Source organism: Passer montanus, unplaced genomic scaffold (assembly GCF_014805655.1).
Source record: "Passer montanus isolate IOZ18808 unplaced genomic scaffold, ASM1480565v1 scaffold110, whole genome shotgun sequence".
Classification (NCBI taxonomy): domain Eukaryota; kingdom Metazoa; phylum Chordata; class Aves; order Passeriformes; family Passeridae; genus Passer; species Passer montanus.
Window position 1 is genome coordinate 1,772,197 of NW_024357614.1, and position 129,146 is coordinate 1,901,342.

At 37.6% G+C, this 129,146-nt stretch overlaps 1 protein-coding gene across 2 annotated transcripts; it reads left to right on the forward strand.

The window, feature by feature from the left end:
- The first annotated feature begins 25,022 nt into the window (after positions 1-25,022).
- PRR16 (proline rich 16) lies at positions 25,023-118,947 on the forward strand. 2 transcript variants are annotated; one of them, XR_005630043.1, is made up of 3 exons: positions 25,023-25,297; positions 116,826-117,720; positions 118,883-118,947. XR_005630043.1 is itself a non-coding variant. In XM_039730956.1 (2 exons), the coding sequence occupies exons 1-2, from the start codon at positions 25,136-25,138 to the stop codon at positions 117,582-117,584; spliced, it is 921 nt and encodes a 306-aa protein (XP_039586890.1). In that variant the 5' UTR covers positions 25,023-25,135; the 3' UTR covers positions 117,585-117,956. The 2 variants fall into 2 exon arrangements, 1 of the variants encoding a protein (XP_039586890.1); XM_039730956.1 differs by lacking the exon at positions 118,883-118,947 and having other exon boundaries at positions 116,826-117,956.
- Positions 118,948-129,146: the final 10,199 nt, after the last annotated feature.

A 129,146-nucleotide genomic window follows, 5' to 3' on the forward strand; every position in this document is an offset into this window, starting at 1 on the left:
TTCTTCCAAGATTCTTTTCTGTCTGCATATTTATGGCTCTATAGTTTGGTGATGATTGCCACTCTCCAACCCCACCTCCTTAGCTCATCTCTTTCCATGTTAGGGTGGTTATTGACCTGCTTTCTCAAATTTTGTTTGCCTTTCTTTCCTGTTCTAAATCAGAGACCAGAATATACTCCATTTAATTTTCACAGCTGGCATCTTTGATTTCATTATTTATCAGAGAGGAAGGAAGGACTGATGGCTCTGAATCACATAGCAATAGAATTATCTGAGTTGGAAGGAACCTTAAAGACCATCTAGTTCCAGCCACTAGAGAAGCACTGAACTATTGCTGGAATTCCAATTCCTCCTCATTTTTAACCTGAATAATTTCATTCAGCAATAGGGACAATTTTGCTTCTGGAACACATCCAAACAGCTTTTCAGGACACTCACAATAATCATACATATTTAATGTGTTTAAATTATTGTCCGAATATGTGTAATAAGTACTTCTTGCTCATCATGGGAAATTTAATGCATAATTGTTCAGTTTTGTGACACTTTGATCCAAACAAAAAAAATATTAAAAGGAAATCAAATATGCACAGTCAAATTTTTGTCACTGTGCAATCAGAACAGGAGCATCTACTCATTAAAGATACATTTTTATTAATATAATAATTGAGGTTTTATCATGCAAATGCATCCACGTCACACAGAACAGTAGTATATCATCATGTAAATTTATATTTCCATCACAGTTTCTTATTTCAGAAGAGGATTTCAGAGTATCTCAGAGTTGTCATCTGACACTGGCTGATTTTTTGTGTCCTACTATTAGTGATGTTTACATGTAGGGATGGTGTACTCAGAGCGTCTTTGGCAAAACTCATATTTATGTCTCAGGTTTTCCATTTTTGAGCTTTGGAAAATGGCTGTGGAAAAGTCTCTTAACATATTTGCTTCTCTTTCTTAGCAAATGCTATGAAATGATTCTACCTGTGTTCACCTTCTCAAAACACCAATGCAGTAATTCCAGCTTTTTGTACGCATCTACACTGATGTTTTACAGTGACTGTGCTTGCTCCACTGGATGATTGAAATTATATGCTGAAGTTGGAACTGGAAGATTTAAATTTTCCAAACTCTCTGTGTAATATTGGCCTAGCAATCTAGGACCAGGTTGCTTTGGTCCCTGAATTGAAGTAAAATTCACTGAAACAAAGCAGGAAACAACCAAGATTCTGTGATGATATTTTCTTGATATAATGATACTTGACTGGAATTTTAAAATACCCTAAAAATGGTGACTTGAATTTTAGTTCAAAATAAAACCTCTTAATTCGGTTAAATGAATATAAAAATTGAGTAATATGTCAACATAGCACCCAAAAAGCCACCAATAAATTAACTTTAGTCTAATAAATGCTTTCACAACACACCTCCATTAAAAAAAAAACAAAACAAAATAAACCAAACCAAAACAACAACAAGAAAAACCAAAACAGACCGATAAGAATAACCTAAAAGTAATATGATTTCTTGCATAAGCTTTCTTTTTAAACAACAAGACACTGAATGTGTGACAAGTTCCATTGGGAAACTAAACCCATGATTATTTTGATCCATAAAGTATAGCATGTTCTACTTTGAGCGTTTACATCTCAGAATCTGACACAGAGCAGGTATCAAAAGGGTACCACTAAACTGGAAGGTAAGACATTGTTCTGAGTTCAAACACACATAGCTAGTGAGCAGACACTGGTAATTAGCTGCCTCAGAGGGTCAGAGAACACTGCCAACTCTACAACCAGGACGTGTGCTTGGTTCCCTGAATATTTTCTTCCTTCCATTTCTTTAAGCAACATTTAACTGTAGATATATGTGGCTAGACTATAGTGTAAGAAAAAGAGTGCAAAAGAAAGGTTTCTTGAGGATAGTGAATCTATTCAAAATTCTTAGCATGGCAGATTACTGAAAAGTGTTTGAAGTCTTACTGCTGAATTCTTTAATATCTGTGAGGTCACCGTCAGAACACTGGAAAATACAGAAATAATTTTGTAGATGTTATAGTAGAAATTCATTTTTTTTAAACTTAGACAGGAAATGGGGAAACAGAGGGCAATCTGGTTAGAGGATATAAAAAGTTAGTATAAGTAATAAGCAGAAGGTTTTTAAGTAACAGAAACAATCTGGAAAAGGAAAACATTGGGAGTCATAAAAATGTTAAAAACCAAAAGAAACTAATGTGTGTAGAATTACAGGGAATATTTCAAACACCTATAAAGATTTCTTTAAGTAAAGTATACTTACAGTGAGCAGCAGGGAAGTAAAATAGGCAGAGAAATAAGAAAACTACCTAGTAAAACAGCTAGAAATTCCAGCAGAAGAGAGAAAGAAATGGCATATTTTGTAATGCCATTTTGTTTCACAAGTGAGACAATAAAACAAGTAGACATGCAAAACATGTATCTAAAATTAGGATTGTTTGATTACAGAACAGAATATCCTGAGTTGGAAGGGACCCCAAGGAACATGGAAGTCCAACTCCTGATCCTACACAGGACAGCCACAATAAGGCACAATGTGCACCTGAAAGAATTGTCCAAAATCTTCTGGAGCTCTGTCAGGCTGATGCTGTGACCATTTCCCTGGGGAGCCAAGGAAATCCAGCCACCCTCTGGTGAAGAACCTTTCCCTAATATCCATCCTAAACCTCCCCTGACACATCTTCTGGCCATTCCCTCAGGTCCTGTCACTGTCACCACAGAGCAGAGATCAGGGTCTGTGCCTCCTCTTCCCCTCACAAGGAAGTTGTAGCTGCAGTGAGGTCTCCCCTCAGTCTCCTCTTCTCCAGCCTGAACAGACCAAGTGACTTCAGCCACTCCTCCTGTGGCTTACCCTTCCCTGCACCACCCTCACTGCCTTCTTTTGCACACCCCTCTAATAACTATGTCTTTTTCGTGGCACCCAGAGCAGCCCCCAGCACTTGAGGTGACCCTAAATGAGTTTTGGGTTAGGAAAGAAGGAGGATGGTTATCATACTGTGGGTAATTCTGTGTCAGGCACCAAGAGTTTTATATAGTTTCATATACATTCTCTGCGGTTTCGTGGACTGAATAATATTTTAATGAAGATACTATTTTTGGTGTAATTATCACAGATTCACAGAATTGCAAAGTATTCTGAGTTAGAAGGGACCCGCAACAATCACAAAGTCCAACTTCAAGTGAATGGCTTGTACAGGGATCAAAACCATGACTTTGACATAAGAGTACCATGAGTATTTTAATAATGAATTTTCTGATTTAATGCAAAATCAGTAAAGTTATCAGATTGATAAAGGATCTATACCTTCTTAAACAATTCGAAGATATCACTTCAAGCACTGATGCTTTGATAGTCAGAGCAGAATTACATTTAACTGCCAGTAATATCTCTTTTTGATTCTCACATTTAAAAGACATTTGTACTGGGAAATAAAGGTGCAGATATTTCTTAAACTACTTCAAAACATTTTTTTCTTTGTTGCATTTTTGTGCTTGATCCTAAGGTTTAGCCAAAGTTGGTTTACATACATTTACATACATTTTGAAAAGCCTAACAATGCAGTTTTGTCCTGTTGCAAAAAGATATACTTTATAAGCAGAGAGTGGCCTAGAAATCCAAGCTCCCAGGACACAGACGAAGGTTACAGGGCAGGAAACAGTAGTTCAGGTTTGTGTCCTGGACCAGAATTCTGCACTCCTTTATCAGTGTGGAAGAGATGTGTAACAACATGGGGTAGACTGTGGGCACTCACATGATCTAATGTGTAGATACTGTAAATCTCTTAATTCCTTTTGCATAGGATTCACAGAACAGGAGGCCTACTCAAAGTCTGACTTGAAATTTTTGAAAGGAGAAATTATCTTTCTGGCCCCAGGTCCTGTTCCAGTTTCAGGGACCTGCACTACAGGTACACTACCTGTAGTGTAGTGCAAAGCAGGTGCCTGGAGGGTACAGTTGCATGTGGACTTCTGCACGATTAAACATGGTGCATGAAAGGGTCGAACAGAACTGAATTAGATTGCAACTGTTCAGGTATTTGCTTAATACAACAGTTGATAGTAAAGTGGATTCCTCTGACTTCTGCCAGGTATTAAATGAAATAACTTAGTTCCTACTTGTATATACTAAAGTAAGAAAACCACTGTAATTCTATTGCTGACTGATACAGGTAGGTAGAGCTGACTTTTTGTATTTCTGATGCCCTTGTTTCCTGTGTTCAGATCTTTTGGGTTGAGATAAACACCTACTGTGCTGTTGCAAATATAGCGTTTCCATAGAAATACTTAGAGCAGAATATATCCAGAATATTTCAGAAAAAGGGATTTAATTCAAGCAACTTGTCTTTGTAGTGAATGATTGATCTCATGTCTTAGAGTGCAAAAACTTTGATAGTGACACTACTGTGTTTTCACTCACAGAACACAGCACAGTGTGTTCCCTGTATAGCTGAACTGGAACTACTTACCACTAACAGCTGACAAATCATCTCGTTGCTTTTCTTTGAATCTCTTCACTGCCCTGTGAAGAAAAATTCCATGTTTAACTCATGCAACATATGTCATTATCTATTTTTCTTTCTCTGCCTTCTCTCATGGAAGATTTGACTATCACAGAAATCATATACAGGAAACATTAGGGTAATACTTTTTCCTAAATGGTCAATTACTAAACATTTGGCAGTGGTTTCATATAATATTAGGGAAGTAGTCATTGCATGCTTGGTTTTTCTCCTCCAAAATGGGGTCCAGTTGTTGCTATCAAAAATACTATTTTCAATCCAGGCAATAATTGTCACTAGGAAAAAAAAAATCATTCATGGGAGATCATCTGAAGTTCTCTGGAAGGCAGTAACAGATGCTTTCTCTAATGCAGTACTGCTTACAAAAGCTTCGTCAGCCTATTGTTTGGGATAACATTTTTACCCTCTAACAGTTTGTTAAGTTTTGTCCAATACATCAAACAGACGTTTGTATTTTATGAGGTGTTGCTTGCAGTATCCCAGTCATATAGCTGAAATATGTCACCAAGTGATGCAAACAGGTGCTGGATCTGATTCATAACCATACTAAATTTTTTTAACATTTCAGAGCTGTAATATTTCATATTTTCATAGTACTTGCCATTTTGTGGCCTCTAAAGGCTTAAATTTCCCACCCAGAAAGGCAGAAAATACAAGCTAAATGAAGAATCAGAGGTGTTGTTCTCTTTTAAAAAAGTTTCATTTTAGTTTGGAGAAGGCTGATGACCTCTTTGCATATGTATCAAAAATTAAAAGACAATGGATGATAGCCTATTTACAATATTTTTATCACTTTCAAATGTAAAGTTTCACTAGTCTTGGTGGCAATGGAGTCTGGTTCCATTACACATTGAAAATACCCTTCCTGCAAAATACTGCTCGATTTGCAATGTGTCTAGAATGTATTTTATAAAATAATATTTCATGATAAATAAAATTTACAGAATTTTTTTCTGCTTTCTGTCACTATGTGGAAGAATCACTTCTGGAAGCTTAGAAAACTTTTTCTAATTTCTGCACCAAACAAATATATCTTCTTCCAGTGTGTCCAGAAGATTTGATACTGGGTAGCTCATTGTCAAAACTTGTTTTCTCATGTCTACTCTAAGGTCTCCATTTCTCTGCAGAATATTTATTTGAAGTAAGATTTTGTGCCTTGGGACTCACTTTAGTAGGATGCTAAGTTGTTTTTTAGGTTGCCATGGATGATGACAATGAATTGAGCTTGTTCTGCTCCCACATTCAGTTAGAAGTGGCTTGCAGCTTATCATCCATTTCAGCAACAGGTGCCCAAGCACTCTTTAGCAGAACTTCCTAGATAAAAGACAATTGTATATTCTAATATTCTTTAAAAAAAAAAAAAGAAAAAAAAAGAGAGAGAGAGAAATTTCAGAGAAAATTTTGGGAAGATACAGAAATTTAGTCCTGTGGTCTATCTCTCTCTGCAATTTCAACTCTTCAGTATCTATTTTTCCCAAAAAAAAAAACCTACTCAAAATGCTATTAGCATTTAAAATTACCATTATTTTGTCTTAAGTTTCCTAATATACAAGGGAGAATTCCTAGATAACAAGTATAATAGCATGTAATAATAAAGGAACTGGATGTCTGATTACTTGATCAATGTATAATTGCATAATCACCTAAAATATTCTTTTCTACTTGAGGCTTGAAGAAACTATCCACAGCTTTAAGCATTTTCATGCAGCATCTTTGTGAAAATTAGAAAAAATTCTGTTTATTGGTATAGCTTAGAATTCAGCTAGACAGACACGAGTGGTAATACAACATCATATTTCTACCACTTTTTACCAATCGTCAATCTCAAAGGGCACATATGACACAAGGAGAAGGGACCAACCTACTTCATATCAGTGAAGTCTCCTCTCTGTTAATGGACGTGGCATTTATTGCACTGCTGAAGCTTACTGACCTTATGTGCAATGACAGCATGCTAATACATTGTCTCCTAAGTCAGCATCAAGTCAAAAAGTGTATCAGACTTGGAAAGATTAAAATTTTCCCAGCCCAGTCAATACGTGCTTATGATTCTGGGGCCATAGGATAGCCAGTTTATTCTCTAGCTGCTCTTTATAACAGCAATTATTCACTAATTCTACCAGATGTCTCGTTGAATAACCTTTAGTGGCCTCCCAAAGATTCACAAACTTGAAATGCACATTGGACCGAGTATAAACACCTCAGTAAAGTTCATCTTTTAACTAGCTACACTTCTTGGGGCACTGGAAGAAACATGGGAAGATGTTTTAGGAAATATAACAGTGGGAGACAGATTATACGATCTGCTGACACATAAGCCCCCTTTTTTTTCCCCCCTCATTTTGTAAATCCCCTACTACTTGACCTCAAGAATAAATAACCACTGATTTCCATTTCATATCATCTCTTCCCTAACAGCCTACTTTTGTATGCCTTTTTCATGCCCAGAAATTGAACAGAAGTCATGTGTTTTCTGCTTCAAAACAGAAACAGAGAAACAAATGCTTCATTTGGAGTCAGATAGATTCCTTAAAGCCAAAAAAAGAGGCCAGTTTCATAAAAGGACAGCTGCTTTTGAGAACACAAGAATTAAACTTTATCCTGGAAATTGCTGTTGGTTTTGAGTGATTTGGGTTTTTTGTTTTATGTTGTAAGTATTTTTTGAGCCTCTTCCTTTTAGATCAGATTTAATCTTGCCAGTGCTCTCCTTCACATAAATTCTATTATAATTCCTTCTCTCCCCAGACAGTATAAAAATAAAAGTAAACTTCAGAAGACATACTTTAATTTAGACCAAGGGGAAGAGGAAAGGCAAGAAGAGTACAACAATCTCTCCTTAGCAAAGAGTTTAATCTAAAGACTGACGGGAAAAAAAGCCATACTACAGACATAATAACTGTAATTCCTGTTTGAGTAAAGCCATATGTAACTAAGACAGAGACAAGAGCTGTGTACTTCACTCCATCTGTGATTCAGACTCACTACTAATTCTGCGTACTATGCAAAAAAATTTCAAATATTTTAGTCACTATCTGGAAGACACCTTCAATTTCTTGTGAAAGATGGACATAAGAGAGACTGATGATGATATTGCCTATGCTATTCCTAATTTTCTTTCTGTATAATTTCAATTATGTGTCTTTTACTAATGACATGCTGAAGTTTCAGATTGTTTGCTCTTGTAAATAGTTTTGTATTTTTACACACTGGGAAAAAGAACAAATCAAATCAAAGTTGGAAGAACTATATATAAAGTCTCAAAACATAAATTCCCACCATTAAGTTGTAAGTGAAGCAAGTTGCAGTTGAATGGAAATTTTCTGTCAAATTCTACTCTGTCCCAAGAGAACCATTTTCTTTTATTTTCTTCTTTTATTTTTTTTTTTCCATTTACAGGGGAAGTAGGGAAAATATGTCTGGCAGAAGAGCATGGAGAATGTCATTCTTAGTGATAACCAAGTGTTTGCTTTCCCAGCTCTTGATCTGCCTATCTGACTAATTGCTGTGACATTAAAGAAGTCTTAAGACAAATGGATTGTGAACCTACTTCAAAGATACTAAAATTGGAAGAGGAAAAGGGAACAGAATCTCCTTTTGATTTCTGGTACTACAGAAAGAGCTCAAGAAAATGACAAAGAAACTCCTGGCTTTGAATTCTCTTTAGGGTACTTCTTTATAGTAAAACTTCTGGTGGGAAGAAATTACCATTTTTTCATTAATTTCTAGTATGCAAGTATTTACTGAGATTCTAAAAGACACTTATATTTCTAACTTTCATGTTCTGCAGTGTCAGTTAGTTTTCTCAATGAATATGAGCACTGCATGAGACATCAGTTTGTTTTTTTAAATATCTAGTATCTTTTAAAGCTGCTCCAGTAATACATGTATTATTCCTTGATGTATTCTTTCTGTATTATTCCTTGATGTTTAAAATGCTCTGAAGTATACTGATTATTTGGATGTATATTCAGTATGTGATTAAGCTTTCATATTATGCTTTTAGTGTTAGAATTTTGCAGAACACAAAGCACTGTGAAAACAAACACAAATTTTTTTTATGTGATGCTACTGTTGTGACAGCATGTTTGAAGGCAGTAGACAGTAGTAATGGTCTGAAAATGTGGGAGCCTCAGCTGCTGAAAAACTAGAAAAAGGTATCCCTTCAGTCTATGTAAGTGTAAGGAAAATATAAATGTATTTTTCTTGTTTATTAGTTTAGTCAAACGATATTCATATTCCAGTTAATTTAAAAGAGGGTTGAGAGTTATTATGGAAAATATAAATCACAGAATGACAGAATGACGTAAGTTGGAAAAGACTTCCATGTCCATCGAATTCAACGTTTGACTGATCACCACCTTGTTAACTACAGCATGACACTAAATGTCACCTCCAGTCCTCTCTTGAAGATCTCCAGGGATGGGGACACAACCACCACCACCACCACTTCCCTAGGTGGTTCCAGTGTTTACAACCCTTTGCATGATTAAATTCCTCCTGATGTCCAACCTGAACTTCCCCTGGAACACCTTGAGGGCTGTGTCACTCATTTTCCTGGGGGAAGAGGCCAATCCCCACCTGGCCACAGCCTCCTTCCAGGCAGCTGTACAGAGCAGCAAGGTCTCCCTGATCCTCCTTTCCTCCAGGCTGAACAACAGCAGCTCCCTCAGCTGCTTCTCACAGCATTTGTGCTCCAGACCCTTCCCCAGCTCTGTCGACCTTCCCTTGGACTTGCTCCAGCACCTCAAAGTCTCTCTTGTCACGAGGGGCCCAAAATTGAACTGAGGATTTAAGATGAGGTCTAACCAGTGGTCAGTATGATGGGATGGTCACTGCCCTGGCTACACGATTTTTGGTGTAACCCAGGATGTCATTGGCCACCAGGGCACATGGCTGGCTCATGTTCATCCTCAGTTGACCATCATCCCCAGCCTGCAGCACTGCAGCTGTTGTGACTGAAGCATCAACCTGAACTTTGCCTTGTTGAACCTCGCCTACTCGGCCTCAGCCCATCAATTGAGCCTGTACAGATTCGTCTGCAGAGCCTTCCCACCATCCAGCAGATCAACACTCTGATGCAACTTAGCATTGCCCATGAACTTACTGAGGATACTTTTGATCATCTCATCCATATTATTTATTATCAATAAATCTATTAAACAGGATGGGCCCAACAGTGGCTCCTTTCAGACACCAGTAGTGACCACATATAAACTGGATGTATCTGTATTCACCAGCACTGTGGTTTTTTAACCGCAAAGATTATGCCTGTCCTAGCTCTGGGCTGACAGCTTTTCCAGGAGAATGCAGTGAGAAAATGTGTCCATGTTTTTTCTGAAGTCCAAGTGGATAACATCCACAGCCTTCCCCTCACTCATCAGGCGAGTCACCTGGTCATGAAAGAACAGGTTGGTCAGGCAGGACCTGCCTTTTCTAAACCCATGCTGTCTGTGATGCTGGTCCCTTGGTTGTCCCCTGCATGCTGAGTGATTGCAATCAAAATGGTCTGATGGTCTGCGCCACAACCTCACCGGGCACTGAGGTCAGGCTAACAGACCTGTAGTTCCCTGGATTCTCCTTCTGAGTCTTCATGTTGGATGGGTGTCGCATTGGCCAGCCTCCAGTCATCTAGACCTCCACAGTGAGCAGAAATAATGGTAAATAATGGACAGTGGCTTAGTGAGCCCTTCTACCAGCTACCTCAGTACTTTTGGAAGAATCTGCATCTGTTCCCAGAGACCTATGAGTTTCTAAATGGCTCAGCAAGTCACTACCTACCTCTTCTTGGATTTCAGGGGTCTAGTCTGTCTAGTCTGCTCCCAGTCTCACCCTACCAGCTAAGAGGGCTCATCACTCTGAACTTCACCAGTCTGACTGTTGAAGCTGAAGCAAAGTACCTCAGCTTTAATCTAAATCTAAATGCATGTGTCTGAAGAAGTGGGGCTCTGTGGTATGGCCAGATCAATGCCGATACCTTGAAATTGGAAACTGGAAGATATGAGATGATGTATCTGCCTAAAAGTTAGTGAGCTTGTGGGAAAACAAAATTATGTCTGCAAATTTTTAGAATTCCTCACAAGATGAGCTTCTGCTAGTTAGAAATGTGAGTGCAGAAAGCCTGCAGGTCAGAGCCTGGTTTCAAACACGTCTGAAAAGAGAAACCTGCTCTGGCAGCATCAGCAGAAGTCACAGTGAATGACTTTCATTTGAATTCCTGAAACTTTTGTTGAGCATCACTACTGATGTTTGTCATGCCATGATGTTTCCATCAATCTTCCTTCCATAATGTTTTGGAAGGACTTCTGAGGAACACTGTTGGAGTGGAAAATCCCATGGAGGCAAAGCCATGGCAATGACTGTATGTTTTTCCTTTGTTCTGTGTGGTACCACTGTGAGATATGTAGCATAGCTCAACCCAGTTTTAGTAATTACAGTTTACTGAGGATGCAAGACTTTGAAAAAAACAAATTTTTACAGTTCTCACCATAGGAAAACATATATGTGTGTTCACACAGGGATGTGTGACTGGAATTGATGATTAATTTTTTCCAGAACTGTTAAACTCTGGGAATTTTAAAACACTTGCTCTTTTCCTTTCACTCACAGTCTTTTCAATCCTCTCTGACTTTTGTGGTCTTAACACTGCCATTATGCTAGTTTCCAGTAAGTATGACAAAATGTTCTAATTAAGTAATTTAAAAAAACAGTTTGATTGCAAACATATGTGTAACTAAATGTGTTCTTAAATTAGTTTTCCACTGTTTTTTTGTGAAAATTACATGACTTCAATCATTTTAAGTGTGATTTAGGAAAGCTGGAGTTGTTGAAACCCACTGTTTTGTGACAAGAGGATGCCTTCCTTGTTTATTGAAATATAGTGCTGATAATATGTGTTTACAAGGAATATATGCAGTTTGTTGAAGTTTAATTCAACTAGCATAAATATTTTACATAATAATGATGAAAATATTTTAACTTAAGGAAATGGATATCCTGTGAACTTTCAAATGTAAAAGACATTGCCTTATTAACATAAGAATTTTAAATATTTATTTGGCACTTATGGCATTACAGTTATTTAGGTATTAGTGTAAAAAACTACTATTGCTTTCAGTATTTTTTATCATGTTTTAAATTTAACACTGTAAATTTGTTTTTGTAAGTATGGTGTTTGATGACACAGTTTTCTGAAATAGAGGTTATAGACATAAATCTAAATAAAAACTTATTTAAATATGGAGTGGAAGATCATGAGATCTGCAAAAACAGTTTAACCTTAGCATGGCAGAAACTGGAGGAAGGACCAGTAATGTGCTGTAGAAATGGCTGGTTTGAGTTCAGTGTTCAAGCTCCCTGTTCTCTAGCTATTTAGGGATAGCTAGGCATTTGTGAGGCTGGTCCTACATAGTTCACTTGCTTAAGTAGGACATATTTAGTCTTCTTCTCTACTTGCTATAACTTCAGTGATTTGCTCCAAGCTGCACTTCTCTCAAATCGGAATACAAAATCTCAACAACTTTAGAAAAAAGGGCATACGTATAAAGGCTTATCCCATCCACTTTCATTCAGCCAGAGATAGAAGTTACTATCATTAGAACTATCCTTCTGCCTGAGCATATCCAATCTCCTTCTGGGGCAGGTCTTAGGTAAGATACCTAAGGTATTTAGGTAGGTATTTCAGTTTCTTCCTGGATTTTAAAGGAGTTGACAGCAGCTCTGTTGTCAAATTCCCAGCTGAAATCAGTATAACTTTGTATAGTATAGACAGAACAGGAAAAATTATTTTTCTAAAAGCAGTTTGATAATTAATGGAGGACATTAGTAACAGGAGAAAAATGAATGATTGTGTTTGCCACAGATTCATATTTTAAAGTGATCCACTGTACTGTCATCTGCAGCTCCAGAAACAGAAGTACTTTCTTTTCCAAAGCTACTCTATCAGACAACAATCTCATTCCTTCACCTCCTCAGCACTCGCTGAGCCTGTTTCAAGGCCCAAAGTGCAAAAGTGCCTTGCCACATCACCCTTGTAGGCCACCAGGATTTAGGTGCAACTTTCCAGATGCTCTTCTCAGAAAGAGAGAATGAGGGTCGGATACACCACACCTTCAGATCCTCGTCTGGATTGCAAGCACACTCCCTGGCTGCTGTCATTTACTGCCACTTTATCCCTGTCCACTGAGGTCAACCAAGCCAGCTTTTTAGCTTGCAACATCACATCCTTACTAACGAAATCCTATCTTCTTTTCCTGAAAAATCTAAAAAAACACAGGCACCAGCTTTACTTGTCAAAAATTTGTCAGAAGGTGGACCAAAGCAATATTTTAAAAGAATAAATACAGTGTCTTAAGGAAAAATATATATTCTTGCTTTTGTTGAAAATGAGGGTGCCTTTAGATAAGTTAAGAACCACTAGTAATTCCAGAAAATCCTCAATTCTGCTTTTTATAATACACATCTTTCTACTCAATGCACAAATACTGTATGTAACAGTTCTCAAACAGCAGACTGAGACTTGATCTGTGCATGACAGAGAGAAGGCAATATATTTTAATATCTTCATGGAGTTTCACCTCTAAAGACTTTAAGAAAACTATGCTTCATCAAAAATAATTCCAAAGACATTCCAAAGATCTGTTCTCATCTGAGTACTCTTTGTATCATCCACTCGAACTGTGGAAGGCAGTCCAGAAGCCACTCTGAGTTGCAGGAAGTGTCTTCAGAGTTTCACAGAGAAGACTCCTAAGGTCACAAGGAGGAGATAGCAGCATGATTTTACAGCCTCAAGAATAGGGCAATGACCTGCTTCTCATTGTCAAAAGTCTGTTCTCTATATTATTCAGCATTTGATATAATACATTCACAGATAGCCAGTAATTTTGACTTAAAGTACAAGCTTTTATTCAATAAAATTGTTGGAGATTATACCTTAGTCTTTGTAGTTATATGAATTAATTTTTTAGATTAGCTTAGAATTTATATGTAATATCAATCTTTATTTTTTCTTCTTGGTGCGTTACCTCATCTCAACTGAAGATAATGCACAAAATAATCTCTCAAAATTATTACAATATGGACACACACAACTTCAAGGTTTATTGTTCTCCTTAAGCATTAAAATTCCATCAGGATGAGGTCAGAAGAAAAAAAAATCCCAATGAATGAAATTATTTTGGGAGACAGAAGTAGCGTCATTAGAGATAAAAATAAAAAAGGGAAAAAAAGTGACTGTTTCCGATGTAGCAAAATTTTATATACTTTCTGAGTAAATATTTTCAGGTCTTGACAGTGGAAGGAATATGTTACATGCCAGCTAAACATGAGTAAAAGATGAGTACTTTGGATATCTTCCAAAAAATGACATGTCAGGAAATTGAAAAGTTTCAAGTATGCCACACAACAAAGCTAATGCTTTTTCTCCTCAAGACAACTGATTTGCATTAAAGGGAAGCATAAGCATAAGAATGGAAGTATCTTTTTAGTGAAAAGTGAATCAATGTTGTCTATTCGCTTAAATCTTTGTATTATTCCTTTCACTAAGAGTGTCAACCAACCACATCTTTAAGAATAATGGCTGGGTAGACAGACTTTCTTCTCACACTTAGAAAATATTCTCAACTTTTGAGCCTATCAGGATGTTCCAATAGTACCCAAGTTATTTGACAACAGACAAAAATACAGACTATATACTTAGTTTCAAAAAGCTTTGTTTCCTATTTTAAAGTTTTAAGGATATAATAATTTCTAAAGGATGCTTCCTTCTTGTATTAATGTAAAAATAGCCAGATTTAAAAGGCAAATTGACCAAGTGCTAGACTACCCACTAACAGGGAATGTTAGCTGCAGTAGACCATGAAGAAACAGGTTAGTTTTATCTTATTGATGATGTATTGATGCAAAACAATGTTTGAGTTTTTGCATAACTTGTAAATTGTAAATCCTGTATTTCAGAAATTTCAACCACTGAAGCTAAGGGAAAAGAGAGTAACAAATTTTTAATATCAATTTTCACTCATTTCCACACAGAAAATTTGCCAGGTGTGACTCAAATGTGAGTCTGTGGCCTCTCAAACATCTGTACTTGGTAAAGGTAGGAATCTAAGTACCTATTCTTAAGGAAGCCTAGAAGCCTTGCTCCAGAAGGAAGAATCTGTATCCTCAGGTGCCTACTTCTCAAGGTGCTCAAGTCCTGCCTGCAAGTGCAGCACACCTCCTGGGGCCAGCATACACACAGCTATGGAAAACTGTGTCCCCTCTTGTCTCAGGTGGCCTCAGGCTGTCTCTGACCTCTCCAAGTTCTGGAGTTGATCCTCTTTGTTTCAGTGGATCCAGTACACGGTTTTTGTGTGACAAGGCCTATTCCCAAATCCATAGGGCACTTTTCAATAGACTGATGGACTGAGGAATTTTTGAGCTGTCTTGAAACTTTAGAAATGCCAGTTGCCAATTTGTAAGCATCAGCTAAATAGGCATTCAGAGCTTGAGAGGGTTTGATCCCATATATCAGAAGTTCCTGCTAGGCATTTAAAGTCCTGTGTCTAATCCCTGCTCTAGCGTGTAATTTCCACAGGACCAGGAAGCAGTCCATGGGTTACAAAATTCCGATAGTGAATAATTTTAACAAGTACTAACTAAAAGCAATTATAAATATAAGAACTTAAAACTCCAACTCTCATAGCTTATTATACTCATCTTTTGTAAGAAAAAAATTAACCAAAACTGAGTTACTAAGACTTCTAATGCTTGATTTGGCAGTGATTTGGCAATGCTGCAGAAAAACAAAGCTGAGTCATGTTAGTCCAAAAGATGCATGAGAAAACCATAGCAGTTAATTCTGCACAGAAATTTTTTGCACCTTGATTTGAGATCCTTTTCTTTGTGTCTGTACATGTATAAAATCCTTCCAAAGATGATGTCAAATCAAAGGGATGGTATTCTACACTTAGCTCTTTTTATTGTACAGTTTATAGTCTTCTTTTACTCCTTAGCTTGGTGAGAGCAAAGACTTAGAATTTATGACATGCAAAAAACAATTCAGCTATAATAAACTCCTGCACCATAACAACAGACCTACCAGCTTCAAAAGGCATCATCATATAAAAGCCAGGGCTTGATAAAAATTTAAACACCTCAGAATAAATGATCATTGGAGAGGATTGTGGGAATGGGAATGCATTTTTTTCCTCACTTCTTCAATAAACACCCACAATAATTACATCCTTCCTGTCACAGAAAACAGAAGTGAATGTCAAAAATCTTAAACAATGCAAAATTTACAAGTTTCTGTTTCTCTCCCTACTGATCAAACCCACATAGATAAATTATTCCCTTATGCAACCTGCACAACAGTAAAAGGACTTCTGATTCGACTTGGGGGTAACCTGTGAGAACAGAGCAATCTGTCTGGTCTAAGCACACTCCTAAAAATATGCTTCTCCTGATGGGCCTTGAGACCTCAGGTCCTTGGCTTCTACATCAACTGGACTGAGCATATAAATGCAATATTTTTAGAAGAAATTTCTCTTTGTACTTAAAGTACTTGCTTTGTGCAGTAGCAAAATGTTTGGATCCCAAAATCATAAGTGCACATTATCAGCCAAGCAAGAAATTTCTGTACAACTTGGGTTCATGTGTGAATTTAAGAGAAGGCACAGTGAAACAGAAATTTAGGAATATGAATATGGATTCCAGTATCTTTCAAAACAAGGAAAAAGAAGAGATGGTCTCTGTAGTAGGTTGAGGGAGACCAAACTAGCTGTAAACTGACTAACTGTTGGGTTGATCATCCCTTTTATCAGATTCCACAAGTTTAAGATAGTATTTGCTGCCACTGTCTCTAGTTTAAGTAACTTCTGAAGCAAAAGGACAGTGCTATAAAATATTCATGGAAAATTTAATCAACAAGTTCAAACAATTTGCAAAATCGAACAGAGTTTTTAGAAGTTGCCTTTGTAGCCCTTTCTTTGTTGTTTGTTTGATTGTTTTTTCATTCAAATACTGACAAGGTTGAAGTCACATATTTACAAAGGTAAATTAAATTAAATGGGCCTTTCTGGGTTTGTCAAACACACTACTATGTTATTTTGCAAGTGCAGAAAAAATAATAGAAATTATCAGAGAGGCACAAATGAGTATATTTATATTAAGCCTTCTGATCTTTACCATTTTATCTCTAGATGAAATCTGATTTGGTGTAAAAAACTTCAAAACCTTATCTTCAAATATTAAGAGATTGAGTAATAACAAGAGTGAGAGAAAAATTAGGTTGTTCTTCCTTTACTAATCTTTGGACACCAGAGAAGCTTAAGTTTGCTTAAGTTTGTTCCTACACAAAATAATCACAAACCCAGAATTTTCACCATCTTTCAGACTGTAAATTATATGTGGAAATTTCTTTTCATTCACTGCACTGTACTTTTAAAATGTCTTTTCAGAATAAAGTTATTCCATATAAGATCTTATAAGGCGAGAATATTCAATGCTAATTATATTTAACATTTTTCTACATTAAAAAAATTATAGGATAGATTTATATGGCAAATTACTGAATATGGTTGTTTACACCTATAGCAAAATTAATTTAGGTATACTTATTGGTTAGATAGAAGAATTCAGCAATATAATTTTAGAGTGATTGCATGATTTGGGACCTCAGGAACATGAGTACTGGGTTAGAGATAAGGGCCCTTTAACAGAGTAACCTGTGTCTGGTAGTGAATTACCACAGAACCAAATGACAGTGGCATAAAACCAGAGCACACTGTAGGGGAATTTAAGAAAGTCTTCTTGTGATCTGATTTTCCTAGGAGTTGAGTATTTCTGCTAAAAGATTGGACATACTGAAGGACTGTCACAAAACAATTTTAGAGATGTTTATACTAAACTGATTCCCTCTTTAAGGCAGGGTCATAGACTGCAGGTGAGATCTTTAGGCAATAAAGCTCCAGCAGGTGAGTTATAAATGTAATTATTGTGATTTTTCTGAAAGTTCAACTAGCTGGTTTTTCTCTCTCTACATGTTACCTACCAATCAAGTTGTTACTATTAATCAAGTTACCAGGCTTGGTTTGTGAAAAAAAAAAGTCTATATTTAAATAGAAAAAGTCATTCTGATCTGGATTCTCTTCCTAATTTTTGTAATGTTATGTTGTGTTAAAAAAAAAAAAAAAAAAAAAAGGATAGAGCTGCTTTTGGCTGCCACCAGGATGCTACTGCTGTTTCTTGATGCTTGCTAAAAATATCAGAAACTATGCCATTGTTTTGAAAGCAAATAGATATTCAAACACCTGGAAAAGTTCTTTATGTGTTGGTTTTCATGTGTTTTCACTGTGTTGTTTTTTCTTTACCTGTCAAATGACATTATAATCCAAAGTGTACAGGCTCTAGAACTTCTTCTAAATCACTAGCCGGATTTCTTGTAAATGACCACCACAATGGACTGGTGGTAATTATCAAGGAAACAAACGGCATGCCTTTGATTCCAAAGATTTCTGTTAGCAATAGGTCTTACCTAGGGAGAAGCACAGCTGCAGAGAATTGTAAATCCTCCGGAACAAATTCAAAGCTGAGGTAAACAATAATGTCACTTTGTTTGAGTTAGACTGCTGGAATGGATATTTGGATATCCACTGAAAACATTACTTCTTTGAAAATACCTGGCATGACTTCTCAGAGAAATATTAGATAGATATCCGAATGTGGCATTGTGCAACTGACATTTTGAAGATAGGCCATAGGTCCTGAGACACTACAAGAAATGATGTAACAGATTCCAGGTAAATTAATGGTGGAAATTCACAAGGAGACTGTTTTAGAGAAAATACTGTTTAAAGCAATAACAATAAATTAGCAAATTGGAAAGCTCACAGATTTGAAATCATAATTATCCGAATTTAGAAGGGGAATATGGGAATACTTTTCCATAATTTGGAAGATTCTAACTGATGCCCCTGGCTGCTTGGGTCTGTAATGTTGTAGGTCCACTTCAGTGAAGCATGGAACCATGCATTTTCAATGCAGAGCCAGCATTTTCTTACACCTTGTCTTGGAGAACAGTCAGTTCATCGAGGGACTACTTGGCACTCACACAGTCCAGCCCAGTGTTCATCAGTGAGTAACGGATCCTTCCCATTTATGTTTCTGGCTTCCTTCTCTTTGTTTGCACTATGGCTTTTAACATAATTTTAATCTGGGGAGTGGAGGACAAAGTGGCAGAGATTCATTGTCTGTCAATAGATAATTCATCAATCTAAAATTACAGCCTCAAACATGCGAATGTTCACCTTTGCTTTATGGTGTATGACACAGAAGAAATAGTTTTTTAAATTGCAGTAGCTAGAGTGTGCTTTGAGATAAAGGCTCTATAAATCCACTGTGGGTCTGCAGGTTAAAGAATTGCATTTTTTACCTTTGTAGTCTTGCTACTGCACCCGAGTCCTTTTCCATGTTTGGGTTACTCATTTACTCTGGCATTTCTCTATTCTCAGACTATTCTTATGGAGGTGCTTTAGGAAAGAATCCAGACAGTGTTTTTCTGCTGTGCTCCAGATGTTTGCAATAATGTACTACTGAAGTGAATGCCAGTAGTAAAAGGATATTCCTCCACAGGAAATACTTTGCATCTGACACCAACCAACAGCTCCTTAAGGGGAAGAAAAGGCACCAATTTGTTAGCTGACAGTTAACCAGTAAACAAAAACCTAATCTTGGTAAACTTAAAATTAAGTATATAACTTCCTACAACTGAGTTTGAAAAACGAATGTTAAAAATTACTAGTATAAACTACTGGTTGAGGATTATTGAAGAAACATACGCAGCCAACATTTTCCTTTCAGTTTTACCACTTTGTTTACCACCATACTCTACATGGAAGGAAACTTCTGTTCTTTCCAAGCAATTATGCAGGACATATTCAAGAGAGAAAAAATATTCTTTATATGCCTCCATTCCCACACTTTAAAAGCATTTTGATAGATATTAGCAGGAGAGATGCAATAAGCATGTTATAAGTGTGTTTTTTCTTGCCTGACCCATTTAATATTTTTTCCCTGTAATACCCTATTGATTCACATTAAGACAGCCATTTCTGTTAATCTTTCCACAACAGCAGCTGACAGCGAACTGAGTACTTATGCCGAGAACAAATACATTTTTGCATCTTTCAGGGCTCTGTTTAGTTTTTTGTTATTTTCCCACATTAAATTAGAAGATTGTTTTTTATTCTTGCCTATACAGTGGATCTTTTTTGAGTCAAAGAATTCCACAGAGAAATATTTACACAATGTTGAAAGTCATGGTATAATATAGATGGAAAAAATTCACAAAGTCCAACTTTGACAAAGTTCACATCACCTCTAGATACTTGTATTCTGACTGAATTTGGTTTTGTTATCCTATCTTACCAAATCCATAGGCAGTACATGGTCGAGTTTTACACTGAAAACGATATCTTTATTGAATTGAAACAAATCACAGATATAATTAATACTCTTTTTTTTTTTATTACATCTATTTCTTTATCTAGCTACTGAGGGATTTAGTTTGGAGAAAATAAATAGTTCAAGTTCTTTCCCTTGTGCACTTTTCAAAGCTTTTGACATTTTTAGAGAACTACCTCTAGTTAAAATTTTATGGAGAAAAAAACCCAGTGCAATTTAGTGCCTGAGGAATATCCCAGATGCAGACTGGGTTCATATGTTATGGTTGTTCACAGCTCAAGAAGGAAGCCTGATAGAACAGAAGTAATTCAAAGAAGGACTTAATTTCAACATGTTTATCTTCCACCTATGAAGCTGTAGTAACTCTTGTGTGCTGGCATTCAATACAGAGACATTAATATAGATTTTATTGAAACTGGTTAATAAATGTGGCATTCCACCCTGAGTAGACTGAAGGAACATAAGTGATACACAAGATACATTTTACTCATATTTAATGGAAAAATTACTGCATATATGTTTTTAAGTTAGAAGAAAATAACCACTCTTTCTTTTCACAACATCATTAAACAAAAGATTTTCCAGATAAGAAAAGTAACTTTTATTGCCATCCTTATTTTACACATTACAAACAACATGCAAGGAAAATAGATTTGGATTCCATAAAACTCTGCTCTACTTTTACTTGGAACGGAGAATAAGATAGTTTTAGGTGTGTGTTCAGCTTCTTGGCTCCATGCCTAGAATTCTTCTTTACAAATAACCAATCCTGAACCTTGCTTACCAATATGTAAATCCTTATGAGCAGTATCTGTGGATTGGCAGAAAGGGATGACTTTCATGTTATACATATGGTATGTATGATTTTGAATCAATATCAAGAACAAAGTGGTGGACAAGTAGGACAAGTAATTGGTGCAAAGGGTGATGTTGCTCCAGTCCTGACTTCCATTATGTTTTCTAGCTACATTTTGGAAATGAGTTACTTGAATTCAGAAGTATGTTTTTTCAGAAGTGTGTTTTTTATTTTGTGAGACCTTGAGGTTTTCTTAAAGGAATAACCTGTTTTTAGAAAGTGGAAGAATATGTCATTAATATGTCAGAATATGTCATCATACCTCCTTCAAAAATAGTTTTCATTTCTTTTCCTTTAACTGAAAAGTTTTTCACCTTCTGTGCAAATGATCTAGAACTCTACAGTTTGGAACATAAGCAGCCAGAGTGAATTTCTCATCATAACCATTAAAACTATGTCTAAGAATTAAGAGAAGAACATAATATTCAGTTAAGTATGGAAGCATTTTGAAAAGAGATTACCATACTGTTCTTTTAGGATGAAAAGTATGAAAGATAAAGATCTGTCTTTAACAATTGAGTGGTATGCAAGTTAGTGGCATTGTACTTTATCTTAGCCCATTGTTTTAATTTAGCTTATGATTAATTTTGAAGATTTTGTTGAACATTTGAAATAGTATGTGTCCAACATTCAAGCCTCTGGCAATTGATTTAAGCTTTCTTCCACACAATTTCATTTGGCAAGAAAAAGAGTTTTACTGTTTCACTGCCTCCCTAACTTGTATGTGGATAAGTGGAATATTTCCTTTAAGAACACATTCTAAAGAGAGATAGAAAATAAATTAAGGTTGTATTTTATCATTCACCAAATTAAGATGCAAGCATCTTTTTGCCTTGTAAATTATTTGCTTTTGGTTGGAAAGTTTCACAATGTTTAAAATTAACCAGAACATCCAGGTCTTGTGTGACCTACAAGGATTTATGGAACTTTTGCCTCTGATAAATAGCCCAAAATTCAAAGAAAATACCTTCATCAGGCAACAGGAAATTATTTTTTAACAAATTTATCTGAAATACTAACTACTGGAGGAAATGGGGATGTAGTTTTACATCTATAATCTGTAACGTGCTCCTTTGGTTTCTATTCTCATACAAGAATAACTACAAAGGTTTTATGGTGCTAAAGATGCCCTTCCAAGTAGGGCTGGGAAGGAGGTGAGCATCTGGGGCTTTTTTTTTTTTTGTAAGAGAAAAGTGATTAAATTTAAAAGTCATTATGTTTCTTATGTTACTGCTGTGGCTGACTCTTATGCAAAATAATTTCTGTGATTAATGTACATTTTATGATTACTCATGATTTCCTGCATAGTTTCCAAATCTTACTGGCTCCATATGTAAAATAAATAGCATAAACAAAACAGCATGATAAAATCACTGCTTTGTGTGAGTACAGTTCATTCTATTTGTAACACTTGGCTGAGATATAGGACATTTTTTACAGTAGGAAAAGTGCCATCTACTGAATCACCAAAACAAAACTTTGCAGCATCTTGATAGATTTTTGTGAGAGAGGTCCTTCCCAATTACTGCAAGCCTTACTCAACTTGCAAACTTAATTTAGATCACCGCTGACACAGTGATATGGTACCTCACTAAGTATGTATTTAATGTGTTGTGTGGGTATTTGGGTTCTTTTTTTCTCGAGTAAGTGTTCCTGGATTTCAAGTGTTAATGGAAAATCAGTGAACTGCATTTTGAATATCTTAAGATTTCTATTTTTTAAATAACTTTTGTCCCCAAGATTTCTGGGGAGACTTCTTGAGCATCCTCTCCATCTCTTTAACACCCTAGAGAGGTCAGACTCCCGGTAAGGAGTTACTCTTATTTTGCCTGATTAGACAGTTTGGTGAAGGTATAGACAGAAAGACTATAAAAACAATAACCTGACAGCACATTAATAAATAACATTTTATGCTGAGACAGAAGAAAAAATAACTGAAATTACTAAGAGATAACTTTGCTATGGGAAAGGACTTACTAGTTAGCATAGTTTGGCAAGGTATAGAACATTTTTCAAAGGCATTAAATTGCTGTAAAGACCAATAGGACAATAAACTTTATTCAGGACTTAGAAGTGCTGTCAGTATTCTTCAGGGCTAAGCAGTAGACACTGGAATGAATATGAGCCACTGTATAATCCTGCACAGCTTTTAGAAGAATGTCACTACAAAAGTGGAGGGATTGGGAAAGTGAACATGATGAAAATCTTCAAAAATCTGGGAACTTTCCAAACATGGTCACAGGCTTACAGGAATTGGATAACCACAGGATTGTGGGTAAAGTCTTGTCATGACTTAAAACTAACTGATGAGAATAGCACAGGAATCAATTATTCCTTCTTAATATAAAAATATTTAGCAGTGAGAAGTGGCAACACTTTGTACACAGACAATTGTAAAATGCTCAAATTACAATGTCTGCAGTGAATCTGGTAGCAATTTTGTGACAATGATAATTATTTGTACAGTAAGAAAATGCCCCTTATCTATGTAAACCATGTTGTGTATAGCCAGGTATACTGTCAGACAGCAACCTTTGCTTCTGTCACAAAATAGGCTTTTTTCTCTAATTATAAACTGGATGTGTGCTGGTTTCTGCATAGATAATTCCACTGATAGCTTTTCATATATATTTTATTTTTTTTTCTGTTCATACAATACCCCTGAGGAACAATATTCAAACACATTAATTAAAACTTATTCAACAACTTGTGGGTTGCTTTCTTTCTAATTTAGTGGTGACTGCAGTTTGGAAATTCTGACTTAGCCAGCTTCAAAAATCATATGATGTTGTTGCTCATATAGAAACAGTTAAGTAAAAATAACCAGAGGGAATGCTTTTAAAAGTCAGTGTTGGAAGAGCTTTCACTTGGTGAGATGAGAAAGAAATCACTCATTTGACATGAGAAAAGTTGAGAGGAAAGACAGGGGCTCTTCTTGAACATGTCCTCCTTGAAATTGTTTGAAAGGTCTTTCAGACGCTTGGGGAAAAAATTAAACTCCATGCCCACCATTCATAATTTCAGCCAAATATAACAAATTTTATAGTGGGAAAGTGTGGAAAGATAATTACACTTTGTCCTAGGCAGTAACAGGTGCTGTCAGGCCCTCTCTATTCATATCCCAGTCCCACAATCTTCCCAGAGACAAACTGTTCTTCACCAAGCGGGATTTTTACCACGTGCAGAAACACTGCTCTGGGCAAGGTTGCTTTTCCTGTTCTGCTTTAGCGAGGTTAAAGCATCTCAGGCTGCCAAAACTCTTAGAAACATTTACAACATCAAAGTCAGCTGCAGCCATGCAGGGTGATGTTCAAAGCAGGACTTGGCTGCATGCCCTCTTCTTGGTGTTCATAGCTAGTGGAAGATAGAAATACCTAGACCAACTCCTTTTAGCTTTTTTGCAGTAAAATGGAAAACCACCAGAGGTTAGTGATATCTTACAATCTCTTCATTTTGCTCCACAGATCGATCACTGAAGAGTGGTGGGGGAAGGATGTGTTCAAAGCGGCACTGGCCAGTACTTCAGAGAAAGAGACTCATAGAATATTCGTGAAAGATACTCTGGCTCATGTGTCTCATTAATTTTTATACGGTGTGATACACAACCACAACAGGGTCTACTGATTGTTGTGTTTTTGCAGCGCAGTTTATACAGGTGAGCAGGGACATACAAGTGCCTTTTCACGATTTGGTGACATTTACACAACACTGTCCTTCCACAGCTCCATTCCTTAGTCCAAACCGAGCCATGTACATTCCAGACGCGGCCAATCCGTCACTTAACAGTATGGGGCGTGAGTGTCACCCCTCCAATAATGACTTTTATCGCAGAAACAGGGACTGTGTGTTGTCTTCTTCAATGAGCCAGCTAGGAAAAGCCGTTTCCTTTTTGGGGGCTGCTTTGGCCGGTTTTGACCTTTTCCCCGTCAGACCGGGTGCCACCCGTCCCGCTCCCGCGGACAACGGCGGGCGGCTCCGGGGAGAGACAGCGCCGCGCACCCTCTGGGAGACACAGCACCGCGCTCTCGCCCCCAGGGGCCTTCCGGCGCCGAGGAGCAGGGAGAGCCCCTCTCCCGAGGAAGCCGCCCGGCCTCCGCCGCCCCCAGCAGCGCGGGCGGTGGGCGCTCCTCCCCCGGCCCCGCTGTCCGGGGCCGGGCCGGGCCGAGCCGGGGCGGGNCAGCGGCTGCGGCAGCTCCGGGAGCTGGAGGGACGGGGCCGGGCGGCCGGCGGCCGCCGCGCTCGCCTGACCTGCGTGCCCCGCTGGCCGCGCCGGGCTGCCCCGAAGGATGTCCGCCCAGTCCAAGGGGACCGCATCCTCCTCCTCCTCGCCGTCCGAGGGGCCGCCGGCAGCCTCCAAAGCCAAGGTGAAAGAGCAGATCAAGATCATCGTGGAGGATTTGGAATTAGTCCTGGGGGACCTGAAAGATGTCGCCAAGGAACTTAAGGAGGTGAGAGCGAAGGGCTGCGCGGTCGGACTCCCCGTCTGCCCCGTATGGGGCAAGAGCCCCACCGCCCGCAGGCAGGGATCAGGCTTCCCCCGGAGCTCTGCTGCCGCCCCCAGGCTCCTTTTATCGCCTCTGCTCCGCGGGTCGAGCAACTGGTGTCCAGGTTGGGCACGGGGCAGCTCCCGGCCGTGCCCCGGGGCGGGCGGCTGGGCATCGCCGCGCTGCCCGGCGTCCCGGAACGGGCTGCAACCCCGTGTCCCGGGTGCCGTGCGCCTCACGACTGTGAGGCGGCTCTACTCGGGGACTTCCCACCTCAGGGCACCATTCAGAGTTTATATTTTTCCCGGGGGGAGCCTCTCCTGAGAAGTCTCTGCTGGACCAGGGTGTTCTGGGGAGCTGCGGGACCCGCAGCACTGCCCGGTTCCGGGCTGAGCCGCGCCGGCGTCCCGGCGCTGGGAGAGGAGTCAGGAGCGACCCCCTCCCGCCCCAGCGAGTTTAAGTTTTGGGCTGCGCGGTGCAGCGCCGTGCTCGGCCCGAGCAGCAGCGGCAGCGGCAGCAGCAGCGGCAGCAGCAGCAGCAGCAGCAGCGGCAGTAGCAGCAGCGGCAGCCCCGCTCGCACCTGCCCGGCTGCGGGGCTGAGCGGCCCCGGACCCCGCGCACCGCCGCCCTTGGCGCGGCTGCACCGGCGCGGCCAAGTCTGCTTCAGTCTCTGCAGCCTGCTTCTCCGGTAGCTGAGCACCCTGCTTATCGGCCCTATCTGGCAAGATTGCCCTCGCAATCCCTCCCTTGATGGTGGCGGGTGTCATCTCCTCTAGGTTAATCTGCAGGCAGAGTGCGATTACCGCGGGCATGTTCATAAACAGGGAAATGCAGTAGCTGAAGGAAAAGAATTTGGCTGTCCTTTTGGAGATTTCCTCGTTATCTTGATTTTGCTACACAACTGGTCGACAGATGGTTGGATTATGCACCAAAATTCAAGTCCAGAATCTCTGTGTATTGCTTTATAATCCTATATTTGACATTTATAATAAGCTTCGGTTTTTTGCCATCATATATTAGTTTTCTATTTTAACAACATTGTCAACAAGTTTCTTTCAACAGTCTTTTGCCATCTGAGGCAATCTGAAATTCACCCAGTGCTTTGTATAATGTTGAAAGATGTATAAACACACGGCTCACTAATCACAGCTGTTAGGCTCTTTTTTCAGCCACAATTCCAGGTTCCTCCTTTTTTTTTTTTAATATATCTATAATTTCTCTTTTTCTTAATGTGCTGCTGTCTATGCTTTGTAATTTTTTGAGGTATTTTGAAATGGAAATAATATTTATAGAGCAGCTCTTTAAATGTTTCTAAGACCAATAGCGTAAACTGGCTTCTGTTGCTGCAGAAGCACATTTTCAGGACCTGGAAAGGATGTAATGTGTTCTGTCCCATGAATGTAAATCGTTCCCTGCACGTAATCAGTCCTAGCTTTCATCCAGTGAGCAAACAGGATCGCTGTAAGTGGAGATCGTATATCATCATTTACTGTGGCATGTTTTATCTAAGCAAACTTGTCCGTTCTGGTTGACTGCATCTGGAAAAGAGAACTGGATTTACCTCTGCTTGATAGGGAAACCTGTAGAGAAATGGAGCTGTAACTCTGTTTAGTACTGTGTACCTGTTGAAGGGTGCAAGGATTGCCAATTGCATCTGTTTTGAGAAAATGAAGGTATTTTTATAAAAAGGATAGTTAAATCTTGTTTCTGACTGCACATGAGGTTTTTAGTAATGCTTTTCACCAAATATGCCTTACAAAGATGGTAGCTCTCATACTCCAACAAATAAGGGTTGCATACATATACATCTGCTTCATTGCAATATTATCATTATGTGTTAAATACACAAAGTGTGACATTTATTTTGGAAAGTCTGCAAAAGTTTGCCATCCGAGTACCTTTAGTTTGTCTGCCTTAATAGGATGGGCTGAATCTGCACAAAAACTCTTGACATAACTGCAATGTATATTTTTTATGTAAAAGTGGGTTAATTGGTGATTTTATAAGCTGATAACCAGTCTCTTTCACAGGTTGTTTGTAGGTGTTAGGAAGGAATGACAGGCTCTTTGTTAAAGCTTACAGGAAGTTAGTCTATAGTCAGTTAGGTGTATTACACATAGAAATATGACTATGCTTCATTTATGTTACCTACTGTAGGACCAATCAAAATGATGAAATAGAGGATGTAAGTTCACACTTTCCACGTTCACTGCAAATTCTGTATTTCTGGAAATGTTGCTGCCTTTTTTTTTTCCTCCCAGGGTGTTTGCTGCAGCCCAGCTGTTGAGCTGCAACCTTTTCTGTTACTTTTTTTTTTTTTTAATGTGTAATATTGTGTACTGGAAACAGTGTTTCATTTTTTATTACTGTTTTAAAAGTTTTCAATTCTGCTACAGTGGTAGGTTTTTTAGCATGAAGGTTTTTTAGCCCTTTTTTTGTGTAGTTCCAGTAATATTTATTTAGTTGTGGTATAGAAAATAAAATGGTACTGTAATTTTTTTTGTGATTTACATAATTTTTAAAACACTTTATTTTCTTTTCATCCCTATGTATTTGTAACCCTTAGATATAAATTGTGATTAATGGAGCACTTAATTATTGTGATAGACTTCATGATACCTTTCAGCCTTCTTTTTTAAGATTCATAGTTAAAGTACTGTCAAAATGAAACACCATTTTGTTGCTTCAAAATGAACTGCTCTGTAGCAGTAAGTAGCATTGCTGTATAGCAATAGCATTGCTGTATGTTTTATTACATTTAGCTTGTTATGCTTTACTTACCTTAATATATTTGCATCTGCCCTTTGCTCTGAACCTTTTTTCTGATTGGTTCTTGAACATTTTTTTATGTTTTTAAAAAGAGGAGATTGAGGGGTGAATAGAGGATGGCATGTTAAACTCAGATAGGCAAACCATGAAGTTTATAAATACTCTCTAAAAGCATGTGACTCAATCATGCAGATTAAAAGAAATACATTTTAACAGTTACTGTGTCTCAGAAGTGAACCATCCCTTTCTTCCTTCCCTCTCTCCCCCTTATTTATTGTTCTTGTCTGATTAGGTTAAGGTGACCACAGAAGATCAAGGATGGAGCAGGGGGGTGACTGGGAGACGTGGAAGGATGGAGCAGTGCTGAGTCCAGAGTCTGAGCTGGTGTATGGCTAGCCTTCTCTAGAGTGCTGTTAATTTAGGAGAGGCTTGGATGGACCCTTTTGTCTCCTTGCGTGGGTGTGGAGCAACAACGGGATGTGGTTTTGCATTGAAAAATGGATTTGAAATGGTTTAAGTTGCTGTCATTTGATGAATATTCCAAAGAGAAATCAAAGGGGTGCCAGAGGATTGAGCAACACTTGCTATTCCTTTAGTCCAGACTATTTCAAAATTAAGTTGGTGGAGCCTTAAACTTTAGTTCTCCTCCAGAGGATTGAATAAAAGACCTTTTTCACTGGAGTTTGTATAGAAAAACTGGCTATTATGAAGTCTTTTTTGGAACTACTTATCTGTCTGGTACATAAGTAATGTACTGTTGGAAATCAAAAGATGTGTACTATTGTAAAATGCATGATGTCGCCCTCTGATTACTTCAGAAGGGATTGTAGGGGATGTACATGTACACCTGTGGACAGCAGGGCACAGAGATTTATATAACCTTATAATGATAATATAATTTTTAAACCTTCCTTTCCTTGCATTCAGATTTTATGGTAATGTTACACATTTCTTTATTCTTGTGCTTGTTTTCATGAAGGAAATACTTAACTAAATAATTTTGATAAATAGTTTTTTTAATAATAAAAATTCATCTTGCAGAACAAATTCCTGGAAGTTATGTGTGAGACATTTGCATAGCTTTTAATTGGCTAAATATGCTCCAACCTTTTATCGAAAGGAAGCAGCTGTGTAGCTATTGCCAGTGTTTAGAATATTCCAAAATGGAGGTGCAGGGGAAACAGAAGCCCTCACAGGCATTGCACGTACATCAGTGAATTTCCAGTCATTTGAATCTACCTCCTCTGCTTTAAATCCTGTGAAAATGTCTTGCTGACAGAATGAGTACATAATCTTTTGTCATCTAACTGATGTGTTTATTTTCTGTAAAGGTATGATCTATACAATTTGGGCATTACTTAATAAATATGTTCTAAGTGAGGCTAGCAGATATGAACCAAAACACCATGACAAAGTTCGTTATAGGATAAATAACTTGATTCCATAAGCAGGCCACTCATCACTCTCTTAAGTGAAGGGTGGTCATGTGTTCTGTGGGTTTAATTTCTGGTTCAGGACTGCAGAAGTGTATTACAATTTCAACCGCCAGTTTTTTCCATTCTATTTCTGGCTTTGTGTTCTGGTAACTATCCAGATGGCAGAAGGTACTTCAAGTTCTTGCCTGTTAAACCAGAAACTAGGAGGTGTCAGGTCCACCAAGAGGACTGGAGCAGCGATACTCCATCACATATGAGTATCTCTGATGTGCAGTGCAAGCACCAATATAAAAATTTTGGGTTCCTATTGCTGCATGAAGATGAGGCGGGAAGTTATTACAGGTAGGCATGGGAAATACTATATAGAAACATAAGGATAGGTAGAAAAATAGCAAAACATTTTAATCCATTCCTTCTTCTCCTGATTCTTGCCTCTTTGGATTCTGTTCAGGTGTCAAGGACCTGCCACTCTTTTTTGCTAGGTAGTGGCAGTTGGAGCTTTTTGTGCATATGCGTTCCTACCGTTAGAAATCCAATTAAATGAAGATGCCCTGCTTATACCTGGATGAGGGATGGAGGCCCTCTTAACAGTGTTCTTCTGGAGTCTTTTCTTCTGTGCATGCACTGTATGTGTATGCAGATCCTGGTCAGTAGGGTGTGTGAGGGACTGAAGCATTTTTGTAATTTTTTTTGCTGTGGCTGTGATTTGGATCCAGTTCATGTACCAGAGTCAAAGCGTTGCATGAATAAAGGCAGCTGCCATTCCAAAACTTGCTAATCTCTCAATTAACAGATTTTTTCCCTGCTTTATTATTGCACTTATTCCTTTGTGCCTGATACAATCATGTACTGTACCTGGATGTTTGACTGCAAAATATGATTCATTATGTAAGAGAAGCACAGCACAGCAACTTTATTGTGATCTGCCCAGGGGTCCAAAGAGGGCCATAAGTAGTCATTGCAGATAACTGTATTGTATTTTTTCTTTCCATTTATTTCTTGTGGTCTGTGAAGCATTTATACAGTTATAGACAGTAAAACCTGCAATGAGCAAAGATAAAACTCTTATGCTAGTAGTCTCAATTAAACTAATGGAGCTAAAAGGTAGCTGTGAACCTGGAAAAACCCCATGTGTTAAGGTGGTCAGAAACATTTATATGCTGATGCATGACAGGGTGAGGTTGCTCCACATTTTGATTTGTAACCATGTCTACCAAGAGTCAGTAATTGCATTGTGTAACCCAATAAAAAGAATACCTGTAGGGAGTTGCTTATTGATATCAGGATACTTGACAGAGGGAAGCACACTGCTAATTTGTGCTCCCTATTTTATGTTTAAACTCATGTCAGCTACTTCATTCCTTATATGTAATACTGAACTCTTGATAGCAATGTGTATTGTGCAGTCAGGAGCTAAATAGAGCATATATAAATTCAGTTTTCAAATAAAAAGAGTACCACACTGGAAATATATATGTTTTTGTGTAATTTGAATTTCACACGGTCCGTGCACTGCTGACCATGATACAGAAAACAGAAATAGTGAGGCACAAACTTCAGTCTGTTGCAGTCAGATTTTTTCCATTGACTTTGTAAGGAAGAAAGCTAAGTTTGAATGATGGAAATTAGTCTTGGATTGCATAATTTTTATATAAACTTCAAATTTTAGAGAATTTAGTTGTTGCTATGAGTGCATTATGCAACATCAATGACTTGGTTGAAGAGCATCATTGAAGCTTTGAAGATTTTTGACGTTTTTCTTCTGGCAATGATACAATGTTTCTATTCTGATTACTCACCTTGGACAAAGTTCTGGAATACCCCTTCTACTTCCAGTAAAAGAATTCCAGCCAAATTACTGCATATGTTGTACACATGTGTTGTGTACAACTAATTAGTACCGCTCTTGGGAAAACTGTGGGAGAGGTGCAGATGTTGTCCCTGAGTTTAGAGTGTTTCCCACAGTGCCTGTTCCAAAATACCTTTGTGAATGAGGATCGCTATTCTCTTCCACTTTTCATTCCTTTTAGAGTTTCAAAATATTGATGGCTCATAGTCTTCTCTTAATGTTGTACTTAAAAAACATTTAGTTATTTTCTTAGCAAAAACTAAATGTTCAGTAGCTCATGTGTATCTTGTGAAGTTTTCTCTCCCTTTTTCCTGCTTCAGCAGGGGCTGCTGCTGTGAGGGAGTAAAATGGTCTAATTTGCAAATGGACTACTTTCTTTCCCACATAGCCTGTGTCTGACAGCCATGCAGATTACCACTAACCTAGTTACCTATTGGTAGACAGGTTTATATTTTTCTTTGGTAGTAGTTGGGCTTTTTGTTTGTTTGTTGTTTGTTTGTTTTTAATAAAAGCAACAAGTTGCAGTTAATGTAAATTGTTTTCTTGGTGAGAAAAATGCTACCTTTTATTTAGGTATGAATGTGTGATAAAGGACTACAGCCTATACGTACCTCCTAATTACAGCTCCTGTCCATCTCTACACAAAATTGACTGGTCATTCTTGGTGCTGTGACCTGCAGTGCTTCAAAATGCCATTTATTACTGTACCCAGGGAAAGAAGAAAAGCAGACCCTGTGGAAAGGCTGAGAAAATCCTCCAGCAGATCTCTCACTACAGCTTCCATCTGTCGGGTTGTGTGTGTTGGATGAGTAGAGTGACAGGGAGTTTAGTTTGGTATTGTTGCAGTGCAGCTGATGGGAGGCAGTGAGGAGCAATTGCCTCTGAATAGCAGTAGTACCATCAGTTGTTGCTTCTGTAGTGTGTTCATGTGTCTTGAAAGGTTAACGAACCCATCCGTTGTTTCATGCAGCATGTGCCACATTGCATTATGAAGACTGAGAGCACTGATGTTGAATCATTTCCAGATTTCATTGAAGATTATTTCTAAGTAATGTGAGAAATCCTGTAGTTTTAAAACACTTACAATTTCCCCCCCCCTTTTTTTTTTTTTGGATGAATCCACAGTCATTATTCTAGTGTTGCGCCTATGGTGGTATTATGTTCTGTTTGTTATGGTCTTTGACTTCAGTTCTTTGACTGAAGAGCTTCAAGGTAGAATCAGAGTAAGACATCCTTACTTGCGGTGGAATCATTTGCCTTGTAGGTAGGAGAAGAACATTAAACTTAACACCTAGGAAAATAATGTGAGAAGTTTATTATGTATTTATTAAGTTTATTAGGTGAGATGAGCTGCGGCAGGTTCCTAGACTTCTATGGATACCAAAAACTTGATTTGAGTTTTTCATTCAGGTGCAAAACATGAGATAAGTATACCAAAATTTTGGTATCTACTGACATTTCATACTTTACTGGAAATGTCACTGGAAAGCACTGCCTGCTTTAACACTGGAATGTGTTAAAGCAGGCAGCTTATGTGGCCTAAAAGATGTAGAGTCTATAAACTTAACACAGTGAAAGCATTAAGAAATTGTTTGGACTTGCTTCTCCATTATAATGTATTGGTTCTTATCCATGTGTCCTTTCTGTATAAAACTATATGTGAAAATATGAAGTATCAAGGTCAGTATGTTTTTGTTTGGTTTTTTTTCACTTCAATGTAATGAAACAAAGTAATTCTTTCTTTCTATGCTTTTTCATTGAGATTTTCAGCTAAATAAATGACTGAAAGTTCAGACTTATTCGAGAAAAAGTTGGAACAGATATTTTATTTCTTAATACAGAGCTGCAGACTGGTTGAGATTCAAAGGGCCTCCTAGAAATCGTGGAAATTTTCCATTCAAGAGTCAACTAGAGCAGGTTGCTTAGGATCTTGTTCTTGAATATCTTCAAGGATGGTGGCTCCATAACCTTTTTGGACTACCTATTTCAGTGTTGAATCACCTTGTTTTTGGTCTTGTAATTAGGTTGAATTTCCTGTATTTGTAATTGTGCCCCTTGTTTTCACCTTTATTCTTTCTAATCAATTGTGTAACGTGCGCTCCAGCCCCTTCCAACCCCTTTTCTGCACTAGCTCCAGTGTGTTCTGATCTGTCTGTGCTTGGGAGCCTGGACCTGCATACAATATTTCAGACTTAGATTCAAAAAATCAGGTATACATATTTAGTAAAAATGCTAGGCCACAAATATTTGCTTCTGCCAGTAAGTATTTCTTTAGCTGAAATTTTAAAATTAGTAGGAGAATACGTAGTGTACTTTTTCATCAAAGTTGCAGTAATAAGTGGTTGTGTACTTCTCACTGCCTGTGATCTGAGAACAGATCTTATTAAATTTCAGACAGAATAATAAACAACAGATTTGCAGTATCGCTCCCAATATGAATAAAGCAGGTGCATACACCAAGGGCTTGGAGCTGGTGTTTGAGAGGGCTGCAACTGGAGTCTTTGTGTCACGTCAGGGAGGGCTGCAGCCCCTTCTGCTTTTACAGGAATGCTACTATTCATAACATCTCTACACTAAACTGTGATGTATGCTTTTCCTCACCTTCAAATGAAATTGTCCAGGCAAATGCAATGTAATGAATCAGGGTAACTTTGTGAACAATTCAGATTAATTTTGCCTGTCTGCTTAATTTTCACTTTCATTTTCACTCTACTAATCTCATAGTAATCCTTCCATTCCTCTGAGGCTCTTTGTTTTCTTTTCCTAGGCCTTTTCCTTTCTCCCTCATAACTGGTTCAGGTGTTGGTGTAACTTTATTTACCTCACTTCTAGGAGCTGTCAGATGTCGTCTGTGTTCTTAAACATTAGAGTGCTTTTCTCTCCCCTCTTGAAAGTTGATGCACAAAAGAGTTTCAAGATAGTCCTGAAATTTTCAGGTGACTCTGACATTTATCTTAGAATCTCAGTTGTTCTCCTCTCGTATCTTCTACATGCTACTAGGAGATTCTTATGTGTAGGCTCATTGTTAGTAATTGTTTTTAGCTCAGTTTCTAATCTAATATGAAAATGTTTCTAATCTAATGTGAAAGTGAAAGCTGTTGTTTGAATTCAAGTTAACTGGTTATTGTTACAGCAGCAAAAGCCACCCATGATAGATTAGGTTAACATTGTTTTCCAAAGTTTGCTTGATCTTTTCTCAAAATACTACATAACTGTCCATTAAATAAGTAATTTTCAGTTACCAACTAAACTCTACATGTGTTTGCTGATGATTGCAGAGATGCTTAGATGAGGTAAGTTCATCAGAGCAGATTATTTCTACTAAAGAAAAAAATAATGCTTGAATTGTAAAGACTTAAATAATATACAAACATTTATTTTGCTAGATGTCTTAAATCTTAGCAAGCAGAATATTTTCTGATCTGATACAGCTTTGATTTTGCTAGAGCTGTGCCATCTTGTATTAGCTTGGCTGTTATCCTTAAACAGTGCCAGTCATTCCAGATGTTTGATGTATATGTTTGTATGCAAAGTTGATGCCTTGAATTCACAAACCTAATTTTAGGAGAAATCAGAACCCCAGTAATGTGTGTTAATTGCAATAATAAAGTTCCCATTCTTTTATTTAAGCCTGAAATTCATGTCATACAAAAGAATTGTAGTCTAAGACTGATTAAAGCTATACGTACATAGAAGTTTTACATTTAATAGCAGGTAACTTAGGAAATGCTGTTTAAAAAAATCTAAAAGTATCTTCTACATTTTAAAAGTTCTTAAAGATAGTTTTGAAACTTTCTGTTCAATAATGAATCTTTTCTGAGTGTTTATGGCAAGATTGCAAGAAGTTTTGCAAGGGTTACAAGAGGTATGATCCTCATAGAAGAAAAGAGAGTGTATTTCAATGATTGACAGCTGTGTACTATTTCTAGGAGATGAGCACTTGGCAGGCATCATGAATATCTACTTCAAGTTTCTAACGAATTAAAAAGAAATACATCAGCTCTATTAAAGTCAGAGTTTATTCAGTGTACATCATCTTAGGAACAGAAGCTACTTTATGATAATTTCAACAGAATATTTAATTTACCTAGTTATTTTTCCCATAATCTGGTAGTCTTCTAAAAGTTTATACCTGGCTTTGAATAGAAAATGTTTCTAAATTTGTATGTTTAACAGATATTAATCAATCAGGGGCATAAAACAGGGTACTAAGATAAAAATTCAATGAATAACCCTCTGGATTTATTCTTTCTTTGGGAATATGTAAGTAAACTTGATGTGATTCTTCGTATTATGGAGTCAAATGTAGTTATGAAGAAAGGAAAATCTTTTAGGTCTTGTGAATATTGCTAAAATTTCTTGTGAAATGGGCTTTTGTTTAGGTTTCACGGATTCTGACAGTGACATCTCATGTTTTAGGAGTGATGCTCTGGTGTTGTGTGACAGCTTTTCAAATGGCTTTTGGTTTTTTAATCACAATCTTTTGGAAGAATGGCAAGGCCCAGAGGGAATTTGGAACATTGTTGATCCTTTCTAAAAATCAAGCTTTCTTTTAATAACAACTTGTTTTGTACAGGCAGAGTACTTCTGCCATGTTCATCTATTATTTCTCAGTTTAATTTACTAATCAAGAATGAGATATCATTTTTGTCACTCTGAATTACAGATACGATGTCTTCCTTAAATGCATGATTTCTTGTACTTAGTGAAACAAAGTTATCTGTTACATAAATGCTGGTACACTACAATTAAATCTTGATCAAGTGGATTTTATAATATGGAATGTCTATTTTGATCAGATTAAATTGTTTCCTTGGTTATTTTACAGTAACTATAGACATGCAACACTTCTATAGAATTTTTCCTTGAAGAATGTACTATTAAACTGGTAGCCTGTGTGGCTAGGAGACAAGACATCAGCATTTTGCTTTCTCCTGGTGTAGTGGTCTAGCAGGTGTGTATGTCTTTAAGGTTTTCTTCCATTGGAGGAGGTATTTTATGAGACTTCACATGCTTCTTACTGCAGATTGCCATTTAATGCAGACAGGAAGTTTAGTACTATGTTTTTGTGGCTGTAAACGGTTTAATCTAGGCCAATAATTCCATTGGATGAACAAACAAATTATGACAAATAACAATACCAAGATTGCTGCAGTTTCTTTTTGCTAATGTTGCCACTCAGCTCTGGTAGCTCTTGAATATTTCTTCATGTAGTTGTTCGTGTATGTTGGTACATTAGTAAAGAAATTTTTTTTTTTTTTATTTCCTTGGTAGACTCTTTCCACTTGACGAAAAAGAGCTTTTCCAGCTCTGTTTTACTTGAGTTGTTCTTCACAGGAATGTGTACAATACTGTAGGTGAGATCTAATCAGAACTTTGCCAGAACTGTGTTTTGCTTGATTCTGAAGTTTCATTTCTATTTGGTGAGAAATTACCCTCTGGCAGTCATTCCATGATGAACCCTCTGCAAAGAGCTCTATGAATTTCTTGACTTCCAGTCTGTAGCACAAAGATATTTTGTTTCTCCTCGTGGTTATGATAATTTACAAGGGGAATTTTTTCTCACTTCTAAGTATCTGAGAGATTTACCTCATGCCTTGTGTATTGTCTATTAGCTCTCCCAAATCAGCAAATTTGCTGAGAACATTTGCAACTTTTGTGATACGGTAATTAATAAAAATAGTGTACGACATCAGCCAAAGTCTGGTTAAAGAGTTCTCTTACTGTTTCTTCATGACCCAAGTCTACTGCTTGTTGCATATCTAGAAAACAAGTTAACTATAAAGTGATCAGCAATCTATCTGGACTTCTCTTTTCAGGCAGTGCATAATTAAATTTTACAAAATTTTGCTGCTTTACAATATGAAGAAATATGAGTTTTTATCCATTAAAGATGAGAGCAGACAAAATTAAGGACAGGGCATTCTCTAACGCCGTAGAAAAGCATCTCTGTTCAGCATCTCCTTCTACCTAGACTTAGTAAAGCCTTTGATGCTGTCACCCACAGGATTTTCCTGGAAAAACTGGCTTCTCTCACTCTGCAGTGAGTGTACTAATTGGTGGGTAAAAAACTGGCTGCCTGGGCCCCGGGAGAGGTGGTGAATGGAATTACTGGTGGCCCATCAACAGTGGAGTTCCCCAGGGCTCAGTGATGGGGCTTCTGTCAACATCTGTATTTTTAAAATGCAAGACCTCTTTATGCTTAAGGCTTTGAAATTAGTTCTTTATTTCCATCTAAGTGTGTTAATCTACTGTTATTATATGCCAGGGTTTCTATGCTTACTTTTTTTACAGGGTCTGAAGTGGTCTGTGTGTGTATAATCTTTTATTGAAGCAGGATTTGAGAAGGATTTGTCTGCTTTCACCTCAGGAATACTTGTGTGCTGCTATTAGCAGTGGAAATGTTGCTGGTGTTAATGGATGTATCTGGAGTTGGGAAATGCCAGTACCAGTGAATGAGTGCTTTACTGGACAATGAAGAAGATTCTGTGGACTAGGTTCAAAGACTTCTAATTACCAAGCATTTTTATGAAACAATGATTACAATACTGTAGTGTTATTAAGTTACTGTTCCAGCAATATATATTAGAGAAGTTGAGCTTGCAAGGAGGTTAGTTGAAAAAGGCAAGAAAAAAGTAAAGGAAACTGTTGTTGGTCTACAGAATCTGAGCAGTGTTTGTATGATCTGGCAAGGAAATCTGAAATGTCAGGAGCACAACCTCAGAAAGATTTTCACTGAAGTTTATCCTCGCTAGTTGTTATCCTTGCTATTCTTATTTTTTTCCTACTTCCTGTAAAAACTTTCTCTCCATAATCATGAATTACCATTCTTATTTTCATGAAGGAATATGCCCACTTTTTTCCACATTGGTAGTTGTCTACTATTATTTTATAGGCCTATGTTTCTATTTCTTTTGGGATTCTTTTGTCAATATTTTAATTTTTGGATATTCAAACGTCACGTTTTCTGGCATATTGCATCATTAGAGAAAGCATATATTGTGGTTCTGAATTTTCTCTATTTTTTCATATCATGATTATTTACCAAAAGTATATTTCAAAATGCCTTTTTCTCTTCTCCCTCTCCTTTCTCCCTCTATCTTAGAATAAACAAATGCTACTTACAAGACCTAAATTCTGTCCTTACTCTAAGATAAAGTAATTGTTCTAAACATTTGGTGTCCTGTCTTGTTGTGTTTTGTGGCAACACCTTAATACTCTCATCAGGACAGTTCATTTTCACAAGGTTCCCTGTCTTCCTGGAGGGTTAGGTTTCATTTGGTGTGAAACCATGGCCACTGAGCCCTGTTGGGACTAGTTTCCTATCTAATAATTTTTCCCCATTTCCACTCTCTCCAGACTTCTGGCCTTTATTTCAGGCATATACAGGCATACTCCATTAAAAGTAAGAGTAGTAGTAGTTGAATACAGCAATTTAAGCAGTGTCCTTCTGTGAGGAAGTGACATTAAGAATTTGTCTTTGTATGTTGGCACAAACCTACTCTATCAGAAGGACCAATTTGCTGTAGAACACTGTATGTTCGTGTCAAAGGGGCACTGTCCAGAATGGTTGGGTACTTTTACAAATGCACAAAATGCCATTCTGGAGAGTTTACTTGGTTTTGTTAATTTATTTTTGCTTTGAAGACAAATACAATGTTGTAGAAAGTGTAACACATCACTAGCTGCCAGATGCTTTCCATTATAAAATACCACCTTCAATTATTTTGTTAAGGTCAAATAGTTCAGACAGAATTTTTCATTGCTGAGTTCTGTATCTTGCTTTATTATTTTTTTTAAAAAAATCCCCTTTCTTTTAGACTAAGTAGCTGGTCTTCTTCAGAGCAATAAGCCTGGGAAAACATCATAGGTTTGATCATTCTTGTCATCTTCATGCTTGAAAGCTTTCCCCCCACCCCCAGCCCCCTGCTGCTTCCTTTCTGTACTCTAGCAAAGAAGTCTAGCCTTTGCTAGAGTGTAGTTTTTTGATCACAGAAGCCGTCTGACATGACCAGGGGATGTAAATGTTCCCTCTGAGCTGCTGTAACAAGATTCCTTTTTGTCCCCTTCTCTCCTGAGTAAGCCATGCTACTGTGCTAGGCTAAGTTGGTGGAGAGATGTATACCTCCAATGAAAGGAGAACACTGAGGATAAACTGGGCTTAATTTTGTGATGCACCTAAATTGCAGGTACAGTTTGCCTTTGCATAAGGAAAGGTTGTCATAGAGGGGTGGAAAAATGACTGTAAATGAGACACCAATACAACAGTAAAGTGGTGACCAGAGGTGTGCATGTTAGATAGTTCTAGGAAGAAGAGAAGTCTGACTGGAAATTTGAGAGTTTTGAGTGGAATCAATGTACTAAAGTCCCTTTTTTTCAGAGTGCTGAATTAAAGGCTCCTAGTATCCTAGATTTTCTCAGACCTTGACCTGTGAGTGAAACCCTCCAGTAAAAGGGGCCTCAGTCTTTCAGATCCCTCATATAATGAGTGTCAGTTCTCTTGTTTCATTGTGTACCAGTGGCCTTATGGTGATCTGCATGACACAGCTATCAGCATAGTATCAAATGATGGAGTTGGTCTTTTTCTCTATTTTAGTTTGCATTTTAAACTAGGAGATGCAACATCAACTTAGGTTATGTATTCTTAAAAAAACCCTAATTCTTAATTGGTTTTGATGGAGTTTTCAGTTGCATTCCCATAGCTGTTTTATGTAAGACTGCCTTACTCAGTGTATTTTGTGATGGTTTGTGCCTAGTGATTAGCAGTGTGATACTATGCCACTATAATTATTTGGTGTGATAGCCCTGCCTTATACATAGCATGACATTCAGGGCTTTTCTGAATGAAGAATTAATCCTCTATTGGCCTTTTCTGTGACAAATATCACTGTGGTGCTAGAAACTCTCATAAATGTTTAATGAGTTTATTTTCATAATACATTTATGAGGTGAAGGGGTTTTATCTTCACAGATATAAGACTGGAGGGTGGCAAATATAAATCAGTAAACACCTTATTTTTCTGTGTATTAAGGACTTTAAGGATCTCCTTACTTCAGCTGAAATAGGTTATCATTGACAAATCAGAAAATAAGAAACACACATCTGCAAGATAGGTACAATTTTGATGTCAGTTATATCCTATGGTACCCCTAGACTGTGTGACAGAGGCAGGGGTAGGATCAATGTATTTTTGAAGTTTATTGAATTGGCTACTGGATCCTGCTACTGGATCCCTGCTACCTTTTATAGATTTTTAAAGTCTCTTTTGCTTTTGTATCTTCCAAAACTATAATTCAGAGCTCTCTTATGAAAAGATATTGCTTTAGTCTCAGGCCAGCTTGACTTTTGGTGTTTAGTCACATTGGTCCGAGTTGAAAGTCCTAAGTCTGGACCATAAGTACATGTGCCAGGAGCTCCAGCTAAAATTCTAGGGGCAATTTTGTTTATCTGAATTTATGCCTCAGTATTAATGTTTAGACTCCAGTAGAAAGGACACTAAAGACATGCCAAATTTTACTAATTGAGTGGTCCAGGAAAACTGAAACATACATAATGGAAACCAACATGTAAAACCAAATCCCTGACTGAAATGAGGCTGTGAAGAGGTGTAATAGTTGTCTGCTATCTGTTAACTGCTTTCGGCTGAAGCATTGTTGAAATCAGTATGCACGAGAGGAGACAGTACCACCAAAAAGCCAACTGTATTTTCAGGAGGAGATTTCACCTTTCTGTTCAAACAATCTGGTGTAATGGAAGATGCCCTGCCTATGGTGGGGGTAGGGGGGGACTTAGATAACCTTTAAAGTCCCTTCCAACCCAAACCATTCTGAGATTCTGTGATTGTCTTTTCACCTTTTTCAGAGAAGGAACTTGTAGTGCTCATGTAATGTTCACTGATCTCAAAGGCATCAGGTATAAGCAGGTAGCTATTTTTAAAGTATTTCAGAACCTGAGGAGTCTAATCAGGCTATGGCAGTATATTCAACTATAGTTGAATAAAGTAACTGCAAATATTACTTTTAAATGATCTGAATTGCATAGTTTTACTAAATCAACATTTTGTCCTGCTGGTATATAATTTTTTCTCTATAGTCTAAATTATATAAATCTGCTTGTTTAAATTTCAGTCCTGTTTTATCTTATTTCTCAAAGATAATATAAAATATTTTTATAAAAAATGGATCATGCTCTTGACAAAATGTGCTCTGATTTTACCTTGCTAACTAGATCAGTAATCACCTTCAATCGTGCTATGACACTCAAAGAGAATATTTTATCCCTTCCTTATGGATGATATTGGTCCCTTTCAGAAGAAAAATTTTTTAAAAAAGTGCTATTTGCTTGTGCTTCATTATAGCATGTGTTGTGAGAACTGACTGGTTACACTCTTTTATTGTCATTTTAATTAAGCAAAGCCATCAAGGAGCTAGGGTAGATGCTTTTTAAAATTTAAATTGAAATCGTTAGAAAAACTAAGCATATTGGAAAAAGGAAAAACTTTCTATAGGTGAACTATGTAACATACTCTATGTTATTTCCATGATACATTTGGTTTCCATGCAGTGTACTTTTTATGTAGTAAAAGGACACCAAAAATGAAGATTTTTATCTCTGGTAGTCCCTTATTTCTTTCACTGAATAATATTAACATTTTATTTATTTTTATAAAGGCGGTGAAGCTCCTGGTGTAATATGCTATGAGGAAAGACACTATTTACCTATTGCTCCAAACTGGTTTTCAGTCCTGAACTGTGTTGCAGTATAGGCCAGAAGTCAGTGATGTATTATTTTGTTTTACATATGTTGCAAGCCTCTTCACAGCTTGGAAATAAGAGAAAAGGAGGGTTTTCCCCCTAAGTTTGTGTTATATATAGAGGTGACAAATTGCTAGCTTACATATAGCTAAAATTATGCCTAAGTCAGTAGTTGAAACTGAGAAACAGATTATATTGTTATTGTGTTGACTTTTATATAGCTTTTGTGTTTTTAGGTTATGGTTTTTATGCAAAACAGAGTTTAGCACAGCTTTGATATGTGTGTACTGCTGGCTGTTCTTTGTATACATACATGTACAAGTACACTGTCATACTTGTTTGGTTTCTTTTAAACATTTCTTTCAAACTGGATCCTTTAGTAACCTTTCTGCATAATCGCTATGACACTGTTCAAGGTCTGGCACATTCAGAGCACATTTTTCAACTTTTGCTTGACTGTTGATGTCCTCCCATTGCATGTGCATCTGTTCAGATGCTAGGAAGACCATCTTTGCAGTTTCATTAGCTGAAAAAGTATTAGTTATAAATTCAGTGGGAAATAAGAATTGTTATAGTGAACATACAAGACAAGGCCCTGCTCTGGCTCTAAACATGATCTTCAATAAATTCTGTTGAAAACAATTTTACTATCTAAATGTGGTTTTAAATTTGAAACTAAACTCTTAAGTTAATAATTTTTCCTTGGTTGACCTAGTTTTGTGTTTTATTACAAGAATAGTGCACCTGGAAATACCTCCTGAAAAAGGATTTTGTAAATTAAATGCTGTGCAACATTATAGCCTAAACTCAGCACGGCATCTGTGCACTTGGTTTCACTGTATTTCATGACCTCACCAGGGTGTTGTAAAAATAACTGCGGTGAAGATTGTTAAATGCCTATATATTATAGTAATAGGAGCCATGTAAGTGCCTAAGATAGATAGATAGACAGATAGCATTAGTACATTAGAGGTTTCTCTGAGAACACTAACCAGATTAAGTGCCAGTGTTCTCCTATGTAGCAATGTTAATTGCCAATTTTTTGGCAGTTGTACAGGCACTAATTACTTTTTAATAGAACCAATGGAAGAAAATTTCCCACTAAGCTTTTATGGATAATTATTGTAATTTTTTTCCTTCCAGGAGCTTGAAACTTTGCTCTTACAGCATCCATCAGATCTGTCTTGCAGATAAATAGTAGCATTACAGCACATGCAAGATTGTGTTCTATAGCTTTACACCATCCCTGTCTGCCTTTTAAACGATGCAATTTTGAACATTCTCCTCCCTATCAGAATGGATTCAAACTCTTCAAACAGACAGTTTGTACAAATAACACATAAAGACGTTGCTTTGTCTTGTTCAGATGCATAGCGTATTCACACAGTGCATTACATAACAGCTGCATCTGTAGGGTCTTTCCACTGTAAACAGAGCTTTTGAAGCAAAGCTCCACAACCATGAGGAATAAATATAGAGTGCTAGGATTTAATGTGCTGAATTTTCCGGTGTATGTTAACTTTCTATGGCTCATTCTCTCCTTATGTATTGATGTTGTGTTCAAAATAAGAATAAATTGTTGGATGAATGGTCTGAGAAATACAAGATACAGACAAGATGCTAAGCATTAAACCATGTCAAAAGGTGAATGTGTGATTGTAGTTGGACTGCAACAGTATTGGTATTATCTTATGTCATCCTTCTGTCAGGAGTTTGTCACTGGGATTTTGTTGTAGTATTCATATTTCATAGTTTTCATAAACCAATATGTCATGCCTTTTTTGTGGTAAAGAGGCTAAACATTTTTGGCTGCAAAACCCCAGTGTGGCTTCAGTATTCCTCACGCATAAAGTATCGGTATTGGGCCCAGTCCTGCTTAGTATCTTTATTGCTGATCTGGATGAGGGGATTGAGCCCACCATCAGCAGCTTTGCAGATGACACCAGGCTGGAGGAAAGTGTTGATCTATTACAGCGTAGGAGTGTGGATGGATGGAATGTAGGAGAATAGAGATAGTGATGAAGGTAATCTCACCCCTGAGGAGTTACAGCTGAATTAGGAACAGGCCTGCCCTTAATAGGCCACAGCTAGATCCAATTAGGATAGGTATTGTAAAAGAGTAGGTTGGCTGGTTGAGAAGTTAGATGGAGTTTGTTGGCTGTGCTGTGAGGAGCTGCTTGTGAGAGAAATCACCTAGAAGCTATGTAGCTTTTGCAATAAGATAACAACACGGGAGGGTACTGCAGAGGGACCCGGACAGGCTGGGTCATTGGGCTCAGTCCGACAACATGAGCTTCTACAAGACCGAGTGATGACTCCAGGGCTGCTGGCTGGGGAGAGAGCAGCTGGGCAGCAGCCAGGCAGAAGGGGACTTGTGGGCCCTGATTATCCTGACTGGTCATGAGCCAGCAGTGTGCCCAGGTGGCAACAAGGCCAGTGGCAAGCTGGCCTGTATCAGCAATAGTGTGGCCAGCAGGGGCAGGGAAACCATTCTTCCCTCATACTCAGTGCTGACAAGGCCATACCTCAAGTGCTGTATCCAGTTTTGGGACTCTTGATTCAGGAAGCATATTGAGGTGTTGGATCTTGTCCAGAGAAGCTGGGGAAGGATGGACCACAAGTCCAATAAGGAGCACCTGAGGGAAAAGATGTCTGAGTTCAAACCATGACCTACAAGTAGGCCACTGAGTGCCACATCCAGGTTCTTCTTAAACACCTGCCAGGGACAGTGATTTCACCACCTCCCTGGACAGTCCATTCAGTCACCCTTTCAGTGAAGAAATTCTTCCTAATGTTCAATCTTTCCTGAGGACTGTGTCTCCTTGTCCTCTAGCTGGTTGCCTGGGAGAAGAGACTAATGCCCATCTGGCTACAGCCTCTTTTCAGGTAGTTGTCGAAAGTGATATGGTCTCCCCTGAGTCTCCTTTTCTCCAGGCCAAACACGCCTCAGAGATCTTTTCCAGCCTAGTTGATTCTCTGATCAGGTCTTCAACCCTAGGATGTTTCTTGAAGGGTGGAACCTTTAAAGAGATTAAAATAAACACAAATTTAAAAGTATATTGAGGTTTGTACTGGTCAAATTCTAGTACTTTATCAGAACACTATTAAGATAAAAGGTTTGTATAAAAGCATGAGTCTTTTGGTGGTTCTGGGCAAGTAGGGACAGGGTGCCCCAATCCATCCACTCAGTGATGATTGATGCAGTGTTCACACAGTTGTCCTGTATTTGGCTCCCAAATACACCTCTGACAAGTCTGACTATTTGAAAGATTACCAGAATTTGGACAATTTTTTTCTTTTTTATTCTCACCATAATAATTATCCAACTAGAAGAATTAGAGGAGAGCCAGTATTTATATGTGAAGTATTAATGATTTTATGTGCAATAATTTCAACCTATACACCTTAAATTTTAAATTGTATCATGATATGAAATCATGATTACAGAGTAAGAAACCTATGTTTTAATTTCAAAAATAATTTTTATGTTAGCGAGGTTGAAGCAATGTTTGCTTAGAGACCCATTAAAGAGATCTTGGTGTTTGTGTGTATATCAGGGTGATGTGTTTGTAATGTAGTGTGTACTCTTTTCTAGTGATAGTTGATTTGCATTAATTGTTCCCCACTGCTTCCTTTTCCCTTTCTTTATGCTTATAATTATGAAAAAACCTCATCAAAAGAAACAAAAAAACTCACTTTCTTTTATAATCACCTTTGCATCCCAAACCATCTTTTTTCACTTTCCTTACAACTTAGTGATTGAATAGTCAGTATCACAAGCCTTGCATACACTACTTTATATGGCATTCATTTGCACATTTCAGGGGTTTTAAAACTGCAGCTGTTCACGGTTTTGATCAAGATGAAACATATTGTTGTATATTCTCTTAAAACTTAATAAAATAAAAAATGCAAGTTACAGAGTTTGTTTCACTTTCTGAACTTCTTGTCAGAATGACACTATTGTAATCAGTTTGTATTGAAGTATTTTTTAGTCTTTTAGGTTAGTTATTTAGATAGACGGAGTCACATGAACATAGGGAAGGATCAGGAGCAGCATGGACAGAATTGGCTTCTAGGGAAAGGAGATACTCTTAATGGCTGGAATAGATGGAGGGCAGCTGAAATACCTGTGTGAAGTTACTATGGCTTTGGGTGTAACTAAGTTGACTGCTTCCCTCATCTCCTAGTGGTAAAAACAACTACAGATTGTTCAAAGACATGATTTGAATAGCCAGTGCAAGACTGTTGGGAAGACGTGTAAATCTAAAAAGCTCAATTTTCTAAGATCAGCCAGGCATAGACATGGAGCAGGAAAGCCTGAATGCCTATCAAAATGGACAGATACAAGAATTCATGTAAAACAGAGGATGAAGAATGATACTCCTTACAAATCACTCTACATCTTGTAGCAGCTTCATCCAAAACTCTCATTAATATCTGGATCTTGGGCTAAATGGCTAACACAGGAACTAGTAATGGTATCATCCTTAGCAGCTGTCTTCCCATAACTTGTAATGCCTTAATGGAATATTGCAGAATGCTGATACATGTAGAAGTTTATTTCTCAGAACAAAATCCTGAGTGTGTGATCAGTGCCCACAGTTGGATGTAGTCCAAGGCACTCCTTTCAGTTCCAGGCACTCAAATCATGGAGCCTCATTACAGCCATCCTTCCGTACAGTACCAGATCTGCTGATGCCACTGTTCTGCCACTTTTCCTGCAGTCTGTGTGTGGAATGGGGGTACATGAGGAAATTTGCTGTATTTCTTGTGTAACACTTCAGACATTTATTTGCCATTAACATACAGCAGACTTTGTGATGTGTTTTTGGAAGTAGGATTCCCTTCTACTTTCAGAAACTTTGGGCATGCAGAAGGGCCTTAAGTCTGTACCAAAGCCATTACCATTTCAGACATGAGTTTGTCATTAATTTGAAGCTGAATTCAAAGGCAGTTCATTTTTATTTCCAATGAAGATATGAACCAGCTTATAGTTCTTAGAAGGAAGTATTTTTTACAGTAGTAAAATGCTAGTTTGTCACACATGGAATTTTAAGCCTATAGGTTAGCATCAAAGTAAGGACAGGGAGTATGTTTCAATAACTGACATAGTTTTCTAAATTTGTGACTAATTTATTAGAACCTACCAGCACAGGAAAGTCTACACTGCTGATGCCAAGTCTAAGGAAACCCTAACAGTAGTGCTAGAATTGACTGTGTTAGTAGATACTACTACTAGACTGTGCTAGTAGATACTACATGCTCCTTTTCTTTACAGTTGTAAATTTATTAGGTAGAAATCTGCTGCATTTTTTAAATTATAATTTCAGTGAATTTTGTGAGAAGAGAATTAAAAATGTAAAATCATTTTGTAGTCAGAAGTCTTCTTTGGTGATTCAAAATCTGTGTATCTCTGGTTTTGATGATAACTACAAATTTTGTGACAAGGCAGCCATTTGTGAACTGTTCTTTAAAAGACCCTTAATTAGATTTAGTCTTCCTAATTTTATCTCATTAAGTGCTAAATAGTTTGTCCCTAGTGATTGTTTAACAGTCTGGATTATTTAGATTGTATACTTAGTCTTTTTTGGCCCTTGCTTGAGATAAGAGAATTAAAATGGCTGTAAAGATATCAGATTTTTTTTAAATGACAGTTTAATTTTAAGGCAATACTGAAATTACTTTATTTCAGGCCTTGTGAAATATTTTCCCTTTGAAAACACAATAATTTATTCTATAAAAGTTAAAATGCTAAGAATGCTATAAAAAATATTTTCTGGGGATTTCTTTTTTTATTCTTGCATTGTTCTGATGAGAGTAAATTTACTTGACTGAGAAAGGAAACAATCTTTATGGGCTGACCTTGGGAGGCTGTTAGCTGCTCTGTCACTCTCCCTCTTCACCAGGACAATAAGATGGAAAAGCTTGTGGATCAAGATGGGAAGAGGAAGTCACTCAGCAATTAACATCACAGACAAGATCAAAACAGACTTGGAAAAATAATTTCATTTGTTTCCAATTAAAAATGTAGAGTAGGATTGTCAACAACATGGGCAAAACCTAAACCAGCCCTCCCATACCTCTCCCTTCCCAAACACAACTTCATTCCCAGCTATTCTATATCCTCCCCACAAGTGGTTTGGGGGGGTTGGTAATGGGGTTGTAGTAAATTCCTAATTTGTGGTTCCTTCTCTTGTCTCCTTGTGCACTTCCCCTGCTCCTGCTTGTGTCATCATCATGGGATGCTGACCTTCAGAAGCAGACTGCTTCAGCAAGGGTTCCCCATGGGTCACAGGTCCTGCCAGAAAATCTGTTCCTGTGTGGGTTCTAGGCTGAAGCTCTTGCTGAGATCCTTCTCTGGCATGGGGTTGCTGTGGGTTGAGGTTCCTCTAGGGCTTTACCACCTGGGGTCCTTCTGCAGATGGGTCTCAGCTCCACCTCTGTGGGCTGCAGGTTCCAGCTGCCTCACCATAGTCTTTGTCATGGGCTGTAGGGAATTCTCAGATTAAGCACACAGAACACCTCCTTTCAGCAGGACCCGTAGTGATAGGATAAGGGGTAATGGTTTTAAACTAAAGAAGGTAAGTTTTGGCTAGGTGTAAGGAAGGAGTCTTTCACACGAAGATGGTTAAACAATTGGACAAATTTTTCAGAGAGGTGGTAGATGCCTCATTTCTGTAAACATTCATGGTCAGGTAGGAAGAGGCTCTGATCAATCTGTCCTAGCTGAAGATATGTCTGATCATTTCAGGGTAGTTGGACTAGCTGACCTTTAAAGGTGTCTTTTGACAATCGGTGGTTCCATGATCTCGGCTGCCAAGTTCAGCTGTGCACTCTGGTGGGCCCGTTGGAGCTGGCTGGAGTGGCTGTGCTGGCACAGTCTCTGCTTGCAGGGGCCACCCTACAGCTCACCTGCCAGCAGCTGGCACAGCACAGAGGCTAAATCGAGTGTACACCTGAATAGGGGGTGCCTCTGATTGACAGCACACCCTGATACTGATGGCAAGTTGTGTTGTCGGAATTAGGAGACGTGAAATTGTTCCAGACTGTAAGTGCCACTGGTGACCTCGGAACAGGTAAATGCTGTAATTGTTTAATTTAAGAATTCCCTTTTTATGATTTAAAAAAAAAAAGGAATCATGTCTTATCAATGACGTGTTATTTCAGGTGAATTATTACCCTTTTTTGCATAATTACAGTTGATATTGTTTATCTAATTCAAAACAATATGGAGGCTCTAAGATCTTTGCTTTTGCTGACTAATGGAAAATCTGCTATGTCAGTAGCCGAATAATGCAAAGTTGATGTATGCTCAGCCTGCTGGGCAGATACCTGGCAAGTTTCTTTTTGGTGTGATTCAAGATTTTTGCCCTTGTCTCCTTCAATGGCATTAGTGTTATGGCCCCCTTGGTAATTTTCCCATAAATGTTTTCTTCCTTGAAATTTAATGCAATTATATATATATTTTTAATTAAAATGTTAACAAAGCTTTGACTTTTAATTCACAGTGAATTAGATATCTTCAGTGTTATTACAGTTTCATGTTCAGGAGGACATTCGGGTAAAGCTTGCTGTAGGTGAGAAGCAGGTTTAGACAAATGCTTTGTTGCAGCTTCAGAGGGACATTGCTGGTTTCCTTGCAGAAGGCACTTGTACTTTGGAATGTGGCACTTGGCACTGAACTGGTGGCATTATGCTGGGAGCTAAGAGACTTTCTTAGGGCATGAAGCTCATTCTGACTTGCCTGAAATGTTATCTATTCTCCAGAGACAGAAGATTGTCATTATTAGTATAAAATTACTATTTTAATAGGACTGATAATGCTAAGCTGTGAAAGGCAGCAGCCTGAACAACATCAGATTCAGTCCTTATATGAAAAATACTGACACCTTACAGGAAACATAAGTAATATTAAATCAGTTTTGTCATACTTCTTTCCAAAAAAAGTGATTTTAAAATTATTTTGGGGCTGAGAGTGAATTTGATTGATAATTGACTGATTTTAGAGTCCCCTAACATCAGCATGGTAAGGCAGCAGTATCTGGAGCACTAGAGGTGAGAAGAACTTAGAGCTAGAAGCAAAGTCAAAAGAGTACAGTGTGTAAATTTCAGAAATATAAAGAAATGGTAGTTATAAAGCTTTATGTGTGACTCCTTGAGCCACTCACTTGAGAAGTATGTACAAAGTATTTTTTGTTGAGCAAGTCACCATTTTTTTGTTCATTTAATGTGTTTATCTTTTGAGCAAGTGCATGCTACAGTATGTCATTCAGGGGAGCAGATCTGAAGCATTGAGTTATTCTGAGCCTGGGATGGGATGAGGGCAGGAAAATGAAATGTTCTGGGCCTTTTAAAATTGTGAGATGGGAAATATTTTGGTTTGGGGAGAAAAGGCAAAAGTGAAACCAGCAGCCTTTTGCTTCAGGGACAACCTGAATCTTGCCACCAGGCTTCTTCAGGTTTGTGTGTGTATTTACCCTGCTGCTTAGAGCAAAATAATGAGTCTGGCAGGTGGAATAGACTGACACAGTTGGGTGATGAAGGGGAGGGAATCCACAGGTTGCTTCCACAAGTGCTTTGTGGTGCAAAATGATTTATATTACCTGGTTATCTATCAGGACCATATTCACCAGATACTGTAGAAGAATGTCTGTGCTAGTTTGCATTGTGACAATAAGACAAAAATCAATGGGTAAATATTAACTGGAAGTGCATGAAAACAGTATTAATCAATATGTCAATATGATATGTGGCTGTTTGCGTATTTTGTAGGAGGAGATAGAAGGAAGACAATGTTTTTCTGCAGATATATCCAGCCTACCTCTGTGGCATATCATTGGAGAAAGGTCATAAATTTTAATTTGAAAATTTAACACTATGGATAATCATAGATATGCTACTATTGCTGTTCCTGCTGCAAGCCTGAGTGAGAGCTCACAGTGGAGGATGGGGAAGGGAAAACAAAGCAGGTAATGTTTGAAAATGTGATCCAATAGAGGGGAAATGCTTTCAAAGATTCTTTTTAGATTAACCATCTTACCTGCAATGTTGAGGATAGTTCTGGCTGAGGCAAGTTTATCCTCCTCAAGGCCTGGGAAAAGGATGTTGCAATAAGCTCTGCAGTTGCTGTAAGATTTCTACAATCAGATCATAACAAGATTTTTTGGCCTGTGATGTTTATGAAAACTGTTCAGCAGGGTGTATGAGTAAGAGTGCCCAGCATACTACACAGATGTTACAGATCATGGAAAAACTTGTGCAGCTGCATTTTCTCCCTCGGCAATCACTGTGCCTTGAGGAATGGAAGCTTGTATTTCTTAGTGGCTGCAGAGCCTGTCTCTAAGAACAAGTGATGGCAGCACAGCAAGAGCTGATGCTAGAATGCTGTTGATGGCTTACCTGGTCTTAATTAATTATTGCCTTCTCTAGTAAAGCCAGAAATTATAGTGGACAGAAGACATCACTAACTCTTCCCCCCGCCCTCACTATTTACCCACCACAAAAGTGTAAACTGCAGAAGTTTTCTCTCTAAAACCTGGCCTAACTCTGTTTCTGCTAATAATGTCATCCCCAAACACTCCAGCTCCTCTACTGTGTTTTTGCACTCTTGGATTCCTCAAGTTTACAAGCCATAAGATGTTCTGTGATTTCTGTTTGTCGGGTTTTCCTAAAATCTCCAGCCCTCAATCTCGGCGTCATTCCTGGTACCACTTTTATGGGTGTGAATGCCAAGGATTTCAAGACCTCTAGTCATCAGTGCTGTAGTACCTTTGCCGCAAAGACCTAAGGGATGTGAAGAGCTGGAAGTGTGCGTATTCAAATGCACTGTTCAAACCCCTTCTTTTTTAAGCCATTGGTCTGAATTTTGGAGGCTTTTTCTTTTTGAATTTTAATAGTTGGTTTGATGGGTTTTATTTCAGCTCCTTATTCCAAGGTAAATATATCCTGTGTGTTAGGGCAAGTAGCACATTTTTGCACTAATCTTACCAGTTTCTCTTCAGGTGTAGTGTCACACCTCAGGTCTTTTGGTCACAGATCTCAGAAGCCCCCCTGCCTTGCCAGTAATTAGTTCCAACAGGCTGTGAAGAGTTTCCCTGAAGGAAGAGAGACTGAATGACTTCTGTCAGGATCATTTTAAGAGTTTTAAAGCAATGGTCTTTGGAGGAAGTTGTCAGATGGGGCAAGAAAGCATCCAGCTGTGATCATCACATGTCATGACAGTGAGTTCTGCATCATTTAAGGTTTCTGGAAGTGAAATTCATGAGCCCTCTGAACTGTACAGTTATGTGTCAGATTGTACGCAGTATCTGCTTCAGGAAGACTGTTTTACAGATCCTAGTTTTTTAAAACTCTTACAACATACCATTGGTGTCTTGCCTATATGTTTTTTTGATCCTTGTTGTACTTCTTTACAAATATCTTGTATGTTAATCATACATTTGATTTTTCCCCCATTTTTCAGATGGTGGAAGAGATATAGTTAAGTATGTGATGTACTCTACGTTTTCTAGGTTTACTTGTATGTATGCCCAGGTCTGTTTCTCAAATCTATTACTTTTTCCTTATGCAGATCAGTTCTGAGACATCTCCTCTTTATCCAATGGCTTTAAAAAAACAAAATAAAACCAAAAAGACAGACTGAAATTTTGTTCTTGGACAAGCATCAGAAATTAGCGGTGCTCAGCTCCAGTTAATAACCAGAATGTATGTAGAGTTTAAACTGGCCATTAATGCTGTACCTTTTTTTTTCCTAGACTGTGCAGGCATGATTTTTCCTGTGAAACTCCTTTTAAATTCTTTATTGCTGTAAGTATGGCTTTGAGGGGGAAAGTGTTTTTCAGCATTTCAGTGTATTTGCTGCATGACTGATGCAGCCTGATATGACTTATCACAACATGACTTGTCATCAGAAAAAAGCTGAGAAAACAAAAGTGAGTTCCTGGAAGCTAATGCTGAGGAAAGAAGTGCTAAGGGCAGAGCAAGATAAATGCATGCTTTTAAAAATGGTTTCTCTTTTCATCCTCTTTCCACATAAAGAAAAAATGGATAGCTAATAGAAACTTGTCAAGTAGTAAACTTTTAGATCAGGTCTTGGATTTAGAGGCTGTTTTCTAGTTATCAGACAACAGAAAAAATGTAAAGTATATTGCTTTAATTCTTTTTTTGGTGTGGTGGGGAGAAGAGATTCAGTGATTTCAGGTATTAAATTCTTAATAAAGGAAAAAAGCTCATAATGAGCAAAATGACTGTGGGGGTTGTAGATTTTAAATATTGTTGCATTTTTGGCGATCACTTTCGGTAGTTGGAAGGTTGAAAACATTTATTTTTACTAGCCTAATCTCTCATTGTTTTTTAGCATGCAATTTTTATTATGTTTTTTATAATTAATTTTTTAAGTTTCTGTTTTTACAGCTATTGTTCTTCAGCTAAAGAACTTTGTGGAAGTCAAAAATAAAGCACAAATCAGAATATTCTTTATAGTTAAATAGAATTATTTAGTAAATTTCTGCATATTTAACAATTTGAATACACTGAGGAGCATAATCATTTTACTGAAGTTGTACTGCTAAGCTCTTGTATGGCAATATAAGACGACAGTGATTAAAGCATTGTTAACCGGTGTCTGTAATGAATTGAATTCTGTATTTACTTTGGGTAGAGCAAGTTTATCTGAATGGTAGTTATACCGAAAACAAAGTTGAAGCATTTTTAGTTATTTCAAGGCCTCCAAGTGTTTAATAGGTGAAAATTTAGTGCAGTCACAACCTATCACACCTGTTTTTATGTTTCAAAACTTATTCTGTGCCCAGGTCCCAAATATTCAATATAATTTTTGATGTCACACACATAAGGTAGGATTCTAGTGCAAGAGACCGCTAATAGGAAGTTGATCAGCATAATTTCAGAATGAGTGCTGCATTATTGTGTCCAGCTACTTTCAGTTCAGGATGGCAGAGAAAGCATGAGCAGAGACAGGAGTCCAAGTCTGCCAGAAAACTGCTGGAAAGGAAAACTAAAGAGATGCAGTGTGAAGTCAGTAACCAACATTTATATATTAGGCGTATTTTGTGCATCATGCGTTGAATGCATAGTTTCTTCTCCCAAGAGAGGTCCAGTCTCACTCATTATGTCATTGCATTAACTTTTGTTGTCACTGGGTCCTGAGAAATGTGAATATTTGACATGAAATTTTGTCGGTTTTAGGGGGTTTTTTGGTGGTTTAAAGATTCATTGAATCTTAATAGAATCACTCTAAAGAGAGAAACTAATTTTATTAGGTATCACTCACCAGCATTTTCTAATTATGTGTTTTACTGTAAAGTCTGTAGTAATATAATATTTCTTATTTGCTATTCAAATACAGAGGAAGAACAGCAGGAAACTTAAGACGTAGTTTAGCAAGAGAGCCTGTATTAGAAATATTTTTCAGTTCTATTTCCTTTCTGTGCTGGAATTTATATATATTATTTTCTAGTTAAGGGAGTTTAAAGAAATTGGCTTAATACTGTTTGATAATCCTTTCTGAATTAATTCAAAGTAACCTAATATACTAAAGAGCATGTGAGTCATTGGGAAAAATTTAAAAGTTGGCTCTTTCAATGGATGTTCTACTTGTTCTCTGAGTATATCTTTTGTTAGTGAAATCTGCCAGCTGCCTACTAATTTTTAAGGAGTTCTAGTGTATCACTGGTTAATAATTGCCTTGAAACTTCCAATAGATTCAGAGTTATTAAGGATAAAACCCAGACTGATAGCACAGATGGGTCCTTTTACTTCCATAGTGCAAGTGCAGTATGTCAGCTCTAGAAATCTTATTGAACCATATAAATAAAACAGAATGAATTTGGCCTAATGTTTAGTCAGTGTTCTGTAATGACATGAAAAAGGTACTTAACTCAAAATTAGGTATAAGTTTATATTGAATTTGCATTGGGAAGATGAAACACGTGTTCTATGTAATGTGGGTTAATGTGTTCTTTGGGACTCCCATCATTTGTATTTCCAGCATTGTAGTAGAGATTTTTTGGGGTGGTTTATTTTGCAGCTGGGAAATGTTTTCATTTGGCTGTGTTGCTGTTTTGTAGTTGGCCGCTCAGAAAGTTCAGGCAGTTACCCCTCACCTTTATGCACAAGTTCCTTTGTGAGCTTACTGTGACTTCTCAGCATGGCTGTAACCAGCTTAATTTGGTTCTGTGAAATAAGCATCACCACCATGTCAAGCCAGTGACTCTTGCTGACAAATATCACAAAGAACCCTAATAAAAAACAATAAACAATAAAAATGTCTCACCTAGAAATATTTATTTTTTCCAAGTATTTTAAAGTGTGATTGTTCTTTCTAAGATTTTGTCTCTGTGCAGAACATGTGTGTGGGAAATGCTTTTTTCCTCCCCAAGGGTTTCATCTAGCTTGAGGCAGGGATAGAAGAAGAAAGGGGATATGGAAGAACATGAATGGAATACAAACACAGTTTTGAAAGCAACTTTAGTGGTTTTACTTGTGCAAGTGTTTTGACAGAGGTAAGCCTCCCTTTCCTTGTCTAGACTTTATATGTCTTACTGTATGAGTGGCATCTTGTTTCTTCAATTACCCTTCCTCCCATTTTCTTGAAATGGATAAGAAATGTTTGTTCAGGAAATACCTTTCAGCTTGCTGGAGTGGTTTGACAATTTTTATGTTGTAATAAGTAGTGTTTGAAAGCTCAGTTTAGGAACCATCTGCATGTATATAATTTATTTTCAGATGTAGATAAATACTCATAGGAACTACCTGGCTTATTCATTTAAACAGCCATCTTAGGCTCATCACTTCCTTATTTCATCATGGCATATCAGTTGGGCAATTTGGAAAATGTAAGGTCTCTTGAAAGTGCTTAAGCAATTTATTGACTGTAACTTAGTGGGGTTTTTTTGGTTTTGTATTTTTTTTTATGTGGCTGACAGTCCTGAGTACCTGTGGTTCTATGATCATTTTCTTTATGTGGCTGGTGAATCCCACCTCTGGTATGTTGAAATGATTTAGTCCAGTCAATTGCATGTTCCTGTAACAAGATTACAAGATTATGGGAACCTACTGGTGATCATCAAGTTCTCTTTTCCTGGTAAATGTATTTTTTATTTTTTTTTCTTGCACTAAATTTCACTTAAATACATTAAAAAGGGAAGTCTGAAAAATTCTCTAGTTCTCTAGTACTCGAAAAAAGTCTAAATGATTGTGATAATTAAAAACATTTATCTTGAGGCAGAGATCCTTATGCAAATATCCAGAGTAAGATTTCCAAACTAGGAGCATAAAAGGTGAATAATGGGGCTTAAAGAAACAGAGTGTTATTTGAGAGGAGGAGGAAAAGGAATCTGCTTGGAATACTTGGTGTAACCCACAAAAGGCAAAACTACTGTCTTGCACAGAGCACTGAATATGAATCATGGCTGTTTTACTGCCCTCCTGGTGGGGCTTGCCGAATCAGGCAGCTGTGCAATGTGCTTCTTTTGCATCCCATATGTGTTGTCTGAGCTTAACTGAGGAACTGATGAACATCAGCATGACCTGGTGTTCATGGAAACAGTACCAGGTTTCTTCCAGGAATTCAGCTGTTCCATCCATAGGGTTGTCCACTAGGAGAGATGATGATGTTGGGTCGGGATGGTGTTCCTCAGGCTGCCCTCTGTCTCTTACCTGCCTGGCTTGGCAGTGCTCTTCCACAGCCCTAATGCAGTTTGTTCATCTGGAAAGGGTGTGATGACATATCCAGTCTGCAGGGAGCTGCATAGAGGGCTTTCTGTGTGGAATTTCTGACTTGCAAGTCAACGAGCAGGCAGACCTTGCACAACATATTTCCAGGCAGGTTTTTGGATCTCCTGATTGTGTCCGTTATTCTCAATGCAACTGAAAGCGTTGAAGTTTTTGCTTCTTCTTAGGGTAAGAGGTTTTGGCAAAAATACTCCAGACGTTACAAAATGTGCACAAAGGTAGGTTCTGCTTAGCTTTCCATATGCTTCCTGGAGCAGCCAGAGCACTTTTGAGAGAGTTGCTCTCAGAACCAAAGCTGCTGTTCTTCACAAAGTTGTGGAATTCCCAGTTTTCTGCTCAACAACGAACAGCGTGCTGTGTTACCGTTCATGGAGTGCTGTTTTGGGTGGTGTGGTTTGTTGGGGTTTTTTTCAGGTTCTTTCAGTAGTTTAAGTAGAATGATGTCATCTGCAACCTTTGTAATTACTGATTTCTTAATTCATACGTTAAAGAGAATGTGCAAGCAGGATGGTGGTGAAGGCAAATCTGTTTAAACATATATTTATCATTCTATGTTTAGAGGCAGGTGAGCAGACAGAAACTGAAGGACTTCTGTCTGTGCAACCAATATGTGTTTTACTATTTAATCTCTTCACAGAGTACTGAAAATGTTCAGTGCTTGATTTAGAAGGTTAGGGATGCAAAGGATAGAAGTCATAAATAAAAGGGATTTATTTTCTGAACACAGTTTTTATTTTTTCATTCCTTCCATTCAGAGATGCTGACTACCTTCAGTAAATGTTAAGTAAAATGGATTAATCTTTCAGATATTCAGTGTTTCTTAAAATTGCTAAGTGTGATTTTGCTTCTGCTCTTTTAATCTTATATTATTTTAATCTTATATTATTTTAATCTTTTATGATATTAGTGGTTGTTTCTGAGAAAAAATGTTAGTAGTAATTTTGGACAATTATTTTTTCTTAGTTAATAAGTAGTTTAGGAGTGGTCTGGCCTCTTTGACCAAAGATACATAGGGAAAAATAAGATATTTTAGTGCCTGAATACCTGGAAACTGGCTTTTTTATGGGTTGGTTTTTTTAAAGGATTTGGAAATATGGCATGACTTCCAGTAAGTTGCCTTTACATAATCATAATTTTCACTTTACTTAATAGAACCTGTTTTTTTCTTAAAAATGAACAAGGTAAACTTGCTCTTCTCACTTCAGAAAATCCACTTTACCTTAATTAGACTTCAAATGGCATAAAACTAGGGAAGCTAGGTAAAATAACTTTTAATTCATTCCTTTCACTATTCTCTTTGTTGGCCATGAAAAATAAAAATACTTATTTGCCTTAAACTTTTAAGTTTGCAGGGCTGCAGCTGTTCAGTGAACACATAAGCTGTTCTAGGAAGGGTCAATATTATGGAAATTTCACAGACATTTAGAATACAGAAGTTTTCTTCATCAATCATTGCTCCTGATTTTAAAATTGTATTCCAAAAGACTATGTCATTAAAAATGCTCCACAATTTCAATTTGATGTCTTGTAAATGAAATAAATGAGGTGAAATTTGGTACATCCTAATTATTTGGCAGGGAGGACAGTAGGAGTGTCAAACCTGGTAGCTTAATAAATCATAATTTGTAACAATTTCAGTACTGGGTAATTAACATTTTGGTAGAGAAAAAAATCTTCTGCAGGTTAGTGAACTGTCAGAATAGATGTTAATTCAAGTTTCAAGCCATGATGACAGCCCTGCTTTAACAGGGAACTTGGAACAGATGAGCCACTCTGATTCCTTCCAACCTTACCAATCCTATGATTTGCAAAATAATTTCAATTATGTTCAGGATTTGTTTGACACTCATAATGGAGAGCAAATCTTACAGCTAGTTTCCAGTTCTCACTACTCTTCTTCCTATAGAGGTATATTTGTGAATTAATTTAATTACTATTTCTTACATTCTATGTCTTGGTATATTTTATTTTTTGGAAAAGATCTGAAATAAAAAAGTGTTTGTGAAATATCAAGCCTTTTTGGAGAAGTATACACTCCCATTTGTTTTTTCGTAGGGCAAGACAGTGGGAAGCTTGGCAAACAAGCATAACTTAATTTGCTTTCAGAGATGTGAATGCCTCTTGAAGTGAAAAGACCCACTCTGTTGCAGATCTAAAATTAGATTGCATATTTTATACTCAAAGCTGACAAAACAGAATTGCTTCACGGTAAGTGCCATTTTGTTGATATGAAAATTATTTAAAAATTCTTTTTATGACAGGTTTTTGGTGAAATTTAAGCTCAGATTAAATACTTTAGACCTCACAGTTCTGTTCTCTGATGGATGCCTATATTATTTTTTTGTCTCAAAACAAAATAAAAATAAAGGGAAGTGAAGAAGTTACTGGAGAACTTGATCCACATTCCAATATGTGCAAATTGCTGGATTCTTGACACAGCTTCCCCAGCCTTAACCCATGAGGATTTTCAAGCCCTTCAATGGATGAAAGAAATTACGGAGAGAGATCAGATCAGAGTTTTTCTGCTCCTTGTGAAACCCCATGGAAAATTTTTACCCATACTTTTATATTATTTTTATACTCATATTTATATTAGACATGCTTACATAACTTTCATACTTACATTTTTATTTTCACTTTGCCTTTATTTCAGGTTGTCTCAGGTGACACTAGAGACTGGGAGAGGCTTAGTCTGTTAGGACATGCTACCTGTGAGTTGGGTGCCACAGGAGCGAGGTCCAGCCAAGGCCACACCAAGGCAGGTGTGATTACGGGATGCTGCACTACTTGGCACATCTTGTTTGCTTGCTTCTGAGCTTTCTGGGTGTTTTCCAAAGATGCGGCGGCTGTGTTGGGTGGATCTCTTTGTTACTGCAGCTTTAATCAAAATGTTGTGGTGTTCGGTGCAAGATAACTGTATCTTGCATTGTCTGTACTGCCGTACAGCACAGTTTACCAAGACTGAAAGCAGTCCTCCTTCTCATCTAGATGGGAGTTGAAAAAAATGATGCATCGGATGAGTGTGCCCTCTAATTCAGGCAAGGCTGTTCAGGTATGATGCTCGGCCCAGGTCTGCTCTTCATGGCAAAAGTAAATGCAAACATGCCATATAGGCAATTCCACACCGACTTAGACTGTTTTTCTAGATATCTCTTAGACTGTTTTTCTAGATATCTAGATATCTCTCCACAATAATATTTTTCCTGTTGATTCAGCTTCCTGAAAATTAGTTTATTGTTTCATAACAATTCACATTTTGAGCATTCTTCCACTTAGCAATGGCAGAAGACAAAGAAATTAAAAATGTACAGGTATAGTATTTAGCAACTTTATTGCTGCTTGTCTTCAGCAGGTGGTGGTTTTGCTAGTGGCTTTCTTGTTCATAGTCCGTTTTCCTTTAACCCTCACATTATTTGTCAAACACTGATTTAACATAAGACAGCTTGTTTTCCTCAGGATGGTTCTCTTTATACTGTTTTTGATATGCTGGGGCAGATATCTGAATGGATTACCCAGGCCACAACTTGAGCATGAGATTGATTTGGGGACAGAAAGTGGGTTATGTCAGTCTTGCCTGAAAAATATAGTAAGTATTTAGATGACCTGCTTTACCCAATGGTTTGATTGTGATTTACTAAAACAATTCTTAAAATAGATAGTATGTAATTTTAACTCTCCTCTAAATGGTACCTTTGCCAAGGCAAGTACCACTTTAGAGAACATTAATATATCCCCTCTCAGTTTATTGATCAGCAAATCAGGTATCACATCTTGGAGAGACTTTATTAAATAATTGTCTTCCAGTGTGTGTATATATATATATTTATATATATAAAGGTGGAGTAAAGAGGTGGAAAAAAGAACTTCCTGCCAACTTGAAATATGTGTGTGTCTGGGACAGCTGTGGTGGACAGCAGCTACACAGTCTAGCATGACAGATAAACTTACAGCTGTAGATTGCAGAGCAGGCATTCCTAATTTTCCCTAGTAGTACAGTTCCTAAATACTATCATTAATCACTCTTCTGTATTTAATCTAAATACAGCAAAGTGTGGATTGCACTTACTACTTAAAAATAATCATAAACCTGTGAATAGTAATCACGAAGCCTTGGTGAACAGGCTATAATGTGTATGGAAGATATAGTTAGTGCAATTATTCCATATTAGTATAATTACTCCATATATGTAGACACGGAATTGACTTATAAATGAATTAGTTCAGTTCCACAAGACTTTGTCTCAGAGATGTTTTACGAAGAACAACCCAGTTAGATAGAAGCTTGGCTTGTGTTAATCATTAACATATTTTAGGTTTGTATAATATCATCTACATAACTTTTATTCTGGTTAAATCGCTATGTCATGTCGCTTGACTGTAGGTGCACATTATGTATATGAGGCACTAAGCAAACAGCAAGAAGGACAGAATTTTCAAAATACTTGTTTTAGTTTGAATGAAAGGGAGGATGTCACTGTCAGCTTGTCTGGGCTTCACCTGGGTGCAAAAAAAACCCCGTGTTTGAAACTCAAATGTGTTGAGAATTAAGTGTACACCACTGCTAAATCCCTTACTTTTTCAGCTCCTCAGAATGTAATATAAACTCTATTTATATTTGAAAACAGAGAATTATGACCTTTAGAAAAACCTGAGTTTAAGAAGTATAAAAAATTGTATTAAAAGTATAAGTTTTGCTGCAAATACAGGAAGAAAGGCATCCACTTTGGAAGCTGATGTTTACATAAAACCCCAGAATGTTACACTGGTATTTCTATGATAATTAATTAACATCATGCCAGGGGTAATCATAATTCAAATAACTTGTATGTTTCGTTTCTAACTGCTGTATTTTGTTCTTTTTAATACTTGATGACTTTCATCTAGCCAACAGCCCTTCTGAAGATATTTTTGGTGAAGCACTTGATGAAAATAGATCACTCTTTTTTTGTAGAATCCCCTTTAGATTTGTATGGGTTGATTTCCTTTTCCATACCTCTACAAAGACTTTTCTATAAATTGTCTCCAGAGGAAGTCAGTAGCATTGTGAGATTTATTTTTTTTTAAAGCATATTGTGACATACGAGATGTGATCTCAAGTGCTTGTAAGTAAAGCTGATTTGAGGAGACAAATAGCATAGAGTCAGGTCTTTCTTGACGTTAGCACAATGTTGTATTGCAAAATGGAGTGCTGTACACAGATTTCTGAAGCTGTGGAAACACTACGTATTTACCTATAAATAAACCTTAGTTGTGTACTGTAGGAAAAAACCTTCAACCTAGACAAACTCTTCATGTATTCATAAAAAGCATGTGACATTTTCTTTTCTTTTAATTTAAAATAATTGGATCATAATTTTAGAGGTGGCATGCTGTTTTTTAAAACTGGATTGGTCCTTTGATGTCACAGTGATATTTTTATTAAAAAGGTAAAACCAAAAAGGTCTGAGCATTATGCTGTCTGGAGGAAATCCATTGTCTATGAGGGAAGTAAATAATTGACATCGGTTTTTTCTCCTATTGCTCATGGCATGAGAAGATTTAAGAGCAGCTTCTTCTTCTTGCCAGCACAGGAATAGAAATTACAGACACAGGACTACTTCATTGGGGAAGGAGGTTGGGAGTGTCTGGTGAAGGGAGCTGCTCACAGCATGATTGACCAGAGGGTTAGACCAGACCGCCTGAGGCTTCATCCTGAGGATCCAGAGTCTCTGGCACAGTCTTTTTTGCCAACACTTCTGTGTCCTCCTGGGGAAAGGTTTTCTTGCAGCCAGTCCTAGCTTTTCATGTCCCAATTCTTGTGGTTGTCTGTTAAGCCTATACTGTTAATGAAAAGCATAGTCTGGCAACAATAATGAAAATACAGTATTTATGTCGCCAGAACCAAGCTATTATTAATGGACCTAATAAATGTAAGATATTCAGCAAGAGTGTCTTTTTCTTTCTTGACATCCACTTACATTGATGCATCATCCTCTGATGCTCATTAAATAATTGCAGTACTTATAGGGTTACTGTTTCTTTCAATGAAAGCATCACAGCTTGATCTAAGCATTAACTACATCTAGCAACAGGAGCTGACAGTGCAAGTAGGATTCTTAAATGTGTTAAGAGGAGGTTTGAAACACTAAAGTTTCAAAGTGAAAGTGATATGTTAGAAATTACTCATTTGGAGCACAGTATCCAATTTTAGGTTGCTTTTCAAAGTGGAAAACATCAAGCAGCTAAGAGGATCAGCTAAGATAGAGAGCTATTAGAATGTCTAGTGTGCAGTGAAATTTGCTACATATGAAAGTGGAGATTACAAAGAAAATACTGATCAGGATTTGGGTGAAACATGCAAATTGTGAATGCTTATGAAAATTAATGGGTCCTTTTTCTTCTGTTGTACAAAGAAGAGGAATTATTATGGAATAGAATTACTTATCTGTATTTCTGATCTGCCTCAGTGGGTAGTTACTGGACAGGTATTTTATTTTCAGTGCTTTATTTATTTAATTGATTTATTTATTTGGTCTTCCCATATATGACTGACTAGTTGCTGAATCCAAAAACAAGTAGGTGTATCAGTTTCTATGATCCATGTCATAAATGGAGGACTGTATGGTACTGTGAAAAGTGGAGGTGCTTTAAAGGTAGGATTTTTCTCTTCTGTTCAACATGATTACAAACCTGTATCTGAGAGCAGAGTAGTATCAGGTAAATTATGGTGAAGTGTGGCATGTGCAATGCGCTGTGGAATGGTACTGTTACAAATGTTAGATTTTGTTTTGTACATTTTAACAACACTGAAAGCACAACTGTGGTTTTCGACCGTCATTCCAGCATGGATCTACACCTCGCACATTAGCCACTTGCTAGCCTTGTCAGGAAATCCACTTCTGGGCTCTTGCATGTTTTTGAAACCTGTGAAGCCTCTGTGGGTGCTGCCTGTCCTTGCTGCATCCTCTGGATGTGCCCAAGGGCCTCTGTCTCTCGCCTGCAGACTCTCGGCGGCCCCAAGGGTTGTGGGGTAACCTGTGGGCAGGGAGCTCAGAAGGGGCTGGCTGCCAGGTGCTGTCCTTGCAGCAAGGAGCAGACCAGGGGCCTCAGGGAGAGAGGGAGGGATCCTGCACAGCTCCAGGCAGCCTGAGCCACCACTCATTTTTCCTTCATGGAGAATGTTTCCTTCAGGCTGTTCGCAGTTTCACTTGCCCCTCACCATCCTGCTGAGGAGAGTTCAGTTCCCTGACAATCCCTCACAGGCCCTGAAGGGGTTTGTTGCCCCTGGAGCTGCCCCCTACTCCTGGCTGAAACAGCCCTGGTGCTCCAGCCTCTCCTCACCGGGAAATGCTCCAGCCACAATGTTGTTGGTGTGCCTCCACTGAGCTGATTACTGTGATTTATCAATGTTTCCTACTGGTAAGAGGCCCCAGACTGGACTCAGTGGTCCTGTGGGTCTGAGTAGAAACAAGGAAATCCAGTTCTTTTTATACAAGATGTGGTTACCTTTGCTTCACATCCAAGCCACTAATCAATTATGGATTTTCCTGGATGTGCACTGAAGATACATGGTTCAAATGCTCGAAGCACTGGATTAAAATAATAGATGTTGAACATCATTTACCTCCACAGCATTATCTGTACCTGTTAAGAAAAAATACTACAGTGAAAATCACATATCTTAAGCACAACACCTTTATTCAGGATTGTTGTGTCTTTAAGAGCCTCTTAAGACTATTGGAGGTTTGCAAGGATTTTGCTAGAAAGCTTTCCCACAGCTTGAGTTACTGAAAGTATCAACAGAAAATTAAGAACTCAGGTTTGGTAGTCTTGCAACTTTTTTGCTGATTATCTGGGAACAGCATCTGCAGCACTTGAGGCAAACCTTGTGTAAGTGTTCTGAGTCCTGACAAGCCAATCTACCAGGAGCTAAACCCCCATCTAGAGTAAACTGATTCACTGTTAGTGAAAACGCAGTTTTTCAAAAAAGTTGTTTCGTAGTACAAAAAGGATACCTTTTGCTGAGATCTTGGATGTTGAGAACTACTTTTTTTATCTTGAGAATAGTTATAGTTTATATCCCTTTCTGTAAAAAGAAAATATCTCTTCACTGGTTCTGTGAAAATGTGATTGAATTGGAGTAGTTTTTCAGTTTTCCTTCTTACAGAATTGGTGCCAGACTTATACAAGCAAACAAACAAATTAAAAAAAAAAACTACTTCTCCACGCGTGAGAAATCTGCAGTTATTATGGGTTTGGGGCATATTTAGGCTGAAGTAAAAAAAAAAAAAATCTCCATTTTAGTTCTCATTCTAGAAAATGACAGATAAATAGTGTAGAAATCAGTAATTTCCACAACTTTTGTTCCAGTTTTCCTCATTGTGAATACTCAGACTCTGCTTTCTGTAGCTGGGGGTTCTGTTTGTTTGTTTTGAATGCAGAAACCTGTGATTTCTGCATTGCATGCTCTGCTTTGTGTTTGGTTATTTGGAAAGGTGCAGCGTAAGAGAGTTACACTTACTAGTGTAAGAGAGCTTAATAATAAAAAAGACTAGGAGAAGCACATGGAACATGGATATGCTGTGGCACAGGTCTGATACAGAGCCAGACCTGGCAATGGGCCAAACCCACAATTAAAAAATTCTGTCTAGTGCCAAAAATGGGTGAATAAAACATTTTGGTCAACTATGAGATCCATAAGAGCAAGTTAAGAAGTTGATATTTCATAGAATCATTAAGGTTCAAAAAGACCTCCAAGATCATTGAGTCCAGCTTTGACAGAACACCGCCATGTCAACTAAGCCATAGCACTGAGTGCTGCGTCCTCTGATTTCTTGAACACTCCCAAGGATATTGTCTGCCCCACCTCCCTGGGCAGCGTGTTCCAGTGCTTGAAGTGTCATTTCTTGACTTCAAAAAGCTGTCAGTAAAAATACTAAGATAGTCTTTAATGTCTTTGTTGTTAATTTTACACTTTCTTGCTTGTTGTGGCATTTCCCCTGAATACTAAGATCTCCTGTGAATATCAAATACTAATATATTCAAATTGTTGGGGTGTTTATTCTGATGGAAGCTGACTACCTTTTCTCTCATTTTAGGTGGATAATAATCCTCACTGCTCATAGGAGATTTTCAATGTTGACAGTTTTGGAGTCATTAATTAAACAGCTAAGAGAACCTTGGTGAAGTTGGGTTCACCTTAAGTGGAAGACATGAAAAATTGGAATGCAGTATTGTCAAATTCTAGTGTTTTCACTTGAGAGGCTTTAGAATCATGACTGGATCGCTAATTTTGATTTAGTTTCCAGAGGTAAAATCAAATACTTGAATAATTTAGCATGCAGACAGTCTTTCTAAATTTTGGTGGCCATAACCTCTCTCTCAAATGACCTTTTGTTGCTTCTTTTATTGAGATCATCAGTGGGGCATTTTTCAGAATTTTACTGTAATTTACTTCAAAATCACACCAATGTGTACTTTATTACAATTTTGTATGCAACACAGTCACCTGTTTGATCTTGTGTTAGCATAGACAGATATTGTGAAAAATGCAATATTTAAATGTGGATTGATGTCTGGTATGCTTGTTGTTTGCTCAGAGGCAATGCACAACTGAGTTAGATGTTAATAAACTAATTACAGTATTTCCATCTTCAATTATCGTATTCAATTCCATTTCAATAAATCCATATTTTTAAACTTAATTATGAAGCTTAAACCAGGAAGTGAAGTACTTTCAATGTAGCAAAAGATACCTACATTATTCTCTGTATGCTGGAGAAGGCTGCTCTTGAGTAATTTTCAGGTAGCTCTCATATTTGTGACTGCTGTAAGTAAAAACAAAACACCAGATTGTATGTTTGAATTATTTAGTGTGCATATTTATGATAGTAGTGTTCACGTGGATCATTTATACTCAGTTTGGAAAGGGGCAGTGATGCAAAAAATGTAATACTAATACATGGTGCAGTATTAGCATTTATGAAAATGTTTAATTTACGGAATGCAGCATAATAGGCATTTTGAAGGTCTGATGCTTTTCCTGTGCAGTAACCTTAATTAAAGTAACATAAGTAGGAATTGACACAAGCTGGTGGAGTCCATTATGCCAGTAATCCATGGTTTAAGGGTTCTTAAGATATTGTGCACATTGGTCTGAAGTCATTGTTGAACCATCATGTTAATGGTCCACAGAAAGATTTAATTTTGTAATTTTCTATTAAATATATATTTTGTGTCTTTAGGGGAGAAAGTTTTACAGGGTGACTGAAAAAATATTGTCAACAAGCAGACTCTATAAGTAACTGGAAAAACCCCACAGATAAATAATCTCTGTATTTTGCAACCATTAAAGGATGTATATGATCAATTAAGGCAAGGATTTCAGTTTTCAAGAAATAAAGCTTTTGTATTGATTAAGAGACTGAAATAACTGGCAAACACATATTAAGATTATCTCAAACTCTTGCAGTACCTAATCATGACAAAATGAAGGCAAGACTGAGTGGAAGTTAATTGAACTTATATTAGTATTTGTAACCTCTGTAGCTTTAGATGTTGAAACTATAGATGTTGATTTTCTAGGGCAGTTTTAAAGTAAAAGAAAAAACACTCAAAAATAAAATCAGATGGATTGATTAAAATTCAATTTATGTGCTTATTATCATATACTTCAAGCAAAGTTTTGTGATCCTTATAAAACAAGAAAATTTGTGACTGAAATCTGGAAAACATCTGTCATGGATGACAGAACCTGAGAATTATTTTGTTATGCAGACACAAAGATTTAGAGAAGGTCTAGTAGGAGGTGTAGAATAAACCTCTGTGATATATACTCACTGCTTATGGAAAGCTGGTATAAATGATGAGTGGGAGGTAGGACTTTGCTCTTCAAACTTGCTGATAATGACAGACATATCAGTTACTGTAGCACATGTGGACACAGGGTGGACAGATATTTCCAGATTCAGGGGGGGCTGATTGAAAGTCAGTATAAATTATATATAAGACCAAAATGCTTGAAGGGAGCAATTCCTGAGAGCCAGCTGAAGGGAAAAGAGGTGGTGAATGTTATTTTGTGTTTATTGAGGACAAATATTCCAGTGGAGTGAACTCTGATTTGCTGAAGAAAGGGCAATTTTTTTTTGAGAGATGACTAACTGTTGATAGCATTTAGGACTATGTTGATAGCCTATAGGTGTTTAAAAAAAAAAAAAAAAAAAAAGGAAAACAGAACTTCTGCATTTATTTTTACAAATGTGAATTCCTCGTAAAATGTGTGAAGCTGTTGTTTTGAGAATGGCTAAAGCATGAACTGCTCATAAAAGAAAAGATCAAAGTGAGAGTGAGAATGAGGAGTTTGGACTTACTGGTGAATAAATACAATGAACATTTAAAGAAATGTCACCATGTTGTGTCATTGCATCTTTAACTGATTTTCGTGAATTTAATATAGATTTGTTTTAATTGCTGCTTTCTCAAGGCAATTCTGGCTTTTAGTACAAGTACAGAAGGCATTACAGTGAAACCAATCATTTATTTAGTTCTGCCAACCTATTGCTGCTGTTCCTAAGAGGCTGCAAATCACAGGATAGGGGTTTTTTTTTAAGAAGTATTGCAGAAATAAAGACCAGCTTTATGCATTTTCTGGCTGGAAGTAATTTGGAATTTTAAAAATTATACACTCATATCACAACCAGGCCATGTGCTTGCTGTATTTTAAGAACTGTATTTCATTTCTGAGACAACTTACAGGAACTCAGCTGCTGGAACAAAGTGTTCATTGCAAAAAACTCACATAATTTCTTCTCAGCTGTAGAGATACCTATATGGAAGATATAGTGTTTTTCAAAAAGAAATTTTTGCACTATATTTTGCTGATGAACTATGAATGTGGTTGGCAGTCAAAATGTCTAGTATGATTCTTCAACTAGTTAGGAACTTAAGATAAATACATCTTTTAATCTTTACTGATATGTGTGGTGATTTGATCTGTTTCATACCTTTTCAGAGCTGTTTCAGATCAGTCCTATGAAAATTTCATACAGGAATGATAGTAATTTACCAGACATTTGTGAAACAATGATTGGGGTTTTTTTAGCAACCTAACTAGAAACTGAGAAAGGATTTGGTATCATGTGAAAATCTTAATATGAAACTAGAAAAGATCATGTGGGAGAAATATGACAAAGTTTTTGGGTATTTTCTGCAGGTAAATACTGCAGTTTTATGTTAAATTTGATAATTACTGTTTCTATTTAGTAGAACAAGGTGTTACATATACATATATATATCAAAATTGAAAAGATAACAAAAAATTCTGGGAGTACTCAGATCCCTTTTCCCATACAGCAGTGAAATATGGGTAAAACCAATATGTGAGTTGTTGTCCCAAACCCAGGCCAATGCTACATCCCCAGCAGAGAATCATCTGAACTGCAGCTCCATCAGGTGGTCACAGGCAGCTGGTGTGGGTTTGGGAACTGGGGCACACACAGTTCTGTGAACAGATGCCAAAACAGGACACCAGCAAAGGGCAGGCAGAAATAGTCATTGCATGGAGGAGGTGATACTAGTGTAAATCATAAATTGGATCAGCAAAGTTAGAAATACATTTTGTTGCTTTCCATGGAGTGTTTCTTCTCTTCTCTTCTCTTCTCTTCTCTTCTCTTCTCTTCTCTTCTCTCTTCTCCTTTTCTTTTCTCTTATTTTCCTTCCTTCCGCCACTTCCTTCTCTTCCTCTGATTTTAATGTCTTTTTTCTAGTATTCTGTTTAGTTTTGACTTTGTAAAGACCTGTCACTTGCATCCAAAGCACTGCGGTGAGCAGGTCAGGGGAGGAGGTGATGCTGTCCAGCTCTGGGGTCTTCAGCACAAGAAGGACATGGATCTGTTAGAGCAAGTCCACAGGACGCCTCGAAGTTGAACAGAGGGATGGAATGCTCTCTTCCATACCAAAAGGGTGAAAGAATTGGGGCTGTTCAGCCTGGAGAAGACAAGGTTTAAGAGTGACCTAATTGTGTCCTTGCCTTTCCTGAAGAAGCTACAAGAAAATGGAGAGGAACTTCTTACAAGAGCATGTATGGACAGCACAAGGGACAAAGGGAGGTTTTACAATAAAAGAGTGTAAATTTAGATTTGAATTTAGGAAGAAATTCTTTACTGTGAGGGTGGTGAGGCAATGGAGCAGGCTGCCCAGAGAAATTGTGGATGCCCCGTTCCTGGAAGTGTTCAGGGCCAGTTTGGATGGGGCTCTGAGCAACCTGGTCTCATGAACAATGTCCATGTCCACGGCAGGTGGATGGAAACTAGGAGGTGTTCGAGATCCCTTTCAGCCTGAACTACTCTGTGGCCAATATGTGTTGGTAAATCAGACCTGTGCTGGAAATTTAGGCCATCTCCTGCATACTTGAAATTTTAACTTTGCCACAAGTGAAACAAAAGTGTTTCCAAAGGTATCTCATGCTCTCCTACCTGTTTTCTCTGACAATCTTTCAATAAACCCTTAATTTTCCTTCTAATGCCTAGTCATTGAAATGGATACAGAGCACTCAAGAATTTAAAATTTGAAGAATAAATATTGAAGGAGAAGGAGTGTGAATGTATTTGCTGACTCTTCCTAGTTCTAAAAGTAAAACAATTAGGAAGAAAAATGCAGACAGTGCATGCATGCATCTAGAGATGGCCAGGTTAGTTCTCTATACAAGGGACAAACTTATTCTTCCTGCTACACTGGTAGGAGATATTGAAAGAGCTGAAGGAAGCTTGGCTAGAAAGGGAAGTAAGCTGAAGAGAAAAGCTTCTTGCTTGAGTTGGGAGGGTTTTTTCTCTATTTTTAGCCCAGGAGTGAAAACTGCTGACTGTTATTGTCTCACTTGAACCTGATTGAGCAAATTGTCCCTTATCAGTAATTCCCTAAACAGCTATGAGTACCCTAGTGGTTTGTATTGAATAAACTTCAGAGACAATAAATTTTAAATGTTCCATATTTTGCTAAAATTAATAATGATCAGGAAGAGTCAAATTCTATTGCACGAAAGCCTGCAGGAAAAACATGTAGTTTAGGCTTCTGGTTCTTGCAGATATAAAATGCTTAATATTTGGAAGAAGAAAGATGTTTATATTTGGATTTTTACCTTTTAAAATTAATTATTTGAGTATATCAATTTCATGTAGAAGAAGGAGGAGAGAGATCTTTGTGCACTAATTTATGCCAGATGTCATGATGTGCTTTTATTGTTCTTTGATGCTTTTGATTAACCTTTTCATTAACTTGATTCCGTTTAAAGACCACTAGTAGAGACTCATTTGACCAAGGATTGAAAGGGAAAGATGGCTTCACAAACTGTGGTTTGAAAAGTTAGCTCAGTTAATATTTACACTTTATTTGATGCTAGATATAAAGTCAATTTTTCTTAAGAAAATTGACTGATGTATTTTGTATTTGGTGGTATGTTTGTCTAAACACATTTAACTGTTTGTGACTTGCTAAAGTGAAAATTTAAAGTTTTTCGCCTTTCTTTGTTCCTGAAGGTGTTTGGTCTCTGTGAACCTCTAAGTGTTGCAAGCACATCTTTGTAGATGTGCTATGGATGTAAAGTCACTGAGTAAAGAAATAACCACTAAAGATAATACAGATGTAAAGACTCTCATGGATGCTCATCGAGGTTTTGAAACTATTTATTTGTGTTCCTCTGGCAGCTCCTGAAGTCTAAGCCTTGATCTCAGCTTTTTCATTTTCTCTGAAGTAGTAGCATTTGTATGTGGCCTCAGGACCTCTGTGCTCTGTGCTGCACGGAGTACCTAGGAAACTGCTAGAAGCAAGAAACCGCAGACCTGAGTACCTCAGCTCCTTGTGTAACAATTCAGGAGGTGCAGGTACATTTAACTAGGGATTGCAGCAATCAGCAGATGGGACAGGGCTGAACTCCTCAGGAGAAAATGCTTTTGGTGCTGTGTGGGTTTTAATCTTGCCTCCTGGCCACAGGTAGGATGTCCAGCTCCTTTCCAGTCTGAGTTCTTTCTTTCACAAACAGCAGAGGCTTCACTTATTATAGAAAATGTCAGGAAGTGTATGGGAGGTGGTATCTAAAAATAAAAGTGATAATTGCTTTCTGCTGGTGGGAGGATTTATTTTGGAACACAGAGGAAAGAGTGGAAAGGCTGCAGCCAAGGGAAACCACAGCAGACTTTAGCCTCCATTTTGGTGTTGTCTCTCAGTTGTTGCAGATATTTTTGATGCTGATTGCTTATGTTCCTACTTGGTGTAAAAATTCTTAGCACTGATACCTGATGAGGCTCTGATGAGATGTTTCTGCCATTGTTTGATTACATGAGCACTTTCCCTCTGCCATGGGAGTAGTGGTGGTTGGGGAAGCAGCAGGCAGTTGGGTGCTGGTCAACCTTAAGTGCAAAAAGCCTAGATGGGGTAGTTTCATGAGAAATACTGGGAGGGAGGAAAGTTGGTGGAAGATTGGGAGATATGTGTTCCTTTTTTAGTCTGCATAATTACAGGAGAAATGGTTGAGACTAATCTGCAGTAGTCCGGTGCTACAAATAGACAACATTGCAGCTATTTACCCAGTCTACTGTATCTTTTATGCTTTATTGCCAGAAAGAATAAAACTGAAGAAAGCTTGAGAATTTTGACTCAAGTGGCTATATGTGATAGTGAAATACATTTATATGTTGAGTTGCATGTCTGTTGATGTTTAAGGATCACTAAAATGGCAAAGCATTTATTTTTTTATATTGTTAAAGAAAAAGCATCTGTTAGTTCCTTCTTTTTCTTAATCCTTAGTCATAGTACTTTTAAGATTATGCATGTCTGCATATTTATCAATATCAAGCTGTGTTTACCAAAACTAAATATGTTTAAGTTTGAGATACACTTGTTACAGCATTTACAGTACATACAAATGTGCATAAAATCTTAGAAGGCATAGCTCAAGTTGTAAGCAGTATTATAGACTTTGCCATTTAAAGGAAAAAATATTTTTTCTATATGAAACAGATTTTCTCAGATACATTCTCCTGAAGGAATTGAATAAAATAGTTCTCCAATTCTGAAACTTAAAGGGAAGGTAAGAGATGATTCTTTCCTCTTTTTATGCTCTAAGACTGGATAAAAATTATGTCTTCTATGAATTTCTGAAACTATGTAAACAAAATTTTCAGTTGATCTAGTTCATTGTTCCATTGCTCTTGCTCTTGTAAAGGTTTCTTAATGGAGTCCTTTTAGCTGCACTTTAAGCAGATTACTTTTTTTCCACTGTTTAGTGGATTTATTCACTCCAGTTTTCCATGCAGGCACATCTGTCAGCAGCTTTGGAAAACTGTTCTCAACTGTTCTGATCCCTTTTTCTCTTTTACAGTGTACTGTGCTGGGTGTATGCAGGACTGGTAGGAAAGAGAGCTCTAGAAAAGAGAAGTAAGCCGCAGAAAAGCATTAAAAAATAGTGAGGTAGAGATTAGTTTTACTGGGCTTAGTGGCTGACCATTCAACATAAAGAATGGGTAGTTTGGGTGACATCTAGATTTATACTGATAGAAAATTGTTATATGGTGGTTTGGTAAAACAGCCTAATGATTTTTGTTTGATTTATTGTGGTCAGGTGGCTGTATCTGAGAATTTCCTCCTTTTTGGAACAAATTTGTTCCCCTCTTGACAGTTTTAGTAAAGATGACAAGGAATTTAAGATTAAAGTGTGAATTGGCCTCTCTGTAAAGCAGAAGTGAAGTGAAAGGCAGAAGGCAGTGAAATTTCTGGGGCATATCTTCCGGCTGTGTCAAACTTGTATTGGGTAGAAATACAATGTTGTTTCTGGATCTGTCAGTCATGCACCTTTCAGAGCTAATGAAATGCAAGAGGCTTTCTGAATGAGGTCCTAGTCTATGCGCATTCCACTTTTGAATCTTTTTCTGTTGTGGCAGAAGTGCCATATTTCTTTCCTAAGATGGAATACAAGCTTTTCCTTCCTTGTTGCCACGTCAGATTACTGTTAGCTGTAGCAGTTCTTAAGTCTTTAGCGTAATATGTAGTACACAGACAGCCACATCAGAAAGCTCTATCTCCAAGAGATTCTTCCTTTTGACCCCTCTCAACCTGTAGTTGGTTTTTTTTTTTAACTGATGTTTGAAAAAGTTTTCTTTGCAGACTTACGTGGCAGCATGGTAAGAGGTGATGGCAGTCTATGAAAAGTTTAACTCATTTTATATCGTTAAGTTTCCATATGTTTTACTTCATTTGTTAATTAAGAAAGGTCACAAATCAATGATACCTAAGTGAGGAATAGTACAACACTTTAAACACATTTATTGAGACAGCATGTGCTTACTGACTGTATTGGAATTTAAAATATCATCTAAAAATTCAAAGTCATTATTTAAACATTATTTTAGTTTTTAAGTTTTATAGCTGTATTGTTTGGGGAATAATTCCTGTTCCCTCTAGCTCTTTCAGAAGTTATATGGATTTGTTTTTTAAGGATATCAGTCTTACATGGCTTTGAAAAGGCAGAATTCTGCTAACATAATTGTGAAAGCTGTGTAGATATACATGCCAGGGAAGAGTTCTGTTTGTGAGATGCTGACATGATGATGTACTTTTCCATCCATCCACTTTTATTAATAAAAAACTATGGTTGATGCAGATGGCAAAGTAAAATTGATGTCTGGTCAACAGAAGTTCAGGTTCTCTCTTTTGCTGCTCTGATTTGGGATAGGCATGGAGAGAAGGTCTACTCTGCTTCCTCCAGAATCAGTAACCACTACACCAGCATCAAGAACAGAAAGTTAAATTTCAGATCTCACTGGGATTTCTCAAATGCAGAACCCATGACACAGAGCTGTTGCTGGTATATGTTACTTTTGGCATCAGATTCCTTACTCATCTGTGTGCACAGCAGGCTGGACAGAGCACAGTCCTTGTGCTGAGTGGGAGGCTACCTGGTGACAAAATATCTTTGCTATGTCTGCTAAACTGTTGTCTCAACATACAAAGAGTCAGGAAGTGTTTCTTTAACACTGTGGGGCTATGCCAGCTATGCAGCAGCTCATGGCACTCCCATGCTCAAAGGGAGTCTCCTGTGCCCTTCTCTTTCAACTTAAAGTCAGCCAAATCCATAGGTTTTATTTTAGTGTTTCAGTCATTGTAGCACATATATGTCTTTTATTGTGATCTCTATAGATGTCCTGTTGTGATCCTGTACAACCTGTGACCTTCTGAGTAAGCTCTTCTACCCATATATGCTGTTTCACAAATGGTGCTCCATCTCTCAGAGCCTCTGAGTGTGGCCAGGAGTCTTATGAATAGTTTTTAATTTTTTTTTTTCAGTGGATCTTCTAAAGCCTTCCACATACAGACAATTTAAATCTGCACTTAACAAAGTCAGATAAGACAAAATGTTAATATTTCTCTTGGCTCAAAGTTTGCCACAGTATTCAACAGTATGTTAGTTTTTTTTCAGGAAGCAAGAATTTCCAATGATTAGTAGAGAAATTGTCTTAGCACTTTAATCTGTCTGCCAGAGTAGGGTAATCTTAGCAAAAGACAGAATACCACAGTATCCTCGGGTGCTATTTTACTTAATATGACTTACTATGTACCAGAAATACTGAATATAAAGCAGAGAAAAATCTTTCATATAACAGGGCTATATGGAAAAACTTTCATTTAGTACTTTAGTATCTTTAAGCATTCATGGAAGTTTGTTGCACCTAAACGTTGATCAGGCTATAAGGTCACTGAGGTTGCTGTTCTTGTAAACATCTACAGATTTCCAGAAGCATCTTTTCTATCATATTGTGGAGATAAAAATTAAATATATATATATATATATATATGTGTATATATATATATATATACACACACATACATATACATACATACTTTTTATAGATAAGGACAACCCATATTCCTGCATAATTTTTCTAGTAGCTCCTGCACTACATTTAGTCATTTTTCTTTCTGTATCAAGTGTGGTTTTTATCCTTTTGCTAAATGTCTTGTCCATTTCAATGTATTATAATTTCTGAGGTAAATATTTTTTTAAAGAGAAGAGTGCTTATGAAGGTGGAGTTTCATTAGTTCAGGATCAGGTGACAAGAAATTTATAGGCATTGTTGAATCCAGAAAGTTGCTGAATCTTTGAATTCATTGGTTTTGTTAGAGACATCTGGAAAATAAGAGGTATTGTGGAGACACTTCATTTTTTGTAGCCTCTTTCTGGTATAATGGCCATCTGGGAGAGTTTTTAGTCTTGGTGGTGGGATGTTTGGATTTTTGTTTATTTTTTGTTTTGTTTTAGGTTTGGGGTTTTTTTGTTTGTTTTGTTATGTAAACATCTGCTTTGATGAATAGTACATTATTAACTGCAGGTCCAAAGTCCTTTCTTCTGATTTAGGTGGTTCTTCCTCATCTCGTGTTTGTCCAGCTGATCATATTCTTATGTAGAAGCAGTGTACTGTTGGCTTGCATCTTACCTATTTCAGATCACATCCCAAGCTGGTGATTCAAATTCTGATCATCTTCTACATAACAACTAAATTGCCAATGCCTGTGAATCTAAAAAAGGATAGTCTCCCTTTTTCTACCTTGTTGTTTAAAATGCAGGATGGCAGCAGACCTAAGCCACAAAGCTGAGCTGTCTGATTTGGTCAGTTTTTCTGCTGTGGTAATGACCCATTGACAGATGGTGTTTTGGTACAGTGTTCCAGTGGGTTCCGCTGGTGGTGTGGTGGGATGCATGTACACGATGGATTGGAGTCCGTGAATACCTGCAGTGTGTTTTCCTTTGTCAGCGGGCTGTGGGAGTGCTGGCAGGGTGCCAGGATCATTGTCCCAGGTTTCTCGGTGTTCAGGGTTATTCCACATTTCAGCTTATGGGGTGACAGGGCTGTCCGAGAAGGATTTGGTAAGACACTAATTGGTGTTATCTCTGACATGGAGAACCCTTCATATTCTATGCATCTTACTTTGGTCTCCAGTACCTGAAGTTGGAGGCCTACTTACAAAAATGGGGAGAAGTGTATTTGCATAACTCTGATGCTCACAGCACCAATGTCACGTGGGTATTTTTAACCTTGATGCATTGAGCAGGAAAATATTGTGCCTAAATTCTCTAGCACAATCTATTTGCAAGACACGTGATGGTATCATGCAATAGATGTTACCTAGACTTTCCTTTTTTTCCTGAGGCATCCTATTCTCCCTTTTCCTTGGTTAATGAAAAGTTTATTGTTTTGTTCCTTAATTGGTCTAGTCTCAAGTAGACACACAGGAGTGGAGGTGGGGGAGTAATAAAACTTACCTGTACCCTAAAACATACCTGTTGCAGACTGTGTTTTGCAGACTGTCATTTTGAGGATGACACATGAGGAAAAGACCACAAGTTATTGCATCTTTGTGTCTTTCCTATCCATTATGCTTGGTACCCTGTAACAGAAGCAAATTATATTTGTTTTGACATGATTTGTTCCTGACCAGAATAGCCAGTGCTGGCTATTACTCATCAGTCTGTTGCTTTGTCTGTGTTTACAAGTAGTCAGTTTCACTGTTTCTTCCAGCAGTTTTTTTTAGGAATTGAGGGGTTTCCAGTAGTTCCTTGGATTTACAGGGAATTTATGGGGAGCAATAGTGTAAATTTTAAAAAGTAGGTTTCTTTTCACCTTTTTCCAGTCATCTAACATCACAGGTTTTGAAAATGATTAACCTACCTCCTTCAGTGGACTGTGATTCACTTACTTCTGCTAGGAAGAACAGTTCTCCATTCCTTCATGTTACTTGGATTCCTATTTAATTTACATTTCTTTGCTTCTATCAGCATGTCTGCATTGCAACTTTACAGAAGGGTAACAAAAAAAAAAAACCACAACAAAGTGAAGTAAACAACTGTGTTGTTATATTATTTATTTATATTATTTTATATTTATATTATTTATATATCTAGTTAAGAAAGAATAAGATTCATGAGAAGCAGGACATTGGGGTCGGACTTTTCTCTGCAGAAATAAATTTTGCATTATATATAGTTGTCCACCATTTTTGGCAGTGACTACTACTTAGCAAGCCAGCCATTATGCTCTGTATTTCATCACTTAATTCATGATGACAATTTTTGTGAAGGTGCAATTCCTGGTGCTTTGTATCAAGGATGTAAAAAAAAAAACCCAAAAAAACCCACTAAAACCTAAACCAGAATACAGAATTACAGCCCAAGCATCAAACACCTCAGAGTCCTTACAGCTTAGAGAAATCATGGGTGCAACTGTTTGATTATGTTTATATTCAGGTGCACAAGTCTGATGTTTCATGGCTGACCAATATTCTTACTAAGGCTCCAGCTGACTGTTAAAATACTTCGTATGCGAGTGTTTCAGCTGTGAGCTGAGAACATAACAGTAGAAGTAGACCTTAGGCTCTCCAGATGGAAAATATTCTTCTGTGCAGCTAGTCTTGTGTCCAGATTGACACGTAGCAGTTCAGAAGTTATTTTAACACAGAGTGCAACCTGGCACCAGCACCTTAAGCAACTTCATATCAAGAGCAAAAGTTCTCTGATAATTTCTGCTGTAGTGGTTTGCACTGGTAACCTGTGGACTGGTAGGATTGGACTGCAATGCCTACAATTAAACTTAAAAGTTCCTAACCTCCCAGCCAGGTAGTTAAGAAGTGTGGCTCCAATTTTTTAGTTTCATGCCTTTTCTCTGTCTCGTGTTTTAGCTGTTGAAATAAAATAGCTTGATAGTCTTACAAAAATGTGTAAATTAGTTTCCAAGAAATTAGAGGAAACTCCAGTTTTTCTGAGATGGACTTGAAAATTTTCACAAATTTAATTTCAGGAAAAGGTAAAATTATAAAATTTCATTAGGTTCTGAAACCAAACATTATTACTCACAAAAAAACCTTGCAGGTTTATAATATAAAATAATAGGCAAGCCTACTTGGTTAAAAAAATAAAAAAGAGTACATGGTACTCTTAGGCAGACAGTCCACTTTTGAACACTGATTTAATTTTTTTTTAAATATTCTCTGAAGTTTCATTAGAGACATTAATTTAATAGTTAATTTGTAGTTATCTACAGTGCAGTCAACTTTTCATGTTTTAAATAGCTAATATTTGGGGGCAGGGGGTTTCCCTCCAAAACATGGTAGTCCATGTAAATGTCAAATGTGAGTGTTAAAATAATTTCAGATTAATGGTTTTTGAAAGCCTAGGTAACTGACAAGTTGTGTCTGTACTGAATGCTTTCAAATCTCAATTCTTCTGCTGTAGATTTCTTTGTATTATCTTAAAATAAAATAGCTATAACTGTAAGAAGGCATGAGGGGTAGTGAGTAATTCTTAATATAAGTTCCTTAAGAAATTATGGAAGACTGGATTAAACTCACAGGTGTTTGAAGCAAATTGTACTGCTTTTGCTATGTAAGAAATACCGCTCTTCTGTTTAAAAAAAAATAAATCCCACAAATAGATTTTCCTTATAAAGTTATATATGTTCTCTGTGACCCTGTAGTTGCTCGGGGTCACCACTCTCTTTAAAGTGGTGGCTGTTTCTGTGTGTGTGTCTGGCACACACACTATTCTGTGGGTATCTAAACCAGTCTTTTTTAACTAATATTTCTGTTACAATTGTTGCAATTCTGATTTATAAAATGCTACGTCCTAAAGCGATTTTGGAAAGATGATTAAGTTGCTTGTTGCATACATACACATTAAATAGTTGTTTCTATTTTTTTTTTTTTTACAAGAGGGTCTGTGTCTGTATAAAATATCATAAACCATTACTGTTCATTAATAATAGATTTAGATGGTGATCCAAGGTACAGTATTCCTCCTTTTTCCTGTTGACGTGATAGCCCATGTGAGAAGCGTGTGTTTTTACCAAATGACACAAAGAGAGAGGAATCACAGTTAAAACATGTCTGGATCCGGAAAATTGCGTCTTTTGTCCTGAGTGCAGCAAAGGCTTCAGGGCAATGAAGCATTACACTTCCTTGCTTTTTCTGTGACCTTATTCTCCACATGCAGCTGATGCTTCTAGCTGGTGCAAGGCAGTGGTTTCTCATGTGTGGGATCTCAGAGCACAAGAGGAAGATTAGGAGAGTTTGCAAATTCCCAAAATGTGGGAGAGGTAGCAGGATACTGGATAATCTAGCAACATGTGTGGCTGCTGTATTGATACCATCTGGTTACTGCTATTATGATACAGAGGAAAGAAGCTTAAGCTGGAAATGGCTGTTTGAAATACTTGGAGACACACCCATCTTGAACTGATTTCTGATCAATATGCAAGCAGTGGAAAACACAGCGGGGCAAGACTTCAGTTCTCTCCCACAGCTCCTACCCGCAGCCTCACCAGTTTCACAGGACAGCAAATCTGCATGGTGTCACCCCCCCAGAAAACAAAAAAGTAAAACCAAGTCAAAAACCAAGCCACACAAACATACATTGCCAGGTTGTTTTATGCATGATATTGCCAGGTTTTAAATATGAAAATGTCTGAAAAGCTCTGTGGCTTGCACTAGATTCTGCAAGCAGCATTGCCGTACAACGTGGAGAGCATATCAGGTGCAAAACCCACCCAAGTTTTATATAACCAATTTATTATCCATGGAGATGATTCGCAAAGGCTGAGCTGTGTGTTACTGTGGAGACCTTATTAGCAATTTTAAGCTGGATTTGGTATATCCATGTGAGCTGCCGTTGCAGCAGTAACTGCAAGGAAGAATACCCTGAGGGAGAGATGATGGGGTTTTTCATTTTCCTTAATCTTAAGTGCAGTTTTGTCAAGCTTCTTAATGAATGTTTAGCTTCAATTCTCCCTGATGCTGAGGAGGAGTGTATTTTTAGGCAGTGTTTATGTCCTTATGAATTCTGGAATTTCTCACAAACAGGTTGTTCTGCTTTTGGTGACAAGCTGTTGCTGCTGCCTCACCTCTGCCTCTGTCCATTGTGGCATGGATTCCTGCACATTCCTGTGCTCCTGCTGCTGTGCTGATGAAGAATAATGCGTATAACAGCATATTTTAGCCCCTGCCTGGTTTCATATACCTTATTTTGACACTGGCAGTGGTCATATTGCTTATCTTCACAGACATTATTTTTAGTTGCAGGAGCCTGCCCAGGAACCTCTCTGAATACTGCCTAAGATGTACATAGGGAAGAAGGTGACCTATTTTGACTCTCCAGAGGATACTTGCTGCCTTTTCACTACGACTATTTTTTGTTTCTTAAAGAGAAAGTTGCCTTAGGCCACTTTTAATACTATACTGAAGATAATTTATGTGCTTTGTACATAGGCAGGTATTATCTGTAAACTCTTGACCACTTTTTAGAGACGTGCACAGATGGAAATCAGTGTTCAAAATGTGCAGCTCTTGCTAGATTTGCATAGGAAGGGAGACGGACCCTGCTTCACCTGTAAATTTTCTGTGTTTCCAAACAGCTTTGGATCTGCTTTTGTGGGATATGTGCCCTCAGATAGTACTTTGGTATTACTGCTTCCATAATCTGGTCTGTTGATGGGACTGGATTGTCGGTTGCTCATGGGAGTGCTCATTTCATGTGGTTGTGTAGGCTTTGACTGGGTGATAGCCATTCTGCATGAATCCCTCATTTGGTAGTGATTATTATATGTCTTATGGAGTAATGAAAGCAAAATAAAATCTTGCTACCTTTTATGGTAAGGGTTTGCTCTGTCATCTTGTAGACGTATTTTGAGTATTCCAGATCAGGCATTTTTTTGCATAATCTTTTCATTTCTGAAGGTTCACACTTAGTTTTAGACAGTAACTGCAGAGTAGTTCCTAGCTGGCAAAGGGCCTCTTCCTTAGCTGTGCAGCTAGCAGGTGCTTTGTGAAAACCTTTTACAAAATATAGTCTTAAACTTGATGTTGACAAGCTAGTGTTTAGTTTCGTGAGCTAAATCCTCAAAGTTAATTTTTGACAAGGCCCTCTTCCCCACACAATGCAACAGCTTGGGGAGAGTTTTAGCAAGATTATCTAAGAGCAGTAGTGTGTCTGCCTCAGCCCTTGCAATTTGGAACCTAAATTCTGATTAAATTTTATGAGCTACCTTACCAATGCCAGTTTTATTTAAAGCCTGACAAATTTGCATCTTTCCAAAACAGTTTTTCTTCAGCTAAGATTTTGGAACCAGATATCAGGAGATTGACTGCCCACAAAATCTGCATAAACAGTTGTTTTAGCAGTTAGGCCATTCAAAATCAACAAAACTCAGTTTCCAGTGCAGTGGGAGAAAAGAGCTTTGAGGTCTGTAGCAGGTCAGCACAATTGACATACATTCTTGTTATCAAGATGGTTACAATTCTTGCAGACACCCTTCCTTCTGTCTGCCCTTTCCTTAGTGTTGCATTCAACCTCTTATCAGCATGGGGTTGACCTAAAGTGGTCAGCTGTAGTTTTGTGTGGGTGGTGCTGGTTTAAGCTAGCTGTCAGCATGCACATACCACGTGCCAGGACAGTCATTGCGTGTGTTTCTTCCTCCTCTTTGCCAAGGAATCTCTGATGCTGCTGGGATCTCCTTCTCCTTCCTTGAAATCTGAGGTGGGTGTGCACTATGCTTTACACCAGGCTCAATTTTATTGGTCTGTCAGAAATTTGATAGATCTAGTGGGTTGTCTGTATGTTGGTCTTTGTTCCTTTTGCTGCCACTAAGAAAAATGCTTTTTCTAGATCCCAGGTTTTCAGTAACTTCAGCTGATGGCGAGAGGATTGCTTATAGATGCAAGACCTCTACTGTTATGCTCTAGCCACTCTTGTGGTACAGTGCTCATACTTCTTTGCCCTTCATTCTGTTTCCCCACTTTTGAGGCTGCTGTTGCCACACCATGCTGCTTTTCTTTTTTTTAAATGTAGATGACATAATTGTAACAGGGTCATAAGTATTTAATTCTGTTCAGTGTACCTGCTTGTCACTACAAACTATATAAAGGTTATGGTTATGTGATTATTCAAAGATAATTAAAATTAAAAGAAAAAACAAGCAGACATTAGGCATCTAGGCTTTTATAGCTAAACCAGCAAAACCAAATCTCTGTGCAAGCCAAGACATACTCAGACAAAGCCTTACAAGTCCCAAGGCCTTTCAGAGTCATTAGGATGTGTATTACTAGCACTGGTGATACTGTTGTAGTCACAAGGCTACAGAGTGACAATACAAAGCAGATGCAATGCATATTTCATATGATGAGTAATTTGTTGTATAACAGTCTTAAAGAATTCTTAACAGTTAGGAGCTCTTTTAAATAAGTACGAAAGCCAACGGTGAAGCAATTAAAGGCCTGGTGGAGGTATGGTAATAACAGAAGGATTCAAAAACTCTGACATTTTCCAGCTTGTAACACAACTTCAAAGGCAGAATAGATATTCATCATCAAAGTTATGTTTTTATTAAACAGGAAGCATAACCCCCCACATTTAATGTAAAAAGAAGTAGATCTAAAAAGTGTTATTAATATTGGGTCTAAAGGAATGTGCCAAAACAGAAGAATAGGAAACTCAACAGACAAAGGCTAGAAATGCTCCAAGGTGGGGCAGCAGAGCATGGGGAATATGTCACTAGCTTTCATGCTTGCTTTAGGGCAAAATTCAGGAAAAAAAAAAGCTTGTAGTAGTTATGCAAATAAAACCATGTATATGGTGATTAGTCCTGTCTGCTGACCTGAGATTGGAGAAACCTGGAGTCTTAATATTGCAGAAACATAGGTGATGATTGTATTTCCATATTTATTTCTCATGCTGCTTCCAGTGTTAGGATTTCATTGGATTTCTTTGGTTTTACTCTTTAGCTTGCCTGAAACTGCAAATTAATTCAAATGTGATCATTCTAGGCCCTGTTCTTTAGAGGAAATGGATCCAGACCAGAAGTGTTCTGTGCCTTGTTGAAAAGCTTGCTATGTGGTCAGTGCACCTAGGACTTCCAGAAGAGTGTCCTGCAATATGAGTGTTTTTTACTCAGAACACAGAAATCTTTACAGTGTTAAACCAGCAGACTCTGAAGTGTTCTACTCAGATTAGCCCTACATTTTCTCATTCTAAGTAGCCCTATCTTTTTAATACCCTACAGAGACTAAAAGTGTTGTTGATGGGTTTGTGTGTATGTCTTCATTCATGCTGCTTTGCAGCATCCTGATCTTCCTCATGTTTTTTGTAACTTGTTTTCAATTTCAGTCTTTTCACAAGATTCTTCAACCAAATTAAATTATTAGTTCTCTAGTGAAAATAATCTTAAGTGTGTCCTGTATAATTGTAGGCTTAATTTCTCTTTATATACTGAAATGTATAGATGCTGCTATAACTCTGTGAGAAAGAAGAACCAGAGGCCATGGAATGAAGTGATTAGAGGTGATATAGGAATAAGCAGGTCACTTCTTTAAAGTACTTGGGAAATCTATGATTCTAATGCTGTTTGATAGATATGAAATAGGAAAAACGCCTTTATTTTAAGGATCCCTGGACTTCAGAGAACAGGAACAAAACCACTACTCCACAGAATTGAATTCTCTTTTTTTGTCTGCATGTTTACTCTCAAGAGTTGCCATTTTCTCAAGCAATAGATTTATTTTCATGATGCTGATTACATGTTTTAAGGATGTTGGGGTTTTTCCTACCTGTCCTTCTTACCAGGGTTTCTACACCTGAGGTGAAACCTAAATCTTTCACCAGCTGCAACATTCCAGAGTTGGGAATTATTTTCCTCCTACTAATAATCTTTTTTGTTGTTGTTGTCCTACTGAGGACCAGATTTTTCTTTCTGAAATGAATACAATCATTTAAAGATCATGTCTGAGAGCAGATAATGCATATTGTTAAAATTTTCATTCTCTGAAAGCTTTTGAGTGAAACCATGCTTTCAGTAAAATAGGGCATATCTGGGCTGGGAGAAGCTTTGTAATTACTTGGTAACTTTGTATTCAATACGACATTAAACTTGTATTTACAGTGCACCAGTGGTTTTGCTAACTGATAATGTAGGAAAGAGTTTATCACTATGGGCTAGGGGATGAAGGAAAAGTGAGCCATGTTTTTCTTCTTTACCTACAGATAAGAATCAGCTAACCAGACTGCTCAAGAGGAGTCACATTTTAGCCCAGCTGTAAATGGGGCAGATGTACTTTGACAAGACAGTTGGTACCATTTAAAAATAAAAATCACACCTCTCATATCTGAAAAAGCCTAACCCAGAACCCTGAATTTTGATGTGTATGTACTCTTTAGGTCAGCTGATGGCCTGTGAATTGACTGTTGATCTGTCTTCCCAGAAAAATTGGACAGTTGTACATGCCAGTTAGGTAATTTTCCCCTTTTCTCCAACTATATGGATTCTTTAATGTGGGCACAGGTCCTCGGGTATGGATTTGAATATTTCAATATAGAAAACAAATTTCAGTAGTGAAATTCAGTAGTATGGTTCTCCATTATATTTATTCTGGTGGAGAGAAGTCTAAACTCTCATTTCTCCCATCCCAATGGGATGAATAGTGAAAGTCTTGCAGGTGATTCATCATGAGCTTCTGCAGACTGTACTCCTTTGTTCTGAATTCTTAGTGCTCTTGAGACACCAGTTTTAAGTGTTTTTCTGTTTTGACTCATGGTTTTCTTCAGTAAAAAACAGGAAACAGAATGCAGCCTATTATTTTAGAAAGGTTTATTTTATTTATAAATGTTTTCTTAAAATATTAATATGGGAACAATATTGGAGAATGTTTTCAAAAAAAAGGAGAACAATACTGAAGCTAACATTTTGTGCGTGATTAGATAAATTAGGTTTCTGATATGCTGGCTATGAAGATGCAATTTATTTCACAAAAAGCAGACAGTAGTAGCATTTAATGATTCCTTTCCTAGTTCAGGTGATAAAGAAATGTCTTACTATAAGAGCAAATACTGATTCTGAAGTTAAAAACTGATGTCTAGTAGCCTTCCTCAGGAATTCTCATGTTTTCATACCATTTTCTGTCATTGTTAATCTTACAAAGTTTAAAAAAATATGTGACAGAACTTGGTTTTAAATCTTTGGACACCAGATGTTACATAAAAATGGCTATTTAAATGTGAGATCTGAGAATATGACTAGCAATTTCCCCCTTTAAACATAATTAATACTCAAGTTGCGCTGTGTACTGACTGTTCGGAGTGGTAGCCTTTACTGTGAGAGTTTTCCAAACTAGGGATTGCTGGATTGAAGTTTAGAGAATTCAGTGGAAATATCAGATCCCTCAATATTACTGAAATAAATTTCAAGTCTCTCTTGCAGCTTTTAAATGTTTATGACACCAGCCTTTCTTTTTTGAGTATCTCAGTATTTATAAGTTGGGAATGGCAAAAAATGATGAGTCAGAAATGACAAATCCTGAATTTGCCAAGGCAGTCATAAACTTCCTGTCTTAAAATCAGCATCTACCAAGGGAAGTTATCAAAGGCTAAAGTAGGGATAATATTTTAGCTGCTATTAAAAGCCAAAGAGTTTTGGAAGTCTAATAGCCTGCAAAATTCTGCATTTCACGTTTTGGCTGCAAATGAAGTTTGTGCTTTTCAGGATGGCAGACACTGAAACAGAGAAGCACGTTGGCATGGGACAACCTGACCTTTTATGAGAGACTCTGACAAAATAAGGGATAGAGCATATTTCTTGTGGAAACTGTAAGGGAAGAAGTAGATCTTGGTTGAAATTTTAGAACTTTGAATCCTACCCCATTGGTAGTTATTTTTTACTGTGGTATTTACTTGAGTTGTATATGCAAAAATTCTTACTTTTAACTCAGAAATTTTTGTTGCTGACCCGCTGCATTCTTTTTCATATTGAAATTACCCAATTGTGTGTATATACAAGCATCCTGTGAACTTGTATTAATAGAATCTGTCTGAGAACCATATGCTGTGTTTCAAACTGCCTTTTTTCTTCTTTTTTTTTTTTCCCCTGGGACTATAAATGGCTAGAGACCTTACAAAATATGTCTGACAATCAGAAAAAATCTGACTAATTCTGAAGGAGCATTCTGAAGTGTATTTATTCAGAACAATGTATTATTTGCACCATGAACCATAGGGTTTGGTGTTTCTTTAATATGTAAATATTAAATGTATAAAATGGAAAGATGCAGAGAGCAAAATGGGAAGCGGAAAGATGACTTTTGGTTTTTTTGAAAAATCACAGAATTGACAAATGGAGGACCTGTCTGTGACTTGCATAGATTTACATTTGAAATGTAAGGAGAAAACTTTTTCCACTGACACTTTTTTTACTGTCAACAATGTCAATTGTTTAAAATTATAAATGATGAGCAGTAAGTGCATGAAACATTCCCAGTGCTTTCTGAACCTAACAAATCAGATTTCTTGAAATAAAAGATTTATTTCTATCCTCAAGTACTTTTCTTAAGTGCAAAAAGAACAGATGGCTATTGCCATGCAGTTAGAAATGCTTTGTCTCTGACAGTATAAAGCTGTTCTTTGAAATTCCAGTAAGAAGTATCAACTTCTCAGGCAAGGAAGTTTTACTGTAAATTATAGAACATGAACCAGTGTATCAGCAAGATTTTTAAAAAATAATACATTATTGATATAAATCACTAATAGTTTATTTTTTTTAAATCTCAAGAATACACTGAACCTAGAAACTATTGTAAAAAACCAAAACAAAATAAAACAAAACAAAACAAAACAAAAAAACCCCACAAAACAAAAAAAAAACAAAACAAACAAGCAAAACCCAAGAAACACTTTAGAAAAATGAAACATAATCAGATAAGATTATTAAAAATTGTGATCAGTGTAGTGATGTGTCATTACTATCCAGGAATTTCTCTTTGTGAAATACTTCTGTAACTCTCGTTAGGTTACTGCTTTGGTTACTTTATCTGTGCAGAGAAAATTAATATCTTGCTCTTGAGATTATTTTTTGTGTATGTGAACTAAATGTTTTTCCAATCTGCAGTATTTCATACAGCATCACCTAAACTGCACCTGTGTGCTCAAAGCTACGGAGTTTTTTAGTTGTGTGGCATTCAAAGCACCCCAAATGCTGGCTGGACATGTTACAAACAATATCTAGTAAACCCATGAAGGCGCTGAGCATCTGAAATGCTTTTTGCTTCATAATGCGCCTAAAGGTCTTCTGTTCAGTCAGCAGCAGTCTCTGAAGTCTCTGCTTCTGAAAGCAATTTGAAGCCAAAGGAATTCTGCTCTTGCAATCACGTCTCTTGTACCTGAGGGAGGCTAAAGCTGACTGCCTCTCTAAATCACATTGGTTCTCTTGCACTTGGTGTTTGCTGTTGTTCTTCTTTTTTTCCTTGACAAATTCTACTTTGATAAATTCAGTTTGGCAGGCTTACTTGAGGAAGAAGCTTTGTATTTACCACTCCTTTATATACATGATTTATTTTTCTCCAAATCAACTGTGGGCATCATTCCCAGTCCCCTCTCTAACTCTATAAAATTACTTGTGGTAATATCCATCAGTTTTAAGCGCTTTTTAGAGTTAATGCTGGGTTCCAATCACAACCAGCTATCTGAAAGGAAACTGATTTTTCAAAAGGTGTTGAAACTAGAAATGGTTGGCAGTGCTGCAGTGTGTGTATGTGTTGGAGCACATCTGGGTTGCCTGTGTCTGATTTTGGTGTCCCAATATGAGTAAGACATTGACAAACTGGGCAGAGCCCAGACAGCTTTCCAGGTGATTGCCTGGATCCTGAGGAGGGGGCTGGGAGAACTGTGCTCCTTTGTTCTGCAGAGGAGGCTAAAGGAGGTCACAGGCTGCCTAGTGAGCATTTTCTGCTACCTAATGGAAGATTTTGAAGAAAGTGGAACTGGACTCCTCCCAGACATGCATAACAAAAAGATCAGGGACAACAGGCAAATTGCAAGGAGAGCAATTCCAATCAAGGGTAAGAAATTTCACAGCAAAGATGATGAGACAGCTTTCTGGGAGCCTAGAAAGCAGGGCATACTTAATGGATTTTTAAAAACTCACTCATTAGAGTAAAAAAAAAAAAAAACAACTAAGGATTGCTTTAATCAACCTCTAACAAGTAGTAATTTTACATTAACATTTAGATCCCTTATAATTTATTTTAACTGTTAATTTTAATTGATCTGTAAGGAACTTTAGCAAAGGTATGTGGACAGCTTCTAGTTGCAGTACCTATTGTATATGTAGTGGCTAAAGGTGCTTTTCCATTCTATGATTCATAGACCCTTGTCATTATTTTTCATGAACAAGTGGCCTCAGAGAGGCTTTTAAATTACACCGTAGAATCCATTTTCCTCTCCTTTTGTTTCAAGGAAGACGTTAGCAAGGCTTTTTTAATAAAATGGTCCAGTAGCTCTGGAAGAGATTATTTTCTATGGCTGTTTATTTTCAGTTAGGGTTATTAAGATATCCTTTAGAAACAAAAAGTACCATGGGAATCCAGTTGAACACTTTCAAGGAAAAAATTAAATCATACTCAAAGCAAGAGAGTATATCTGAAAATATTTTTGTATTATCTACTAGTAAGGATATGGGTCATGTGTTAAAAATTTGTGGATCTATTCCAGACATGCAGGAGTTCCCATGCTGAGGAAAAGAGTGGTAAGCAATTAAATTTCAATATTGGGTGAATGCAATTATGTGGAGGAATAGCAGAACAAGAACAGAGTTGAAGGAGATGTTCTAATAATCTTAAAATGTGAGTCTACAATTGTATTCCCAGACATTTTTTTTCAATTTTAATTCTCAACACATATATGGTCTTTCAATAGACAGAACTAAAAGATTATTTATGGCCTTCTTATTAATGCTTCATTATGCTTAGAGGTTCAGTTACATTCCTGTGCCAGACCACAAAAGACAAATATATAAAACTAAACAAAGAGACATCAAGTCTCATCTCCAGTTGATGTGTACAGTGTCTTCCCATTTGGCTAAAGGAATCAGAAGTAATGTCAGAAATGGTTGTTGATTTTTTCAATTCTTCAGGTGCAAAGAAATGTCAGAGTCAGATCTGTGTCCATGACAGAATATAGACCCCTTCTTGCATTTCTGGACCCCGCTATGTCTCACTTGTCTTTTGGGTTTTGCACAGCGTTCTTAAATGAAACTAGGTTTTAGAAATAGTGTTAGGTCCAGCGAATGTATAGTTCAAGATTAAAAGCTTTCTAGGCAATATAAGCCTGCAAAACCAAAAAGCTGCTTCCAGTCTATCAGAATAAGTCATCCCTTTTGGTAGACTGAAGACTGACTAGGTTTTGGAGTGCCTTTGGGTGCTGAGTTCTTCAACATTTCAAAGATGCCTTTTAGTGAATCTATTAGATGCCTTTCTCTTTTGAATCTAGAGGGTGGGATAAGTAGAGGAAAGAGTAGGACTCTTGTTACAGTCATCTTTCAATGAGTAACCATCATCCACATTAGTAATCAATTTTATCCAAACTTATCCAAAACTAAATTTTATCCAAATTTATGTTTCTACATTGCTATGTAACTGCTGTGCTAGTTAAGGCTTTGTCCCAATGGCAGGCATCAGTGGATATCTAGAGAAGTGACATTTGCATACAGTTAGGTGACAGCCATCCATTTTTGTTATGAAATTAAAAATCCTTCAGATATTGTCTATTTGTATAAAATTTTGTCAGTGTTTTCCTCTCACTTGTTCAGAGCAGAAGCTACTGCTATAATACCATAGTTGTTTCTGTAACAAGGACTCGGTCATCCATGCCATCACCTCTCCAGCCTCTCTGCTGGTCCCTGTGTTTCTTCTCACCACCATATAAATGAAACCCTGGCTTGTCCCCTGCCAGCTGGACTGACCTCTCCTCTTGTGAGTATCAGGGCTGTTTGGGATCATGTGTGCAGTGGCACTGGATCTTGGTAATTTCTACCCTTCTGCAATGTCTGTGAAGGAAGCAGGTACATGTAATGCCATGGGACATCTTGCTTCTAGCAGGATTACAGCACACTGCTGCAAATAGAAACTTATATGGGGTCCCCAAATCTTTCCAGCCTTGCTTCTCAAACAGTTACTGTTAATAATAATATTAAAACTAGATTTAAAACCATAAAACATTTAACACAATTTTTAAACAATATTTTCTTATGGCTGAAATACATAGAATCTCAGCATTTCCCAAGTTACTATTAAACAAGGCAGCATCTCCTGCCATGTTGATGTGAATTCTTTACAAATAATTTAAAGATGAGCAAACCAAAACAAAAACTCACAAAGTCACAGCAAGACCCACTGTCTCCCAGCACTGTGCCTTGGGCTCTAGCTATGGCTCATCAGTGCTGAGTGGAGGGGAATGATCAACTCCCAGGAGGCTACTGACTGTCTTTGCTGTAAGGGCACACTGCTTGGTCCTGGTCAGCATGGTGTCCAGCAAGTCCTTCTCTGCAAACTTCCGTTCCAGTCACTTAGCCTCCTGATGCCGTGTGCTGCCAGCCCATTCCTGCATGGGACTCCTGCGAAGATCATTTTGTCTTTGCCTGCTCTGCATTTGGTCCCTCAGAGGCTGAGGCCTGTGAAGCCACAAGGCCTTGGAGGAGACACAGGCCATCTCTTCCTTCTCACCTCTGATAGTGTCCAGATTGCTCAGTTCCTCGGTGCTGTGAGTGGTCCACCAGCACACACATGCTGCAACTTCCCTGCTGTCGTTGCCTCCTAGGAGGCTGGGATCCATGATGGTATTTATTTTAAACTTGGAGAAATGTTAAAGATAGTTTAAGACCTTGTACAGGAAATTTCAAGTGATCGCATATCCTCTTACACTTGATTTTTTACTGCATGGTGAGCTTTTTGGTGGTTTCATAAACCATAATTGTGAATGCATCTTCATAAAATTTGGCAACTCTTTTGCACTCTGTTTTTCAGTACATGAAATTTTTTAGATGCAGTGATTTTTAATTTTCTGACTTGAACTGAAATTTCACAGATTTTACCTACTAAATTTTAATATTTTTTGTGCAACTAGGAACACGTCAGTCACAATGTTGGCTACTGTGCAGTCCAAGAAGGTTTCTGAATTTAAACTTCTTTCTCAGGAGGGTGAGTAACAGGCAGCTGATGAGAGGAAATGTCACTTATTCCACAACAATACAGAAGTCCTGTCGCTATGAGCTGAGGGGAGATCTTCTATGGTTTGGAAATAAGCCATTCACGTAGAATTAAACATCAGCAAAGAGTAAACAAACTGAATATACTTTACAGCCTCTTCTCCTGTGGCATCTGGCTGAAATGAGGTTCTACTCTCTCTAAATCCATTTGCTAGAGCAGGTATGAGGAAAAATTAAAGTTCTTTAATGTTATTTGATGAGAAATTCATGCCTTTAATTCCCAAAGGTGGAATAGCTGATCTCTCGGTAAAGGTCAACAAATACACAAGGCCAAATAGTAAATCATATAAAGGTTGATAATTGCTATCAGTTCCCATTTATAAAAATACTTGCTCACTAATATTTTTAAATTAGAAATTATTTCCAGTAAAGAGATTCATAGGACATTTTATTTTCATGCATGAGAAATTAATTAGGTAATTTTACAATGGCATATAAAGATTGTTGATTCTAATATAAGCTAAGAAATCTTGGCTTTTGTAGCTCAGTTGTAGTGGTTAATATGTACAAAATTACCCATTTTTTTATTCCTCAGTCTGATAGTCCTTTATGTGAATATCCACATTTCTGATTGCACAGCCAGCTTCTGAAGATTCTTCACTCCTGAGAGATCCTCTTGCCCATTTTCCAGTCAGTATTATTTTGGAAACCTGAGTTGAAATACATTCCTTTAAAAATATTGAACAAAAAAAATAAGAAATCTTACCTTATACAACAACATAAGGAAAGCAATGCTTCAGGCAAAGCAGGACAATACAAAAGACTATCTCTTTCTTGGGAGGTTTGAGCCATGCAGTCATCACATTTGTTATCTTACAGTTAACGTGATGTGAATAGAAGTCAGATGCTCATTAATTCAGTCAGTCCATCTAAGCAAAGCTTGTGCTGTTTGAACTCATCTGTTCCATTTGTTTGAATACTTTAGTACTCTTCATGTTATTGAAAATGTCACGTTTTTCCAACAACAGACCACGATGGCCAACATATCAGCCCCCAAGTGTATTCCTTGCTGGTTTTGTTTCCATCAGGCTATTGTGATATTTGCTTTCAGGCATCGTTAGGGTATCAGTAATACTCATTATATATTTCCCAGATATGAAGGAAAGTACATGTTCAAGAAGCACCAAAATGCAATATTTTAAAGTTTCTCCAAAATAAGAGTCAGGGGGACTTTATAATTAAAATCTGAATGCTTGCTTTTAATTTGAATCATCTGTAGGGATAATTCCTGTATTCCAAGGCACCCTGATCTTCCTTTTATGGAGATATTTCCCAGAAGATAGTGTTGCTCAATTACGGCAATTAAAATAGATTTTTTTTTTTCCTTAGAACTTGGTCCTCAAAGTATTTAAGGACAAGTTAGGCAAGGAAAGGCATAGTACATAATTGGAAAAAGAATCTTTAGATTTACCAGATGAGAATCCAGGGTAAAGGGAAGTGGCAATCAAGATCACTTTCTGCTTTTACTCCTCACTAAAGGTACGTAAATAAAGTTTCAGGAGTAACACATTCTTTGCCTCTGCTGCATAAATGGAAAAAGTATAGAAATTGTGTTTATATAACTTGTTCTGTGGAAAGGGTAGCTTGAAGCTCACCAGCTGTAAGATGAAGTCTAGGAAATTATTGCCAGCACAGCAAACATGTAGAAGAGATGTGAGACAGAAAATTAAATGTACTTGATAACTTATGAAATGTACTGGCACTGGCTTTATCTCTTCACGTCATCAACTTCTGACTCATCAAGTTTGTTTGTTGGTTTTTCTATCGTAGTTTTATTATTTCTATTTCCTCCTTTCCACTGAAGAAAAAAAAAGAAAAGCAAGAAAATTTGTATGTTTGGTGCTAGGAAGTCACATATTCTGAAGGTAGCCAATTGAAAATGTGTGAAAAATAAAAGCATATGTTAATTTTTGTGGGTAACCTGGAATAATTGTATTCCCATAAGATGTGACTGAATTCACGTGAGTGAATGTTACAATAAACAAAGCAAATATACTATAAATAGTGTTCTTCTTAGATGTGAATGCCTTTTCTTTCTTTTAAACAACATTTTCCTTAGTGTGCTGGTGTTGCAGATGAACTGAACTGACACATAGCTTCATCACAATGAGTTGATTATATCAATTTTAACATCTGAAATGTGTAGTCAAACATTATTCCATTTATCTTGATGGACATCTGTCTGTAGGCTGCATGTACTCGAGGGGTGTGGTGTTTAGGGGCTGCTGGACACACCAGTTATATCAGTAAGCGTCCAAACATGTCTTACTTCTTGACAGTACAATTATCTGCAGCTGTGTTCACTCTTATCTTTTCATTAGTCCTTCCTGTTTCATGTTTATTCACACAGAAGAACAGGACGACTCTCCCACTCAGAACAAACTTGCACTTATATGTCCTTAACTGCCCCAAATAAGCAGTTTTTTCCAGTAATTTCTGGTTCTGCCTTTTTGGGTGAAGAAGTCAGGGGATGGTGCATGGCTGGAAACCTAACATTTACCTTAAATCCTAGGACTTTGTGCATTTCCCCAACTTTTCTGCAAGAAAAAAAGAGAAACTTACTGAAGAACATATAATCCATTGAAAACGTTCAAGTTATAGTTCAACTTTCTTAAGGGATTTTCTGAAATGAAGGGGTGTAGGAAATATAAAAGAATGGCTAATTTTAGCTAAGACAAGAATTTTGGTGATGCTGTGCCTTGAAATTGCATCTTGATAGTTTTACTTAATTCTTACATTTTACATTATGAAAGCAAGTGACTAATATCTTTCTTGGTAGTGGTGAATAGGAAAAAGGCTAGTCGCTTGTACTAGGGTGTTGGTGAATAGCAGTTGGAGATGAGATTAAATCTTTTTCAGCTGCTACTTTTCCAAGCTGAAGAAACTTAATCAGTCCAGGGTATTTCACTTTTCTGTGCAAAAGCCATTTCATTGCCCTTTCAGTTGCCCTTCTAGCTACCTCTTCGTATTCCACTGTGTCATCTTTGGGAGGAGACACCAGAATTGAGAACACTGGTCCAAATATAGCATATTTTGGATATATTCACTGGCCTCCTGCCATCAGTGACTGAATTTTTGTTGGAGTTAAACTTTTTATCTTGTTAGCTCACTTGGTTTGTAGATTTGATTACCCTGTGCTGGGACCCTTCCTGACTGAATTTCTAACACCTTCTCTTCACTAAGAGAGGAGGAACAAGAAGGGAAAGGTGAGAAAGGGTAAACATGCATTTCAGCTTGGTGCATTCATACTGAAGTATTCAGGGAGTTTCATAACCTGTTAGGTTAATGTTTACTTGAAAAGCAACAATTGTGATTATGAGCCTATTCATCTCAAAACAGGGTTGGGGGTGTTCCTCTGATTCTGCTTTTTAAATTTGACTGAAAATAGAAGTAGCATGGTGCTTTTTATCACATAACAATTGTTGAAGTTTTATTTATCTTTTTCCATATATTTTCCATGAAGATTCCGGGCATTGTTGAGTATTTCCAGGGGGTAATATGAAAACAGAAAAAGAATTATGAAGAATGATACCCCATTTAGCATGTTTCTGCCAGGAAGACTTGCCATACCACACTAAGCAGTTTTGTGTGGAGGTCTGTCTTAATGTAAACATTAGCAATTTAGTAAGAAAATGATGTTGCAGGCTGGTTTTTTTAGCTGGAAAGTGGCAATAAGGAACACCAAGAGTAATAAAAGATAGGTATGATTGTCTTTCTCATGGTGGACATTAATCTGTCATTGTTTTTGAGCAGCAAAGGAATTTTCTTCTGGCTTTGCAGGATGAATGCTTAAAGGAAAATTTATGTACTGATATTCTTAGTATTTCTAGGGGTGAATTCATTGGATTTTCTTTTCATAAACTTTTATGAATAAATAGGTAATTTATAATCACAAGTATTAATGAATTAATAAATGCCTCTTTGTGAATTCAGCATACAGATGTAAGCATGGAATTGCAATAATTTATGCTGTTACTATAAAAGTAGTCATGTAGTAGTCAACACAGAGCTCTGGCCTCAACTATGGAAATCAGGCTTATTAAGTCCTTTGTGATGATCCTGCATAAAATTTTACTGCATAACATCTTGGCAATGCTTTGTCAAACTTATTTTTTACACGTCCCAAACTGCTGTGCTTTTACAAGCATTTCCCATGACTGACATCACTACATACATTTTTATTATTTTCTGTGTGATAAGATGCATAGAGAGAAAAGAAAAAGCTTTTTAATTTTGTTAGTTCTTCTTTAGAGCAGGAGACTGCCATTGCAGTTTCCCTGTTTCCTGGGCTGGGATAGTCAACATTACTCTCATCAATTCCCAGGGCCTGATTCTTTCTAATTTACTTCATCCCTTGCTATAAGAAATTGAAAGGTACAATGGGATTCTTTAAAAAAAATTATATTCTGTTGTTTAATTAAATTTATGATGGTATCCGCTTCAGTGTATGCATGGGGAAACCTTTGCAGGTTCAAGTAGTGCAAGAGAAATCCTAGAAGTTTCCCCTGGAGCAGCTGCTACTCCAGCCACTTCACTGTTACCCTCACTGCCTGTTCTCAGCAAGTCTACAGGTTCTTTCCCTGGCCTTATTATCCTGCTTATTAGCTGCCTGGGTCCTTACAAATGATATTTGAGAATCAGACCTTGGGTGCCCCATATATGGAGTTTCTTAGATCTGTTTGGTGCTTTAATTAAAAACTTATCAGAAGCTTTTACCTTCTAAAAACAATTTGGGTGATCTCAAATGATCCAATATGCTGCCACATTCAGACATTATATGTGTACTATACTCTGAAAAGAATGTCCATCTTTAAGAAAGGATGTTTATTTTATTTTTTGTTAGTGACAAAACTAATTTCCCATCACTAGCACCAACTAATTTTTTCCATATAGTTCATTCTTTGTTAATTGTCAGAGTTTGGCATTTTGTGGTTCTACAGACTATTATTTTGCATGTAATTGCATGAAATCAGCTGAATACTTGATGTGTTTTTATATGAATCTGTGTCAATGTTCATAATGTACCATATATAATATGCATATGAATTGTCCTCTTTTATGACAACCTGCATTTGTCATATACAGGACAAATACAGTACAAATTAATGCTTTTTAGATGAAGCAGTATATTTAATAAGGATGAAATACTCTAAATGGCTTATTCCCACTTCTGTTGAATTTAAAAGCAGTTAAAATTCCCAGCTTTTCACAATCTGCCTGGACATACACAACCAGTCAACATTTCCTGAAATATGGGGTCTTATTATGAAATGGGATTTAAGCCTTGTGTCAGCACCCTGGTTCTCCTCTAAATTACCTGGATAATTATTTTTATTTTCAGTCACCTCACAAAGGCCATTTGACCAATGGAATGTATTAAAAAGTTAACTCGTGTTTGGTTATATCTTCTCAATGGAAATAGTAATGTCTCTTCTGGGTACCCTTCAGTAGTTTTACATAAATCTCCTCTGGTACGTAAGAAGTGTTGCAGGGAATAAACCCAGATCATATTTCCTACTATAGCACTAGGCCAGCATTTCTAGGAGTAGAAGCACAAAATTGTGTTGATAATTTTTCTCTCATGCTCTAAGAATAGCATCTAGTTAAACACTTACTTTGACAAATGTAATATTTTCACTGGTGAGTGAACTTGCATAATTCTGTGGCTTCTGCTTGGGCAGTTACTCATCTCTTGAAGGTGAATAAAAATAGTTCAAGTAATATATTACACAAAACCTTTTGCATAGCTCAGCCAACCTTCTACAGTCATCTCTTTCAGCTGCAGGAAATCTCACTAAAATTTATTTTAAAATTAGCTTGCTTTCTATAATGTAGTATCACTCTCAACGCTCCATAGTCTCATTAAACTTGGCAAAAATTAAATAACAACTGTTACACAACAGCAGGAAGGACTACAAGTAATTGCAAGTAAGATGTTTGAGGGATGTGGGAAGGTAAGGACTTGTTTCTGAAGTTCATTTAATCAGTAAAAAAAGCTCTGGGATCTTATCAGAAGTAGTATTGGGTGCAAGAACAAAGAGAAACCAGTAACGATGTTGAATTCAGACTAAATAAACCAAGATAATCCAAATACATCTAATCTACTCTTCAGAACAGTAAATAAAGTTATACTGTACATTACAAACAATAAATTGTTTGTATTTGTCAAATGTATATAGCTATCTTTTGATACAATGTCATTTTTAGGGCATTCAGAAAATGACATTGTACTGACAATTCAGTACTTTTCAGCACTGACTATATTTATAGAATTTTTCTTATGCTAACAGTATTTTCATTCAGTACAGACAAATTATTTTCTACAGTTTAAGATTCAGAAGTTAGTAAATATAATTTCACAGAATCCTCCATCGGAACCAGTCCTGGTCATGATCTATGGTATTGCAAGGAACAAAGAAGCTTTTTACTGACTGTTCTGTCACTGAAACTGATAGACCAATGATACAAGGGAAACTTCAATAGAGTACTACTTGGTGAGGGATGCCAGATATATCTCCCAGGTACCTCAGCAGTACTAACAGAAAATGCCAGATTGTGTCCAGAGCTGGGAATTCCAGGGTTGGTGGTGAAAGTGTATGATCATTGCTGATCCAGAATCAACCCTGGAGACAGGAGATTTTGCCTACTTACTTTTCAGTTCACATAAATGACTTTTGATGTCTGAAGTAGCTCCAAAGCTACAGTGAAGTCTTCTGCCATCTTGATTGGTAAAGCCTGTTTTCTCTTCCCTTTGTCATGGGCCTCTGCAGAAGGCTCTTCCACAGGCATGGCTGTGCACAAGGGCAGCAGAGACCACAAGGCAACACATTTTATTGACATTGTGCTGGCTCATCCATGGCTCTGCTGTCAGAAGGGCTCAGCTTGTCCTCAAGGTCCGCTGGGCATGGTTAGGCCAGCAGAACTTCACAGCTGTTCTGAAACACGATGCCTGATGCTACAATATGAGCTGCAGGGTGGGCAGCACAGGCGGAGCACTTGGGCAAAGGGCATTGTGCTGCCTGGCGGCTGTAAGTATTGCTGGTACAGGAGTGGTGAATAGGATAAGGTGGAGGTTTTGTTCTGCAGGGGCTTCACAATATGTCTCACAGCCACTTTATATTCAGATGATGTACAGGTTTATTTCCATTTCTAGCAGTAATGGATTCCTAACATCCTCATGAGAGTTTTAAAGTTAAATTAAAGATTAGCATGTCTTTTAGATGTTTTGCTGTTCAAAGTGTTCCTTCTATCATCTTGTTAGTATTGTACTTGCAAAAGTGAGAAAGAGAAAGTATGGATATATATGGATAACTGGCTGATTTGTGTAGTAGTGTTAATTTCATATGACTGTAATTACTGTAGGGTAGTTTTCTCCCTTCAGTCTCCCTATTTCAGTGTTTCTAGATATCAGACATTCAAGACAAGCAGGTATGTTACACTTTCCCATGCAAAGATGCATTCTTGCTTATTCCCTTATGGTCTATTGGAACAGCAAGTTCATTCAGTGATACACTCACTACTTTGAAGATTAAGACCTGTGTAGCTTTGAAGCATGGAAGATTATTAAGACAGCATGTTTGTTTCTTCTTAGAGTTGGGTGCTACTAATGACTGTTTGAGGAATCTGAATGCTTCTTACATTTTAGTTGCTACTTGGATGTTGCACATGCACAGTACTGCTCTGTATGAAAGCTTTAGTGGCTGCTTTAGTATTGTCAGTGCAATTATTGCAGGACTTCACAGTGATGCAATCTGGAGCATTGATGTCGCAGCAACAATTGCAATTTGCAAATCCCCACATTCAGATTTTAAGAACATGAACATAGTAGCTTGTGCTGGTGACCAGAACAGGAACTCAATGAAAAAAGCATTAATTTTCTTTTCTGATTGCATTTTAATAATGTGATTTTTATTCAGTAAAGCCATAGCTGCTTTAAAAGTTAGCCAGTGTAAATGTCAGTTATATTTGAACTAACATGGTTTTGCTCTTGCTTTTGGCTCAAATGTTAAATATTTTTTACCAAACCCATGACTGCAGGAAAGTTGTTTGGCAAAAAATAACAGTGAAAGATTTGAAAAGCAAATAGGTGTCTGAAAATTCAGATATTGAAATTATAAAAACTGCATTTAATTTTGATCACGTGTTAAATCAAAACAAGGTGGAGGATATTATTATAAATATTATGTGATAGAAGTGGGCAGTGTAATGAATAGCTGCAATATTTGTACATAATAGATTTCAAAATATTTGAGAAGGCAATGTGAGTCAACAGAAAATAGAATTTAATTAGATTTTCATTGAATGTTTCTTCTTTGATCAAAACTTTTCATAAGTCATGGATTAAAGACAGCTATGTCTTCATTTCCTGTGATGAAAGGAAATTATTTATTCCCTGACGTTGGAGATCACAAGAATTAATTTTCGCCTTTTTTTTTTTGTAGAATGCACAAAATGAGAAGTTTGAAAGTCTGGTTTCAGTAAAGAATTTGGTTGAGCAAGTCTGATTTTTTTCTTTTTCGAAATTTTCATTTTATTGAGGGAAAGAAGTAGATCTGTATAAAGGAGTTGAACTGGTCAGAATGTTGGAAAGAAAGAAAACCTAAAATCCTTTTCCTTTTTCTCTTTTTTCCTGCTTAGTAAAAATTTTGTATGTTTGAAAGCCAGAGTGCTTTGTTCCAGCCGCCAGCCAGGCTTACAAAGATATTACTGCTTGCTTCTTCTTGTAAGCAAACATGTTAATCAGGAAGTGAGACACTTCAGTGTCTAGAAAAGCTTAGGGGTCTTTTTCAGTTAAACTCTAATGTATAGTTTTCAGTAAAATCTCCTGGTTTAATATGGATACAAAAAATAATTACAGACTCTTAAATATGTATTCTTTGGAAGATTAATTTCCACAGCCTGGAATTATTTATTTGTATGTTCATGAATTCTCTTATTTAAACTCTGCCCTTACAGAGAAGGATTAGAGATAACTCTATGACTATTAATAGCAATGTAAAGAACTGTATTAGTGAATTTCTTCCTAATTAGGATTCACTCTTTGCTACAGTCCAGTAAAGAAAAATACAGATTCTTACACTCCACAGTTCCCTCTTTCACTCCATCAGTAAAAATTGTCAGCATGAATGAACACGTTCTGTATCTTTACAGCATCTTGGTTCCCCTTTTTATTGCTTCCTTTATATCATAATGATGCATTCTTTATTCTCTTTCTTTTTTTTGAGATAACAGTGCCACCCTTTCAGATCATACTTACTGGTAGGAAGGAACCTAGTTTCATCTGCAGAATCAGAATCTGATGTCATTGAATAGAAATAGGTTGATTTAATTAAGGAGAGAAGTAAAACTTTATTTCATTATCTGCAATGCGGGTGTGCTTTTTTAAACAAATCATACTACAGTTGTAATGCTTTAAAGATTTAATCTCTTAGATGTCAGTACTCTGTTCTGCCGGTTACCTCAGTTTATTCTAATTGGACACTTGTAATCTGCAACTAGATAATCTGAACATAAGGGTGTTTTTTCCTTGCTCAGCTTCTGAAAGTCCTGAATATTTTCTGCTTCAGTAGAAGTGAAATCTCTACTATATACCACAATAACTTTTCTGATTTCATAATAATTACACCAAAAAAAATCCCCAGACCAAAAAAAAAACCCCCAAAAACCCACAAGAAACCAGCCAACCAAAAAAACTGCCCCCAAAAAAAACAAAAAAACCCCCACCAAAGCAGCTAAATTCTCTGTCTTCTACTCTCTTGCCTATTTAATGCTACCCTGACTACCTATGTGTGGTACATTACGTTATTCTCATTCTGTGATTTATATTTTTATATGTCAGAGGTGCTGAAAATTTTGAATCCTTTATGTACCTGTAGGCAGCACACACAATACAATCTCATGAATAAACTGAGCAATTTTAATGCTTAATTTGCTTCATTACCTATCTGCTGTGACTGTATATATGGATTCAACATATGGAGTTCTTTTATAATATTTGATGTAATTTCTGCTTTGAAATTAATGCATGTTTGTGTAGCATATAATTGGTTTTGGTAGTTATTGAGGCACCATAGTGGTGTTTGTTTTTGTTCATTGGACAAAATGCTCAATATAAGTTCTGATATTCCTCCATAGGAAAAAGTAGTATTTTCTGTAATGTATTAAAAACAGCTGTTCCTGTATGTACTACAACTCTTATGCAGGGAAATATTTAATCTTTCAATTAATGTGTATATTTTTTTTTTATTCTGTAGAAAAAAAGGGATCCTGTTTTCTTCTTGAAGTTTGGGTTCTCAGACAAGTGGTTTATTTCACTTCTTAGGCAGATATGAATAATGCTTGAATGTGAGCAAGATCTAAGACCCAGGCAGTGCTAGGTGTGCTGATCAGTGCCTATGAGAATATTGCTTAGTGGTTTGATGTGTTCAGAATTGCCATGGAGACTTTTAATCTTATATAACTTAATATGTCATATACTTACACCCAACTCTGGAAAACACGTAATTTCTACAATAGCTTACGACAGATATTATTTTAAAAATAACTCCTCAATATATTATTAGATGTAGGGAATTCTGAGTGTTTTGTTTTCTTGTTAGTTGTTGCCTTTTTTTTTTCCGCTAAATAAATGTTCCAATGCATATGTTGCAAGGAAATGTCAATGAAAAGGGTATTTGAACTTTAGAACATCTACACTTGGTACTTGACTGCAAGTGTTTTGTTTATCCTACTGTCAAGAGAACCTATTAGCCAACAAGATTAGCCAAAACCATTCCACTCTGCAGTACTTTAGCAGACTAATAGTAAAAAGTAGCACACATTTTGCAGGAAGGGTTGCATGAGAAGTGTGACTCTTGTTCCAGAGCATACAGTGTAAATGAATGAGAAATAACTAGTAAAGAGAGAAATGGTGCCACAAAAAGATTGAGCTCCTTTCCTGAGTTAACACAGCAGTTACATTAATAGCAGAGGTGGAAATTAGAAACCACTTGGCAGACTCCTATCTGCTGTGATCTCCTATAGGATAACCTGTGTAGTGTATGAATATGCAACTAAAAAGCAACTGTGATTTTATTCTTCTCTTTTAAAAAAAAAAAGTATTATTTCTACAGCTGCAATACCTCTGAATGGATAGCATGTTGAAGGACTTAATGGCTTGGGGAGAGGAATCATCAGTGGATCTGGTTTTTTGGTAAGGGTTTTATCAGTGCAAAAAAGGCCACTATTGTAACTGCCAGGCTAAAGATGTGATTTTGCCCTTGGATTTTACTAACCTAGAGGAAAGAAAAAAACAAGATACAGTGGTCACGAGGATACCTGGATATATTATAAATATCTGACAGCAGGTGTAAAATAGAATACAATTGTGTATATAAGCATATAATGACACTTGCATAAAAATGTATATAAAAGTGATAGATGAAGAAAATCTGTACACTTAACAATGTCTGTAGTGTTTTGTAAAGCTGCTTTTGTTTTAACCGAATAGATGTTAGGAATAGTCCAAACAACTATGATCCTTGCTTAAACATTAAGGCTAAGGTTTTTTATCTCATGACATTTTCTTTAGTACTTCTGATTAAGAAGGTAGTTGGTGTGTGTGGCAGTCCATAGATATTAAATAGCAATATTTAGTAAGTAATGGTACAACTAATGTTGTACCAATAAAGCATCAGCTGGCAGTAATTTAAATGTACAAAATTATATCTCTAGAATATAAATCTTATTTATAGAATCAGAGAATGTTTTGAGTTGGAAAATCCCCTAAAGATCATCTAGTTCTAACTCCCTTACCATGGCAGGGACACCTTCCACTACATGAGGATGCTCAAAGACACATCCAGCCTGTCCTCGAACATGACCAGAGATGGAGCATCCACTTCTCAGAAGAGCAACCTGTTCCAGGTTTCACTACCTTCACAGTGAAAAATTTCCTCCTAATGTCTAATCTAAACCTACTCTCTTTCAATCTGTACCCGTTTGCCCTCATCATGTCACTGCAGTTCCTGATGAAGGGTGCCTCTCCAGCTTCCCTGACGGCCCCTTCAGATCCTGCGAGGTTGCCATGAGGCCTCCACACAACCTTCCCTTCTCCAGGCTGAGCAGCCCCAGCTGTCCCAGCCTGGTGTTGTAGGGGACGTGCTCCAGTCCCTTTATCGACTTCATGTTCCTCCTCTGGACTTGCTCCTACAGTTCCATGTCCTCTTATGCTGGGGACAACAGAACTGGACACAGCACTGCAGTGTCCCAGCCTGGTGTTGTAGGGGACGTGCTCCAGTCCCTTTATCGACTTCATGTTCCTCCTCTGGACTTGCTCCTACAGTTCCATGTCCTCTTATGCTGGGGACACCAGAACTGGACACAGCACTGGTGTCTCAGGGCAGAGCAGAGCAGAGGGGCAGAATCCTCTCCCCTCCCCTGCTGGCCACGCTGCTTTTGGTGCAGGCCAGGACACGACTGGCTTTGTGAGCTGGCTCACGTGGAGTTTTCCATCTGCGATTCCCATCAAATCCTGCCCCACAGAGCTGCTCCCAGTCACTTCTCTGCCTGACCTGTGGGTGTGTCTGGGATTGCCATCACCCGGGTGTAGGACCTTGCACTTGTACTTTGTTGAACTTCTTGATGTTCCCACAGTCCCACTTTTGAAGCCTGTGCAAGGTCCCTCTGGCTGGCATCCCTTGCCTCCCGCATGTCCCTGCCCCACACAGCGTGGTGCCATCAGGGAGCTTGCTGAGGGTGCTCCCAATGCCACTGTCCCTGTCACCAACAAAGGTGTTGAACAGTGTCAGCCCCACTGCCGATCCTGGGGATCACCGCTGGCCTCAGGTCTCCGTGTGGACAAGGAGCTCTTTGCCAAAACTGTTTCCATGCAGCCATACAGGCAGCTTTTATCCACCAAGTGGTCTGTCCATCAAACCCATGTCTCTCCAATTTAGAGACAAGGATATCCTGTGAGACGGTGTCCAAAGCTTTGCATAAGTGCAGGAAGACAGTGCAATTGCTCTGCCCTTATCCACCAATGCTCTCTTATCCACCACTAACTCCATCACAGAAGGCAAGATTTCTCCTCTGTAAAGCCATGCTGGCTCTTTCCAATCACCTCTTTGTTTTACACGTGTCTTAGCATGGTTTCCAGGAGAATCTGCTTCATAAGTTTGCCTGGCACAGAGCTAAAGCTGGTGGCTCTATATATCCCCAGGTCTCCCACTTTATCTTCCCCTTTTTAAAAAATGGGGATTATAGTTCCCTTTTTCGAGTCATCAGGAACTTCACCTGACTGCCATGATGTTTCAAGTATGATGGATAGGGACATAGCAATTAGTCTACCACTTCCCTCAGAACTCAGAATTTAATTTAATGTTAAATTTTCCTTATCACTGAATTATCATCTTCAATATGTTACATCTAGCCCAAAAGAAATGTCTTAATTCCTACCAGGAAGATGTAACCTACCTAGCTCTGTATAAAGGGTTTTCTCTTTTAAAGGTGCCTAGTGTCCAGACCTTACAGCACTTAAGTAAATGTAGTTCTTTTGACTGAAGGTAGCAAAAATATTCGTTATACCTTTTAAAAATATTGTGCAAGTCCATAGTATTTTAATAATGTTAATTTGAAGCTATAAAATAATTTAAAATACTTACCTTTGTTTAGACACTTCAGGATTGCTTAATTTTTCACACATAGATTGTATTTTTCCCCCATTTTGCAGCACTTTCTTAAGTTAAAAAATATGCTTTTTACCTTGGTATTTAGGTCCATTTTTTTGGGCCTGAACCCCAAGTGTCTGCATTCACAACTTACATTTGCTTTGCCAAAAGTGAAAATATTGGCTCTAGAGTAATAGGTCTCATTATTAAAATATGAGTTATGGTTTTATAGCTTACCTGTATAATTTTCTTTTCACTAATAGGCCAGAAAATGAAACAATTATTTGTTCAATGCTGTCTGAAAACATTTTAAACAGCAGTATATCTGATGAGATTCATGGTATCTTTCAGTGTATACATCAGAGGTCTCTTGTGCTTAACATCTCACCAACCATGTTCTTTTGAATGGTGGAACTGCATTTTTATTTGAATCAAAGACAGCCGAGATGACCTCCATAGGATAGCAGCAGAAGGGGGCACTTGATCTGTCTTTCTAGTTCTTCTCCGTGCATCCTGCCAGCTGCACTGGAAAAATTCCCTTTTTACATCTTTACATCTAAGGACCACTTCAAAATACTAGGTACAAAACATTTCATTCCTGCTGCCACAAGTACTACAGTTACAAGAAAGGGATTGAGGTTTATAAGGATGAGATGTGAGGACTTTTCAAAGTGGATTGTTGGCAATAAAAGAAATGCTTTAGTACTTGAGGCATTGTGTGATTGACCTGAGCAGAATTTCTGATATACTGGGGGGGATGAGGGGAGAGAGAGGGAGGAAAGAAAGAAGGAAGGGAGAGAGAGAGGGGGAGAGGGAAAGAGAAAGGAAAAGTATTCATGTCTTGTAAACCACAGAAGGCATTGTGAAAGGAAGATGCAGCAAATAGAGACACTATTTTTTTTTTCTCTTGTATTGAGGTTTGGATCAGATTTTCCATATATATTGAAAATCACTGTAGAAATAACTACTGAAATATATAAATTTGATATAAATATTCCATATAATTTTTAATAAGATGCTAACTCAACTGAAAATGCTTTGTAGGAAAGCCAAAAAGCAAAACCAGGCTTCAAAGGCTGGCATCAACAAGTCTTTTAAAGGAGTGAATAATTTTGACTTTATCTTTGGTTGAAAATTTGTGGTATCTGTACTGAATCATGGCTGCAGTTTATTTGCATGAGTGAGACAGACAGTTACTCCCCCACCCCGCTCACCACTGTGTTTTGCAGACCTGTTTGGAGATGGTTTTCTACTCTCTGCACAATGCATTCTACTACTGTAGTTTACTCCTGTAAGGCAATTATTGACTTACCTAGGAAAACAGATCTCTTCAGGATTTCACCTTCAGCCTTTCATTAATACCTCTGAAAGTCATGCCTCTCTTTTGCATTAAAAACAGCAAAACTAACTATATCCAAAGGAAACCTTTGCCACAGATGCAGAAGCATCTGAACTGATTACACAGGAGAGGGACTGGACCACCTGCAGTAAAAACACGGGGTTGTAGTACTGAGTACAACACCATATACCTTGTGGGATGCCCAAATTCTCTTTCAATAGTTCAGTATTGCTGGGAGTGCAAGTATGTTACAGACATAACAGGCCCAGCAGCTTTGTGGGATATGCAAAAGCAAAGAAAACTTTCTGTTTTCTTGTGTTATTAGCTAGCTGATCTGCAACAAGAAACAGAATTGGAGCAGCAGCTACTTGTGCCAAAAACATGAGCTAATGGTCTTTTAAGGACAAACATTTAATAGATGGAAAAGGTCAAATTGAGTTCCAAGAAGCCTTTAATAGGGTCACTATTGCAAAATATTCTGGGCTTTCTCATTCTTGGAAAAATGTCTGTAGTACTCCTACTTCCTGGTGTTAGGTGCAGCTTGCCAGCAGGGTGAGGGGGAGGTGGGAACTTGTCCATTTAAGACGTCCCAGCAGAAAAAGTTGCAAACTTTCTAATAATAATCATCATTACCTAATTACCTATAGCATTGCTTTTATTGTTTTACCAGTAGCATTGTTTTTATCTAAGCAGATAGTTCAACCTGTTGTATAAACAGAACATCTTTCAAGAACAGGACTTACCAACAGAAAGAGTACTTCAGGTATGTCTGAAAGAATGTCTGTTGCACTACGCAGGCTTTAAAATTTTTTTTTTTTTGAGTGTAAAAAGCAGACAATGCTGTCACTTCATCTAAAATTTGCTTTAAATATTGTATTTAATCCTCTAGTTCTGTTAATCTGTGTTGAAACTGTATTTTAAAAAATGTCCAACAAAAGTAAATACTTCTAGGTTAATGTAAATTTCTTGCACACTTCATTGGGCTTAAATGTGACTTTGGAGCTGTAACCTAAATGGTGCTGAAATACTAAAATATGAAGGCCATCTAGACTCAAAGTAGTATTTTACTAATAAAATCCTTTAAGTCATGAATTCCAACAGCCTTAACATGTGGACTCAGAAAAGTTATATTGGCTGTTCTTGGAGAACATTTGGGTTTGTTTTTTTAGTACAGAATGATGATAAATATTTATTTCTGGAGCCTATTTTAGAAGGCCAAAGGAAAAGGGAGGATGCCAGTTAATACTCTGCACAGTGAGATGGTTTATTTAAATTAAGAGAAATATTCTTAAAACTAGCTTTAACAAAAGAATTGCAGTGGAATTGTTTATCAGCTTCTCAGCAAATTTTTTTGGGGTATGCTAAATATTTAAAATTATATTTCAGAGCCATAATGTTACAAATGCGTTGTTTTTTAATAGCTGTTATTAATGTATTTGAAAGGTGTACCTAGGGAAGCATTTATAAAAATATGTGATTTTTCTAATCCTACAAAGGAACTTCTAGTCTCCACAGTTGCCATGGTTAGCATTAATTAACATACTTTTAGAAACTCCTACATTCTGTTTACCTTAATAGTTAAGAGCTTGGACAAATATTTAGCATTCATTTAAATTAATATGATTCATAATTAGGCAAATCACTGTATTTGTAGTCATCGTGAATGACTGTTATATCAAAGATTGTTATGCAGAAACTAAAATCTCTAAGATTTTGTGCTATTGCATTTACAGATGGTTTACAACATGTTTATTCAGAAAACATTAGCAATAATGAGAATGCACAGATTAACCATTACTTGGTTTTTGTCAACATGCAGCCATTTTCAGTTTTGTTACGTGTTTTGAGAGAGAAAAGCAGTAGTAAGCTGCAAGGAGTATTACTGAAACATGTAAACAGGGATTTAGTATTAATTCTCCTAAGTTTTCTAGAGGGAAGACCTTTTACTTTTATTTACATGCATATTTAAGCACAGAATGCTGATTAACAATTTGTCTTTTAAATTTCCTTCTTTGTGCCAATGAATTTAAAAGAATTGTATGCAGAATTATCTATCAGATGTATATCTGATGTGCCCAGCTTCGTCCTTTTTTTTGTATCTAATAAAATAAGGATAAAATTTGGATATTCTTGAATAGTCACGCGGGCTACATCCACCATGTCAAATCTAAATTTGACGAGTAAGAAAAAGAAAGGAGTATAATTGACATCAGTCAATTACAGTAGAGGAAAAATTGCTTATTTCCCATTAAGTTCCAGTTTTCTTTGTGAGTTGTGAAATCAGATTTTCCTTATATTTTATAAGGTAGTCTTCATTCATTTCTTTAGTACTTAAAAGAATTTTTTTTTCCTAGTTCTGAGTCTTTTTTCAGTGTTCAGGACAAGCTGTACCAGACCTACTTGCTGCTCTCACAATCTGCTTTTGAACAGAGTCCAGGGTAGCTCTGGGTTAACTCGCTTAGCTAGTTAGCACTGCTGCCCATAGAGACATGCATTGTACTTGCTTTTTCAAGTCCATGGACTGTTTTGCTATGCTTACACAGTGCTAAGCCTGAGTTGCAGTTTGTCTTTCAGCCTGGGTAATGAGCTACATGTGAAATCATAGAATTACTTGCCAGAGTTAAGAGAAGGGTCATCATTCCATGATGATCTAGATGAGACAAAACAGATTTAATCTGATTTATTTTTAGTGAAATTATTTATTTTCCTATATTTCCAAATAGGAGATGATGTGAATATTTCATATAACTAATTTCCAGTATTTCACTGGAAGTGTGAAATTCTGTTGCTGTTAAATGAAACTGACTTGTTCAGATTACTATTTTAGAACAGTTATTTTTTGTAACAAATATAATTTGAACTTGCTTTTCTCAGAAATATTTTTCTGTTTGTTTTTTACTTTATTTTCTCAGGGTTTCTGTTTGTTTATCATAGTTTTATCAGGATTCTTCTGTGTGTGACAAGAATTGTAATTGTACTATTCGTCATGAATGCATGCTACATATCTGCCTTCATGTCTCTCTCTGTTCTTCCAAACACCATCTCTATGAGACTTCATCCAAAAGGGTTCACAGGAGAATTGCCACAGCTATGTCAAATTCTTAAAGGGTAACACGAGGAGCAGCTTGCCATAATTTCTTTTTTCTTATTATTATTGTTTCTTCATGGAAAAAAAGGCTTTAAAAAAATTGGTGTGGGCTTCCCAGTTTTCTTTCCCTGAACTGCTAATTCAGAATCATGATGCTGAGTTTTTAAATTTTCAAGAGCCCAACATAGTCATAAATTTTCACTTATATGTTTATTTCCATCCTAACTTCAGTCGTTCAGTCTACTTCAGAATGTAAGGGAGCAGTTGAGTAATGTCTGTCACTGAAAAATAGGCACTTTTAATTTCGTTTATGTTCAGAGGCTAAGAAGGAATGTACTGCATCCAGCTCTAGGGTCCCTAGTACAGGAAGGACATCAATCTGCTGAAGCAAATCCAGAGGAGGGCCACTGAGATGGTCGGAGGATGGAGCACCCTTCCTATGAGGAACGACTGAGAGAACTGGGTTTGTTCAGCCTGGAGAAGGGAAGGCTGTGGGATGACGCCGCTGCAGCCTTCTGGTACCTGAAGAGAGATGGAGAGAGGCTTTTTCCAAAGGCATGTAGTGACAGTACAAGAGAAATGGCTTCAAACTGAAAGGGAGTAGGTTTAGATGAGGTCTCAGGAAGAAATCCATTTCTGCAAGGGTGGTGAGGCACTGGAATAGGCTTCCCAGGGAACCTGGAGGTGCCTACTTCCTGACAGTGTTCAAGGCCAGGTTGGATGGGGCTTTTAGCAGACAGATATAGTGGAAGCTGTTCCGGCTCATGGGCAGGGAGTTGAAATTTGATTATCTTTGAGACCTTGTCCAGCCTAGCCTATTCTGTGACTCTGTGTCAGTGTACTCTAAAGCATAATACTAGTTTGCAGAAGTTACTAAAGTATTCTTTACCCACAACTTTGTGGTGGCAACAACAACTTGATGTGTGTAACTTTGCTTAGGATAGGGTTGGTCTCTTGGATGCCCTAACACTGATGGGCTTGACACCAGCCTTGCCCTTTCCTGATGCTGCAAGGTGAGTGACTGAGCTACTAAGATACTACTGTAAGAGAAAGCTGAACTAATCTGCATGGAAGTTTGTTTATTTGCTCAAATACTGAATTGATCCCCTATGCTTTGTTACAGTATTTTAGCATAAACATTCATTACTTATTAATACAGCTTCATATAGGAAGATACTGATGGATACATTGTAAAAACAAACAAAAAACTAACCCACATCCTGCTTGCAAGACTGAGAGCTTCTGTACCTGTGGTTTCACAAAACAACTACAGCTTGTGTATTATGCAAGTTCATTAAGCACTTTGTCTTAAAACATCAGGGTTTTTTTTCAAGCAGAAAGAGGTGTAGGTGGCATTTCCATGTAATGAAGATGGGTAACTGGAAGATACTGCAGATGCCGAAAGCTGATGCATGTTCACATGTTCACTGTAGATAAGTATGTCAAAATCTGCTTCATACAAATTCAGCTAGGAAGTTAGAAATTGTTTGAAAATGCAATAAGGTTCTACACAATGCTTCTCTGTGACTTTTCTAGTGTTCTTACCTGAGCACCTGCTTTTTGTAATTTTTCACATTATTGTACTAAGTAGACCACTTGTCTCTCCTGATACAGCTTTTCTTTTGCTTTCTTTTAGCAATTTTTTTAGCTTACACACCGTTATAAACTTGCCTCTAGTCTAATTTTGGTTCTGTTTCTTCTTGACCTGGAAGCTGTATTCTCTGGGGATTGGGGGTAGGGAAGGGGACAGGTGGCAATGTAGAGAAATTTGCTGTAGGAAAATACAAAAGATATGACCATGGAATGAAGCTGAAATGCAAGCACCTGAGAAAACGTTATTATTCTGCTGTTATGCATCTTAAACTGTAAAGGGAGATATTGGTTCTCTCACTGTTAACAGGGACCTCTGTTTCATTCATTTTTAACTCATTTTTGGGATTTACAGGCACTTGGTAAGAAACAAGTTTTGTTTGTGTCCTTGGATATCACAGAACTAATCAAAGAATATTTTGAGTTGGAAGGGACCCACAAGAATCATCAAAGCCAACTCTAAAGTGGATGGTCCAAGCAGAAATCAAACCCAGAACCCTGGCATTATTAGCAGCATGATCTGACCAGCTGGGCTAATCTCACGTTCCCCATATATATTGAACACTCATTATTGTCAACAAGATCTAATAACTGCACAGGAAATCATAAGCTAAAGTGATGGGAATGTAAATAGTTTGTCAGCTTTTCTAGAAGATTCTGATAGTAATTGTAGTGAGTGAACAATTTCTTGAAGGATTAGAGATGCAATCATGAGATGTTAGAGCTACTGATGTGCAATATTTCCCAGTCTTTACTTAAAGGCAAGAGCAGCCTCTTCATGGTAGAGCTGATTGCTCTTTTACTCTCGATTGCATATTTATTTTTGTGGCGTGTCAGGTAGCTAATTTTTGCACAAAAGGTGCAATATTTGTCTATGTCAAATTTTGCAAGTTTTTGGCATTGTTTAAAAAAAAATACATTTTATTCCATTTATTTTGTCCACCTAATTTTGTTCATTTTACCACAAATTTCTTTAGTTCAAAACAAGAACTTGTCTCATGACATGATTTGATTTTGGTTGATTTAAAATAAAATTCAGTATCTGTCTATAACTATTCATTTTCTGGTGAACTTCAGCAAAATTTTAAGTCTTGTAGCTGCGTATAATTATGGTGTAGTACAAAAGAGAAATGTATGAATTATATCAATTCCATCTCAGAAGTAATACCACCTAAGTTCCATCCTGCTTATGCAGTTTTTATGAGAGCTGTATAGAAGCCTGTATAGAAGCAAGTAATTAAAAAAAAAGGTTAGTAAATCCATGTGAATTCTTGAAAAACATTTTAAAAATGCAAATGGCTGAACATCTTAAGAAATATTACAACTTTTTACTTCTGTGAACTTTAAAAATCATGAATCTTTAAGTTTATATTCATTTCCTACCTGCAAAGCAATTTTCTTTTTTATTTAAGTGTCACAAAAAAAGCTCAACAACTGTTTGTGGTGGATTGAGGGCAGACAGCGGATTCTGTATTCACTGCACATTGGTACCTTCTTTTAAATAGGAGGAAAAACAAACCTGGTGAAACATTCATTGTAAGGAGACAAAACTCTCCATAGATGTACTTTGGACGTGTATTAGATAATTGCACAGTGAAGAAGAAACAGTGAAAAAAAGTGTTTGTGACTAATTGTAGAGACACTTTCCAGAGAAGTTTATTAATACAAGTAAGAAGTACAAGTACGTGTTGCTTTCTGTGTCACATTTTATTCTTATGGTTACAAAGTTAGATTTTTGGAATGAGATCCTGGCATCCTGTGAGAAATACGGAGCTTTTGAGTATTGGTCTAATCAAGTTAGGACATTTGCCCACAAAAGGTCTTCAACAGAAGAGCTAAAAACTAGACAAAACTTACAAGTACAGCTCAAACAATGGAAATATTAGGTCGGCATAGGTTGTTTTGATAATCACAAGACTTTTTCTTGGACTAAATTTTGAAGTTCTTTTAAACAGGAACTGCAGTTTGACCTCAGTGGAAAAGCAATACTTTATGCTAGCTCTATATTTTTAAGCAACTTCATACAAAAATTTGGTAATATTGAGGATTGGGTTAACTGTAAAATATCTTTTCATTGCAAATTGTTTGCAGCTTCAGTGGACATTTTGGGATTTGGGGTTTTTTTGGGTTGAATAGTATTTTTTTTTTCCTTTTTACCTGAATTTGACTTTACTGATTAATTCTCTATGCTCTGTTAATTGCAACACAGAATTTCTGAGTCCAAATGCATGTTGCTAAGGGTGTAATCTTATATTTTGGTAGAGAAATCCAGCTCTGGGCACCTAATATTGTTAAGATAATTAGATATCTTAGATAAGATCAGAATAGACTGATGTCCTGGTTCATTCAGGAGTGTCACACTGGATTCTAAAGAGCTTGAAGCCTCAGCATACTGCTGGCAGGGTAGAAGTGGGCATATCTGCAGAGCTCAAATCCAGTTAATGGCTAAAGGGCTCCTTGGACTATAAAATTATGTATCCTCAATATTTGTACATGTGAATCAAGTCTGTTTTATTCAGAAATGAAAAAAATGGACACATTTCTGCACAACTAGGGCACCTTTTTTATTTATTTTTTTTAAATTAACATTCTCTCTCTTACTTCCATAGAAGATGCACTGTGAAACAAGGGATGTTTTTTTTCTCAAAATGTTTTTTTCTTTTTAACTGCAATAGTTTCACTGTGTTAGTCATGGGTTCTCATGTTGCTTTTTTATCTTACTTGAATTTACCTTCTGGGACAAAAAAGCAAAAGAAAAGAACAGTACACAGACTCACAACTCGTGGTGGGAATGAATCTGGACAGATAAACTGTGTTGTGTCAGAGCCATTTCATGCTGGATTTATGTTCTACAAACGGATAAGTGACAAAAAAAAATTTAATGTGTACTACATATTTGCCCAGAAGACATGAGATAAACTCTGTAGTCATTAACTTGAAGGGTAGTTCATAACAGACTTTCCTGTTAGTCTTGAGAAAATTTTTGTTCTGCATAATTTTTCTGTTTCTTTGCTTGCCAAGGAATTTTTTTGGTTTATGTTGCATCAATCCATTCTATCACTGTTATAGTTTAATAAAAGATGGTAGGATGCAATAAGATATTTAGATACATATAGGCAGACCTTTATATTTACACAAATCCCCACTTAGCTTGCAGAGGGATGTTTAAATTTCAGGCTTATTGTCCAGAACTTGATTTTCTTTTCTTTGTTCCCTTTTCCTTCTGAGAAGTTCCCTCTGCCTTATTTTGCTTATGCAATGGAAGGTGATAATGAGTTCTTTCACTTGTAAACTGTCATTCTTGGAATGAATTTTGGTACAGATGGGATTTGTCTACCTTTATTCTGAAATTTTCCAGAGTTCTTACATGCTCTACCCTGGAGGGGATGTGTGGGATCTGGCAGTTACTAGAGTTCAACTGTTCAACTGTAGTTTCAACTTTGAGAATAATTTTTTTAATCCTTGCTATTTCAGGGATTTAATTTCTGTGTTTTAAGGGCATATTTTTTCTTTTCTTTCTTTCTTTTTAATGAAAAAATAAAAATTTAAATGCAACATGATACTGGACTTAGAATATTGAATAAATTAGTTGTTTGCAATACTTTTAGAGAAAAAGTATTGTAAAGTTTGGGTTTTTTTTTTCAAAGATGCTTGAAAGCTCTCTGAATGATGCTTATTTGCATGTTTGCTGGTTTTAAAAGGAGGAAAGCACTAAACTAAATTGCTGCATATGAATTTTTATGAATTTTGTATTATGCAACTCAGCCTACTGTATGAGCAGTGAAAGCTGGAGTGCTTTTTCATTTTATTGTGGTTTTGCTTTTATTGTTTACCTTTTACTACTGGGTACATAAGTAGGGGACTGATTTGGCTGAAGAGAGAGTCACTGCCTTTAGGAGTGACTTTCACATTTTTTGCAGTTATTATGTGGCTCATATGCCTAAAATAGTCTTAGTTTGAAATCAGTAGTATCAGCACCAAATTATTGAAAGCAGAAAGTAGAAATGAAAGTTTCTGTGGCACAATGGCTACATCTGTTTTCATTTGGGTTGTATTGGTTGCCTCCTCCAGAACATCACAGATCTCCCAGAAGGACCCAAAGCAATGGCACAGGTTTTTATTCATGCACCAGTTAGTTAGCAACATTTCAGCTACTGATTACTTTACGTACATTCTGGGAGGCTGTGAAGGACAGAGATCAGTTTTTAAATGTGTCCCAGTGCTACTTCAGCTACTTCAGATACCACAGTGCTACTGTGGTATCTATTGCAGTGATGTGTAGCTTGTAACTACACTGGGTACTGAGTTAAGTACAGTTTTCAGGAAGGGCTTTTAATTGTCATAGTAGAAACTTCTCTACCAAGTGAGCGCCCCGTTGGTTTCATGCCCTATAAAAAAAAATCAGTAGAAACGGGAGTCTTGAAGACTAGAAAAGATTCTAACAGTGGAGAATCTAAAAACAGAATTCTGGGAGGTAGAGGAAAACTTCAAATAAAGTGCATGAATTCTTAAACACTTGTGAGTGGAAACCAAGCAACATTTTCTCTTTCAGCAAATGCTGTTTCGGGACTGTTTTGGACGATTTCAGATCTTATGGAAAATGTTCATAAAGGGAGGTAACAAGAGAGATTTTGTTTCTCAGAGTCTCTTTTATGTTAAAAAATTGTCAGAAAATTGTGTATCAAACTTATGATTCTAGGTGTATAATATCACCTATACAGAGAATGCAAATTTAAATCTAGAGCGTTTGCAAGGTCAGAGCTAAAAGATACTCTGCAGAATTTTTGGGTTCAGAAGCTGTCATGTAGAAGCTAAAGCTGAACAATTTTGTCTCCTTCTGCACTGGAAGGCAAAGCATAATACTGAAGAATTACACTTCACTCACTATGATATTACCAAGTAAACCCTGGAGGGAAAGAAAGGGAATTTCATTCTAGACTGTTTCAAGTTATATTTCTCATGTATTCAGGTGATGGGCTAGCAAGCTAGCCATCCTTATTATTTTTGTTGTCATCATTTTTATTATGATTATTTTATTACGTTGACAAGAAAAAAGAAATAATGGTCAAAAAAAATTGGGTGCTTCAGTTTTGGGGAAATGTGGAGAATGGTTTATTTTTCTGTGCCTTCTCTGAGGTATGCTTTTCTCACTGTTCTCACTCTGGCTGTTGTGCAGGTGGTTGACCAGATTGACACACTGACATGTGATCTGCAGCTGGAGGAAGAGATGACAGACAGTTCCAAAACAGACACCCTGAACAGCAGCTCCAGCAGCACAACCGCCTCCAGCTTGGAGAAGGTCAAGGTTCGGAGCAGTGCGCCCCTCATCAAGCCCCCTGCACACCCCTCTGCCATCCTCACCGTGCTGCGCAAGCCGAACCCGCCGCCTCCTCCCCCTCGACTGACACCCGTCAAGTGTGATGAGCCTCCCAGGCTGCCTCCCTTGGCCAACCCACTCAAGACCAATGGCACCCTGCTGCGGAACGGGGGCCTGCCTGTCGGGCCCGGCCGCATCCCAAATGGAGATGTGTGCTGCATGCCCAACAGTAACTTGGAGAAAGGGGTGATGCAGCCGCTGGTGCACAGAGCTGAGAAGGAGCGGTGTCCCCAGGCGGGGGCGAGGGAGCGCGTACGGTTCAGTGAGAAAGTGCAGTACCACGGCTACTGCCCCGACTGTGACGTTCGCTATAACATCAAAAACAGGGACGTGCACTTGCACAGCGAGCCGGCCCGGGTTGCAGGAAAGTTGCCACACCAGTGCCCTCCTCTGCCACCTCCTCCACCTCCATTGCCTCCATTTCTTCTGGAAAATGGAGGGTTGGGGATAAGTCCCAGTAATAGCTTTCCTCCTCCGAGACCTGCAACTGTGCCTCCACAAACTGCGCCAAAACCCCAGAAGACCATCTTGAGGAAATCAACCACTACAACAGTGTGAAGTATGCCCCTTGTAATAACTCTTTGCTTTTTCCTATATATAAACATAAATAGGTAATGAGCACTTTCTACTTGAGCAATAAAAAGACCCAATGTATTACACCCTGTGTCCCATGAAGTGGCATAAAAATCACATGGTAAGTACAAAGAGGAATATTTGTTGGTCTTATTTGTACTCACCAAAAATACTCTTATGGCAAAGGGTGCTGAAATAATACTCATTCTTTAGCACCAATATTGTGAACATCTGTAGCAGTTTCTTATTTGTAGCGTGGTTTAAAATGCAATGAAAAGAAAGTTCAGTGTGATAATACTGCGTAGTGATATGTGATAGGTTTCAGTCTGACATAAAGGAATAACCATTTCTCTCCTGGGTTTTGGGACTTTTCAAAAGTCTTTTAATGAAGTCAAGTACCAGGTAATAGCCTTTGAATTCTAGCAAATGCTTTTTTTCTCTTCATGCGTGCTTGAGCAAACTAACTGTCGGGTGGTTGCAGTAGGGGCTAATCACTGGACTGTCAGTAGCTTGGTCTTTGGTGGGGAAGTAAATAATTGAGATGTATGTTGGCATGGCTCTGGAAAACTGAGTTGCATTTTGTTTCTCACTGTCTCAGTGCATCACTACTGATGTAAAGTACCGAGTGTGAGATGAGCAGGGATGGTCCCATTAAGTTCCCCGTTTTTCTCCATCTGCAAAATGGAAGTGATATTTTATCTTACTGTGCAGTGGCAGTAGGCTGAAAAAACAAAGCCCAGTTCTGTGTTTTTCACAAAGCTTTTGTCTGGTGCAAATCTTCTTTTTGAAGGCAAAGAAAATGTTGCTTAAGGCCTCCGGGGACATCCACTTAATTCTTGTAAAGAGTTTTGAAGTTGAAAAGCTCTGTGCAATTATGGCACATTAACATGCAAAACAAGATATTTTACATGTTATCACATTTTGATGGTGAACCCAATTAATATTCTTACTAGTTGAAAAAAAGTCCTCAGTGTTTTTAATTATTTTATGACAGACTATCCTTTTATTCTCACAAAGAGAATTACAAGGACTTAGAGTGTAAAAAAACATCCAGTCGATGAATAAATCTGATAATAAATCTGTTATTTACAAAACTTGTGCCAAAATAATCTCAATGGCCAACAGCAAATGCTACATGAAAAAAAAGTATGCTTATTTCAGTTGAAATATAAAAGGTACTTTATGGCAAAAGAGGAAAAAACTGGACAAAATAGATTTTGAATTTTAATTCCTATTTACATCTAGTAATAGATATTAAACAGATGTTATGTTTCTCTGTATAGGTATTCTCGTCTTTAAACCAAAATAATAAGAATAATTGTAACAAAAGTCCCATCAGATGACTACTGTTTGTAAACCTTTGCGGTAAGCAAACATTTTATTTTGTGCAAATACACATCCAGGGTCTAAAGCCTCATGAAGTATTCCCTGCATAAAAGGCAAAGAAAGGAAATCATCCTAAATTCTTAATCATGCTTTCCCCTCATGCCACCCATGTGTTTTTCATGATGCACTTTACATTTGGTATTGTTTGACTGTACTTGATCCCACGAGAGCAGTTGCCGAGTGCAATAAGTCCAGGCGCTCGCAGCAGGAGACAGTAACTCATCCTGCATCTGTGCAAGATCTTTGCTGCCCAAATCAGGATTATGGCAGGTGGATTCTGCTCACATGCTGGAACTCAACAGCACCTCCCTTGTTCATACATTGAAAACTGCATTTAAAATCACTGGAACAATGTGCAGACATATCCGTATTGCATAGTTGCAGGTTTTTCTTTTAAAAAGAAAATTCCTGCTGTCCTTACTTTATCACTGCTCTACAGGTCATACACCTGTTATGTGCAAGTTTAATATTTTTTTCATTCTTAAACAAGCTACTGTTTACAAGAAATAAGATAATGCAAATCAAATATTGCACATAAAATATTAAAGGAAATAAAGCTGAGTAATTTTAGAGGGTTATGGTTTGGGGCATATGTGTTACCTTACTTTTTTGGTATGAACTCACCTGTGATAGCAGAGTGCTGCATTTCTCCTCTGGGCTTGTCAGTCTCGTGAACATGTTAACACCTCCTGACTGGATGTTGTGCTCAGTGGATGTGGACTGATGTACATGTAAATTTCAGTTTTGTTACAGCTGTCAGCTCCCGAAAGCTTAAACAGCATCCAAGTTTCAGCAGTTAATGTTCAGTTTTGGTACTCCACATCTTGCATCTCATAATTTGTCTTCTCCTTCAGAAGTGCTTTCTTATCTCTTTCCCCACATCTCCTGAATATCTTCATATGATGTGGCTAGGCCATGAAAAGATGCAGCTTTTCAAATGCAATGCTATCTTTGACCAGCAGTGCAGCTTCAAAATGTGATGGGAAAACATTGTTTTTCTGCAAAGTTTGACAACCCAGGCTTTCTTTAATACCACATGTTCCAAGGTCTCTGTAAAATCATAGTACAAACATTGAATCAGTTATGTTTTAATGAGAATGTCTCTGGCCTGTGTCCTATTGTAAGGTAGTTTTGTCAGAGTAATAATTTCACATTAATAACGTGTCAGAATAAAATTAAGGTTAAAACAGGTAAACTGGCAAAATGTAGGAAACAATTGACTTTAAATTTTGCAGCACTGTTTGGAAACTGCTAATAGAAATGGTGTAACAACAAATGCAATAGTGTATTCAGCTAGCTGTTACATTTATATTAGGAAAGTAAAGTCTGTGAAGCATTTTTTGAATACATACAAAACAGTATGCTTCACACTTTACTGAGGAAAACTAAACTAAAAATAAACTAACCAGAACTGGACAGGAGTTGTCTGCATTTATAATGCAAATGTAATATTCTCTGAGATTACATTTAGTATTTTGCAAATGTGTTTATACCTGAAAAAAATGAAGGTCCAGTAGCAGTACTCAGAGCTTTAATTCAGTGTCTGCCTGCTATCAGCCTGCTGTCTAGCTTTAAGTCCCTAAGGTATTTTACAATCTCAACTGTGCAGATCTAGACTTCCCAAATGCAAAAGGGAGAAGGTTGATTCTATCAATTTAATGAAGGAGACAAGTTTAGGAAAATTAGTATAAAAAATGAAAATTACTTAATTTGTAATAATGGCATTCATTAAAAAAGTTAACCCATTAATGCATTGCAAGAAAGGAAAACTAGGAGAGTAAAATCCATAACAATCCTTTTGAAGGATGTAAGGTAGGAATCTTCAAAAAGATAATGGATCTTTCTGCCACCTAGTAAAAGTCACCATTCTTCCTTCTCTCTTGTTGTCTGGAGTTGTTACAACTTTCATCTCATCACCAACTTCCTTAAAAACAAGAAAAAATTCCAAATCTTCATTGATGTTTTTTCATTATTAAATCAATATTTTATTTAAAATGCAACATGACATAAGTCAAGTATACTACAGCTCTTGTTATTAGCTTTCTTCAGATAATTTGTTTATTGGTTTTGAAGCAGAGAGCAGTATGACTTCTTTAATTACCAGAGAGATTTTTATGTGGATGTTTGCTCAGATCTTTCTTTCCATGTTCTAATTATGGCTTTCCTTTCAGTAATGCCACAAACAGTAATCTTACATGTGCATGTAAAATCATACTGTGGTTGCTGTGTCACTTGTCTGATGTAGTTTTAAAGTAGGCATGAGTATTGAGCACATGTTTTTGCAGAGGCAGCATTTCTCACCCCCTACTTGTATATATACTGTGAGTCATGCTTTTTCAGGGTAGTATGTGTGTGTTTAGAAGCAAAATACCTATCCAGTGCTCAAACTAGTAATGCTATTGAAGGCATAATGCTCACAGGTGCAGAAAGGTCTTGCAAGTGAGATGTGCACAAAGGCATGTGGCAGAAATGTGTATATGGTTAACCTTGCTAAGCACAATTGCTAGAATACTCAGTCTGAAAAAATATTTGGCATCTGTTATATAAACATGTACTTTGTAAGGATATTTGTGATCTATCTCATACAATATTTACATGCTGCAGCCTAAAATTTCTGTATCTGTATTAGCACAGACCACAACTGAAGCAACCACAGCAGCAGCAGCACTGGTGTTACTGGGTCAGTATCCCAAAGAGCAGTGCCTGCAAACTGCAGTACAGCCTCACCTTTGGTAGCAGTTACATATTGATGGCCTTTAGTTGACAAAAAGTAGCAGGGATCTTATCTCAATCACCTCTTTTATGGAGGCTAATAGTTCAACAGAGCAAGTTTCTCCCCCAGTCATAATTTTGGAAAGGGATTGCAGTAATCCAACTTGGGATAGCTCTGGGGAGCACAAGCAAGCTGACTTTAATTTCTGATCTTAAATGCTTTGACATGTCTAACTCCTACTGGTGAAAGAGCTCTCTTGTTAGCTAAGACTGGAGCTGCTGGGATGAATGGATCTGACCATGTATGCTGCTGCTGGAAGAGGCCCGTGCTCGAGTCAGCTGGTGCAAATCTGCCCCTGTTCTCGGAGCCCTCACATTTTTTTGTGTATGGTGATGTTCTTGTTGGTACATGGCGGGAGAGTTTTGTTAAGAAATTACACCTGCACCGTGTTCATCAGCTGAGCTGTATTGTTTCAGTTCCATTCAGTTCATTTCACTAGCAGTTTCTGGAAACTGCTAGTGGTGAAGCATATTTAAGTTGTTGTATTTAAGTTGCCCGGTCCTCCATGCTAAATCTTTAGAAATTTTGAAGGAAGGGTTTTCTTACTTTTTGAGGTAATTGTTCTCCTGTCAGGTTATACAAATAAGATGAGAATCACCATGCAGTAATGATGAAAGTGGAGTAGAAGTTTTTATACTTTGAGGGATTGGGTTTCTTATTGAAGGACTGTGTATCTTTTGTTGCATGAAAATGGTTTTTACAGACAGTTGAGAAAAAGGTAGAACATAAATTGCACCTGATATCCAGCCAAGAGCAGTACTTTGAGGAATGAGTAAAACCAGAATAATTTTGTTGCCTTTCTTGGGAAAGATAAGGAGTCCAGGAAGATCAGGGAATTGTTGCATCTTCTTCTCAGCACAAGAGGTTTTTTCTTTAATTTCTGAAATATTGGATGTGTATTCTACAATTCTTTAAGGAACTTAGTACAATCTATCTCATTGTTGCTTGTAAATTATATTCATGAAAAAAAGAAAAACTTTTTGTAAGAGCTTTTTGATATCACAGCTGTCTCTAGATGTTGTTTATCTGATATTTTGAATAACTTTTTTTATGGAATCTTGAAAGCAATAATGGGAAAAATTACATAAGAAGGGAAAATAATAGGCAAATTATGAAAAACCCATTCAACAGATGTGTTTAAGTATATTCCTCAGTGGTGCTTACATGACAATAGCAACTTCAATATGAGAGCTTGTTTTTGTTTATGTAGGATTCTTATTATTACTTGAAAATCTTGAATGAGTTTAATATAATAATTAGATTAAGTGTTAAGGAAAAAGTCAGTCAGTGACAGAAATTCTCATGGAAGTATTTATTTCCTTTCCAGTTCAGCATTGATTTTTCTACGTAAAAGTTGTGTGTGTTGGTCTCTTTCTTGGGTAAATTAGCATGTGAAAACCAGAACATTATGATACTGTCTTTTTGTATAGCTCTCTAATGCCTACAGGATATTTTGGTTTTCCTTTTTTGCAAACACAGTGATGATTTGGATGATTTGATGGTACAGGGATATACTGGAGTTAAAAGATTCTCTACATTCCTGTCTCCCTTCAAATTGAGTTTAATGCTCTCTCAACAAGTTCTGGTAACTCTTGAACTAAGATCCTTTTTCCGTATTTGTTGACAGTAGTCCTGGTGTTGCATAAACTGACCTGTGATCAAAACCCCCGAAATTCTGCTGGTCACACCAGTCTCTAAGCCAGGTATTATTCTTCATGATTTTTCTGTTTCTAACCCCTTCATTCCCTGCAAATGGGAGGACAGGGAGAACACAACTGGTACTCCAGATCCCTTGACCAGTTGTCTGAAGGCCCTGAGCACCTGCTTGACTCTCTGAAGCCCTTGATGAGATTTCATTGCTGCCTACCTGAAAAGCCAATAGGGGCTGATAATCAGTGGGCCATACCAGGCTGGGTTGTTTCTTGGTGATGTCTCTTACATCGGCCTCAGGGAGGCAACACATCTCCCTGTGGCTTGGGTCTGGTTGGCATGTTGGGCCCTCCATTCCTCTCAAAAGGGAACCCTTAGGCATTCCTTCCTAGGCAATCCCTCCATTCCAGAAGAACTTAAATCCCCTTTCTATTTCCCTGGTCCCAAGATTCCAGAGCCTCATATCAACTGTATAAGAACAACTGTGAAGGTGAGGCAAGTTGGATGGGAATTCAGTATCAATCATGGGTCAGGAGAAGAGTGAAGTCAGCACCTTGAATTTTAGGAAAGCAATATTTCAGCGTTTTGAGAAATTAACCAATGGGCAAACCTAGGAAACTGGGACAAGGAAACAGAACAGGACTGGAAGATCTATCCAGGGAGCACAGGATCTCTCATTGACAGAGCAAGAGGTCAGCTTAGATTAATCAAAAACTGCTGGTTAAGCAAAAAGGAAAGAAGGAAACGCACAAGAAGATAATGGAAGCAGAGACATGTATCCTCTAGGGAGAGATTGCCTAGTTGTATAGGTGTGAGGCCAGGAAAACCAAGGCATAGAGATAGTTGGACTTGGCAAGGGATGCAAAGAATAATAAGAACAACATGTTAATCAGAGAGAAAAGGAAGGTCAAAGAAAGTATACAGCCCCTGATGAACACAGACTGGCAATCGGGTAACAGCAGACAAGGAAAAGGCTGAGGCACTAAACTTTTTCACTTCAGTCAATGGATACCTCCTTCCCACTCTCAAATGGGGAGTGTCTCAATCCACTGTAAATGAGGATCAGGTCTATGAACACCCAAAGAACCTGAATGTATGTAAGTTTATGGGACCCAATGAGATGCATCCCAGAGTACTAAGGGAATTGGCTCTTGTAGTTGCCAACCCTCTCACCATAATACTCAGAAAGTTGTAGCAGTCAGGGGAAGTCCCAGGTGACAGGAAAAAGAGAAACATTGAACCAACTCATCTTAAAAAAGTGTAGAAAGGAGAAGTCTGGGAGCTACCAACCTGTCAGTCTCACCTTGGTGCCTGGAAGGTAATGGAACAGATCCTCCTAGAATGCACATGGAGGACAGGAAGGTGATTTGAGACAGCATGGCTGATCAACTTGTGATCTTCTACAATGCAAAGACTACATCAATCAGCAGAGGAAGGACTACACACTATCTGTCTGACTCCTGTGGGGCGTTTGAGTTCTCTCCAACATCCTTCTTTCTCAATTGGAGAGATATGGATAGATTATTCAGTAGACTAGGAATTATTTGGATGCTCACATCCAAATAAGAGGGAAATGGTCAACAGCTTGATGTACAGATGGAGATCAGTGGAAAGTGGTGCCCTTATTTAATATCTTCATTAATGACATAGAGGAAGGGGTCAAGTTCACCCTCAGCAGGTTTGCAGATGACACCAAGCTGAGCAGTGCGGCGACACTCCTGAAGGACAAGATGACATCCAGAGGGACCTGCACAAGTTTGAGAAGTGGGTCGGTCCATGGGAAACTCATGGGGTTCAATAAAGCCAAGTGCAAAATGCTGCACCTGGGTCATGTCAGCCCCCAGTATCCAGGTAGGCTACAGGATGAACAGATCAGGAGCTGCCCTGCTGAGGACTTAATGGGTACTGGGGGATCAGAGTTTGGGCATGAGCTGGTGATGTGTGTACATAGCCCAGAAAGCCAGCTGTATCCTGGTCACATCAAAAGTGTGACCTGTGGGTTAATAAAAGTGATTCTCCTCCTCTGGTCTGCACTGGTGGGACACCAGCTGGAGTACTGCATCTGCCTCTGAGCCCTCAGAATGAAAAAGACACGGACCTATTGGAGCAGGTCCAGAGAAGGGCCTCAAAACTGAGCAGAGGGAGCACCATTCCTACAAGGAAAGAGTGATGGACTTTGCATTATTTAGCCTGGAGAAGAGGCAGAGAAATCAGGACTGATATTGAACCTAGGAAGAAGGGAGGAGTGGAAGGTGATTTAAGATTTAGTTTTTATTTGTTATTTTCCTACTCTTATTTGATTGGTAATAAATTAATTTCTCAAAATCCAGTCTGTATTACCTGTGATGGTAATTGGTGAGGGGTCTCTTCCTTTACCTGATTCTACTCTTGAGCCTCTTCTTATATTTTCTCTACCCTGTCCAGCTGAGGAGAGGGAGTAATAAAACATTTTTCATGGGCTTTCATCCAGCCAGGGACAGCCCCCTCACAAGCCATGTCCAAGAGTCCAGGATTTAGTGAACTGTTACTGGAAAATATATTTTCCTTATAATTGATCTTCAGAAAAAGTGCAAATTAGAAATTCAGAAAAGGAAAGTAATTTCATATTAAGAGTTTAAAATTTCTGGATATTATTTGCTTTAACTAAAATGATTAAATGTTTAGAGGGAGCTTATTCATTAATTTAGTGGAAATAATGTTTCTGAAAGCAGAGGACCCATTAATATTGCAAAAAAACCACATAGGTATTGTTGTCTGAGTTAATAAAATCCGATTAGAAATAAGATTAAAATTCTTCACAGTGAAAAGAATTTATTTAGAAAAGTAGTCAGTAATCCACAGCATGAAGTCTTTGAATTAATTCTGCATTTCTCCAAAAAGGAGACACACTAAGTCTAAGGAAAATACTACAGTAGTAAGCAGGAAAGGAAAGTAATTTACTCTAATGTTCACTGTTAGCCATTAAAAGAACTGATACACCTTTCATTAAAAGACAGATGAAAAATATACTTTTCTGATGTAGCCAGCAGGTGCAGTTTTGTACTTGACAGAGAGGAGAGATGAAAAGAATCAGTTAAGCATGCCAGAAGCAATGAAAAAATTAAAATGTCAAACTTTATTTTTTATAGACAGGCAGGCACAACTCAGTACAAATTGTTCAGAGTGTTAATGAATTGCTTCTACTTACATGGTGACTTGAAAGGAATGTGTTGGACGGCTTTTATGAATATATATGGAAGTGATTCTCTACCGTCTAGAATTATGATTTCAGAACAAATCATCTTTCTATATCTGTGTGGAAAATCTACAGCAGAACAGCAGACTCTAGATCCACTGTAATGACAAATCCTTTGGCAGCCAAAGTGCTTCTCAGCTATGCAGGTATCAATCTTAAGATCAGTCAGTAGATTCAGCCATAAACAAACACTCTTAAAATTCCTGTGCTGATGTAACTTTATTTAACCCTGATATGTTTCTGAGGAAAACATCCTAACCCACCTTTCCTGATCATTCCTGTGTCCTATATATATTTTATATAAATAAATAAATAAATATATTCCTCCAACTATAATGAGTCAATTACTAACATTTTTGCAGTGTAGCAGTGAACCAGTTGAGTAGTGCAGCCTGTCTGAAACAATGTTCATCCCCAAAATTGGTCAGTGAGTGAGACTGTGAAGGAGGAGAGTGGAAAAAAAATCAACCTTGACACAGAGATGTGGGCTTTTCCTTGACCTGGCTTGTTTCTACAAAGCGTGAAAAGAATGCAGGATAAATGTTTTCATGTTTACACACCTAGAAATGTTTCAAATATGTTGTTTGGCTTCACCAAAATAAGTACAAAATATAATCAAAATAAGATTTTGAGTTGTGTTATGATGTGATGTAATGAATCTTTTTAGTAAAATAGACCTTTTTATAAGAATTAAGGAAATCTAGCATCCTATTTCTGAGACATTTGTAATACATTTCTTCACCGAGTTGTCATAATACCAGTAAAGTAAAAAATACATAAATAAGAGCTTCTGGTGGATTTTTTACAATAGGGAAAAACACCACTCTCATTTGCATTAGTAGGATAGTAGTCAAGCTTTTTGTCTGCTAAGGACTTTTTTCTTTCTGGGGGGATTTTTTTTTTTCTTGTCCAAGCAAGTATGACATGTGTCCTGGGCTGGCTATATGATGCTTTTATCTGCAGCAAACACCCCAGGCTCAAAGCCAGCAGCTAAACCACATAGTGAGCCTAAGCCAGCAGTTAAACCAGACAATAAGCCTCAACCAATGGCTGTTGCTACTAGCACTAGAAGTGGGAAGTGCACAGACAAGACCGATCGACCAGTGGATGGGGATGATGATGATGCAGGAGAAGGACCCTCAACATTTCCTGACATAAAATCAAGAGTCAAAGCAACTGGCACAAGATCAGAAGCCAATATTGAATTCTTCTCCCTGAAAGATCTGCGTGGCCAAAGGAAGGATTACACCCGACGATCTGACGAATCCATAATTAGTTGGTTAGTCCGTCTTTGGGATGCTGCAAGCGAAGCTACAATTCTAGACGGCACGGAAGCGAGACATTTGGGATCCCTGTCACATGATCCTATTCTTCCTGCGCGATTGTAGAGAAAACATGAGGCTATGAGATGGAAAATCCACCGCTGCTCTGGCCCGAAGGGTGTGTGAATTGAAAGAAGACAAGGCTCAGAGAGGAAGTTCCACCACAAAAAAAGCAGCTCCAGTTGTCCATAGCCGAACTGCCAAGTATGATGATGATTATGACATGTCTGATCCAGCAACAAACCTTCGTCCAGATTAAGCAAGAGATCACTCATGCAGTAGCCCTTGGCCCAGCCAAGACAAGACCAAATGTAAAGAATGTACTCTACTCTGCAGCCGGGAACCATAGTTTGTCCTAGAGCCTGTGGCAGAAGTTACCTGGGGAGACTCGAGGCCAACCACTAAGATTTTGAAGTCGAAGCTACAGAGGGCCTGAAGCCAACTATACTCCAACAGAAAAAGAAATTTTAGCAGCCTATGAAAGAGTCCAAGCTGCCTCAGAAGTAATAAACACTGAAGTACAACTCCTCCTGGCACCCCGACTACCAATACTGAAGTAAATGTTCAAAGCAAAGGTTCCCTCTACCCACCATGCCACCAGTGCTACATGGAGTAAGTAGATTGCTCTCATAACACAGCGCACCCATATTAGAAAGCTGAATCGCCCTGGAATTCTGGAAATAATTACAAACTGGCCAGAAGGTAAAAACTTCAGTCTCACTGATGAAGAAGAACAAGAAGTGACACGTGCTGAAGAAACTCCTCCATATAACCAACTGCCAGCAGAAGAAACACAATATGCTCTTTTTACTGATAGTTCCTGTCACATAGTAAGAATCAATCGGAAGTAGAAAGCAGCCGTATAGAGCCCCACACGACAAGTTGCAGAGGCCACTGAAAAAAAAGGTGGATCAAGCCAACTTGCTAAACTCAAAGCTGTTCAACTAGCCTTAGATATTGCTAAAAGAAAGAAGTAGCCAAAGCTCTACCTCTACACTGACTCATGGATAGTAGCCAACGCTCTGTGGGGATGGCTGGAGAGATAGAAGAAGACTAATTAGCAGCGTAGAAAGAAACCAATTTGAGCCGTTAAAGAGTGACAAAACAATACTACCAAAGTAGAGAGGCTACCTGTGAGAGTCCGCCATATAAATGCCCATGTCTCCAAGAGTAGAGCCAAT

Bases quoted from the DNA above. Each gene is read 5' to 3' on its own strand.
- PRR16 (XM_039730956.1), top strand. From the start codon at position 25,136: ATGTCCGCCCAGTCCAAGGGGACCGCATCCTCCTCCTCCTCGCCGTCC. The intron at 25,298-116,825 runs GTGAGAGCGAAG...GCTGTTGTGCAG, and splicing joins TCGCCAAGGAACTTAAGGAG to GTGGTTGACCAGATTGACAC.